This window comes from Caretta caretta, chromosome 14 (genome assembly GCF_965140235.1).
Source record: "Caretta caretta isolate rCarCar2 chromosome 14, rCarCar1.hap1, whole genome shotgun sequence".
NCBI classification, from domain to species: Eukaryota; Metazoa; Chordata; order Testudines; family Cheloniidae; genus Caretta; species Caretta caretta.
Genome location: NC_134219.1, coordinates 44,533,606 through 44,674,948, shown reverse-complemented (window position 1 = coordinate 44,674,948; position 141,343 = coordinate 44,533,606). Strand labels below are relative to the sequence as shown.

At 49.2% G+C, this 141,343-nt stretch overlaps 7 protein-coding genes and 1 long non-coding RNA gene across 8 annotated transcripts in view; 2 read left to right on the top strand and 6 right to left on the bottom strand.

Moving 5' to 3' along the window:
• Positions 1–24,263: 24,263 nt before the first annotated feature.
• On the bottom strand, positions 24,264–27,380 carry LOC142069298 (uncharacterized). Its single transcript, XR_012665061.1, has 3 exons — positions 26,384–27,380; positions 25,545–25,733; positions 24,264–25,440 (listed from the first exon to the last, which is right to left on the bottom strand). It is a non-coding gene; the product is annotated as an uncharacterized LOC142069298 (long non-coding RNA).
• A 473-nt stretch (positions 27,381–27,853) lies between these two features.
• On the bottom strand, positions 27,854–33,509 carry LOC125621623 (maestro heat-like repeat-containing protein family member 7). The gene is made up of 4 exons (XM_048818750.2): positions 33,393–33,509; positions 29,861–29,996; positions 29,536–29,630; positions 27,854–28,224 (listed from the first exon to the last, which is right to left on the bottom strand). The coding sequence occupies exons 1-4, from the start codon at positions 33,426–33,428 to the stop codon at positions 27,892–27,894; spliced, it is 600 nt and encodes a 199-aa protein (XP_048674707.2). The 5' UTR covers positions 33,429–33,509; the 3' UTR covers positions 27,854–27,891.
• On the bottom strand, positions 32,250–67,373 carry LOC125621595 (uncharacterized). The gene is given in 8 exon segments (XM_075119102.1): positions 32,250–34,941; positions 36,014–36,139; positions 42,533–42,553; positions 62,155–62,754; positions 62,757–63,959; positions 64,880–65,006; positions 66,206–66,262; positions 66,909–67,373. Coding segments are annotated over 6 exon segments (3,096 nt in total). The 5' UTR covers positions 64,914–65,006; positions 66,206–66,262; positions 66,909–67,373; the 3' UTR covers positions 32,250–33,829.
• LOC125621644 (uncharacterized) lies at positions 52,509–57,449 on the top strand. Its single transcript, XM_075119958.1, has 2 exons — positions 52,509–56,578; positions 56,826–57,449. Exon 1 carries the CDS (start codon positions 52,671–52,673, stop codon positions 53,601–53,603), a length of 933 nt encoding a protein of 310 aa, XP_074976059.1. The 5' UTR covers positions 52,509–52,670; the 3' UTR covers positions 53,604–56,578; positions 56,826–57,449.
• Positions 67,374–69,458: 2,085 nt separating the features above from the next.
• Positions 69,459–72,039, bottom strand: LOC125621437 (uncharacterized). Its single transcript, XM_048818298.2, has 2 exons — positions 71,923–72,039; positions 69,459–71,799 (listed from the first exon to the last, which is right to left on the bottom strand). Exon 2 carries the CDS (start codon positions 71,735–71,737, stop codon positions 70,559–70,561), a length of 1,179 nt encoding a protein of 392 aa, XP_048674255.2. The 5' UTR covers positions 71,738–71,799; positions 71,923–72,039; the 3' UTR covers positions 69,459–70,558.
• A 4,305-nt stretch (positions 72,040–76,344) lies between these two features.
• LOC125621615 (uncharacterized) lies at positions 76,345–100,282 on the bottom strand. The gene is made up of 4 exons (XM_048818729.2): positions 100,147–100,282; positions 91,618–91,744; positions 87,677–88,217; positions 76,345–80,196 (listed from the first exon to the last, which is right to left on the bottom strand). The coding sequence occupies exon 4, from the start codon at positions 79,416–79,418 to the stop codon at positions 78,726–78,728; it is 693 nt and encodes a 230-aa protein (XP_048674686.2). The 5' UTR covers positions 79,419–80,196; positions 87,677–88,217; positions 91,618–91,744; positions 100,147–100,282; the 3' UTR covers positions 76,345–78,725.
• A 7,347-nt stretch (positions 100,283–107,629) lies between these two features.
• Positions 107,630–115,413, top strand: LOC125621576 (zinc finger protein RFP). Its single transcript, XM_048818624.2, has 7 exons — positions 107,630–108,052; positions 109,103–109,198; positions 109,986–110,216; positions 110,628–110,650; positions 110,959–111,074; positions 112,285–112,317; positions 113,301–115,413. Exons 1-7 carry the CDS (start codon positions 107,630–107,632, stop codon positions 113,816–113,818), a joined length of 1,440 nt encoding a protein of 479 aa, XP_048674581.2. The 3' UTR covers positions 113,819–115,413.
• Positions 115,414–129,772: 14,359 nt separating this feature from the next.
• The window catches only part of LOC125621440 (zinc finger protein RFP), a 16,920-nt gene continuing 5,349 nt past the window's right edge, over positions 129,773–141,343 (bottom strand). The window contains exons 4-9 of the mRNA XM_048818300.2: positions 140,122–140,352; positions 135,992–136,014; positions 133,853–133,974; positions 130,919–130,951; positions 130,788–130,790; positions 129,773–130,287 (exon numbers count right to left, since the gene is read on the bottom strand). Coding sequence (XP_048674257.2) covers positions 129,773–130,287; positions 130,788–130,790; positions 130,919–130,951; positions 133,853–133,974; positions 135,992–136,014; positions 140,122–140,352 — 927 coding nt within the window. The remainder of the gene's footprint in view (positions 130,288–130,787; positions 130,791–130,918; positions 130,952–133,852; positions 133,975–135,991; positions 136,015–140,121; positions 140,353–141,343) is intronic.

Sequence of the window (141,343 nt, the reverse complement as noted above, 5' to 3'; positions counted from 1 at the left end):
GAAAAAAGTGGTGGGCCCTGGTCTCCCCTGGATGAGAGTGGGAGAGGATGAAGAACTCCTTTCAAATATAACCTCCCCCCCCCCACCTCACAAAAGCACAATTTGCCAGCAACAGCAAAAGATGCACCTAACCAACCCGGGCCAGTCACGCTGTGTTGTGTGTGACATTCCCGTCCTGGGGCGGTTTATGTCTTTGAGAATGTGAACCCTGCAGGCCTGGATGTTTCTCTATGTAATGTGACCTCAGTGGTCCTGATGAGAGCCGTTGTTTTTTAATGTTTCAGGAGCAGACATATTTATCATTCATGGACAGACAGACATTTATTCATAATTAGAACTGGTCAAAAATAGCGGGGGTGGGGAGGGTCATGAAAATAGAAGAAACCACTCCCCCCCCATATTCTTCAAAGGTATTTGCAAATGTTTTTAATGATCAAATTTTTGTTTAGGTTTGGTGGGAAAAACTCCACGTTCTCTCTCAAGAGGGCAGAGAAATCCAAAATGTTTTTTTTTAAAAAGGGAACTTTTTTCAAATGATCAATGTAATCCAAAGTGGCATTTTTAGTTCAAAGGTTGCATTGTGAGTGTAAAACCATTTTGAACCAGCTCTATTACTGTATAACAAGATGAGTTTATTTTTCATGCTGCATTGTTTGGGCCAAGTTCCAAGTGGCATTTCAGTTTTTGCCCAGCTCTTCTCTTCTTGCGTCTGCACCTCTCATAAGCTGTGGCCTTAATCTCGGCCCTGGAAACATTTACGTGTATGTTTAACTGTAAAGACTGCTGTGAATAATTCCTTTTCAATGGGACAATTCTGAGGTCGGGTTTACACTGCGGCCCAATATCAGTGTAACTACGTCATTTATTTAATTTTCTTTCTTTTATATGGAAAGTTCTTGAGAGCTTAAAGCAGGTAAAATACATGAACCGGTTTGGACAGTCCAAGTTTGTCAGTGCAAAGTGACAGCAGAGATGTGGTATCTGTGAGTTTTCCATAAGTCTCTCAGGGTTACCCAGGATAACTTTGGGGATCTCTGTCTTGCAACGGGAATGTTCTCTGAAAGTGTCCAAACAGCTCAGAGATGCAGAACCATTCCCTGGATCCATTCTTATAGCTGTCTTCCGTGGAAAGCAGTCTGACAAGTGTTCCTGTCAGCTCTTTGCTAAGTTATCTGCCAAAACACGAGAGTTTTCAGGTGCCTAAGTAGCCCCTGGAATCATGGTGAAATTATCCTCTCCGCCACCACCAAAATTTGAAATGGTGCCCCTGAGTGCACGGGACCCTACCGTGCTCCTCCAGAGGAGCTGCATTGACAGGCAACTCTGCAAGTTCTCTGCATGCCTCTGCCAGTGACCCCCATGCCTCTCCATTTCCTTGGCCACATGTATCCTGTCCCCATGCTGGCGGCTCATCCAGAAAAAGAGGGAAAGAGCTCACCACTGCGACCACCTGATGGATGGGTTGGGGTGAGATCAGCTGGTCAAAGCAGGCAATAGGGACAGAATCGGAGACTTGAAGCTCCTCCAGTGACCTCTGACCTTTCCAGACCTGCCCTTCAATCAGACACAGCGATTGTAAAGTTGAATGTGATAGTAACTAGACCCATTTTAAACCCTTCACCACACAAGAGAAAGCCCGTAGGATTCATCATTAATCATTTATTTCTCCTCCCCTGGATTCCTGCAGCCACCAGCCACCTTGGAGCTTTCCCTCGTCTCTCCCAGGCTGGGCTCACTTGATGGCAGGAGCTCAGCGGAGGGTCCAGCTTTGCTCTTTCGCTTCCATTCTTCACGTCTTTGGGTGGCTGCATTTGCAACTGAGCAGCCTGATGGAAACACTGAGTCCTCTGTCTCGGCAGGCAGGCCCAGCCGCCAAAGCCAAAGACTCCCTGAGAACAGGGGGAGGTTCGCCTCAACTCTCAGGAGTGGAGGCTGGGCCCATAGGGTAGGGTTACCATATTTGAACTTTCAAAAAAGAGGACACTCTGGGGTGGGGCGGGGGGAGTGGTAGCCCTGCCCCCTATCTACTCCCTCCCACTTCCTGCCCCCTGACTGCCACCCACAGAACCGCCAACCCATCCAACCCCCCCTGCTCCTAGTCCCCTGATCACCCCCTCCCAGGACCCCGCCCTCTATCTAAGCCTTCCTTCTACCCTGTCTCCAACTGCCCCCTCCTGAGACCCCCCACCCTAAATGCCCCCCTAGAACTCCACTCCCTACCTGTCCCCTGACTGGCCCGCCCCCTATCCGCACCCCCGCCCCCGACACACCCCCGGGTCTTCCACACCTATCCAACCACTCCCTGTCCCCTGACTGCCCCTGCAGAACCCCCAAACCATCTAATCCCCCCTGCCTCCTGCCCCTGACTTCCCCCCGAACCTCCGCCCCATCCAACCCCTCTCTGCTCTCTGTCCCTTGACTCCCCCGACCCCTCTCCATATGCCTACCCCCTGACAGGCTCCCCCCAGAACCCCTGACCCACCCAACCCCTCCTGCTCCCTGTCCCCTGGCTGTCCCATGGGACCCCATGCCCCTTCTCCAGCCCCCCGGCCCCCATAACCTGCTGCTCAGAGCAGTGTGTCTGGGGTGCGGAGCCAGACACAGTGCCGCGCTCCCCCACAGTGCGCACAGCTCCCCCCCCCCCCCCGCCCCCAGAGTGCTGTATTGGGAGGGAAATCCTGGACCTTTGGAGAGTTTTACAAATTCCTCCCGGAGGGTGATTTAAAACCCCAAAAGCCGGACATGTCCGGGAAAATCCGGACGCATGGTAACCCGACCACAGGGACTCCAGGATCTGCAGCTGCTGCCACCTCTATGGTGATTCCTCCAACTCATCACCAACCAGCTCTTCCCCATTCTGCCACCCGGCCCCACGGTCTGACCGTGCAGGAGAACAGAAACCCTTTGGGACAGCAGGAGAGTCTCCTCAACGCCGCACTCTTTGCATGGCTTCCCGCGGTCACCGGGAAACACGACTACCCTGCCCCAGGAGTCTCTCAAGGAGCTGCCGGCGCAGTCACTGGGCACCCACTCGTAATGGTCTCGGGCAGTGGCATTGCAGAGGGAGCTGAGCAGACCGTCCCTTCCGTGACTTCCTGAATTGCTGCCAGGACGGATTCTCCTCTGCGCTAGGGAGAGTCCCCGAGGAAAAGCAGCCATTGGTGCGGGAGGGGGCAAGATAAGCTCTCCCCCGAGCCCTTGAAAAGCAGGCAAGCAGGACTCTGGGAGCCAGGGATCGGTTTGTCTTGCTGGGAGAGCAGAGCTGGAGAGCAGAAAAGGGCACTGGAGGAATTGTCGAAAAGTCAGTGTCATGGCCGGGTCATGAGCAGCCAGACCTAATGGTCAGAGGCAGAGTCCACACTCACAAGGCAGGAGTCGAGAGTCAGCTGGGTCAGGACACTGGAAGAGCAGAAGCAAAAGACCAAATTGTCTTCAGCACCTCAAGTCAGATGAGTCACCCCGAGTCCGCATGCCAGGAAATCAAGCCTGGGGAGGGGGAGCAGGAACAGCCAACACACGGTCCAGAGCCGGGGAGGAGCTCGGGTGTTCAGACAGCTCCTTGTTCCTGCTGCTGGTTTAAGGAGGTCCCGGGGGCCGATTAGCTGTTCTGGGACTCTGCCAATAGGTCCTCAGGGATGGAGCCTCAAATTGGGTCTGGACTTCGTCAGTCCTAGGTAAGCAGTTTTTTGTAGGTTTCCAGGTGGCTGCTCCCAGGAACCCTGGAGACCTGGGTTAATGACCCGGGGGTCATGACAGTGACTGATCTCTCCCCGCTCAAACCTCCTGCAGGAAAGAGTCTCCAGGGTCCCAGACGCATCCTCTGAGAATAAAAATACACAGTCATGAGGACAAATAGGCTATGGAACAGGAGCCCCCTCTTTGTTGCAACAGCCCCAAGTGCCCAGAAGAGTGGACGGTTCTTACCTCCAGGAGATGCCTGGGATCTTCCATCTAAGCCTCATTGGGACCCTTGTTTCTTGGTCTGACGGGATGAGACCATCTGTCCCCACTGCTCCCTGCGCTAGGCTGGCTGCAGCACACATCTGTGTAAGAGGCTGGGCCAGAGAGATGTTACAGTCAGGGTCCAGGCAGCCCAGAAGGAGAACAGAGGGTCTGAAACCAGAAGACGAAGCAATCAAATCAGCGGATTCGACAGAGAAGTTTTCTACCCTACAGGGACATCAAAGAAGGTCTGTTAGGAAAGCTGAGATGTTAGTCTGGAAACTGCTAAGGCAAAGATTGGGACTTGTTAAGATTCAGTTTAAGTCACTACAAAGTGTGTTGTGTTTTGTTTGTCTGTTTGAAATTTGTCTCTTTCTCTTGCTTAGTGTCACTTAAATCTCTTCTTTGTTACTATGCTTCCAAAACCACCTCAGCGTCGTGTGTTCGAGTGAAGTGTGAGTCTCCAGCCTACCCAACAGGCTGAGCTGTGCCCTGTCTCTCTGAAGGTAGCGAATAATTTCTGAGCGGTGCTGGGCCCAGGGTCCAAGGGCAGTTCAACAGACACCTCCTGTGAAACCCAAAGAGACCAAAGGAGCAGGAGAGATTCAGGCCCCACTGACCCATGGGAACTTCCCACAGAAGAGGCTACACAGGGCTCCAGACACAGCCAGCAGGATCCCTCCCACAAGCTGGGCCATGTCCTTCCCCTCCCAGCCCCACAGCTTCCTCCCGACCCCAGCCTCAGGAACCCCTCCCACCTCCCTGCTCTCCCCACCCACTCTCCAATACCAGGCTCTTTCCAGAATGGAAGCAGGTGCGTACCAGAGTTCACTCACCGCTAGATGCTGGCCAGGCCTCGTGTCACCGCTTTCTCGCTGGGCTAGCAACCCCGCTGATACTCACGCTTGCAGTTTGTTGTCTGGGAACTCAGCCCCCCAACCAGGTGACTGGCCTTTACTCCACTCCTTCCTGGGTCGTGCTCCTTCCAAACAAAGTCCAAAAATGTCTTGAACAGAAACAAGGCCTTCCACCCTCGTGGGGAGCTCTTCCTCGGCCTGATTTCGGCTTGGCCTGCCCTTCTTGGGTTTCTATGGTCTTCTGTGTCCCCTTCCTTAGGGACGGTGAGAGAACCCAGTCCGACCCTGGACTCCAGGTTTTGGCCAGAGGCCATCTACTGAACAGCTCGCTCTGCTTCTGTACTTTTGCTGCTGTTTTCCCTTCTTTCCTCTCAGGTGGGGCTCACTTGGTCATCAACTTGGCCTAGCCCCAGGCCTCCATTTCCGCTTCCACTAGCCCCGCATTTACAGTGAGACAGAGCAGTACCTGCAGCAGGGAGCGGGACTTGCTGAACAGGGAGGGGAACCTTTCAGAGCATCAGATGAGCCACAGCCCTTGCAGCGCCTCGGGCATCTGGTGCAAGTGCCTGATGATGTGAAGCTGGCCCATGACCTTGGCTGTGACATCCTCGTGCTGCAGGGGAACGAGAACATGTCAGAGACTGAGACACTCCCCAGGAATCAGGGAGGATGAAGGGCACCTGGAACCAGCACCATCATTTCCACCCAGCAGCTGCTCATGTCTGAGTGGTGGATTCACCCTCCCGACCCCCAGGATGGAGGCTTGCTGTCCTCTCCAGTGACCTCCAGTGCCAACCCCCCTCCTTGTCGGGTGAGCTCCTGCCACCTCCCCATTCGTGCCCCTGACAGCTGTTCCACCTCCAACCCACCTGGGGACACCGCTCAAGTTCGTAGAACCCTCTCCTCCACCCCTACCTCCATCCCCACCCAGGTAGGGCAGGGAGGGGGCTCTAGCAGGGTGGCGGGGGGCAGGAGGGATTCTGGCAGCAGTGAAGTGGGATGGGGAGAGGCTGAGACCTTTCCCCAAGTCACCCCAGTGACAAAAGCTGAAGCCACAGGATGGCAGGCCTGGTGAAGGGGGCAGGTCAGCAGCCCCTGCTGACTGAATCCTCCCAATCGCTCGAGAGCGGGTCCAGCCCTACCAGCAGCAAGACCAGCTTCCCACGCCCATGTGCCTCAGCCCTTTCTGGTCAGTCGCCATCTCCAGTCAGTCCTTGGCCTCCCAGGCTGCCAGGGATGGGAGCAACTCTCGATGGTGGCTCGGGTGACATGGACACTAGGCCATGGGGAAATGGGTGCAGCTCTCTGGAGCAGGAAAGGTTCCCAGAGGGCACTTAGGGGACTCTCCTGTCCTTTCCAGGAGTGATAGCAGAGCACCACATCCTAAGACGAGAAGTCCATGAAGTCCAGAAGTCCCCACTAGGCTCCTTGCTACCAGGCCAGGGAATGGCGATCGGATGGGAATGAGGTCCCCACCCCAAGCTCCTGAGTCGATTGCAGCTGCTTACCGTGACCCCCATCAGTTGCTGGGCTTCCCCCAGGAGGGAGTAGACGAGCACCAGCCCAGCCTGGCTGACACGCAGCAGGGGGTCGTGGATGGCCAGCACTGCTGTCTGCAGAAAGGATCTTTTCTGCCCGTCGCAGAAGAATTTTCCAAAGACCTAGAAGCAAGAGGACACGAGGCTCGAGCAGATTGCCCAGAGCCAGCCTCCAAGTCCTGGCCGTACAATAGCATCACCGTCTAGTGCCCCAAAGGGCAGGGAAGAGAGCTGCTGTGGCCAAGGCAGTTCATTCCCCAGGACTCTTTCAGGGTCCCAGGGCTCAGGGAAGCCCCTTTATTAAAAGGTCGCAGGTGCTTAGGGACCAAAGCCTCCAGTGGCTCTTTCGGGAGGGCAATTTCTGGCAGGGGCCAGGATGGGCTGGAAATGGATCTCTAATGTGTGTGAGCAGGCCACTCTGCTGTGCAGGGCACCGAGACGACAGGGGACCCTGTGTTGCTTCCAGCAGAGAGATCTCCTGCATCTCAGCGCCTAGAGGAGTGTGTGTGTGTTGTGGGGGGCGAGGGGGTTGGAGCTGACAGCCAAAGGTCTCTTCACCCCAGCTTAGTGATTTCTCTCGTCGCTGGGAATGGCCTCTGCAGCTCCTTGGTTTCTTCAAGGGGAATCCAACCTGCAGCCTGACAAGGACAAGGAGACTCATGGCCCAGTCCCCATCCCAGACACTCCTCGGAGACTTTTCTTCTGCTGCAGCAATTCAGCTTGTGGGAGGAGGGACAAGCTCACACAGTCTCTCTCACGGGGCGTCTGTGGAGCAGCGTTCTGTCGATGCCCTTGTCGATCCAGGAGCCACTCCAAGGCCTCCTCTGTGATGTTGTGGAAATCACCCATTTCACCTTTGACTCCAGTCTGGGGGCACTGTGTTACGGTGTGTACAAAGGTTTGGATATTCTCTCCACAGTTGTGAGACGGGGGGCGGAGGGGTGGGGTTGATATCTTTGATTTTCTACTTGTGCAGCAAGTAGCCGCAACTTGGGTCAGTGACAATGTGTTTCTTTGGAACAGTGGCTGAGGTCCAGATACGCTGCCATTCCCTGGCCAGATCTGGAGACATGAGTGGGGGGGCGCATGTGGTCCATATTGGCTCTGGAGCTCACTATGTCCAAGACACCCAGAGCCATAATCCTATATTAACTCACCCACCCGGGGATCCTCCTTATGCCACGGAGCAATGCATCCATGTAAGACACTCAAATCACGGCAACTAGCGAGGTTCCAATGTGGGACCTTTAGCACCAGCCTGTCCCACTGGTTGCTGGATGAGGAGCTCTGAGCTGGAAATAAGGAGCGGGCTCTTTTCCTGTCTCCAGGAGGCATCCACTGCAGGGAACCCAGCCAGCCCCACTCCCCGGGCTGTGTCATGCCCTGGCACAGTGCCCTTACCTCCCCCACTCTGGCTGTGTTCTTGTAGCCCAAGAGCCTTCTGTCCTGGTGCCAGTCATAGCACCAGAGATCTTCCGCGTCATGTATGGTCAGGCCTGGAAGAGAGAGAGAGAGAGAGAGACTTTTCTCCTCATTCTGGTTGCAGTTTCTGTGTCCTTCCAATCCCATTGGTGGCTGCACAGTGGAGTGGAGAAGAACAGAGGCAGAGAGAGACTTGTCCTCCAGCTGGGGTCAGTGTGAGAGAAATGGTCTGGGGTCCCATTATCCACCTGTGGTCACTCTCAGTCCCCTATTGGGTTCCGTGTCCCAGCTGGGTTCCTTACCCCTCTGTCGGAGCAGCAGCTGGTAGAGCCGGTAAGTCCCCTCCCTGGCCTGCCGGCTGATGTCCTTGTCTGGATCGCTGACAAATAGAGCCAGCTGGGCCACATGGTGCCCCATCCTGGGGAACTCGGCAGAGATCTAATGGAAGGGAGAGGAGAGGGGACTCCATCAGCATTTTCCTGTTAGCTCCCTGTCCCCCCTGGGCCAGAGGGCTCCTTCCCCTTAGCCCCTCTGCAGGAGATGCTGGGGGAGAGGAGCTTGAGATCGACCCTTCATTTGCTCTGCTGCCAAGGGAGCCCGCAGCTGTTTTGGGATGCCAAGCAGGGGCTGGAGCATAGTCCCCTTAAAGGCCCAGGGACAACACTGAACCAGGACAAGAAGAACTTGACTCAAGCCGAGCTCAGTCCCTGCTCTGACCCTGCCTCCCCAGGAAGAACCCTCCTAAGCCACAGCCCCGGCAGCTGCAGATCCTGTAGCCTGCCGGAGCCAGCCCGCCTCCGCCTGGAGCCAGCAAGCTGGGGTCGGAGGTCACTTACGTCAAACTCAGGGAGGGTGACTGTGTATCTGAGCAGGGCTGTGCTGCTCCTGATGGCCCTGGCTCGCTCCTGGGACACCCTGGACACGACCCAGAAGTTGACATGCTGTGGGGAAAGGAGGCAGGTCAGACTCAATGGCCAGCTGCACCTGCTTTGCAAATGAGCCCCCCACGCCCCCAGCCCCAGCGGCCTGAGACATTCTGCGCAGGGGGGAATAGCTGAGGCCTTGCTGGCAGAGCTTTAGAAGGGGATTCTTTCCCCCAGGACACAGCTTGTACCCTGCAGGTCACAACTTGTCAGCGTCTCTCTAGATTGGGACAATGTTCGGGGTCGGGGCTGGTCCCCTCCTCCCAGAACTCCTGATTCCTGAACAGTTCACCAGAAAGGAGACGGAACCCTCCCCCTTCCCTGCTACGCAAATCCTTGGGGGGGTGTAGGGAGTGACTGAGAGCACAATCCCCCCAGGAATTTCAGAGCAGATCAGAGGGAAGGGCTGATTCGCTGGGCTCCTCCTGTTTCTCTAGGAAGGAGCGTGTGCCTCTTCTCTGAGAACCATCTCCCAAATCTCATGGGGTGTGTGTGTTGGAGGGGTGGGGGAAGGGTGGGTTTTCAGACTCTCACTCCCCAAGACAGCCAGGAGCCCTGTGGTTAGTGCTCAGCAGAACCAGGCAGAGCTCTGGCTTGAAGTCCCAGCTCCTTTCTCTGTCCCTCAAGAAGGAAGGACCTGACACTGCATTGCACTGACCGCCCCAACCAAGGACGGCCCACTGGGGACCCAGCTAGGAGGACACAGTAGAAAATGGATCTTCCAGTCTCTCCTTACCAGTCCCCCAAAGAGTTGAGGTAAAACGGGGCTCACCTCCAAGATGAAGTGGAGCCTGTCTGTGTCTGGGGACTCTGCCAGCAGATTCCCCAGCATGGCACCCAGGACCTCTGCGATGACTTTGTGCAGAGCCTGCAAAGCATGGGTCAGAGTTAGGGAACCTGAGCCTACACCTGCCACAGGATGGGAAGAGGGGTCTCTGGGAAGCACTGGGGAGACTCCCAAACACATCTCCTGGCTTCTCTCCTTCACATCCCACTGCAGGCAATTCACAAGAATTGATGACCCCTGGACCTTTGATCCATGAGCTTAGCAGGTCTCTGCAGAGGGCCTTGTAGGCAGAAGAGTATGAAACAGCCAAGTTGCTATGGATGGAAGCTGGGCTTCTGGGCAAAACACGGCTTATGGAAGAAAGAAAGAGAAAGAAAGAAAGAAAGAAAGAAATCCCCCAGAGAGGGGTAATCTCTTCCCTGCTGGAGGGAAGGATCCAACCCTGCAGCTTGTTCCATCTCCGCTACCCCACCCCTAAATCTGGAGCTCCAGCGAATCAAGGGAGCAGGACCAAGGAGCACTCTGGAAGAGGAGGAGGATGGAGGAGGAGGAGGTACCTGGATGTCGGTGGTGTCCTTGTCCGTGCCCAGGGTGAAGACGGAGTGAAGGGCAGCTCGCAAGAGGTGGGTCTCTAGGGCTGGCTCCAGGGCAGGTTTCATGGTGCTGGCAAGAGAGAGGAGCTGGTATTAGACTGTGCAGTACGGGGGTGGGACTGTGGCCAACATGGACACCAACCCACAGGGATATAGGCACAGGCTGGTGAGATTGGAAACTGAGGCACTGAGCTCGGGAATGACAAGGCCAAGGCGTCCCAGATAGATAGTGGCAGGACAGGAATAGCTCCTGTTCCCTGGAGCCTGCTGCCCCTCCTGCATCTGAGCCCGGGAGTGAGCCCCTCCCCAAGGCCCCTGTCATGTGATGGGAGTGAAAAGAAGAGCCCCGCCAGGAGAGAGTGACCCTTCCCTCCCCACCATCTCTGCCAGAGGCGCCACTCTTGGGAGGTGACCTGGGCGGGACAGTGACGGTGACTCCCAGCCTTGGGCCTGAGCAGCACTGGGGTGAGGGGAGCCAGCGGGGTGGGGGGTGGGGCTGTCTCGGTACCAGAGGTAGCCCACTGCAGCCAGGGAGTGGGCGAGGACGGCGCTGGGTGACGAGTCGTCGGGAAGCTCCTCGATGAGCTCCTGTGAGACGCGAAGGAGACAAAGGAGCGTGTGAGATTCAGGCCCGACTGACACCTCCCAGTGAGGAGATGACACAGCCAGTGCCCCACATGGCCAGCAGGATCCCCCACCACCTCCCGCTCCTCCGATTCCTTCCTGCCCATCCGACTTGTCCCCCTTCCCGGATTCCTGCCCAGCTCACTCCCAACCCCTTCTCTCCACCTCCCTGTCAAAACTTCCCCCATTCAGCCCCATCCCAATGACCGAGCTGGGACCATGTGATTCCTTGTCCCCCACTCTCAGCTACCCTCAGCCCCGCAATTCCCCCCCTGCCCACTACCCACCAATCTCAGAATTTCTCCCAAGTCTTCAGCCCCAGCAATCCCTGCCCTCTGCTGCCCCCTCCAACACTACCCAGCCCCCACCCATTAGCCCGACCATACCCCTGCCAATCCCATGTCTCTCTCCTCCCGCCAGCTGCCGTATGGCGTGTCGAACTCACCACGATCCTCTTCACCACAGCCGCCTTGCAGCAGCGCGGCTCCAGCGTGTCCTCCCCTCTCTCCCGTGCAGCCAGACAGGCGGGGTAGATGGCCTGAAGAAACAGGAGCTGCTGCCCCTCATCCTGTACCCACCAGGAGTGGGGTATAGCGAGAGAGAACCTGTTAGCTAGGGACCTTCCTGCCCCACCCACACCAGCTCCAGGGCTCAGGCCTCAATGGGGGATTGTGGGGACCCGCCGATTGTCCAAATCCCCCACCACTCCTACACAAGCAGGATCAGGAACGGGGACAGTGCCTGTGGGGGGAGACGACCTCGGCTGTTGTGGGACAAACACCCCCATCTTGGGGGTCCCACATCATGGATGTAAAAGGGCCCCATTAGGGGTGGTGGATCAGGAGGGACAAGACCTTCGGCAGGGGGTGGGGATGCTGGGAAGGGACAGGGCAATCTTGATTCCAGCCCAGGTGGGGAACATTTGTACCTTATCTCTGCACTGGAGCTGCTCTCGGATGACCTTGAGAGCAGCTTCATCTTTGGCCACGTCCACCCCTTCCTCCTGCTCCGAATCCAGGGGGGTCCCTGCACCAGGGAGAGAAGGACAGGGGCATGGTGGGCAGAGCAGGATTCAAGACCCCCCTTCCCACCTCAGGCCCCCAGGGCAGATGGGGCCCCAGACCTCCCTCTCAGGGATGCCGTCAGCCCCCAACAGCTGCCGAAGCCCAGAGCAGAGCCCCCCCTCCCCTGGCCAGGACTCCAGGGGAGGGGCCTGTTCCCCCCGCCCGGAGCAGCAAGGACCAAGGTGGCAGCAGCTCTTCACGCCCCACCCCCAGGTCCCCGTGCGAAGGGGCAGCTGTGTGACGGGTGCTGCTGTCCGTGGGGTTCGCGGGGCTCAGGCCAGACACCTGGGCTGGGGACCCCCCCCCCGTATCCCTGGGAGAGCGTCTGGGCCCAGGGGGTTCACATCCCGTCCTCAGCCCTCCCGGAGCCCAGCCTGGCTCCTCACCTGGCACAAAGCCGTGGCCTCCATCGGCCTGGCTGCTGCCAGAGGCCCAGGTGCTGCCGCTGTCCCAGGCTGAGCTGCCGGTGCTGGGCCAGGGACCTTCCCCCTCCTGGCCGGCGGGGGCTGGAAGGGCCTCAGAGAGCGGGCAGGGCGAGGCCTCCTGATGGGAAGGAGGGCTGGGCTCCTGGGGCCGCTGCTGCCCACACAACCAGCCCCAGAGCCACCCTGCCCGGCGCCCCTCCTGGGCTGGGTCCTGTCTGCCGAACCGCAGCCTGGGCCAGCTCCACCGGGGCCTGGTCGGGGCCTCTCCCAGCTCGGCGCCTGCGCCGGGAGCCGGGGTCCTTTTCCAGAAGGCCGGGCACTTCCGCCGTCTGGGCTGGACGGGAGCTGCTTCCCCGCCAGCGGGGACGCAGGGCTTGCTCTGCCCCTCGGGAAGGCGGCAGCTGCTTCCCTCAGGCTCTGGGGCCACCGGCAGAGCCTTCCTCCGCAACATCCGCAGGAGCCTGGCCATCCTGGAACCGAGCGGGGAGCAGGGCTGAGTCTGGGCTCAAGGCAGCCTTTCACTCCTGGGCCTTTTCCGTCCCTTCTCCTCCCTGCTCCAACCACAGCCGCCCCCTCTGCCCCCACAGGAGTGCAGGGAGTGCCATCTACACACACGGGCAGGAGTTCATTGCATGATCTGCTCCCAACGTTCCCCCTCGTAATCCCTGCTGCTGCAATATCCAGGAAGTCTCATCCTTTTCCAGCAATGGGGTCAGTCCCAAAGACCATCGGTTACTCTGGACAAGCAGCCCCCTCCTCTTATCCCAGGCCACTCTCCCACCCAGGCTAGAGAAGGAAGAGAAACCAGGAGTCCCGACTTCTCCTGGGAAACCATTCCCCACGTCAAAGTCACAAAGACCCTAGGCACAGGAAGACCAGGGCCCTCCTCGTTGCCCATTGATTTCCATGCTCAGCAGCTCACAGGCTCTGGCCCAGCTCCGAGACTCTCAGCCTGGGGAACAGTGTCCCACAAGGGAAGGGCTGGGAGCCCCATTGCTGGAACCTTTCCAAACACACTGGAGACGGCTCTGGAGAAGCCCCTGCCCGGTCTAAGAGTGAGGAGCTCTTGGGGGCTGTTTGCAAATGAAATCCCCCTTTGGAGATATCCTCTCCCCCTCTTTCTGCCTCTCCCCACACAGACAGGGGAAGCCACCGAGGAACCCGAATGCCACTCACTTGCTCTCAGTGATGGTACGATGGATGGCGGATGTTCAGGGTGAGCAGACGTCCCTCGCCCTCCTCCTCACTCCCCAAGCCCAAGGCAGGCTGGAGAGGGTGGTGACCTCAGGAGTTACCCTGCCCAGCCAGCAGGCAGGGTGATGACACGAGGGCGATCGACTGGCTGTGAAAACAAGTGTCTGTCTTATTGCCAAGGGACGGAGAAACTCAGCCAGCAGCAGGGGGGTGCAGAACACGGCCCTAGGGCGGAGGTGACAACGCCTGCAGGATCCTGACATCCCAGCACTTCCAGAGCCCAGGAAATAAGGTGTGAACATTTTCATGGAAACCGTTTTCTGTCAGAAAATCCATTCAGATGAAACCACTTTGTTTCTTGAAATCATAACAAGTAGGATGAAAATTCTTTGCAAAAAGATTTGTTTGCAAAACAAGAGCATCTCCAGTTTGTCAGAGCGCATTAAACTGTCTCGTCGTACACAAAGGGGAGACACTATGATCTAGAACATTAGATGAGATGCTTCAGGCTGAGCTAAGTAGTTGCTGCTCTTCACAATTTCAAAATAATAAAATGCAAATGAAATCGAATATTTCCTCATAATCTGCTATGGCTCAGTGTGGTAGGAACCCCCTAGTCTGCACTGCTCCGAGTGACACTCTTCAGTGGATCCCCATCACCCACCCATGGCGAGGTAGGTGGGAGAGGATTGTTATTGCTCCTTGACAGAAGGAGAAACGAAGGCTGAGAAAGGTGCAGGGACTTGTCTTAGCTGATGCAGTTGCTCTCAAATGAGCTATAGACCAACAATTCTTCATCGTAATTATTCAGCAAGTATTTCAGAAGAATTGGAATGTTCGAGAGGATCATGAACTGCTCTGAGACAATGAATGGAGAGCAGCATCCACATTGGTCAAACATCTAACTGGTTGTGACTTATTTGCTTGGTCATAAAAGAGAACAAGAAAGACCAGAGTTTCCTCCCTGTCAATAGCCCCCTCCTCAGCCAATCAAGATTGAGACTTTGAGGGGTGGGAGGCTAAGGGGTCTCACCAAATAGCCCAAAGAATGGCCCTGGTCACCACCGAGGGGATCACTCTCGGAGCACTAGTCCACCCTCACCTCTCTGTGAGGGCCTCCCACAATCCCCACCCCCACCCCGGCTCCAGACACAGAGCTCCTGGTGGTGGGAGGAGAGCAGAGGAAAAGGACAAAGGAAGCAAGAAGAGAAAGGTAGGAGGGACAGAGCAAAAGGGAAAACAAAAAGGAGAAACCCCAATGTCCCCAGTGATTCTAAGGGACAAAGTCCTAGGTCGGAAATAAAATGCTGCCCCCACAATCTAGTGTTTTCCTTTCCTAAAAATCAGCCGGCACCTGATGGTGTTGGATCATATTAAAGAAGTTCTGTATTAAAATCACAAATTAGTTTGATTCCCCAGAGTTTAAATTCCAGGGTATTACTAATTAAGAGGTCTCTTGGTTTTTGGTACTGTTTCTCTCCCTCTATGTATGAAACTTGCAAGCTGCTAATTGTGTTAGTACATTCAAAGACAGAGTCTGTTCTCAAAGCAATTCACAGAGAGAGAGACTCAAAGCAATACTCTAACAACAGAAACAGCACCCAGAGACTCCCCACCCTTTTGTTGTATTAACAATTGTGATTAAAATAGAGATAGAGGATGTATGTGGATGGATGCTTGGTGTGGATAATAACTGAATGATCAGGGAGGTGCCAGCCTAAGAATCCAGTGTCCATTGGCTGAAGAAGGCGTCAAGTGGAAATAACCAGAGGACCCCACCCGGAGGGCAGACTGGAATCCACCCAACAGCCTCAAGAATGGGAGAACCAAAGAACAAGATAACATCTTGGAGCCGTCAGGAATGTGCTATCTGCTGATTGATTCAGCAACAGCATGATGAAGCAATTCCCATAGACTGGCATAGGAAGAAATTCCTATAAAAATAGACTCTAAAAAGTGAGAACTTTGGGGTCTGATTCTGCAAACCAACTTCCAGGAGCATCAGATGAGCATCTGACAAGGCCCTGCTCCCTCCTCATGTCCAGGCCACCTGGCCAGTGGCTTGGCATGAGCAACTCTAAGGCTGGTAACTATGATAACAACCTTGCAGAACCTGTGTGTGTGTGTGTATGAATGAATGTGTGAATAAATATGAGATTGAATGGCATGTTATAGCGATAACTAACTGCTTACTATGATTCTTTCTGTATTCACAATAAATGTGGTATTTTGCCTTTTTCCCTTTAATAAGATCCTGCTGGTTTTTATTTTATTGGTATAACATTTGATCAGACTGAACAGGTTCCAAACCTCTCCGAGACTCTTACCTTCTCTAGAGGGACGTCTGTTTTCGAGCAAAACCACGAAAAGAAAAGGAGAAAACTCCAAAGAGGGTCCTCCTTGCGCTCACGTACGTGCAAGTGAATGCTCTCTCAGTCCTCCAGGAGAGACCTCGAGAAGGAGACGTGCTGAAGCAAAGCCACAGGGATCTCCGAGGTTGCCCCTGTCCTGCACCCCTGTCCTGCCTGGCTGATGTCAAGATCTCTCTGTGAGGTCATCGCCTCCCCACCACCTTTGTCCAATAGGCTGAGGTCCTGCCAAAGGCCCTTGTGATGTCACTGCCACACCCACCCCTCCCCTGCAGTGCTGATGTCCTGCCCCTGTCCAGCCACACCGGATGTTTGAGCTGCTTCCCCTGGATCACCCCACGCAATGAGCGTTCATTGTGGGCTCAAGCCGAACACAGTAAAACATCAGAGGCTTTTCCCCATGCAAAGCTCAGTTTTTCATAAATTAGCAGACTTTATGGACAGAAGAGACAATTAGAGTACGTCATCAGACCCCCTGCAAATCACATGCTTTCTGTAGAGAATAGTAGCTAGTTTTTGACTACACACGTTCCAGAAAGCCATCTCGTCTTCATTAGAAGACATCAAGAGGTGGGGAATTCCACCACTTCCCTTTCTAGTTTGTTCCTTTGGTGATTCATTCTCAGTGTTGAATATGTGTGCCCTCTTTCTCATATGAATTGGTCTCTTTTGAGTTGCCAGCCACTGCGTCTTGTTACGCTTTTCTCTGCTAGATCAATGAGCCCTTTAATACCCGATAGTTTCTCTTCATGAAGTCACTTCAACACTTCAGTGACGTCACCTCCCGATCTTTTTTATCACCTAAACAGGCTGAGGTCTTTCAATAGCTCACTCGCAGGCATTTCTCTCCAGCCCTCAAAATATTTCATTGCTTTTTGCTGCCACATCTCCAATATTTCCAAATCTTTTTCAAAGGTGGACGCCAAAACTGGATGCAGGATTCCATGATCAGTCTTCCTCATGGTGTGTCACCTCCCTCTGCTCCTCACTGCTCTTTTCATACATCTAATGATGGCTTTAGCCCCGTTCACCACAGCATCACCCTGGGTGCTCATGTTGAATGGCTTGCCCAGCATGGCCCCGAAATCCTCTTCACAGTCAGTGCTTTCCTGGATACACTGCCCCATTCTGTAGGTGTGGCCTGCATGCTTTGTTGCTGGCGATAGGACCCTTCCTTTGGTTCTTTTCAAACTTGTTTTCTTTGAATGGGTCCAGCTTCTCAAGGGATCCGATAACTCTGTGTCACTGCCCTCTCCTCATCATTAATTACCACTCTGCTACTATTTTATCACCCACCAATGTTAGCAGCAGTGATTCTTATTTGGGTTGCAGTTCATTGATATTTATTTTCAAGTATTAGTCCTTGAGAGCCTCTTCATATCCCTAGTGCCCAGAACCTGCTCCTCACAGCACAGCGAGAAAAGGCCGCCCAGCCCAGCTGTGCCATAGGGGCTAAGCACAGAACTAACTTCGGAGCTTGTGCCATCCATAGCTTCTGAACAACATGTGGGGGTCATCAGCTTAGAAATACACTCTCGACCGGTAGCGTAGACAGGCCCCAAATATATCTAAGTGTCCCGCCTTGAAAAAGAGGAGAGAAGAAAACATAACCCTGAGTAGTGTTATTTTATAGTCGTGGAAACTGAGGCACAGAGAAGCAAAGAGATTCGCTCATGGTCAAAAAGCCAGGAATAGAAAACGGCAGATCTGCTGATAGTCAGTCCTGGCCCCTAGCCGTGTTTGTCCTGGCCTCTCTGCTTCAGCTCCAGTGACAACCCGAGTCGAGGTTTTCTTCTTTTCCGTGTCCTTTAACTTCACGTCACTGCAGAAGAAAGATTGTTTCTGACCAGCTGGCTCTAATGCATGGAGATGTCTTTCCGGAAGACGTGCTCTGGCTCAGTCCCATGTCGTAGGTTTCCTGGAGGAAGCGCTCGGTGCCGTTCTAGGGCCTGTGTTACACAGAAGATGGACAGAATGGTCCTTTCTGACCTTCATTTTTTTCTTTCGCTCGGAGGATAACGCTGGACATTTTCTCTCATTCACTTTCCTTTGGAATAATTTCAATCCAGTCCAAAGGATTTCCTCTTCCGTTGTGTCTTCAGCACCTTTCCTAGCAAACAGTTACTGTTCGAGCCCAGGTTTCCAGTTTCAGGCTGTCCCAGGGTGAGATGGCCATGAAAGGGGGAGTAGCTGAACTGAACCTCTCCCCAGGTGAAGGGAATAAGCGCAGGGGTCACATGAGAAGGAGCAGCATGTAACTAGGATCCAGGCCCATTGGGCGATATAAGAACAGCTTGTGCTCAGCGAGGAGAGAGACCCACAATGGGAGAAGGCCTCGGAGGGGCTTGGATAGTCCTTTCAAGGCAGTTTCGGTACACAATAGGGGATGGAACAGCCAAGCTGTTAGGTTTGGGAGCTGGGCCTCCTGGCAGTGTCCAGGAACGAAAGCACAGCATCTGCCAGGAAGGGAGTCCCCACAGAGGGACACCGTAATCTCCCAGGGAGGGAAAAGGCTCTCACTGCCATTTCTTAACCTCATGGGGTGTTCTCCTGCTCTGCCAACCCCACCCGTATTTCAGCATCTCCAGGTGCCTGAAGGAGCAGGAACCAGAGGCCATCTGCAGCTGGGACAGAGATGGAGGTTGATGACCTACCAGCCCATGGAGACCATGGTGCAGGACAGCCCTCAGGACATGCGAATGCATCTCCAGATCTGGGAGCAGCTTCCCTTTGGTGGCACGAGACCTTGCAGGTTGCGGGGGGGGGGGGGGGGGTGAGACAGGCACTAACTTTTGGTAACCCTCCGTGGGATCAGAGGGTAATGGTTTGTAGAAAGTGGTGTTGGAGAGCTTTACAAAAACTAGGCAAGCCATGTACAACACACACTTTGCTTCTCTACAAAAGAAAAAGGACACTAAACGATCTAAACTACTACATGCCACAAGGGGCCACAACAGTGGTTCCTTTAACCCACCCAGCAATATTGTTAATCTATCCAACTATAGTCTTAGCCCAGCAGAAGAATCTGTCCTATCTCGGGGCCTCTCCTTCTGCCCCCCACCCCCACAAGCAGGATACAGTTCTGTGGTGACCTAGAATCTCATTTTCGACCTCTCCGACTCAAGGAATATTTCCAACACACCTCTGAACAACATACTAACCCACAGAGAGCTTCCTACCAAGACTACAAAAGGAAGGATTCTGGGTGGACTCCTCCGGAAGGTCGAAACAACAAACTGGACTTTTACATAGAGTGCTTCTGCCGACCTGCACGGGCTGAAATTGTGGAAAAGCAGCATCACTTGCCCCATAACCTCAGCTGTGCAGAACACAACGCCATCCACAGCCTCGGAAACAGCTCAGACATCATAATCAAAAAGGCTGACAAAGGAGGTGCTGTTGTCATCATGAATAGGTCGGAATATGAACAAGAGGCTGCTCGGCAGCTCTTCAACACCACTTTCTACAAGCCATTACCCTCTGATCACACTGAGAGTTACCAAAAGAAACGACACCTTCTGCTCAAGAAACTCCCTGAAAAAGCACAAGAACAAATCTGCACAGACACACCCCTAGAGCCTCGACCAGGGGTCTTCTATCTGCTACCCAAGATCCATAAACATGGAAATCCTGGACGCCCCTTTATCTCAGGCATTGGCACCCTGACACCAGGATTGTCTGGCTATGTAGACTCTCTCCTCAGGCCCTACGCTACCAGCACTCCCAGCTATCACTTCAATCTCTCTGGTCACTCTCCAAGGAACTCCCCACTCCAAGACCCTGGACACTGTGGCCTGTAAATGCAGGTGGGGAATTAATTACTGACCTCGGTGGCGTTCAGACTATGTCCTGAAGCATGGGATTGGGCCAGAGGGACAGCTAGGGCTGGCCACAGTGTCTCGGGTCTCGGAGTGGGAAGTTCCTTGGAGAATTGCACTGGGTGGGAGACTCAGCTGTGAAGGGAGGGGGTGGGCAGGAGAATCTCATCAACCCAAGATTGGAATAACTGAAGTAATGTTCCTTTTACACGGAGCCTCAGCTCCTTGGAACCTCTGCAAACGCTTTAGCCACGTGTTTAACTCCATCCGTAGGAGTAGCCATGGATGGCAGTGGGAGGGCTCAGGTGTGTAAATGTTTGCAGGATGGGCGCTCAGGGCAGTCCCTGATGCCAGGGCAAAGTGGATGTGAAGAGCCACTGTCTGGATTTGGGAACCTGCCTGCACACCGAACTCACTCGGCGCTGGGTGCATGACTGCAAGGCGCTGGGCCGGGGAAAATCAGCCCCGGGTGGTTATTTTGAGTAGAAAACCAGAGCCACTTCTGGGGTCTTTCAGCTTCTAATGCCCTTTCCCTTCTGCAGCTGGATTTCAGCGTACGATAAAATCCCTCTCAATGCCACGTCACTGCCATAAATCACTGGACTGGGTGCAGGAATCAGTAGGCGACGTTCTCTGGCCTGGGTTATGCCAGGGCTCAGCCTAAATGATTGTTCCCAAAACTTTTAAAAGCTGAGCCCCCTCCTCAAGGCAAAGAAACCAATCGTGCCCCTCACCCATCAGCAATGTGTTAGCGACCCCACCCCCCATTTTCATGGATACATCTTCAAACCCCACCCTTCCCACCACAGCTAGCCCTTCCCCATGCTTCAGGAGACGCTGGAGTAGATGATCCTAACCGTCCCCTCTAACCTTAAGACCTGAGGGACCCCATCCTGGAGCATCTTAAAAATCCCAGTTCCCAGAATCTGGAACAGCGGTTGCTTTGGCGGGCTCACCTTTCTCCCTCCGTCAGGTTGGCCGATGGGGATAATGAGCCTGGAGATCTCATTCCCGCTGCTCTGAGTGCTGCCCATGTGCGCACGACCCAACTCAGCTCTTCCTGTATCCCAGGAATGTCTTTATCTTCTGGGATCCTCATGGGAGCAGTGGGATGATTTAACGGACTCCCTTAGTCATGGGGCCTTTCTCTCTCTTTTTTTGTTTCAGAGCCAGCGTCCTGGAATCGTCTCCTGGTGCGTGGAGTGGTGGCAGTGGTGGGGGAGCTAGTCTCACTATACCGATGTGGGTTTTGGAAAGGTAGGGGGAAAGTGTTTGCCTACTCGCGACTTGTCTTCAGGAAGCTGCTGACTCATCCCTCCCAGCAGCCTGGAAGTCCGCAGGATTCACAGGAATCTGAGCTCCCCGCAGTGCGTGACAGGGACGGGGCCCAGGCCCAGGGAACCAGAAACAGGAATCGAGACCCAGCCCTGGAGAATGGGGAAGGAGACCTGCTCATGGAGGACAGACGCTTCACCCAGGAACCCAGAGGAAGGGATCCATTAGGTGGGGACACGGGTGTGGCCCAGGAAACTGGAGTAGCATTGCCAATCCTCCAGGGTGACCGGGAGTCTGCAGGAATTCAAGATTAATTTTTAATTAAAGATTATGTCATGTGATAAAATCTTCAGGAATACGTCCAATTAAAATTGGCAACCCTAAAGCGGAGTGGGGGGGAGGGACCCATTAAATGGAGACAGACTTGGGCTGAGAAACCAGCTAGAAAGGCTGATCCCTCTTACGGTGCCCCTCAATGGTGGGGACTAGACTGGGCGAAACTTTTCATCTAAACCAATTTTAGGTGAAAAATGCAGATTCAGCAGTTTGCGAATTCGTATCCGTTCTGCTGAATTGTTCACGTCCAGCCCTTCCCCCCAGTTCTTAAAAATCAAAGCACTTCGTTTAGACACTTTCCAAACAAACCATTTTGATTTTTCAGCTTGAAACAATTTTTGTTTAAAAATGTCCTTCAGTTTTATTTTAAAAATTCAAAAAGTTACAACCCTTGAAATATTCCTGTTTTTTTTTTTTTTTTTTTTTTTAATGCTTTTTGGTTCATCAAAAATTTGGAAAAAATTTAGTTTTGTTCAACCTGAAACCAGTTTTTTTCCATCTCTTTTTTGGAATTGCCAGCAACCAAAAAATTCTGTTTGCCCAGCTCCAGGGGCGGGTGAGGATTTTAGTGGGAATATTGTGGGTCTCTGAGTCTCCTTATTGCTCATAGTTTTCTTACTGTAACAAACTAATTTGGGATGAAGGCAGGATGGGCAAAAGCTTCCTAAAAGTGCAGGGGGGGGGGGGGGGGCTGTTGGCAGCCAAACTGTGACCCAGCCCCTGTGCCACCACTTCTCCTCTAGGTCCGGCCCCCTCAAACCCCCCCTTTCCCTGACCCCCCCCCCAGCCGCCTTTCTCGTTGAGCTCCCACTTCACGCCGCCCCTTGCCCCCAAAACACTCCCCCCCCCTTGTCTCCCCCCTCATCCAGTCGCTCACACTTATGGCCAGAAGAAAGTGGTGGGCCCTGGTCTCCCCTGGATGAGAGTGGGAGAGGATGAAGAACTCCTTTCAAATATAACTCCCCCCCACCTCACAAAAGCACAATTTGCCAGCAACAGCAAAACATGCACCTAACCAACCCGGGCCAGTCAGGCTGTGTTGTGTGTGACATTCCCGTCCTGGGGCGGTTTATGTCTTTGAGAATGTGAACCCTGCAGGCCTGGGTGTTTCTCTACGTAATGTGACCTCAGTGCTCCTGCTGAGAGCCATTGTTTGTAAATGTTTCAGGAGCAGACATATTTATCATTCATGGACAGACAGACATTTCTTCATAATTAGAACTGGTCAAAAATAGCAGGGGTGGGGAGGGTCATGAAAACTGAAGAAGAAACCACTACCCCACCTCCCGATATTCTTCAAACTTATTTGCAAATGTTTTTAATTTTCAAATTTTTGTTTAGTTTTGGTGGGAAAAACTCCACGTTCTCTCTCAAGTGGGCAGAGAAATCCAAAATTTTTTTTTAGAAAGGGAACTTTTTTCAAATGATCAGTGTAATCCAAAGTGGCATTTTTAGTTCAAAGGTTGCATTGTGAGTGTAAAATCATTTTGAACCAGCTCTATTACTGTATAAGAAGATGAGTTTATTTTTTCATGCTGCATTGTTTGGGCCAAGTTCCAAGTGGTATTTCAGTTTTTGCCCAGCTCTTCTCTTCTTGCGTCTGCACCTCTCATAAGCTGTGGCCTTAATCTTGGCCCTGGAAACACTTGCGTGCTGTCCTAAATATAAAGGGAAGGGTAAACATCTTTAAAATCCCTCCTGGCCAGAGGAAAAACCCTTTCACCTGTAAAGGGTTAAGAAGCTCGGATAACCTCACTGGCACCTGACCAAAATGACCAATGAGGAGACAAGATACTTTCAAAAGCTGGGAAGAGGGAGAACATCAAAGGGTCTGTGTCTGTCTGGGGGATGTTTCTGCCGGGGATAGAACAGGAATGGAGTCTGCGACCACCTGAGGGAGGTGTTGGGTTGAGATCAGCTGGTCAAAGCAGGCAATAGGGACAGAATCGGAGACTTGAAGCTCCTCGAGTGACCTCTGACCTTTCCAGACCTGCCCTTCAATCAGACACAGCCATTGTAAAGTTGAATGTGATAGTAACTAGACCCATTTTAAACCCTTCACCACACAAGACAAAGCCCGTAGGATTCATCATTAATGATTTATTTCTCCTCCCCTGGATTCCTGCATCCACCAGCCACCTTGGAGCTTTCCCTCGTCTCTCCTAGGCTGTGCTCACTTGATTGCAGGAGCTCAGCGGAGGGTCCAGCTTTGCTCTTTCGCTTCCATTCTTCACGTCTTTGGGTGGCTGCATTTGCAACTGAGGAGCCTGATGGAAACACTGAGTCCTCTGTCTCGGCAGGCAGGCCCAGCCGCCAAAGCCAAAGACTCCCTGAGAACAGGGGGAGGTTCGCCTGAACTCTCAGGAGTGGAGGCTGGGCCCATAGGGTAGGGTTACCATTTTTGAACTTTCAAAAAAGAGGACACTCCGGGGGGGGGGGGGGAGTTGTAGCCCTGACCCCTATCTACTCCCTCCCACTTCCTGCCCCTTGACTGCCCCCCACAGAACTGTCAACCCATCCAACCCCCCCTGCTCCTAGTCCCCTGATCTCCCCCTCCCAGGACCCCATCCTCTATCTAAGCCTTCCTTCTCCCTGTCTCCAACTGCCCACTCCTGAGACCCCCCCACCCTAACTGCCCCCCTAGAACTTCCCCCCCGCCTGTCCCCTGACTGCCCCACCCCCTATCCGCACCCGTGCCCCCTGACAGACCCCCGGGTCTCCCACACCGATCCAACCACTTCCTGTCCCCTGACTGCCCCCGCAGAACCTCCGACCCATCTAACCCCCCCTGCTCCCTGTCCCTGACTTCCCCCCTGAACCTCCGCCCCATCCAATCCCCCCTGCTCCATCTCCCTTGACTCCCCCGACCCCTCTCCCTGCCCACCCCCTGACAGGCTCCCCCCAGAATCCCTGACCCATCCAACCCCTCCTGCTCCCTGTCCCCTGACTGTCCCTTGGGACCCCATGCCCCTTCTCCAGCCCCCCAGCTCCCTTACCCTGCTGCTCAGAGCAGTGTGTCTGGGGTGCGGAGCCAGACACAGTGCCGTGCCCCCCCACACAGCGCGCAGCTCCCCGCCCCCCACCCCCAGAGTGCTGCATTGGGAGGGAAATCCCAGACCTTTAGAGAGTTTTACAAATTCCTCCCGGAGGGTGATTTAAAACCCAAAAAGCCGGACATGTCCGGGAAAATCCAGACGCATGGTAACCCGACCACAGGGACTCCAGGATCTGCAGCTGCTATCACCTCTATGGTGAATCCTCCGACTCATCACCAACCAGCTCTTCCCCATTCTGTCACCCGGCCCCACGGTCTGACCGTGCAGGAGAACAGAAACCCTTTGGGAAAGCAGGAGAGTCTCCTCAACGCCGCACTCTTTGCATGGCTTCCCGCGGTCACTGGGAAACACGACTACCCTGCCCCCAGGAGTCTCTCAAGGAGCTGCCGGCGCAGTCACTGGGCACCCACTCGTAATGGTCTCGGGCAGTGGCATTGCAGAGGGAGCTGAGCAGACCGTCCCTTCCGTGACTTCCTGAATTGCTGCCAGGACGGATTCTCCTCTGCGCTAGGGAGAGTCCCCGAGGAAAAGCAGCTGTGGTAGGGGAGGGGGCAAGACAAGCTCTCCCCCTGAGCCCTTGACTAGCAGGCAAACAGGACTCTGGGAGCCAGGGATCGGTGTGTCTTGCTGGGAGAGCGGAGCTGGAGAGCAGAAAAGGGCACTGGAGGAATTGTCGAAAAGTCAGTGTCATGGCGAGGTCATGAGCAGCCAGACCTAGTGGTCAGAGGCAGAGTCCACACTCACAAGGCAGGAGTCGAGAGTCAGCTGGGTCAGGACACTGGAAGAGCAGAAGCAAAAGACCAAATTGTCTTCAGCACCTCAAGTCAGATGAGTCACCCTGAGTCCGCATGCCAGGAAATCAAGCCTGGGGAGTGGGAGCAGGAACAGCCAACACACGGTCCAGAGGGGGCGGGGAGGAGCTCGGGTGTTCAGACAGCTCCTTGTTCCTGCTGCTGGTTTAAGGAAGTCCCGGGGGCCGATTAGCTGTTCTGGGACTCTGCCAATAGGTCCTCAGGGATGGAGCCTCAAATTGGGTCTGGACTTCGTCAGTCCTAGGTAAGCAGTTTTTCGTAGGCTTCCAGGTGGCGTGCTGGAGGGTGGCTGCTCCCAGGAACCCTGGAGACCCGGGTTAATGACCTGGGGGTCATGACAGTGAGTGATCTCTCCCCGCTCAAACCTCCTGCACGAAAGAGTCTCCAGGGTCCCAGACGCATCCTCTGAGAATAAAAAAACACAGTCATGAGGACAAATAGGCTATGGAACAGGAGCCCCCTCTTCGTTGCAACAGCCCCAAGTGCCCGGAAGAGTGGACGGTTCTAACCTCCAGGAGATGCCTGGGATCTTCCATCTAAGCCTCAAGGGGACCCCTGTTGCTTGGTCTGACAGGAGGAGATCATCTGTCCCCACTGCTCCCTGCGCTGGGCTGGCTGCAGCACACATCTGTGTAAGAGGCTGGGCCAGAGAGATGTTACAATCAGGGTCCAGGCACCCCAGAAGGAGAACAGAGGGTCTGAAACCAGAAGACGAAGCAATCAAATCAGCGGATTCAACAGAGAAGTTTTCTACCCTACAGGGACATCAAGGAAGGTCTGTTAGGAAAGCTGAGATGTTAGTCTGGAAACTGCTAAGGCAAAGATTGTGACTTGTTAAGATTCAGTTTTAGTCACTACAAGTGTGTTGTGTTTTGTTTGTCTGTTTGAAATTTGTCTCTTTCTCTTGCTTAGTGTCACTTAAATCTCTTCTTTGTTACTGTGCTTCCCAAACCACCTCAGCGTCGTGTGTTCGAGTGAAGTGTGAGTCTCCAGTCCACCCAACAGGCTGAGCTGTGCCCTGTCTCTCTGAAGGTAGCGAATAATTTCTGAGCGGTGCTGGGCCCAGAGTCCAAGGGCAGTTCACCAGACATCTCCTGTGAAGCCCAAAGAGACCAAAGGAGCAGGAGAGATTCAGGCCCCACTGACCCATGGGAACTTCCCACAGAAGAGGCTACACAGGGCTCCAGACACAGCCAGCAGGATCCCTCCCACAAGCTGGGCCATGTCCTTCCCCTCCCAGCCCCACAGCTTCCTCCCCACTCCAGCTTCAGGAACCCCTCCCACCTCCCTGCTCTCCCCACCCACTCTCCAATACCAGGCTCTTTCCAGAATGGAAGCAGGTGCGTACCAGAGTTCATTCACCGCTAGATGCTGGCCAGGCCTCGTGTCACCGCTTTCTCGCTGGGCTAGCAACCCCGCTGATACTCACGCTTGCAGTTTGTTGTCTGGGAACTCAGCCCCCCAACCAGGTGACTGGCCTTTACTCCACTCCTTCCTGGGTCGTGCTCCTTCCAAACAAAGTCCAAAAATGTCTTGAACAGAAACAAGGCCTTCCACCCTCGTGGGGAGCTCTTCCTCGGCCTGATTTCGGCTCGGCCTGCCCTTCTTGGCTTTCTATGGTCTTCTATGTCCCCTTCCTTAGGGTCAGTGAGAGAACCCAGTCCTACCCTGGACTCCAGGTGTTGGCCCGAGGGTGTCTACTGAACAGCTCGCTCTGCTTCTGTACTTTTGCTGCTGTTTCCCCTTGTTTCCTCTCAGGTGGGGCTCACTTGGTCATCAACTTGGCCTAGCCCCAGGCTGGGCAGCCACGGGCCAAGCCACCCTGTTAGATACCCTCCTCCTTCAAATCCGGTCCAGCCTGGCTGACAGGTTTGCTGAGAGGACGGTGAAACCCCATTGCTGATCAGGAGGAGGTCAGAGTCTGTTCTCTAGGAGGCCTCCATTTCCACTTCCACTAGCCCCGCATTTACAGTGAGACAGAGCAGTACCTGCAGCAGGGAGCGGGACTTGCTGAACAGGGAGGGGAACCTTTCAGAGCATCAGATGAGCCACAGCCCTTGCAGCGCCTCGGGCATCTGGTGCAAGTGCCTGATGATGTGAAGCTGGCCCATGACCTTGGCTGTGACATCCTCGTGCTGCAGGGGAACGAGAACATGTCAGAGACTGAGACACTCCCCAGGAATCAGGGAGGATTAAGGGCACCTGGAACCAGCACCATCATTTCCACCCAGCAGCTGCTCATGTCTGAGTGGTGGATTCAGCCTCCCGACCCCCAGGATGGAGGTTTGCTGTCCTCTCTAGTAACCTCCAGTGCCAACCTCCCTCCTTGTCGGGTGAGCTCCTGCCACCTCCCCATCAGTGCCCCTGACAGCTGTTCCACCTCCAACCCACCTGGGGACACCGCTCAAGTTCGTAGAACCCTCTCCTCCACCCCTACCTCCATCCCCACCCAGGTAGGGCAGGGAGGGGGCTCTAGCAGGGTGGCGGGGGGCAGGAGGGATTCTGGCAGCAGTGAAGTGGGATGGGGAGAGGCTGAGACCTTTCCCCAAGTCACCCCAGTGACAAAAGATAAAGCCACAGGATGGCAGCCCTGGTGAAGGGGGCAGGTCAGCAGCCCCTGCTGACTGAATCCTCCCAATCGCTCGAGAGCGGGTCCAGCCCTACCAGCAGCAACACCAGCTTCCCACGCCCATGTGCCTCAGCCCTTCCTGGTCAGTCGCCATCTCCAGTCAGTCCTTGGCCTCCCAGGCTGCCAGGGATGGGAGCAACTCTCGATGGTGGCTCTGGTGACATGGACACTAGGCCATGGGGAAATGGGTGCAGCTCTGTGGAGCAGGAAAGGTTCCCAGAGGGCACTTAGGGGACTCTCCTGTCCTTTCCAGGAGTGATAGCAGAGCACCACATCCTAAGACGAGAAGTCCATGAAGTCCAGAAGTCCCCACTAGGCTCCTTGCTACCAGGCCAGGGAATGGCGATCGGATGGGAATGAGGTCCTGGGCCCCACCCCAAGCTCCTGAGTCGATTGCAGCTGCTTACCGTGACCCCCATCAGTTGCTGGGCTTCCCCCAGGAGGGAGTAGACGAGCACCAGCCCAGCCTGGCTGACACGCAGCAGGGGGTCGTGGATGGCCAGCACTGCTGTCTGCAGAAAGGATCTTTTCTGCCCGTTGCAGAAGAATTTTCCAAAGACCTAGAAGCAAGAGGACACGAGGCTCGAGCAGATTGCCCAGAGCCAGCCTCCAAGTCCTGGCCGTACAATGGCATCACCGTCTAGTGCCCCAAAGGGCGGGGAAGAGAGCTGCTGTGGCCAAGGCAGTTCATTCCCCAGGACTCTTTCAGGGTCCCAGGGCTCAGGGAAGCCCCTTTATGAAAAGGTCGCAGGTGCTTAGGGACCAAAGCCTCCAGTGACTCTTTCGGGAGGGCAATTTCTGGCAGGGGCCAGGATGGGCTGGAAATGGATCTCTAATGTGTGTGAGCAGGCCCACTCTGCTGTGCAGGGCACAGAGACGACAGGGGACCCTGTGTTGCTTCCAGCAGAGAGATCTCCTGCACCTCAGCGCCTAGAGGAGTGTGTGTGTGTTGTGGGGGGCGAGGGGGTTGGAGCTGACAGCCAAAGGTCTCTTCACCCCAGCTTAGTGATTTCTCTCGTCGCTGGGAATGGCCTCTGCAGCTCCTTGGTTTCTTCAAGGGGAATCCAACCTGCAGCCTGACAAGGACAAGGAGACTCATGGCCCAGTCCCCATCCCAGACGCTCCTCGGAGACTTTTCTTCTGCTGCAGCAATTCAGCTTGTGGGAGGAGGGACAAGCTCACACAGTCTCTCTCACGGGGCGTCTGTGGAGCAGCGTTCTGTCGATGCCCTTGTCGATCCAGGAGCCGCTCCAAGGCCTCCTCTGTGATGTTGTGGAAATCACCCATTTCAGCTTTGACTCCAGTCTGGGGGCACTGTGTTACGGTGTGTACGAAGGTTTGGATATTCTCACCACAGTTGTGAGACGGGGGGCGGAGGGGTGGGGTTGATGTCTTTGATTTTCTACTTGTGCAGCAAGTAGCCGCAACTTGGGTCAGTGACAATGTGTTTCTTTGGAACAGTGGCTGAGGTCCAGATACTCTGCCATTCCCTGGCCAGGTCTGGAGACATGAGCGGGGCGCATGTGGTCTATATTGGCTCTGGAGCTCACTATGTCCCCTACCAAGTTCCCAGGTTGGGGCATTCTCCTTCCTGACCGGCAATGGAATTGGGCAAAGTCCACCTCCTTTCTCTTCTTCTACAGAGTGCAGGGAATGAAACAAGGGTCTGATCAAGCAATCGTGACTGACTGACCCAGTGCTCTCCTCTCAGACACTTGGGGATCAGCCGGGGGAAAAGGAGCAGAGAGACACCCAGAGCCATAATCCTATATTAACTCACCCAGCCGGGGATCCTCCTTATGCCATGTAGCAATGCAGCCATGTAAGACACTCAAATCACGGCAACTAGCGAGGTTCCAATGTGCCCTTACCTCCCCCACTCTGGCTGTGTTCTTGTAGCCCAAGAGCCTGCTGTCCTGGTGCCAGTCATAGCACCAGAGATCTTCCGCGTCATGTATGGTCAGGCCTGGAAGAGAGAGAGAGAGAGAGAGAGACTTTTCTCCTCATTCTGGTTGCAGTTTCTGTGTCCTTCCAATCCCATTGGTGGCTCCACAGTGGAGTGGAGAAGACCAGAGGCAGAGAGAGACTTGTCCTCCAGCTGGGGTGAGTCTGAGAGAAATGGTCTGGGGTCCCATTATCCACCTGTGGTCACTCTCAGTCCCCTATTGGGTTCCGTGTCCCAGCTGGGTTCCTTACCCCTCTGTTGGAGCAGCAGCTGGTAGAGCCGGTAAGTCCCCTCCCTGGCCTGCCGGCTGATGTCCTTGTCTGGATCGCTGACAAATAGAGCCAGCTGGGCCACATGGTGCCCCATCTTAGGGAACTCGGCAGAGATCTAATGGAAGGGAGAGGAGAGGGGACTCCATCAGCATTTTCCTGTCAGCTCCCTGTCCCTGTCCCTGTCTCTTCTTGCGTCTGCACCTCTCATAAACTGTGGCCTTAATCTCGGCCCTGGAAACATTTACGTGCATGTTTAACTTTAATGACTGCTGTGAATAATTCCCTTTCAATGGGACAACTTTCAGGTCGGGTTTACGCTACGGCCCTATATCAGTGTAACTACGTCACTCATTTATTTAATTTTCTTTCTTTTATTTGTGAAAGTTCTTGAGAGCTTAAAGCAGGTAAAATACATGAACAGGTTGGGACAGTCCAAGTTTGTCAGTGCAAAGTGACAGCAGAGATGTGGTATCTGCTAGTTTTCCATAAGTCCCTCAGGGTTACCCAGGATAACTTTGGGGATCTCTGTCTTGCATCGGGAATGTTCCCTGAAAGTGTCCAAACAGCTCAGAGATGCAGAACCATTCCCTGGATCCATTCTTATAGCTGTCTTCCGTGGAAAGCAGTCTGGCAAGTGTTCCTGTCAGCTCTTTGCTAAGTTATCTGCCAAAACACGAGAGTTTTCAGGTGCCTAAGTAGCCCCTGGAATCATGGTGAAATTATCCTCCCTGCCACCACCAAAATTTGAAATGGTGCCCCTGAGTGCACGGGACCCTCCCATGCTCCCCCAGAGGAGCTGCATTAACAGGCAACTCTGCAAGTTCTCTGCATGCCTCTGCATCATCATGAAGATGATGAAGTACTTTCCAGTCCATTAGTAACTAAGGAGGTTGTTCAACACCATTTGCTAAGGATAAACTTTTTTCCATCAGCTAGTCTGAATAACTTCCAACCCAGAGCTCTTAAAGAGTTTCCTGAGGAGATCTCCACCCCAAGTATTAATTTTTTATGATTGTGGAATAACAGGGAAATTCCAGAAGGCAAGTGTTATGACCTGGGTAACTATAGGCCCCCCTGCCTAGGAGCCGCTGCCAGAGGGGTGTGGGGGTCACTTTATGGAGCCGCCAGAGGTAAGCACCACACCCCTCTCCCGCATGCCAATCCCATGCCACAGCCCTCACCCCCTTCCCCACCTCAACCCCCTGCCCCAGCCCGGAGCCCACACTCCGCACCCAAACTCCCTCCCAGAGCCTGAACCCCAAACCCCCTCCCGCACCCAAACTCCCTCCCAGAACCTGCACCCCAACTCCCTCCCAGAGCCTTAGGCAGGTGTGTGTGGGGGGGGGGGGAGACTTGGACCCTTTCTGGGCACCACCAAAAATTATACAAACCTGCTGCCCCTGAGCATCAGCATGGAGATGAATTTACCTCTGCATACGGCATCGGGGAGGCCAATCCCCGAATATCGGGTCCAGTTCTGGTAGCCACATTTTTAAAAGGATGTTGAAAAATGGGATCAGAGCCATAAAAATAATTTGAGGGTTGAAGAAGGTGCCTTGCAATGAGAGATGTTACAGACTCAATCCATTTATCTTAAAATGGGCAGGTGGGTAGATTTGGGTACCTTTGGGTAGAGAAAATACTGGATGCTAAAGGGCTCATTAATTTAGAGGGGGAAAGTATAGCAAGACCAATGCCTGGAAATTGAAGCCAGACAAACGCAAACTGGACTTAAGGGACATATTTTTTTTTATCAGTGAGGATAATTAATCATTGGGACACATGACCAAGAAAGTGGTGGATTCCCCATCTCTTCCTATCAAGACTCGAGGCCTTTCAGGAAGATCTGCGTTAGCCAAACACATGTTATTGGCCTCAACATGGAAGTATCTGGGTGAAATTTTCTGAGCTGTGTTATATAGGAGCTCAGACTAAATGATCTAATGGTCCCTTCTGGCCATCAACTCTATAACTATCATGCCTTACACCTAGCATGGGCCCCCTTGAAGCGGTGAACCAGAAGGCTTGTGCCAGTGGCAGGGGTTCTAGGAGGTGGTGTGTTTATGCTATGGTGGATTTTAGGGGGTCGCCACTGATTCCGGGAGCTGGGCAGTTGGACTGTGTGGTTACAACTCTCAGAAGATGGTGGTAGATAGGAGGCAGGTGAATGGGAAATGACAGACAGAGGGGATTTTCCCTCCTAGACAAGGGATTTTTGCCACAGACACAAAGAGTTGGCAGTTCCGGGATGTGCTCACTGTGGCACACAGGGTTGGGGAAAGAACACCTCAAAGAAGATTCCCAGGTGGACTCGGAGTCTGTTAAAGGCTATTTTTACTCATGACTCAAGACAAAGGACTCTGGGAGCTTGAGAAACTAAATTTGACTTTATTCTTTCTAAGCCAGAAATAAAAGCTAAACTCTCCTCCCCACACCCAGTACCCAGCTCAGCACGGAGCATTTTGGCCCCAGCCCAGCTCGGTGCTGTTCCCACTTCCCGCAGGCATCAGAAACGGAGCAATGTTGTACAGTGGGCAGAAAAATGCAGAGGATCCATTAGAGATGCCGGGATTCAGTCACAGAGAAGCAAACGCTTTGAGAGCTGGAAAGCCAGGGAGCTCGGGTTAACGGGAGCCAGAGAACGGCGCGGCACCTCCAATCCCGGCTGAGGGTTTTATCCCCCTGGGATGTCCTTGGCATGCGTGGGGTGAGTGTGACAGAGAGAGTGAGTCTCTGTCATCTCAGTAAAGGACACTGTAGAGAGGCGGTATGCGTGAGAAGCTTGGTTCACGGACTCCTCATTGCTCTCCTGTCTCAGTGATGGACGTCAGCTGGCCTCAGGGCCGGCCAGGCTTGTTGACTTCACTAGTTTCTTTCCTGTCTCTGCTCAGTCTCGTCCTCCCAGGAATCACTGATGCGCCCAAATCACTCCACAAGCAGTGTCATTTGTAGCCCTTTGGGATTCAGGGACAGTTTCACCCAGTGATCACAAGCTAGTTCCTGTCTCTCTCTGGCTCCTATGTAGCAAGTTAACAATTCTCAGCCTCGGCTGTGTGGCTCTCCAGAGAAAACCCTGTAGTTTCCCAGCCCTTTATCTCTCTCCTGACTGTATCTCCCGTCACTCCAGGGATCAGGCAGGAACTTCCTTCCCTGTTTCAGTCCCTGCCTCTCGGCCTGCAACTCTCACACTGGCCCCATCAGTGTTTGTGCTGATGGTGATGTATAATAATCATTGTTCAAATAACACTAAGATCTCATGGCAAAGGGTTGGAAAATGGTACAAATAAACCAAGAGCATTCTGGCAAATGGTCATTTGTCTTTTGGAGTCCCCACTAAATCTGCACTACGTCCTGTAAAACAAAACTAATATACTACTAGGTGACCAAACGGCCTTCAGCAAATAGAGAACAATCCACAATACAGGGTGGACTATAAGAAACTTTCAGGTTCATATATAGTGACATCCCAGAGCATGTTCCAGTTGATTCAAAATCAGGAGAACAGACTTACCCATACTCTCCTCTGAACTATCAACACCTGCTTCATTCGGCGCCTTCTTATCTTGTCATGCTGGTTACAAAAGTTTTAACACCATCCTAATGAAAGGAGAAAACCCAAATTCCCATCTGATGGAAACTGGAATTTAAGCTCAGAACGATCACACAGTGTGGGGGATTCATTTGAATTCTCCCCCCAGGTCTGCAGCCCACATGAGTCTGACTTAGCATGAATGAAAGCAAAGATATGTGCAGGGGCATTGGATTTTTTAAAATAAACTAAGGCCAGTCCTAGGGATGGAATTGATAGAATTTCTCTCCTGTGAGGAGTCTCTAATGTCAATTCCACTTGAAGCATTTTCCACATTAAAGATATTTAAGAGGTCTATTCCCTGTCTGACTTTCCTGATGCCTGATACAAGCTGACCCCAGCTGAAGCTTCTCCCATATTCAAGGTTTCTTTCCTCTGTGAATTCTCTGATGTCCAATATGGGTTGATTTCCGACTGAAACTTTTCCCACAGTCAAGGCATTTATAGGGTCTCTCTCCTGTGTGCATTCTCTGATGTTTAATAAGGGCCGTGTTGTCAATAAACCTTTTCCCACAGTCCAGGCACTTATATGGTCTCTCTCCTGTGTGAGTTCTTTGATGTGAAATTAGATTTGAGTTCCAGCTGAATGTTTTTCCACACTCGAGGCATTTATAGGGTTTCTCTCCTGTATGCGTTCGCTGATGTGAAATTAGGTATGAACTCTGATTGAAACTTTTCCCACAGTCCAAGCACTTATAGGGTTTATCTCCTGTGTGAGCACTCTGATGTGAAATAAGATCTGAGCTCAGAACAAAGCTTTTCCCACAGTCAAGACATTTGTAGGGTTTCTCACCTGTGTGGGTTCTCTCATGCCTAATAAGATCTGAGCTCTGAATGAAGCTTTTCCCACATTCCAGGCATTTATAAGGTTGTTCTCCTGTGTGGGTTCTCTGATGCCTAATAAGGTTTGAACCCTGATTGAAACCTTTCCCACAGTCAAGGCATTTATAGGGTTTCTCCCCTGTGTGGATCCTCTGATGTGAAATAAGGTTTGCGGTATGACTAAAACCTTTCCCACAGACAAGGCACTTATAGGGTTTCTCGCCAGTGTGGATCCTCTGATGGGAAATAAGATTTGAGCTCTGACTGAAAACTTTCCCACAGACAAGGCACTTGTAGGGTTTCTCTCCAGTGTGGACCTTCTGATGTGAAATAAGATGTGACCTCCGAATAAAGATTTTCCCACACTCGGTGCATGTGTTTTTTTTCTGCTCTCTGGGCATTCTCTGCTGGGCTGTAGTTTCCTTGAGGTCCTTGCAATCTCCACCATGATTTCTGGGTTCACACGTTTTCTTCCCTGGGTTGCATCCCAGAAGCCTCTCTGACCTGCGCTGATTTCCACAGGCTTTTCCTGGTTTACGATTCTCATAAAACTCCCCCTCAGATCTTCCCAATACTGTTTCCTGCAGACCCACGTCCTCACCACCTTCCCACTGTGGATTCTCCTTCTCATTCACCATCTCAGCACCCCCTGGAATACAGAGAGAGAATCCAGACAGCAGTCATCCCCCGTGCCGTGGAGAAAGGAACGAAAGGGGAACAGCAAAGAGGGGAAACAGAACACAACAACTGCGGGGAGACTGAGAAAGGGAACATTTACTAACCCTTCTGTAATTTTTCCTTCTGTGAAGTGGGTCCCTGGTGCTCCATGATCCATTAAAACTGGGATGTTCCTGATCATCGTCTGAGCATAATGGAGCTTCATTCTTTTACACCCTCTCTCTCTCTCACTCTAGCTTCACATTGTGCTGCACCAGGGACAACAACGGCACCCCAAGGTGAAGCCAGGAACAGAGGTTTTAAAAATAAAGAAAAAATGGAGCCTCCATACTTGGACGAAATAATCTAGTTCTAACAGACAACACAGAGCACCAGGGGCCCACAAAGGAGAAACTGGATTCTGCCTCCACATCCCTTCCAAACACCCTGGGGGAAGTAAAGTCGGGGAGGAAGCTCCTGACAGATTTCGGTCAGCATGGGTGAGTGACATCTGCCCCAAGAATGGAACTGGTCCCAGGAGGGGAGCGGAAGAGAAGAGACATGAATGAATACAGACAGGACAATACAATGCTTCTGCCACCTCAAAGGATGCAGGGATGGAGATGAATTAGGTCTCCCTTGTGTTTCAGACTCTCCTATCCCATGGCTGGGGGAGTGGAGATCAAAGTCTGTCAAACAAATTGTCAGGACTATGAGGTCATTCCCCTGAAATCACAGGGTCTGTCTGCACAGCTGCTGAGAGGTGTAATTCCCAGCTTGGTGGATGGACAAGAACTAGCCTCTAACAATGGCAGGGTGGCCAAGGCAGCATGGGCTGTGGCTCGGATTAGCCACCTGAGTACAATCCTGCCCTGACCCTGGGCATGTACTCAGGAGGCTAGCCCTAGCCACTATCTTCCTGAGCTGGGAATCCCACCTCCCAGATGCCGTGTAGACGTAACCTAAGGGACTTGGGAAGAACCTGAGCAGAAGTCAAACTGGCCACATCATAGACCCCCCCCCCCCCCCAGCTTCTAATAACCATGGGGACAGAAATCCTTTACCCAGCGAGGTCACCGTCTCGTAATTCTCCTGCATGACGTCCCTGTAGAGGGCTCTCTGAGTGGGGTCCAGCAGAGACCCCTGCCCCTCACTGAAATACACAGCCACCTCCTCGAAGGCCGGTGCTCCTGAAACAACAAGAGTCCCCCACTCAGTACCTGCTGCCCCAGCCACAATCCTACCAGTCACGGGGCTGAAGGGTCAATAAAAAGTAAGTTCTGTGGGGGCCAGAATAGCAGCATCCCACCTCCAGCCTGCTCAGAGCAGCCAAGAGGCTTCAGAAGGGGAGAGATTTCCTTGTCCCTCCCAGCCGGTGGAGGAGGGCAGGGTCATCTCATTTATCACACACCTACTAGCCAGAGGCTGATACAGGAGGCAGAGCCCTCGAGCAGGGTCCAAGGACAGGAATCCCAACCCCTTCCCCATTCCCAGCAGCTGGGGGTGAGGGGACAGGGCCTCTCCCCTGGGCCTCACTGGTATGTGCCCCCTTCAAATTCCAGAGCAGCGTCTGGCTAGTGGGTTCAGGCTCTAGCACTGGGAGTCTGGTCCGTTTTCCCAGCCCTGCCCAGGGGGTTTCTTTCCCATTCCAGAAATGGGGGAATTTCCATCCCCACAAAGGGCCTGTTCTGAACATTATGCCACAGACTGAACGTGTCCCAGCAGGTTTGCCCAACTCTGTCACCACCTCCCTGACTGTGTATTTCCTGCTCCAGCCCTTCTAACACAAACCCACCAGCAGCCCCCTGAAACTCCCCTCTCTGAAAGGGTTTCCCATCCCCCAGCAGGATGTGTTGTAGTCACTGGGATCTGGCAGTCATACCCCAATGGGGAGCTCCATTTTCAGAAAAGAGTGAAAGTTCATACAAAGTTACAATCACCTCTAAGAACAAATGTTGCTAGGAAAAGGTACCCAAAGGAGACAGTCTGGGTCAGCACAAACAGAAAGGTCCAAATAGTCATTGGAGGAGTGGACCTGAAACCTGGGTTTCCTAAAACCCAGATGAGCACCCTGCCCCAGGGCTGGAGTCAGTCCCACTCTCTCTCACCCACCACATATGTAACCATTTATACATGGTGGAACAGTTTCAAAGGGAGAGACTGGGGGATGTACCCCATAGCCTTATGCGCCAAACTCCAGGAGAGGGTTCAGGGCTAGGAATCACTCAGCGGAGATAGCCATCTAAGTCCCTTTGCGGGGCAGGGGCATATGACCCACCCCTCTCCACAGCATTTCCCATTGGCTAGCTCAAGCAGCTCCCCGGTCAGCAAGCTGTGTTTTGTGGATCCCATTTTTAGGTGCTTAGCTCTGCCCAGGGATAATATACGGAGCCTAACTCAGGGCTGTGGATTCACACCTAAAAGTAATACTGACATCTCTCAGGTTTCAGAGTAACAGCCGTGTTAGTCTGTCTTCGCAAAAAGAAAAGGAGGACTTGTAGCACCTTAGAGACTAACCAATTTATTTGAGCATGAGCTTTCGTGAGCTACAGCTCACTTCATCGGATGCATACTGTGGAAACTGCAGAAGACATTACATGCACACAGAGACCATGAAACAATACCTCCTCCCACCCCACTGTCCTGCTGGTAATAGCTTATCTAAAGTGATCATCAAGTTGGGCCATTTCCAGCACAAATCCAGGTTTTCTCACTCTCTCCCCCCCCCCCCCCCCCCCACACACAAACTCACTCTCCTGCTGGTAATAGCCCATCCAAAGTGACCACTCTCTTCACAATGTGTGTGATAATCAAGGTGGGCCGTTTCCTGCACAAATCCAGGTTCTCTCACTGACATCTCTGTACATCTAGCCCTCAGTGATTTTCCCCATCAGTATCTGGAAGACACTCGTACCCTAGTTACAGAGGAAACACTTGGATTCTCAGATATCATGGGGACATTTGATCATTGGGGAATTTAATCCCCCACCCACCCACTCTCCATTTGGTGTCACGGATTTTTAAAGCCAGAAGGGGGAGAGACCATTGAATTTAGAAAATCTAGTCTGACCTCCCGAACTCAAGAATTGGAGAACCCACCGCTTCCCTTAGTAGTTTTTTTCCAGTGGTTAATCACCCTAATTTTCCATTTGAACGTCTCTGACTTTCAGCCATTCTTTCTCCTTGTGTCTTTCTCTGCTAGATTCAAGGAGCTTTTAGAACCTGATATTTTCTTTTCATAATCAAGTCAATGACTCAGCTCAATATTTCTCCTTCAAAACGGAGGAACTCTTATCTAATTTTAAAATTAGAATGCAAGTATCAGTGAATTTTGAGATTTGATATTACTATTCGACAACTGAGACAAAATTAGGGAAATATGAGAGGATTCACATGTCAGCTAATTAGAAGGGAGAAGGCAAAAAAAATTTTCTTAATAGTGGTTATTTAGAGAAATAAGTAAGCACATTTATACAGATAACATATTAATCTATAAATAGAGAAACTGAACACATTTTGAGGGGATTTTATATCAAAATCTGGCAAGTGAGAAAAGAGAAAAACCAGTGGAGGGGTTCCAGAGCAATAGTTTTCTAATAGAGAGAAAACGGGCTAGATTAGTGGTGATTGTATTGCTATATTTATACACAGGCTTGACAGAATTTGATTTTTTTAATCATTTCAATGGATAATATCAATGTTTGTAAGTAGAAAAGGAGGACTTGTGGCACCTTAGAGACTAACCAATTTATTTGAGCATGAGCTTTCGTGAGCTACAGCATCCGATGAAGTGAGCTGTAGCTCACGAAAGCTTATGCGCAAATAAATTGGTTAGTCTCTAAGGTGCCACAAGTCCTCCTTTTCTTTTTGCGAATACAGACTAACACGGCTGTTACTCTGAAACCAATGTTTGTAAGGATTTCTTTTTGATTTTTTTTTTATTTGAATGTTCCCAGTTCCAGGAAGTTATGGGGTGGGTCAGACAATAATAATTTCATGACTGTAGACATGGGGACTCAAAGAGTTAAAGCTTTATAGTAATTAAAACAGAAATAGTCAGCATCACATGTCAAAATATACCAATATATATATATTTATCTCTCTCCTTAAATCACACTGCAAGACATTCTCAAGCAGCTTTTTCCTTATTTTGCCTAACTGTACATTTTGATTATTATTCATGGAAATGCTTTTTCATCCATTTGTGTGTGTAGGGTGAAACTAACGTTTACCCCCCAAAATCTCATCCTCCCAAGCCTATCTATATAGAACAGATTTATATCAATATAACCCACACAAACTACACTAAAAGCATAATGACAGGTTTCAGAGGAACAGCCGTGTTAGTCTGTATTCGCAAAAAGAAAAGGAGTACTTGTGTACTCCTTTTCTTTTTACACTAAAAGCATGTCATTAAGCCTGTCTTGCACTCATACATTAGTGCTGTCGTCATCATGACTAGGTCGGAATATGAACAAGAGGCTGCTAGGCAGCTCTCCAACACCACTTTCCACAAGCCATTACCCTCTGATCCCACTGAGGGTTACCAAAAGAAACTACACCATTTACTCAAGAAACTCTCTGAAAAAGCACAAGAACAAATCCGCACAGACACACCCCTGGAACCCCGACCTGGGGTATTCTATCTGCTACCCAAGATCCATGGAAATAACCTGGAAATCCTGGACGCCCCATCATCTCAGGCATTGGCACCCTGACAGCAGGATTGTCTGGCTATGTATTAGAGTAGCAGCCATGTTAGTCTGTATTTGCAAAAAGAAAAGGCACCTTAGAGACTAACCAATTTATTTGAGCATAAGCTTTCGTGAGCTACAGCTCACTTCATCGGATGCTGTAGCTCACGAAAGCTCATGCTCAAATAAATTGGTTAATCTCTAAGGTGCCACAAGAACTCCTTTTCTTTCTGGCTATGTAGACTCCCTTCTCAGGCCCTAAGCTACCAGCACTCCCAGATATCTTCGAGACACCACTGACTTCCTGAGGAAACTACAATCCATCGGTGAACTTCCAGAAAACACCATCCTGGCCACTATGGATGTAGAAGCCCTCTACACCAACATTCCGCACAAAGATGGACTACAAGCCGTCAGTATCCCCGATAATGTCACGGCAAACCTGATAGCTGAACTTTGTGACTTTGTCCTCATCCATAACTATTTCACATTTGGGGACAATGTATACCTTCAAATCAGCGGCACTGCTATGGGTACCCGCATGGCCCCACAGTATGCCAACATTTTTATGGCTGACTTAGAACAACGCTTCCTCAGCTCTCGTCCCCTAATGCCCCTCCTCTATTTGCGCTACATTGATGACATCTTCATCATCTGGACCCATGGAAAAGAAGCCCTTAAGGAATTCCACCATGATTTCCACAATTTCCATCCCACCATCAACCTCAGCCTGGACCAGTCCACACAAGAGATCCACTTCCTGGACGCTACGGTGCTAATAAGCGATGGTCACATAAACACCACCCTGTACCGGAAACCTACTGACCACTATTCCTACATGCCTCCAGCTTTCATCGAGACCACACCACATGATCCATTGTCTACAGCCAAGCTCTACGATACAACCGCATTTGCTCCAACCCCTCAGACAGAGACGAACACCTACAAGATCTCTATCAAGCATTCTTACAACTACAATACCCACCTGCTGAAGTGAAGAAACAGACTGACAGAGCCAGAAGAGTACCCAGAAGTCACCTACTACAGGACAGGCCCAACAAAGAAAATAACAGAATGCCACTAGCCATCACCTTCAGCCCCCAACTAAAACCTCTCCAATGCATCATCAAGGATCTACAACCTATCCTGAAGGACGATCCACCACTCTCACAGATCTTGGGAGACAGGCCAGTCCTTGCTTACAGACAGCTCCCCAACCTGAAGCAAATACTCACCAACAACCACACACCACACAACAGAACCACTAATCCAGGAACCTATCCTTGCAACAAAGCCCGTTGCCAACTGTGTCCACATATCTATTCAGGGGACACCATCATAGGGCCTAATCACATCAGCCACACTATCAGAGGCTCATTCACCTGCACATCTACCAATGTGATATATGCCATCATGTGCCAGCAATGCCCCTCTGCCATGGACATTGGTCAAACTGGACAGTCTCTACGTAAAAGAATAAATGGACACAAATCAGACATCAAGAATTATAACATTCAAAAACCAGTCGGAAAACACTTCAATCTCTCGGTCACTCGATTACAGACCTGAGAGTGGCAATTCTTCAACAAAATAACTTCAAAAACAGACTCCAACGAGAGACTGCTGAATTGGAATTAATTTGCAAACTGGATACAATTAATGGAGGCTTGAATAGAGACTGGGAGTGGATGGGTCATTACACAAAGTAAAACTATTTCCCCATGTTTATTCCCCACCCCCCATTGTTCCTCAGATGTTCTTGTCAACTGCTGGAAATGGCCCACCTTGATTATCACAACAAAAGGTCCCCCCCCACCCTTTGCTGGTAATAGCTCACCTTGAGTGATCACTCTGGTTACAGTGTGTATGGTAACACCCATTGTTTCATGTTCTCTGTGTATATAAATCTCCCCACTGTATTTTCCACTGAATGCATCCGATGAAGTGAGCTGTAGCTCACGAAAGCTTATGCTCACATAAATTTGTTAGTCTCTAAGGTGCCACGAGTCCTCCTTTTCTTTTTACATTAGAACAAAGGTTCTCAAGCAGGGGTCTGGGGCCCCATGGGTGGCCACCAGCAGGTTTCAGGGGGTCCACCAAGCAGGGCCAGTGTTAGACTCCCTGGAGCCCAGGGCAGAAAGCTGAAGCCCCATTGCATGGGGCTGAAGCTGAAGCCTGAGCAACTTAGATTTGCGGGGACCCCTGTGGCGTGGGGCCCTGAACAATTGCCCTGCTTGCAACCCCCTAATGCCGGCCCTGGCTTTGTTGTGGCACAGCTGGGCCGGGGAGTTTTTATAGCAAGTTGGGGGGTGGGGGGGCTTCAGAAAGAAAAAGGTTGAGACCCCCTGTAGTAGGAGACAGTGTGAGCGGGTCACACTCGGGGCTCTTCAGGAGAACAGGATCCTGCCCCCTTTCAGAGCAGGTGTCTCTGACGGAGCAAACAGGGCCCCAGCAGCCGTTCAGGGCTGGGGAGATTCACCCACCGCTGGGGCACGAAGGGGCCTGTCTCAGGGGAGGGAGGAGCTCTGAGTTTTGTAACGGGGTTACAATAATCCCCCCCCCCCGACTCCATTTCAGTCTCATTTCTCTCCCCTCCCCTCCCTGACAACCCAGCCCCAGGGACACAACAGGGAACCCCCCTGGGGCCCGCCCATGCCCCCCCCCCGGCCGCTCTCCCCCCTGCCCGAACCCCGCGCTGGCCCCGGGCGCAGATCCTGGGCAGAGCCCGGGCAGCGACTCGCCGCTGGGGCCGCAGCTCCGGTCCCTCCGCCAGGCGCTTCCCAGCCAGGGAGCAGCTTCCCGGGGCGGCGGGAGCTGGGGCTGCGGGGCCGCTTGTGCAGAGTCACTGTCCTGCCCGGCCCCGGCCCTTTCCCCGGGTCCCCCCATCACCTGCGGGCTCCGGCTCGGGGGCTGGTGCGGGCCGAGCCCGGGGCGGAGCGGGGGGTTAGTGCCGGTCTCTCCCCGCACAGACCCCGCCGCGGAGCAGCAGCGGCTCGGCCCGGCCCCCGGCCCCCGGCTCGCAATGGAGGATCTGACCCAGGAAGATAAACAGAGCCCGAGCGTGGGCAGGCCCCTGGGAAGGGAGGATGCTCAGTACCAGCTGCTGAAGCTGCTGCCGGGACTCTGCCCGCCCTTGGCATGACACTGAGTTTTTTATTCCTTGTAGAGCCTCATCATTCCCCTTCATGAACACCCTGCCGATGGATGCCACTGTGCTACTTAACTGATATTTTTAACAGCAAATAATCATTGAAAGTATTAATAGTTCCTAGCAGCTTCAGTATTCATGTCTCACCATGTTTCTAGCAGAGCACTCCCTGTTTGCATTGCAACATTCGTTTTAATTCTATACTTTTGTTCCTTTAATACACAGGTTTATTCTTTGGGATCATGTGATATTCAGGCTGACGGATTTCCAGGTTTGTTGTCTCCGATGAAGTGAGCTGTAGCTCACGAAAGCTCATGCTCAAATAAATTGGTTGGTCTCTAAGGTGCCACAAGTACTCCTTTTCTTTTTGCGAAAACTTCTTCAGTTTCCTCCCATGTGGATTCCCTTTCTTACCTGTTATTTTGCCTCTCTGTCCAGCACCAGCACCCAAGTACTTTTCCATGTCAACAATTGTGTGTAGAACCTGGTTCCCAAATATTCACTGCAGGCCAGATTTTTAAAGGATGAAAGCACCTGGATGCTTCTGAAAATCCCAGTTGCCTAATTACCTTTAAAAATCTGGCCCAAAGGACACTATAGTATCCGTATCTTGTATGAAATCCTAATCAAAGGCAAATTTCTACTGTATTTTTTTTTTTTTTTACTAAATATAGGCACACAACCCCGAGATAAATTGATAACCAGGAGTATTCAAAAATCCATACACCTAAGATGGTGCACATTCCTAGAGCATTCAATACCACTTTGGACTTCCAGCAACACGATTTCCCCCTCCCTTTGTAATTGAAAACTTACTAAAAATCCTTAGTTTTAAGAATAATTCCCTATCTTGCAAACACTGAAGTGTCCACTTTACTCTTCTGTTACTTTGCTGTCATGACTGCTATCATGTCCCCTTTCAGTTGTTAGGCAAAAAGATTCTTTTCCCCAAGAATCAGGCAACCACAGACAATACTGAAGGGGGGTTTATTCACAGTGCTGGGAAGACTGACAAGCCACTTCAAAAATATGCTGCCATATTATATTATATTATGGCCAGTTATATACATTCTCTTATCAATTCATTTGCATTTATCTGTACATACGGAGACAGACATTGTTACAAATCAAGAGAAAACCCTGAACAAAGATAAAAATAAGAATGGTACGTACATATAGAGGTCATCCTAATTGCATCAAACATCTATAACTACCTTGTGGGGGAAGGAGGTGGGGTGGGAGTGGGTAGGGATGAGTGCTTACAGACATCCCGTGGGCTGTGAAAGGGCAGTTAGCATTGGTCTAAAAACTGAGTTACTGGGCGGGCATTGACCATATAAGCTGAGCTAAGGTATCAGGTATTGACAGAAACTATGTTCTTGCTTTTCAGCAGTTTCTGTCTTTTCGGCTGGCTGAATTTTAACTCTTTCCAGGCTGCCAGCTGCTGGTGTAGGCGACATGGTCATGGCTACTGTAAAGAAGGGCAAGCCTGAGCTCAGGAAGAAGGTGAACCTGGCAGTGGTAATTTGGCAGCGGAAATCGTATCGGAGAAAAGACGGGGTGTTCCTCTGTTTTGAAGACAACACGGGAGTGATAGTAAATAACAAAGGGGAAATGAAAGGCTCCACAATCACAGGCCCTGTGGCTAAGGAATGCGCAGATCTGTGGCCCAGGATAGCCTCCAATTGCTGGCAGCATCGCATAAACCTGCTCCATCCTCGTTGTAAAGATAAAATAAAAGTGGTTGCACCAAAAAACAAAACGAAACAAACAAACAAAAAAAACCCACAGTCTTCTCTTCTCCAAAGTAAACAAAGTCCATTTTTTTCAGTCTTCCTCGCACGTCACAGTTTTCTAGCCCTCTAACCATTTTTGTTGCTCTCCTCTGGACTTTCTCCAATTTGTCCACATCTTTCCTGAAGTGTGGTGCCCAGAACTGGACACAGTACTCCACTTGAGGCCTTATCAGTGCTGAGTAGAGAGGAAGAATTACTTCTTGTGTCTTACTTATAACACTCCTGCTAATACATCTCTGACACTGAGCGCTCTTGTATTCACACCCTACACACTATTGTAATAATCTTTGTACAAAATAGGCCTTGTGAGATAGCATTTGAAAACAAATAACTCACTGATCATTAATCATCATGCATCATGTATGTATGTGTTGGGTATTAAGAGTTATGGACATATGCTGGAATGAGAACTAAAATGTCTGCAAACAAGGTGTGTCAGGTGGAGTTGATAAACAGGTCTATCCTAAACAAAGGAATGTGTGTTCACCTCAATTTACATATAAGCAATAAAGAGACACATCAAGCTATCAAGAGGGTGGAGGCAAACCTCACACAAACAAGTGGGGGAGAAGACAGCATGGCCTCTGCACCAAGGAGATGGAAGCTTGGTCTGGGTTTTACTCTTCAGAAGAATGCATTTCAAAGGTTTACTAGGCTATAAAGACAGAGGGGCTGAACCTCATGTGATAAACAATTGAATCAACTGATTGTATGCAATATTACTGTGTTAGAGTCTAGAGTGAGGTCTTTTCTGAAAGCTAGTGACACACTGATTAATATTATTGTGAATTAACACTGTGAAAGGAATCATGGATACTCATTTATATTAGGCTGTGGAGTCTGCCCAGAGAGGAGGGAATATCACAGCTATCTACCCAAGATCCATAAACCTGGAAATCCTGGGCGCCCCATCATCTCAGACATTGGCACTCTGACAGCAGGATTGTCTGGCTGTGTAGACTCCCTCCTCAAGCCCTACACTACCAGCACTCCCAGCTATCTTCGAGACACCACTGACTTCCTGAGGAAACTACAATCCATCAGTGACCTTCCAGAAAACACCATCCTGGCCACTATGGATGTAGAAGCCCTCTACACCAACATTCCACACAAAAATGGACTACAAGCCGTCAGGAACACTATCCCCGATAATGTCACGGCAAACATGGTGGCTGAACTTTGTGACTTTGTCCTCACCCATAACTATTTCACATTTGGGGACAATGTATACCTTCAAATCAGCGGCACTGCTAGGGTACCCGCATGGCCGCACAGTATGCCAACATTTTTATGGCTGACTTAGAACAACGCTTCCTCAGCTCTCAGCCCCTAATGCCCCTACTCTACTTGCGCTATATTGATGACATCTTCATCATCTGGACCCGTGGAAAAGAAGCCCTTGAGGAATTCCACCATGATTTCCACAATTTCCATCCCACCATCAACCTCAGCCTGGACCAGTCCACACAAGAGATCCACTTCCTGGACACTACGGTGCTAATAAGTGATGGTCACATAAACACCACCCTATACCGGAAACCTATTTTTTCCCCTTGTTTATTCCCCCCCCCCCCACTGTTCCTCAGATGTTCTTGTTAACTGCTGGAAATGGCCCACCTTGATTATCTCTACAAAGGGTTTTCTCCGCCTCCCCCCACTGCCCACTCTCCTGCTGGTAATAGCTCATCTTAAGTGATCACTCTCCTTACAGTGTGCATGATAAACATCTATTTTTTCATGTTCTGTGTGTATATAAATCTCCTCACTGTATTTTCCACTGAATGCATCCGATGAAGTGAGCTGTAGCTCATGAAAGCTTATGCTCAAATAAATTGGTTAGTCTCTAAGGTGCCACAAGTACTCCTTTTCTTTTTGCGAATACAGACTAACACGGCTGCTACTCTGAAACGAGCTATCTACTTGTCTCCTATTTAAATTAAGCATGGTGGAATCGAACAATGGAAGCCCCATTTACATAGAAATCACACAGGAGGATAGCAAAAATAAGGAGTTTTAGCCCACGAAAGCTTATATTCAAATAAATTTGTCAGTCTCTAAGGTGCCACAAGTACTCCTTGTTCTTTTTGCTGATACAGACTAACACGGTTACCACTCTGAAATGGGAGGATGGGAAGCTCACAGGAAGGAAAGAACAGCCTGAGGTCCTCCTGCCCCTTGAAACAAGTTAATTGAACTTTGGGAGATATCTTTAGTATCCATTACTAGACAGATACAAGAGGGCAGAACTCCCAATCCCGTATTGTCCCCAAATCCAGTGCTCTCCAACATCCAGCTCAGAGAAATAATATGGTTCCTTTGTTCCTCTAAAAACACAAAAACACATCACAGTGTGTCATTAGCTTTCAGAAAAGACCTAACTTAAGCTTCTCCTGCTGGGTGTAGACTCCGTGCTGTCTTCTCCCCCACTTGTTTGTGTGAGGTTTGCCTCTACCCCTTGATAGCTCTATGTGATAGCTATATGTAAATTGAGGTGAACACACATGCCTTTCTTTAGGATAGACCTGTTTATCAACTCCCCCTGCATACCTGGTTTGAAGACATTTTAATTAACATTCCAGCATATGTCCATAACTCTTAATACCCACCACATACATACATGATGCATGATTATTAATGATCAGTGAGCTATTTTTTTCAAATGCTTGTACAAAGATTATTACAATAGTGTGTAGGGTGTGAATACAAGGGTGATTAGTGTCAGAGGAGTGTTAGCAGGAGTGTTATAAGCAAGACACAAGAAGTCATTCTTCCACTCTACTCAGCATTGATAAGGCTTCAGGTGGAGTACTGTGTCCAGTTCTGGGCGCCACACTTCAGGAAAGAAGTGGACAAATTGGACAAAGTCCAGAGGAGAGCAACAAAAATGGTTAGAGGGCTAGAAAACCGTGACCTGTGAGGAAGATTGAAAAAAGTGGGTTTGTTTAGTCTGGAGAAGAGAAGTCTGAGAGGGGACATGATAACATTCATCAAGTAGGGAAAAAGTTGTTATAAAGAGGAAGGAGGTAAATATTTCACTGACTCAAGTCTCCTTTAGCAGCTCAATACATCCTATTGGCTAGGCAATGGGATGCCCTGGGCCTTCAAGAACACAGCCCTGGGAAGCGGGGGCTGAGATGTACCCTTCTGCAAAGGGAGGGAAGAAGCCCCTTTGACCCACAACACCTTATTTTTGCAACCACTCCTGCTGGCTCAGCCTATCTGGGGTGACTTTCATCCCTTCCGCCCCTCCTTATCTCTGGCGTCTCCCCTCTGCCACCATCTGGCAGAGCATCTGCCCCATTCTTAACCCCCCCTGGCTCCTACCCCCGCCGCCATCCCTGATTTTGCCCCTGGGCCCCTCTCCTCCCCCTGCTGCCAGCTGCCTGACCCTCCTGGGCAGTCAGTTCCCTCCCTGCAGAGATTCTGCCCCTTCCTCCCCTCCGATTGCCCCCTCTTAGCCCCTGGGAACAGCAGGGAGACTCAGTGTCATGCCAAGGGCGGGCAGAGTCCCGGCAGCAGCTTCAGCAGCTGGTACTGAGCATCCTCCCTTCCTAGGAGCCTGCCCACGCTCGGGCTCAGTTTATCTTCCTGGGTCAGATCCTCCATTGCGAGCCGGGGGCCGGGCCGAGCCGCTGCTGCTCCCCGGCGGGGTCTGTGCGGGGAGAGACCGGCACTAACCCCCCGCTCCGCCCCGGGCTCGGCCCGCAGCAGCCCCCGAGCCGGAGCCCGCAGGTGATGGGGGGACCCGGGGAAAGGGCCGGGGCCGGGCAGGACAGTGACTCTGCACAAGCGGCCCCGCAGCCCCAGCTCCCGCCGCCCCGGGAAGCTGCTCCCTGGCTGGGAAGCGCCTGGCGGAGGGACCGGAGCTGCGGCCCCAGCGGCGAGTCGCTGCCCGGGCTCTGCCCAGGATCTGCGCCCGGGGCCAGCGCGGGGGTTCGGGCAGGGGGGAGAGCGGCCGGGGGGGGGGGGCATGGGCGGGCCCCAGGGGGGTTCCCTGTTGTGTCCCTGGGGCTGGGTTGTCAGGGAGGGGAGGGGTGAGAAATGAGACTGAAATGGAGTCGGGGGGGGGGGGATTATTGTAACCCCGTTACAAAACTCAGAGCTCCTCCCTCCCCTGAGACAGGCCCCTTCGTGCCCCAGCGGTGGGTGAATCTCCCCAGCCCTGAACGGCTGCTGGGGCCCTGTTTGCTCCGTCAGAGACACCTGCTCTGAAAGGGGGCAGGATCCTGTTCTCCTGAAGAGCCCCGAGTGTGACCCGCTCACACTGTCTCCTAATGCACGTGTGCCAGGCAGCCTGAATGACCTGCTCTTGGTGTCGTGTGGGGGGGTTACAGTGAGATCAGTCTGCTCAGATTTTGCTTCTCTTCTATATACCTAGGCTTGGAAGGATGAGATTTTAGGGGGTAAAGACCAGTTTCACCTTACACACACAAACGGATGAGAAAGTACAATAAAGGCTTTATTATCCGGCATGTTGGGGGAATGGGGGGTGCTGGTTAATCAAATATTCCCGTTCACTGGGAGTAATACTTACCCACGGAATACTAATTTTCAAAGAATTAGAATACAATAAAACGAATACCGTATAAAACAGTAGACAGGTACTCACCAATCCAGTCATGGTACTGCACTGCAGAGTGGTTGGTTTCTTGAAGCAGGTAGGTGTATACAGAGAAAGTTTTCTATACAGCAGGTTATCTAATGACACTGCCTATCAGTCTGGGCAGCGCATGGCCTACACCCAGATCACTAAAAATACACAACACTAAAACGATACTGAACAGAATTTAATCTTTCTGGGATGATTCAGAAGGCACTTCAGGATCTTGCAGTGCCTCAAGGTCATCATCATCGACATCAATTCTCATTGTAGACGTAGAAGGTGTAGGAGATTGGGCTGAATCTGTTATGACACACCCTGGAAGCTGCTTTTTTGAATAAATCCCTGATATCCTCTTGCTGACTTGTCTTCTGCCTCTTTGGCATAAAAACAGAATGCAAAATGTGCAATTGCATAACCTCCTGGGCAGTATACTTGACCCGGTTACTAGATTGAAGATTTGTATTGGGAGAGATCAGAAATGCCAGTTAATAGAGCTTGCTGGTTGATAAAAGTGCCGGACAACACAGCTTTTACTGTATTTCCATTAATAATAATCAAAATATACTGCTAGGCAAAGTAAGAAATATGCTGCTTGAGAACTTCTTACAGTGTGATTTAGGGATATATAAGATTTCCTCAGTTTTGGAGGGGAAATATTGCCATGGGTCATTGATTTGATTACAAAAAGAAAATATCGGGTTCTAAAAGCTTCTTGAATCTAGCAGAGCCAGGCAGAAAGAAGAAGAATGGCTGAAAACCAGATGAAATTCAAATTGAAAATTAGGCTGATTGACCATTGGGAAAATCTACCACGAGAAGTGGTAGATTTTCCATCTCTTGAGGTCAGCACTGGGTGGATTTCTGGTAGAGGCGTCTGAGTCAAACACAAGGAACTACTCGGTGCAGGAGTAACTGGATGAATTGCTGTGGCTTGTGTTGTTCAGGAGGTCAGACTAGACTTTCTAAATTCAATGGTCTCTTCCCCTTCTGGCCTTAAAAATCCATGACACCAAATGGAGATTGGGTGGATGGGGAATTAAACTCCCCAGTGATCAACTTTCCCCCTGATATCTGAGAAGCAAATTGTTTCCTACATATTTAAGGAGCCTCCCTCATCTAGGGGACTAGTGTCTCCCAGAGAGTGATGGGAAAATCACCCAGGGCTACATGTACAAAGGGACTTAGGTATTACAATGATCAGCATAGCAGCACCTAAGGTTTAGGTGCCTTGAATCACAGTGGGAACCACAACCTGAGTTTGGCTCCCAGGCTCCCTCTATTATTCCTGGGTAGAGCTAAGCACCTAAAAACGGGATCTACAAAACACAGCATGCTGACTGGGGAGTGCCTGAGCTAGCCAATAGAAAATCATAGAATCGTAGGACTGGAAGGGACCTCGAAAGGTCATCTAGTCCAATCCCCTGCACTCGGGGCAGGACTATGTATTATCTAGACCATCCCTGACAGGTGTTTGTCTAACCTACTCTTAAAAATCTCCAACGATGGAGATTCCACAACCTCCCTGGGTAATTTATTCCAGTGCTTAACCACCCTGACAGGAAGTTTTTCCTAATGTCCAACCTAAACCTCCCTTGCTGCAATTTAAACCCATTGCTTCTTTTCCTAAAATGCTGAAGAGAGGAGCGAGTCAGATGCCCCACCCCCCAAAGGGACTTAGGTGGCTATCTCTGCTTGGTCATTCTCAGCTGAGAACCCTCTCCTGGAATTTGATGCATAAAACTATGGGGTTTTCCAGGGTACGTCTCTCCGAGGGCATGTCTACACTACAAAATTAAATCGACTTAAATTAGGTCGACCTACAGCTACCACAGTAATTAAACCGGCTTTTCACATCCACATTACACTCCTTCTGTCGGTGGTGCTGGAGCACTCCCTGGGCAGTGGGGCTCCGGCTGTCAGCCCCACACAGGCACTCCAGCTGTTAGCCCCGCGCGGCAGGGCTGAGGCTGACGAAGGCAGCAGCAGGTGATGTAAGCAAAGCAGTGTCTGCATGAACACTGCATTAACCTAAATACATTGACCTGAGAGATGCCCCTTTCATGGAGGTGGAGTTATTAACTCCATATACTGGGCGACCTACATCGGTGGGAGCAACATTTCAGTGTAGATGCTCACAGAATTAGGTCAATGTCAGCTCCTCACGTCAATCTAACTCTGTAGTGTAGACCAGGCCTCAGTCTCTCCCGTTAAAGCTGTTCCACCATGTATGAATAAATACATATGCATTGGGCGAGAAAGAGTGAGATTATCTTCAGCCCTCTGGAAGAGCCCTCACCTGGGTTTTAGGAGACCCAGGTTTCAGATACACTCCTCTCATGTCTATTTTGACCTTTCTGTATGGGCTGACCCAGCCTGTCTCCTTTGTGTCTTTTCCTAGCAACATTTGTTGTCAGTGGTTGTAACTTTGTGTGAACTTTCACTTGCTTTCTGAAAATGGAGCTCCCCATTGGGGTAGGACTGCCAGAACCCCAGTGACTACAACACATCCTGCTGGGGGATGGGAAACCGTTTCAGAGAGGGGAGTTTCAGGGGGCTGCTGGTGGGTTTGTGTTAGAAGGGCTGGAGCAGGAAATACACAGAGTCAGGGAGGTGGTGACAGAGTGGGGCAAACCTGCTGGGACATGTTCAGTCTGTGGCATAATGTTCAGAACAGGCCCTTTGTGGGGATGGAAATTCCTCCATTTCTGGAATGGGAAAGAAACCCCCTGGGCAGGGCTGGGAAAACAGACCAGACTCCCAGTGCTAGAGCCTGAACCCACTAGCCAGACGCTGCTCTGGAATTTGAAGGGGGCACATACCAGTGAGGCCCAGGGGAGAGGCCCTGTCCCCTCACCCCCAGCTGCTGGGAATGGGGAAGGGGTTGGGATTCCTGTCCTTGGACCCTGCTCGAGGGCTCTGCCTCCTGTATCAGCCTCTGGCTAGTAGGTGTGTGATAAATGAGATGACCCTGCCCTCCTCCACCGGCTGAGAGGGACAAGGAACTCTCTCTTTCTCCACTTCTGAAGCTTCCCGGCTGCTCTGAGCAGGTTGGGGGTGGGATTCTGCTACTCTTCCCCGCCCCGAGCTTCCATTTTATCCGCTCTCCTCGACCATGAATAGTGGGATTGTGGCTGGGGCAGCAGGTGCTGAGTGGGGGACTCTTGTTGTTTCAGGGGCCGGTGACCTTCGAGGAGGTGGCTGTGTATTTCACCCAGGGGCAGGGGGCTCTGCTGGACCCCACTCAGAGAGCCCTCTACAGGGACGTCATGCAGGAGAACTACGAGACGGGGACCTCGCTGGGTAAGGGAGGCAGGGAAGGAAAAATTAGAGAGGGGTTAGTAAATGTTCCCTTTCTCAGTCTCCCCAGCAGTTACCATGTTGTGTTTCCCCTCTTTGCTGTTCTCCTTTCGTTCCTTTCTTCCCTGGCACAGGGGATGACTCCTGTCTGGATTCTCTCTCTGTATTCCAAAGGGTATTGGGATGGTGAATGAGAAGGAGAATCCACAGCAGGAAGGTGGTGAGGATGTGGGTCTGCAGGGAATGGTATTGGGAAGATCCGAGGGGAATTTTTATGAGAATCACAAACGAGGAAAAACCAATGGAAATCAGCACAGGTCAGAGAGGCTGCTGGGGTCTGACCCAGGGAAGAAATCGTGTGAACCCATAAATGATGGTGGAGATTGCAAGGACCTCAAGGAAACCACAGCCCAGCAGAGAATGCCCATAAAAGAGAGAAAATACACATGCCCCAAGTGTGGGAAAAGCTTCATTCAGAGGTCACATCTTATTTCCCACCAGAGGATCCACACTGGAGAGAAACCCTACAAGTGCCTTGTCTGTGCAAAAGGTTTCAATCAGACCACAAACCTTATTTCCCACCAGAGGATCCACACGGGAGAGAAACCCTATAAATGCCTTGACTGTGGGAAAGGTTTCAATCAGCGTTCGCATCTTATTAGGCATGAGAGTACCCACAGAGGTGAAAAACCCTATAAATGTATGTACTGTGCGAAAAACTTCATTCAGAGCACAGATCTTATTAGGCATGAGAGAACCCACACGGGTGAGAAATCCTATAAATGTCTGGACTGTGGGAGAAGCTTTGTTCTGAGCTCAGTTCTTATTTCACATGAGAGAACGCACACAGGAGAGAAACCCTATAAATGCCTTAAGTGCGGGAAAAGATTCAGCTGGAGCTCAAATCTGATTTCACATCAAAGAACTCATACAGGAGAGAGACCGTATAAGTGCCTGGACTGTGGGAAAAGGTTTATTAACAACTCAGCCCTTTGTCAACATCAGAGAATCCATACAGGAGAGAGACCCTATAAATGCCTCGACTGTGGGAAAAGTTTCAGTTGGAGATCAACCTATATCCGACATCAGAGAATCCACATGGGAGAGAAACCTTGAATATGGGAGAAGCTTCAGCTGGGGTCTGCTTGTATCAGGCATCAGCAAACCCATACAGAGAATAGACCTCTTAAATATCTTTAACATGGAAGATGCTTCAAGTGGAATTGACATTGGAGACTCCACACAGGAGAGAAATTCTATCAATTCCATCCCTAGGACTGGCCATAGTGTCTTAAAAAATAAATCCAATTGCCTTGAACATATCTTTGACTTCTTTCATGCTAAGTCAGACTTGTGAGGGCTGCTGATGAAAATGTGGACAGGTTCCAGAGGGGTAGCCGTGTTAGTCTGTGTCAGCCAGAATAACGAGGAGTCCTTGTGGCACCTTACAGACTAACAAAAGGACTCCTCGTTGTTTTTGATGAAAATGTTGCGGACTTGGAGGGGAGTTTCAGTGAATCCTCGATACTGTGCGATCGTTCTGAACTTAATTCCAGGATTCCATCTATGGGAAAAGCAACTTGTGGGCTTCTTCCTGCCCAGCTCAGGTTGTTTGCAGATGGGAATTTGAGTTTTCTCCTTTCGTTAGGATGATGTTAAAACTTTTGTAACTAACGTGCTCATATAAGAAGGCTACTTTCTGAGATCTGTCATTTAGCCAGTTCTCAATCCATTTAATGTGTGCTTTATTGATATTGCTATTTTTTTAACCAGAATGTGATGCAGTAAAATGCCTCAAAAAAGTCTTAAGTGTATTCCATCTACCCAGTTATCTTTATCAACCAAATGTTTAATCTCCTCAAAGAATGAAATCAAATTTGTTTGACAAGACCTATTTTCTATAAAGCATATTGCCTGGCATTAATTATGGTCCTATTCTTTAATTAAGTATTAATTATATCCCAAACTACCTTTTCCATTATTTTACCCAGGATTGATATCAGGATAAGTGGCCTATAGTTATCCAGGTCATCCCACTTGCCTTTCTGGAATTCTTCAGGAATGTCCCTGTTATTCCACGATTTTTTAAAAATTAATATCTTTGGGGCAGAGTTCTCCTCAGAAAACTCTTTTAGAGCTGTGAGGTGGTAGTTATCCAGGGCTAGCTGATGGGAAAATGTTATTCCTTAGTAAATGTTGTTGAACATCCTCCTTAGTTACTAATGGACTGAAAAGTATTTCTTCATCTTCATGTGATACAAGCACATCATCCTGTTTCTTTCCAAACACAGAACAGAAATCTTTATTAAACACTTCTGCCATTTTTGCATTCCTATTAACAATTTTACTATCTCCAGATAGTAATGGGCCTATACCATTGTTAGGATTTCTTTTGTTCCTAATATACTTTACCAACTCCTTCTTACTGCCCTCAGCCCTGCCATCCATGGGTTATTCCCTGATGTCTTTAGCTTCCCATATCAATTTTCTACACTTCACAATTTCTAATGCATATCAATTGCTATCTATTTCCTCTTTTTTCCCTTCATTCTGTGTTGCTTTTTCATTTCTAATTGCTGCCTTTACTTCACCATGGAACCAGGATGGGCTTTTAGTCAAAGTTGTCCTCTTTCTCAACTGTAGAATCATATTGGATTTTTGTTTGTTTGTTTATGCTGTTGCCATCTAATAACTCTTCTTACAGAAATCCCCATTTTCAATCACATTTTTTCTGTCCAACTTTTTCTTCCTAGTCAATTTTGCTCATAATTTTCCTTAGCTTTGGGAAATTTCTCCTTTTGAAGCACCAAGCATATACATGTTACTGGTTGGGACTAACCTTTGTTTGCCCATATTGAATGTAATCAGGTCATGATCACTGATCCCTAGGCAATCACCTACTTCCAGTCCAGTGATTATCTATCATGAGGTCCAAAATAATTACCTCATTTGAGGGGCAATATCTTTTGTTTTAGAAAACTGCCATTTATAATTTTTAGACAATCTCATGATGTTTTACCCCGGCTACATGAAACCTCCAGCATATGTCTCCCAAACTGGAGTAATCCATAATCAACACAATTTTTCTTTCCAGAAATTACAGACAGGTGCTTATGGAGTAACTCCTCTAGTTTGATTCAATGGCCTATCACAGACCCACACTAGGATCTTCTCCTGGGCTTTGTAAGCTAGCACATTGAGCCATGCACCAACATTCTGACCCGTACAGAAAGTATCGGCTCAACAGTTCTCTCATATGTGCTGATTTTTATATTAAAATGTTTTTGGCCCTGCATACCTTGTGGAGTTGGAGTACGAGGAAAGCTAATGGGTGAAAAGATATTGACTGCAGAAATGAGCTGGTTGACGGGACTATTGAGAGCTTCAAGACTGCAGAAAATAAAAGATGAAGTGGTAAGAAAATGTGTAAGGCAAGAAATAATGCTTTTACAGAAGATTAAAGAAAGACAACTTGCAACTGGGTCAAGAATGGACCAGAAATCACACATGGCGCTTGTGACAGTCTGTAACCTAACGTTCACCCCTTTTACAAGACTCGGATACATTTTGTACAAAGTATGCCTTGTGAGGTGGTATTTGAAAACTCATAATTTGCTGAACATTATTGCCCTGGTAAAATATGTGTGGCAACATTTTATGTAAAGTTATAAGATTCTACTGTATGACGTGACTGAGACATGTTCCAAGTTTAGAAAAGCAGGCACAAACCAGTTCCTCAGAGGCATAGGGCAAACTGATGCTTTAGCCAGGTGTCAGTGAAATCAAATGGACTGTCACTTGGCTAAGTGGCCATTCTTTGGTAGGAAAAAGGGTGTGAGTGAGAAATTGATATCTTGGCTAAAAAACAGCTGGAGGTTCCCGTCCCCACAGATTTTTTTCTGTCTCCTGAGCCCCAGCTAGAGTTCATTCTCAAAGAGCAGAAAAATGGATAAGCGTCAGAACAGACACCCCAAGTGATCTCCCCTTTCTGTCCACAGCAGCCACAACACCTGAAGAAAAGACACCACTTTGAAGTGGGGGAGTGGTCCTGGCTGAAAGGATTCCAGCCGGCCAGACTGCTAAAGCATGTGGTGAGAGAGATTTTTTGCTTTACATTCATTTCACTTGTTAAGTTAGGTATTAGTTGCGTTTTACCTTGTATTTCTTTGTAACCAACTCTGACTTTTATGCCTCGTTACTTGTAATCATTTAAAATCTACCTTTCTGGAGTTAATAAACCTTGTTTTATTGTTGTATCTAAACCAGTGTGTTTGGATTGAAGTGTTTGGGAAACGCCACTTGAGATAACATGATTTGTACGTATCATTCTCTATTCAGGAATTAACGGGCTTTATATGAGCTTGTGTTGTCCAGGAGGCAAGTCTGGGACTAGGAATTTGGTGGTGTTACTCTGCAGTGTCATTCAGGAGTAGCCGGTTATAGCACTCCTACAATAAGCTGGAGGCACTGTGCATGCTTGAAGCCGTGTGTCAGCAGACCAGAAGTGGCTGCCGTCAGACTGAAGCAGTGTAAAGGCATCCCAGGCTGGAGAATTGAGGGGACGCAGCTGTTCAACAGTCCAGATTGCTGTGACATTACTCAGGGTACAATGCAAACCGGAGTACCAAGCAATTAGAAATAGAGGAAGACTGAGCCTGCGTTGACTAGACATGGTGAAGAATGTCATAGAATAAAATGGACAAAGGGGATGGAAGCCATGATCGGATATAAGACAGAAGGTGGTGGGAAGACCAACTGCTGCTGAGCTGGTGGATGGGAAACAAAGAAGGAGAAAAAGACACTGAACCACATGCATTCAAGGTCCTGCAGTTCCGACTTACCAATCACTCTAAATCAAGTAATGCCCACTCCGTCTTTCCGAAACAGGTTGTAAACAGAGATTTTAATGTTGCAATCATAAGGATCCTCCCACCAATTTTCAGTAAAGCCAATTCTATCAAATTTCTCCTCATCAGGGAGAACCTCCAGCTCCTTCCTACCTGTCACCCAGATTCCCAGTGTTTGGTACAAAGCAGCTGATTTCTTTCCCCCTCTTCACATCCTTTGCCACATGGGCTCAATTTGTTTGTGGCACGCTAAGTTGCATTTGTACTGCATGTGCCTTCTTAGCACCCTCCCCTGTCACTGCTAATTTAACATGAGCCTAGCTGCTCCCGCTCGTCTCCAGAGAAGATTAGCCCCCCTCTCTGGGAGATGCAGGCTGTCCCATTCAGACAGCCCTCCTCTCCTACAGGAACATAGCCCAGTATTCAACAAAACCCAAACTCCCAGGTTCAGACCTGTTGCACAGCTAATGATTCACCTCCAGTATTTTCCACCTTTTCTCACTCATGGAACCAGAAGGATCCTTTGCGTAGGATTCTAACACACCATTCTACTGGAGCACCAGCTGATGGTTAAGTGAAGGCCAGCTTACTGTTTCAATGTAGACACTTTGGGTCAGTGACCAAAATTATGGTCATTATAGCTCTGGGTTCTGGAGATACAGCACCCCCCACAGAAACAGCTTTTCGTAGAGCAGAGGGATTCTACCAACGTTTTTTGTGCTGCCCTCGGGGTCAAACCGTGTCCTTCATCCTGATCACAATGGTCACAGTCGTTCGACACTTACCCTACTTAGTGTACGGTAACTGCTCTCCCTTGGGATAAGCAAAACAAAACACAATATTCGCCAGAGACTTTAGCTCTCTTGATAGGTGAGTGTTGGACAGAGTGTCTGTTGCTAGCCAGAAATGATAAACAAGACCTCAAGGGGTTCAAGGCAACAGGTTACAGCCACTGAACCCGAGTAACAGCCAAGCCCTGGACGTTTGAGTCTGGCCCTGGGGAGAAATAGAAGCATGTTGCTAAAATCTGCCTGTCAAAGGGTTCTTTTTTGGGGGAATGGAATCGAAGCTGAACAGAAATGCACAGGCCCTGAAATAGCTTTAGGAAAGATGGGGATAAAATGGAGAGAGGCCAGAGGAGAGCAGCACAAATGAAAGGTTTAGAAATCCTATGAGGAAAAGTTAAAAAAAAACCGGGCAGGGATATTTGGCTTAGTGTCAAGCTGTCATTCAGCAGCTCGAGCATGAATGCCAACCACGGGGCAGACTGCCGCAGACAGGGCCCAAAGCCCAGCTGAGTTCTATACTTAGATTTCACCAACCAGATATTATGTGTAAACTCTTCAGGCCCCAGTAGCCTAACCATGGAGTCACAGACAGCCTCCTTGGACACTCATCTTTCTTGCCCTCTAGGTGAGCTTCCTTTGGTGATAGATGGTCCCTTATACCCAAAATCACAACAATATTCACGTTACTCCCAGTCCCATAGGACCGGTCACTTACCCCGGGTCAATTTCACCGTAGATCTTACACCAAAGACAACACTTGTAGTCAATCCAGCAAGATTTATTAACTAAGGAAAAGAAATGGGAGTTATTTACAAGGTTAAAGCAATTAAACATATACACGTGAATGAGTTACAATCTTTAGTTCCAAAAAGTAAGAAGAGTTTCTATCATAAGTAACCTTTACAAGTCTTTTAGGGCTATCCCAGGTGGTATAGCTGGGGATCCCATGCTTTTGCGTAGAAACCTTGCCCTTGCAAAGTCCAGCAATGTAAAGACAATTTAGTACTTCTTTTCAGGGGATTTTTTTTATTCCTCTTTCTTTGCGACCCCCCTAACAGTAGAAATTTGCCTGCATAGCCTCACCTCATGTTGCTGGGGGCAGGGCAGGAAGAGCAATTAACAGAGTCTTTTGTTTTATGGTGTCCAATGGGTCATCTGCTGCTGATGTGCCTTCCCGAGACCAGTATTTTACCATAGTTGATGTCCGGTAATTTGCCCGGCACAAGAGAAAATGCCATTCCTTCTGTAGGAAGTGAGGTTTTTACACCAGATGATGTTTCTTTCCTGTTTGCTGACTTACACAATTACAGAGCAGACACTTTAGATCCCCTTATAACAAGATTAATGCCTGCACCAGCATCTTACAAGCAGCTTATAAAATCTAAACACACTCTTATAAATTCTACATCTATTTAAGAATACTAACACACAGGGAAGGCAGCCTGATTCCAGTGGGCTTCTTGCCATGAGGACTGTCAGCAGGTAGGTGGGGGGTGAGTGTGGTCCATGGGCTATGGGTAAATGAAAGTGTAGTGTTGGATCCTCCTCGGCATGAGCGGGAAGGGGCTGTAAAATTTCACAAGTGTAGGTTGTTTCTATTCAGCAGGCTCTGTGTTTGCAGCTCACCTAAAAACAAGATCTGCCGTAGCAAAAAGAAGAGGATAGATTCTGTCCTACCATTGTCATGTGCCCTCGTCTCTCAGTGCTAGCACGCTCTGCACAAGCCGAGTGGAAGTGCGTGTGCGCACTGGGCGTACGGGGGCATAGCCCAAATGACTGACATTGTTTTGGTGTGTCCCTTAGCTCTGTATTTCAGGCTTTTCAGGGGTTTGCGGAACTCCAAGCTCTGGAATGGCCTGAGATACCACCAGGCAGTCTTCACTTGCAATTAACAAAGTTCATTGGTCAGTGAAATTCCTAGATTCTTTTCTAGTGGAAAGGGAACATGTTCTGGTGGGCGTTAGTGGTCCTTTGGGCAATTGTCATCAGTTCAGGCACTGCTGTAGCTAGCTGAAGGCCAAGGATGCTCTGATTCCTAAGCGGTCCTCCCCCCGCCCCCTCCTGGACACATTGCGCCTCAAAATGGTTGGAGAGTGGAGCTGCTGACAGGGCAGGGAGAGAAATCCCAGATAACGGCCTTTGGCCCAGCACCTTTACAGTTTTAGCCACGCAGGCTACAGTAACTTTAAACTCCTTCTCCACGCCCCACCAAGGGTTCCCTCTAATTTTTCCCATCCACGTGTGCAATGAATTTTGTTATGTGCACCAGTATGGAGGTGATGTGTGACTGGCCCCATCAGTGGTCGTGCTGCTGGTGATTTATAATAATCCATTGTTCAAACAAACTAAAATCTCATGGCAAAGTGTCGGAAAATGGTACAAGTAAAGTAAGAGAGTGTCCTGGCAAATGGTCCTTTGTCTTATGAAGTCTCCAATAAATCTGCACTACATCCTGTAAAACAAAAGTAATATCCTACTATGGGATCAAACAGCCTTCAGCAAATAGAGATTAACTCACAATACAGGACGGGCTGTAAGACACCCCAGGTTCATATAAATGAACATCCCAGAGCATGTTCCAGATGATTCAGAATCAGGAGAACACACTTACCCATTTTCTCCTCTGAACTGTCTACACCTGTCCCATTCGGAGCCTCCTTCTATGGTCATGTTACTTACAAAAATTTTAACGACATCCTAATGAAAGGAGAAAACCCAAACTCCCATCTAAAAACAATCTGAGCTGGGCAGGAAAAAGGCCAGAAGCTGCTTTACCCAAAGATGGAAACTGAGATTTAGGGTCAGAACAATCACACTGTGTTTGGGATTGAGTCAAATTCCCCCTCCAGGTCTGCAATGCTTTCATCTCCAGCCCTCAGGAGTCTGATTTGGTGGGGGTTGAGATCAGTGTTTCCTCTAATTTTTTCCATCCATGCGTGGAATGAATTTTGTTATGTGCACCAAATTACCGAAGTAATGTGCGGCTGTGTGCCACCAATAGAAACAAAAAACCTAGATATAATATATATTTTTAATAAGATACCATAGGGATAATTACTCCAGCCAGGACAGGTTAGGCATTTTAGAACTCACTGCTCAAAGAATTAAACTTAAGCGAAAGAGAGAAATAAAAATTATGAAATGCATAGACCAGTCAAAAAACTCAAATAACAGCACTTTGAAAGAATAAAATTACAGAGAATATATGTGCATTGCAGGAAGTCTCAAGAAGGAACAACAACAAGTATGTGTTGGGAGGTGTGTGAGTGTGAGAGAGACACACAGCATGTGTGTGTGAGAGAGAGACATGCATTGTCCCTTTAAGTATGTGGTCTTGTAGGTAGACCGGCACTCAAAACAGACACAGCAGCAGCCACCAGAAAGCTCCCTCCATCCCACTCCTGAGCCCTGTCGCGTTCCCCCCGCTCCCGCTCTGCAGAGATGGGGTACAGGGGCAGGGGATACCCTGACATCAGCACCCCCCCCTTCCCACCCGCTCTGCATAGCAAGCGGGAGGCTCCTGGGAGCAGTTCCAAGACAGAGGCCAGGAGCAGCGTGGCAGTGGAGGGAGGGGCACCTGAACTGTGCGGCACTTGATAGCTTGCTGGGTGGCTGCTTGGCCGCGCAGCTTACAGGGAACTTAGATTGGGACCACTGTATAACTGAGATGCTCAGGGTTGGTCTAGACTAGAAGTGGTAGAGGTTTGGTCCAGGTCAGGGCTAAACGTGGCAGCTACCAACCCCAACCAGTTTTCCTGCTCTAGACAACCCTCAGAGGCAGAAAGGCCCCTTGGCCCAGCAGCCACGGCTGCAGCAGGGAGGGGCTGATCGTATTCTCTGCCATGTAAAAAGTTGTGAGTTCTGAATGAAACATTTCCCACATTCAAAGCATCTCTGCGTTCACCATGGATCCTTTGCTGTGAAATAAGAACTGAACTCTGAGTGAAACTCTTCCCACAATCCAGCCATTTATAGGACCCATCTCCAGTGTGGGTTCAGTGATGTATATTAAGTGGTGACTTGTCACTCAACTTTTTCCCACAGTCGAGGCATTGATGGCGATTTCTCCTACGTGGATTCTCTGGTGCCTAGTCAGGTTTGAACTCTGAGGGAATTTTTTCCCACAGTCAGGGCATTAATAGGGTATTTCTCCTGAATGGATTTGGTGATGCACAATAAGATGTGAGAAATGAATAAAGCTTTTCCCACAGTCAAGGCATTTATAGGGTCTATCTCCCATGTGGATTTTCTGATGTCCCATAAGGCATGACTTGTCACTAAACTCTTTCCCACACTCAAGGCATTTATAAGGTGTCTCTCCTGTATGGATCCTCTGATGTCGAATTTGGTTTGACCTATGACTGCAATTTATCCCACAGTCCTGGCATTTATATGGTTTCCCTCCCATATGGATGCTGTACTGTGAAGTAAGATCTGAGCTCTGAAAAAAAATTTTCGCACAGTAAAGGCATTTATAGGGCTTCTCTCCCGTAGGGGTTCTCTGATGTGTAATAAGGTATGCTTTGCCATTAAATTTTCGCCCACAATCAATGCACTTATAAGGTCTCTCTCCAGTGTGGGTTCTCTGATGTGTACTAAATTGTGATTTGTCACTAAACATTTTTCCACAGTGGAGGTTTATGAGGTTTTTCCTGCCATGTGGGTGTTCTGGTGTCTAGTCAGGTTTGAACTCTGACTGAAGTTTTTCCCACAGTCGGGGCATTTATAGGGTGTTTTTCCTGTATGGATTCTCAGATGCACACTAAGATTTGAACTTTGAAGGAATCTTTTCCCACATTCCAGGCACTTATAAGGTCTCTCTCCTGTGTGGGTTCTCTGATGTGCAGTCAGATCTGAGCTCCAACTGAAACTTTTCCCACACTCGAGGCACATATAGGGTCTCTCTCCTGTGTGAGTTCTCTGATGTGCAATTAGATATGAGCTCTGATTGAAACTTTTCCCACACTCCAGGCATTTATAGGGTTTGTCTCCAGTGTGGGTTCTCTTGTGTCTAGTAAGGAGTGAGTTCTGATTGAATCTTCTCCCACAGTCAAGGCATTTATAGGGTTTCTCTCCCGTGTGGAGTCTCTGGTGAATAATAAGGGCTGAACTGTCACTAAATGCTTTCCCACAATCCAGGCATTTGTAGGGTTTCTCTCCTGTATGGAGCATCTGATGTCTAACAAGCTGCATGTTCCAATCAAAACTTTCCCCGCAGTCAAGGCACTTATAGACTCTTTCTCCTGTGTGGGTTCTCTGGTGTGAAATAAGATCTGAGCTCTGAATGAAGCTTTTCCCGCATTCCAGGCATTTATAGGGTTTCTCACCTGTGTGGGTTCTCTCATGCCTAAGAAGATGTGAACCTTGAATGAAACCTTTCCCACAGTTAAGGCACTTATAGGGTTTCTCTCCCGTGTGAATCCTCTGGTGTGAAATAAGGTGTGCGGTCTGGCTGAAACCTCTCCCACAGACAAGGCACTTGTAGGGTTTCTCTCCAGTGTGGATCCTCTGATGGGAAATAAGATGTGACCTCCGAATAAAGCTTTTCCCACACTCGGTGCATGTGTTTTTTCTCTCTTCTGTGGTGATTCTCTGCTGGGCTGTTGTTTCCTTGAGGTCCTTGCAATCTCCACCATGATTTATGGGTTCACAAATTTTCTTCCCTGGGTCGTATCCCAGCAGCCTCTCTGACCTGCGCTGGTTTCTGCAGGTTTTTCCTCGTTTATGACTCTCATGAAAATTCCCCTTGGATTTTCCCAATACCGTTCCCTGCAGACCCACGTCCTCACCACCTTCCTGCTCTGGATTCTCCTTCTCATTCACCATCCCAACACGCTCTGGAATACAGAGAGAGAATCCAGACAGGAGTCATCCCCCGTGCTGGGGAAGAAAGGAACAAAAGGGGAACAGCAAAAAGGGGAAACACAACATGGTAACTGCTGGGGAGACTGAGAAAGGGAACATTTACTAACCCCTCTCTAATTTTTCCTTCTGTGAAGTGGGTCCCTGGTGCACCATGATCCATTAGAACTGGGATATTCCTCCTCATCCTCCAAGAATGGAGGCTCCTCCTTCTTTTAAACCCTCTCTCTTCCTCTACTTTCACAGTGTACTGCACCAGGTATAACAACGGCACCACAGGGTGAAGCCAGAAACAGAGGTTTTAAAAATAAATTAAAGAAAAAATGGAGTCTTCATGCTTGGAAGAAATAACCTTTTTGTAACAGACAACACGGAGCACCAGGAGAAATTGGATTCTGCCTCCAGATCCCTTCCAAACACCCAGGGGGAAGTAAAATCTTGGGGCAGGGAGGTCCTGCCAGATCTCAGTCAGCGTGGGTGGGTGACATTTGCCCCATAGATGGAGCTATTCCCAGGAAGTGAGGGGAACAGACATGAATGAATACAGACAGGACAACACAATGCTTCTGCCACTCTTTTTAGGCAGGTTTCAGAGTAGGTTACAGTGTTAGTCTGTATTCGCAAAAAGAAAAGGAGTACTTGTGGCACCTCAGAGACTAACCAATGCTCAAATAAATTTGTTAGTCTCTAAGGTGCCACAAGTCCTCCTTTTCTCTTTTTAGGCACTAGCTCTAGCAGAGTTAGTGCATGTACATCTACCTGAGCTGGGAATCCCACCTCCCAGATGCTGTGTAGACGTAACCTAAGGGAATTGGGAAGAACCTGAGCAGAAGCCAAACTGGCCACATCAGAGACTCCCCAGCTTCCAGTAACGCAGGGGACGGGAATCCCTTACCCAGCGAGGTCACCGTCTCGTAGTTCTCCTGCATGACGTCCCTGTAGAGGGCTCTCTGAGCGGGGTCCAGCAGAGCCCCCTGCCCCTGGGTGAAATAAATAGCCACCTCCTTGAAGGTCACCGGCCCCTGAAACAACAAGAGTCCCCCGCTCAGCACCTGCTGCCCCAGCCACAATCCTACCAGTCACGGGGCTGAAGGGTCAATAAAAAGTAAGCTCTTGGTGGGAGGGGGGAGAAAGGGTAGCAGGATCCCACCCTCACCCTGCTCAGAGCAGCCAGGAGGCTTCAGGGAGGGGAGAAAGAGAGAGCTCCTTGTCCCTCCCAGCCAGTGGAGGAGGGCAGGGGCCTTCCCCTTTATCACACACCTACTAGCCAGAGGCTGATAGAAGAGGGGGAGCCCCTCAGCAGGGTCCAGGGACAGGAATCCCAACAACCTCCCCATTCCCAGCAGCTGGGGGTGAGGGGACGGGGCCTCTTTCCTGGGCCTCACTGCGGCGTGCCCCCTTCGTATTCCACATCAGCCTCTGCCTGGTGGGTTCAGACTCCAGCAATGGGAGTCCAGTCCGTTTTCCCAGCCCTGTCCAGGGAGTTTGTCTCCAGTTCCAGAAATGGGAGAATTTCCACCCCGCTCCCAAGGGGCGTCTTCTGAACATACTCAGGTGACTAGCCCAAGCCGCTATCGAGGCCGTATATTTAGGTGCTAACTCTAGCAGAACTAGTGCGTGTACATGTACCCGGGCTGGGAATCCCACCTCCCAGTGGCTGTGTGGACGTAACCTAAGTGACCGGGGTAGAACCTGAGCAGAAACTAAACTGGGCACACGAGAGCCCCAGGGATGCCACAGACTGAACATGTCAGAGCAGGTTTGTCCCTCCCTGTCACCACCTCCCCGGCCCTGTGTATTTCCTGCTCCAGCCCTTCTAACACAAACCCACCAGCAGCCCCCTGAAGCTCCCCCCTCTGAAGGGGTTTCCTGTCACACAGCAGGATGTGTTGTATTGCTATATTTATGTACAGGATTGGCAGAATTTGATTATTTTTTATCATTTCAATGGTAATATGAATGTTTAGTTTTAAGGATTTATTTTCAATTTTATTGATTTACATTGTGGGAACTTATGGAGTGGGTCAGACAACAATTAACAACTGTAGATATTGAGAATTTAAGCTTTACAAATGTTAAACACACACAGTCATTATCACATGTCAAAATACACCGAGTAAATATCTTTAAATCAAACTGTAAGAAATTCCTGAGCAGCATTTTATTCCTTTCCCTATCTGTACATTTCGATTATTTCTGATGGAAATATTTTTTCACCCACCTTTTCTGTGTATAGGGAGAAACTGACATTTACGACAAAAATCTCATCTTTCCAAGCCTATGTATGTAGAAGAGAAACAGAATCTGAGCAGACTGATCTCACTGTAACCCCCCCACACGACACCAAGAGCAGGTCATTCAGGCTGCCTGGCACACGTGCATTAGGAGACAGTGTGAGCGGGTCACACTCGGGGCTCTTCAGGAGAACAGGATCCTGCCCCCTTTCAGAGCAGGTGTCTCTGACGGAGCAAACAGGGCCCCAGCAGCCGTTCAGGGCTGGGGAGATTCACCCACCGCTGGGGCACGAAGGGGCCTGTCTCAGGGGAGGGAGGAGCTCTGAGTTTTGTAACGGGGTTACAATAATCCCCCCCCCCCGACTCCATTTCAGTCTCATTTCTCTCCCCTCCCCTCCCTGACAACCCAGCCCCAGGGACACAACAGGGAACCCCCCTGGGGCCCGCCCATGCCCCCCCCCCCCCGGCCGCTCTCCCCCCTGCCCGAACCCCCGCGCTGGCCCCGGGCGCAGATCCTGGGCAGAGCCCGGGCAGCGACTCGCCGCTGGGGCCGCAGCTCCGGTCCCTCCGCCAGGCGCTTCCCAGCCAGGGAGCAGCTTCCCGGGGCGGCGGGAGCTGGGGCTGCGGGGCCGCTTGTGCAGAGTCACTGTCCTGCCCGGCCCCGGCCCTTTCCCCGGGTCCCCCCATCACCTGCGGGCTCCGGCTCGGGGGCTGCTGCGGGCCGAGCCCGGGGCGGAGCGGGGGGTTAGTGCCGGTCTCTCCCCGCACAGACCCCGCCGGGGAGCAGCAGCGGCTCGGCCCGGCCCGCGGCTCGCAATGGAGGATCTGACCCAGGAAGATAAACAGAGGCAGAGTGAGCGCAGCCCGCCCCCTCCCAGCACGAACCAGGGCCCTGTGGGGGCAGCAGCTAAGGACCCCCCCCGCCCCGGCCCACACCCCGCTCAGCCCGGGGCGCCCCGGCCCGAAATTCCTCCTCTCTGCCCTGTAGAGACCGGCCCGGCCAATCCCACCCACCGCCCGGGTCACTGAGAAACGCGCCCGGGCAGGCTCCCTGGGAGGCCAGGACCCGCCACCCCCGCGGATTTGGGGACCCTCGGCAGCAATCCCCGGTCCCCATAGAAACCCCCCTTCTCCCCTTCGCAGGGATCCTGCGGGCTCCTGCTTTCCACCCCCCACTGACAGGCTTCAGTGCAAGAACCGCCTCGAGTGCTGGGGCAGGGGGCTGCCGGGCAATGGGTTTGTCCAGGACCCAGAAAGGGAGCTGGGGACAGAAGGGAATTGCACCCCCTACAGGAAATGATTACACAGTATAATGTTCAAAACAGTGTTCTAGGGGAAGCAGAAAAATACAGTAGCAACAGTATTCAACTGGAAGAGCACCCAGAGTCCAATTTGTGTACAAAAATGAGGTTACTCCACGTAAACACATGATCCTGATGTAGACAGTTTCTCTTTACTTTGTTGCTGGGTGAATTCCAGGTTCCCTGCACTGTTCCTATCCAGCCACCTGGCTACTGGGCAATAGGGACACCTGCTTATCAGAGGTTTACACAGGGTTATCATATTTCAGGTTCCCCAAAAGAGGACGCTGCTGGAAGGGGGGAGGCTGGAAGTGAAGGGAGGGTGCAGCAGGGGAAGGGTGTGTGTGTGTGTGTGTGGGGGGGGGGATATTTGGCAGGGAGGCTGCAGCTATAGCATTTCAAGTGTAGCCAAGCCCCAAGTGAAGTGCTTTGTACTGTGTCAGACCTGAGCCCTGCATGCTTCTGGGCAGAGAGACCCAGAGCATTCCAACTAAAATCCCATGTTTTCTCCCCACTGCTTCTCTCCCTTTCTTCAGGCCAAAGACAAAGGCTGCAGTGGATTATATCAGCCTAAAATAAAAAAAACACTCCTTAAGGTTTGTTTACGCTAGGATTTTAGTTGGAGACGGGGGGGGGGGGGGTTCTAGGCATTGCATTTCAAGGCCCATAAATACCCTCGAAAAAGCAATGACTCTGCGAAAGGTTTAAGGGTCATGATGGACAAGCGACTCAGCATGAGCTCCCAGCGCGATGCTGGGGCAACAAGGGCTAATGTGACCCTTGGATGTACAAACACAGGAGTGGGGAGGTCATTTTACCGCGGTCTATGGCACTGGGGAGAGCAATACTGAGATAGCAAATACAGTTCTGGTAGCTTCACGTTAAAAAGGATGTTGAAAAATTGGAAATAGTGCAGAAAAGAAATGCACACCTGAAGTCTGGCCAAAATGCACGCCAGCTTATGCTGCTCGCGGAGGTGGATTTATTATGCCAACAGGAGAGCTGTCTCCTGTCTGTGGTGATGGGATTCGGCCTGACTTCAGGGCTGAACGGGTCTGTGGAAGAGTTCCCTGCCTGGCTTCCTTCTTGGCCATGATCTGCTCCTCTGTTTGCACAGTGCCGAGCACAAGGAAAACCCTTTCTTAGTGGGCCCTTAAACTGTAATGAACACGATTCATAATAATAGTCAGCCTGGTCCTTTCAGCCTGATCCTTCTGTAGCTCTTTACTATTCATAAGAACATAAGAGCAGCCATACTGGGAAAGACCAAAGGTCCATCTAGCCCAGTAGCCTGTCTTCCCACAGTGGCCAATGCCAGGTGCCCCAGAGGGAATGAACAGAATAGGTAATCATCAAGTGATCCATCCCCTGTCGCCCATTCCCAGCTTCTGGCAAACAGAGGGTAGGGCCACCATCCCTGCCCATCCTGGCTAATAGCCATTGATGGACCTGTCCTCTGTGAATTTATCTAGTTCTTTTTTGAACCCTGTTATAGTCTTAGCCTTCACAACGTCCTCTGGCAGAGAGTTCCACAGGTTGACTGTGCGTTGTGGAACTCAGGGATGGCTTCACTCAACACTCGCAGGCTAGTTCCTGTCTCTTTCAGGCCCCAGTGCAGCAAGTTAACAGTTCTCAGCTGTCTGGCTCTCAAGAGAAAACCCTGCAGTTTCCCAGGTCTGCATCTTCCACTTCCTACACTCTTCCGCCTCCTGACCGGATCTCACCTCATTGCAGGGATCAGGCAGTAACCTCCGTCTCCATTTCAGCCTCTCCCTCTCAGACTGCGACTCTCACACTCGCCCATTGGTGTTTGTTTATTGTGGTTATTTAGAAAGAGAATTGTTCAAACACCACAAATATCTCATGGCAGTGGGTGGGGGAAAAGGCCAAATAAAATAAAAATGGTCTCTTCTGACAAAGGGTCATTTGTCTTGTGAAGTCCCTGATAAATCGGCTTTTCATCACGTAAAACTAAATTAATATCCAAAGACGTGAACTATTACATTTCCATTGAAGGGCTCAGTGTGCGGATGCTGGGTGGGGTTGGTGTCCTGTGATATATAGGAGGTCAGCTTAGATGTTCTAGTGGTCCCTTCTGGCCTTACATTCTATGATTCTATGTGACCAAAAGGCCTTCAGCAAAGAGGGAACAACCCACAATACAGACCGGGCTGTATGATACAGTTAGTTTTGTGGAAAGTGACGTCCCAGAGCATGTTCCTTCTGACTCAAACTCAGGAGAACAGATTTACACTTGGTCTCCTCTGAACTGTCTAAACCTTTGGAGTCTTCTTATAGGATCATGTTATTTTCAGAAGTTTTAACATCATCCTAATGAAAGGGGAAAAACCAAACACTTGTCTACAAACTATCTGAGCTGGACAGGAAAAAGGCCAGAAGCAGCTTTATCAATAGATGGAACCAGAGATTTAAGCTCAGAAGGATCACACTGTGTTTGGGATTTATTCAAATTCCCCTCCAAGTCTGCGACACTTTCATCTCCAGCTCTCATGACTCTGATTTTCTGGGGTTGGGGACCACTGTATAACTGAGATGCTCAGGGTTGATCTAGACTAGAAGTGGTGGAGGCTTGGTCAAGGTCAGGAGGAAATGTGCCAGCTACCAACCCCAACCAGTTTTCCTTCTCTAGTCAACCCTCAGAGGCAGAAAGGCCACTCAGCTGAGCAGCCAGGGCTGCAGCAGGGAAGAAGGGCTGTGATGTGTAAAAAGTTGTGAGCTCTGAATGAAACATTTCCCACATTCAAAGCATCTCTGCATTCGCCGTGGATCCTTGCTGTGAAATAAGAACTGAACTCTGAGTGAAACTCTTCCCACAATCCAGCCATTTATAGGAGCGATTTCCAGTGTGGGTTCTCTGATATGTATGAAGTAGTGACTTGCCACTCACCTTTTTCCCTCAGTCGAGGCATTTATGGCGATTTCTCCCATGTGGATTCTCTGGTGTCTAGTCAGGTTTGAATGCCGATTGAAGTTTTTCCCGCAGTCGGGGCATTTATAGGGTGTTTCTCCTGAATGGATTCAGTGATGCACAATAAGATTTGAGCTCTCAATGAAACTTTTCCCACAGTCAAAGCATTTATATGGTTTCTCTCCTGTGTGAGTTCTGTGGTGTGCAAGAAGGTGTGAGTTGTCACTAAAACTTTTCTCACACTCAAGGCATTTATAGGGTTTATCCCCCATGTGGATTCTCTGATGTCCCATAAGTTGTGACTTTTCAATACATTCTTTTCCACACTCAGAGCATTTATAAGGTGTTTCTCCTGTATGGATTATCCGATGTCGAATTAGGTTTGACCTACGATTGAAATTCCCACAGTCCTGGCATTTATATGGTTTCTCTCCCATGTGGATTCTGTGATGTGAAATAAGATCTGAGCTCTGAAAAAAAGTTTTCCCACAGCTAAGGCATTTATAGGACTTCTCTCTTGTATGGGCAGTAAGGTGTACTTTACTATTAAAATTTCTACCACGGTCAGGGCATTTCAAGGGTCTCTTTCCAGTATGGTTTCTCCGACATGTATTAAACTGTGCTTTATCACTAAACATTTTCCCCCAGTCGAGGCATTTATGAGGTTTTTCTCCCACGTGGATTCTCTGCTGTCTAGTCAGGTTTGAACTATGATTGAAGTTTTTCCCGCAGTTGGGGCATTTATAAGGTGTTTCTCCTGTATGGATTCGCTGATGCACAATAAGATTTGAGCTCTGAAAAAAAGCTTTCCTACAGTAAAGGCATTTATAGAGCTTTCCCCTTGTATGGATTCTCTGATGTGTATTAAAGTGTGCTTTGCCATTAAACTTTTTCCCAGAGTCAATGCATTTATAAGGTCTGTCTCCTGTGTGAATTCTTTGCTGTCCAATAAGGTGTGAGTTGTCACTAAATCTTTTTCCACACTCAAAGCATTTATAGGGTGTCTCACTCGTGTGGGTTTTCTGGTGTCTAAATAGCTGCGATCTCAAACTGAAGCTTTTCCCACACTTTGTGCTTGTGTTTTTTCTCTCTTGTGTGTGGATTCTCTGCTGGTCTGTGGTTTCCTTGGGGTCTGTGCATCCTTCTCCACAATTAATGGATTTAATCGCTTCCTTCCAAAGCTGATTTCTCTCAGACATGCTGCCCTGACTCTCACAGGATCTTCCCTGGTCAACACTGCAGGAAACGTTACATTCATATCTTCCTGATACTATCCCGTAGAGTTCCATTTATTCAGGACTTTCCTGCTGAGAATTCTCCTCTTCATTCTCACTCATCTTCCTTTCACCTGCTGGGATAGAGAGAGAATCCAGACAGGGGTCATTCCCCAAGCCAGGATGAAAGGGGAACAGCAAAGAGGAGAAAGATGACACAGTAACTGTTAGGGAGATTGAGAAAGGTGAAATAGACTTACCCATTGTCACAGTTTCAGGGCCGCTGAAATTGTACTCCCCCTCTGCAGTCCACCAAGGTCACACACTTTTAGGCTTCAGGCTCCCAACCGTCAGCTCCCGTGGGTGCAGAATGATGCGAGACCTGGGGGTTCAAAGGATCACATTGAGCAATGTGCCAGACAAGAATGGACTTTGGGGGGGAAAAGTGTTACGTGGTTTTCCTGGGGGATACATAGTGGGGGTGAATGCAAATTCCCCACCTCCAGTCATGAAGCTATGGCCTGAGAAGGGGACCATGGTCTGCCAGTTAAAGGCCCAACCTGTATAAAGGAAAGATTGAATGATTTGTAGATTCCAAAGCCAGAAGGGACCACTGTGATCATCTAGTCTGACTTCCCGTATTGCACAGGCCACGGAACTGCCCCCAAATAATTCCTAGAACAGATCTTTTAGAAAAACAGCTAATCTGGATTTAAAAATTATCAGTGAAGGAGAATCCACGACACTTGGTAAATTATTCCAGTGGTTAATTATTCTCGCTGCTAAATATTTACACCTTATTTCCAATCTGAATGCCTCTAGCGTCAACTTCCAGGCATTGGATCATGTTAGACCTGTCTCTGCCTGATTGAAAAGCCCAATATTAAATATTTGTTCCCCAGGCAGATACTTATAGACTAATAGACTTTCAAGTACATAAAAGGTTGTTACAAGGAGCAGGGAGAAAAATTGTTCTTAACCTCTGAGGCTAGGACAAGAAGCAATGGGCTTCAATTGCAGCAAGGCCGGTTTAGGTTGGACATTAGGAAAAACTTCCTGTCAGGGTGGTTAAGCACTGGAATAAATTCCCAGGGAGGTTGTGGAATCTCCATCATTGGAGATTTTAAAGAACAGGTTAGACAAATACCTGTCAGGGATGGTCTAGATAATACTTAGTCCTGCCATGAGTGCAGGGGACTAGACTAGATGACCTCTTGAGGTCCCTTCCAGTCCTATGATTCTATGATAATCAAGTCACCCTTTAAACTTCTCTTTGTTAAGATAAATAGATTAAGTTCCTTGAGTCTATCACTAGCAGAGAACCGGGACTGAGAGCAGCGTGCCAGGCGGGAAAACCTTCATCAACGCCCCCCCTGTGCCCAGCCTGGGCGGGGACTTTCTCCGGTGGCTGGAACCAGCCCCTGGGGCAGCCCCAGGCTCTGCCCACACCAGCCCCTGAGCTGGAGCCTGCAGGTGACTGGGAGAGACCTGTGGGAAAGGGCTGGGGATCGGCAAAGTGACTCTGCCCTGAGGGCTGCCGCACCCCCTCGCTTGAAATGGTTTCCATCATATGCAGGGTTTGGTTCAATGGCTCTCAGCCACCCCCCCCCCCCACCACTATACAAATTGTTCCAGCTCCCCTGGACTCTGCACAAATGATTCCCTGGATCCTCAGATCTTGCAGCTCCTGGGAATCTGCTCCCAGGGATCTGAGCTGTGTTAAGGGGGGGCGGGCATAATTTCAGAAAAATCAGGTAGAGGCTGAGGATAAACTATTATCTAGTATATGAAATCCTGCAAACTCCAGGTGTGTGTGTGTGTGGGTGGGGAGGAGTGGAAAACATCATGAAGCATACAATGCTATGAAAAGTCTAGGGTGCGGGGGGCTACCCCATAGCAAATGACACCCGAGATGCCAATGAGTTGCTACTATCTCTTCCCAGGATCTGTTCTAGGGTCCAGACCGGAGAGATTGCACACCAAACCCAACCAGCCAAATTAGACCAGAGTGTTACAGCTCTCAGGAGACTAAACTGTGGCAATCCATGGGCAGAGAACCGGTGCCACTGAGCCAGCAGTATCTGCCATGGCAGGGATTTGATTGAGATATACCCAGCGGATCCCTGCAGGTGACCCACTCCCCATGCTGCACAGGAATTAGAAAGAAAGAAAGAAAGAAAGAAAGAAAGAAAGAAAGAAAGAAAGAAAGAGTCCCTGCCAATCTGATCTGGGGGAAAATTCCTTCCTGACCCCAAATACAGTAATCAGTTAGACCCTGAGCATGTGAGCAAGACCCACCAGCCAGACACCTGGGAAAAAGAATTCCCAGTACCACCTCTGAGCATTGCCCCATCCTACCAATGTCCCCACCCTCTGATCCTTTAGAGGAAGGAGAAAGTGTCGGGGGAGGAAGAATACATGGGGATGGGGGGATGGGTGGCAGGAGGTTAGTGCCCCCTGACCTCGCCCCTTCTGCCTGAATCCCAGAAACATCAGAGATGTCAGGCCTCAAAGGACTGAATGAGGCAGGGTCCTCTGTGAACGTACAGTGCAGTGTGTGACCCCGTCATTAGAGGTTAATGTTCCTAAGGCCCAGACACGTGATGGCAGAAGTAACAGTGCCCGGGCTCCCCTGGATCCTAGGACCGCTACCACCCGTGTCTTTCAGACAGTGAATTCATCACCCACACACTGCACTTCCCCGCTGTACAGTTTATTGTTCACAGGTACACCGTGACGGAGGCGATTTGTACGGTGTGGTGTCTGAAAACGGAAGGCAATATCTGGTTCTTATATTTAACCCCCCAGCACATCTTTGTAGGAACTTGCAGGTATTCTAGTAAATCAGTAATGTGAAAAGTTTGTTTCCCTGCTGGTTGCGCTTCCCGGTCTCCACTTTGAATTCCATGGGTCGGGGGGTGTAGGTATGTGTGGGGTGAGGATTAAGACGCTGGTGTACATTTTGTCATTAGTGGGTACATGCTGCTTCCCGCAGCTTGTAATAAACAGCGCGTTGGGTCATATACCAGAAACCCCTCTCTCCCCATTCGTACATTCGTCCCCACCAGATGTGGAGCCAAAAACCTACCAGGCTCTGAGGATACGTCTGACCCCCTCTGTTTCTGCTGACACTTCCGCAGCTGGCTGCTCCTCCCGGGGGTCATCAGACAGCTCCCGCCAGTGTGGACCCAGGACGTGCTGCAGCTTCTCCAGCAACGAAACCATCTCAAGACCTGGCGTGAGCCAGGAAGGCCGGAATAGGGGAGGCCCCATCACTTTTTACCAGTCTTAAGGGCTAACGACGGGGAGGGGGGAGCGGGGAGAGTAAGGGGCATGGGCCCGGGGAAGAGGCGTCGTGACGGCGGGGCCTCGGGGAAGAGGTGGAGTGGGGGTGGAGCCTCAGGGAAGGGGCGGAGTGGGTGGCGGGGCCCCGGTTCGTGCACCAGTGGCTCCCCCACTTCTAGGGAGCTTCTGGCAGTCCTGGTGCGAGCACGGGAGTGGCCGCACTAACCTCCTCCGGCGGCTGCTGGCTCCCCACCGATGTTATCCTAAATTCGGAGGTAAGAAGGTGGCCATCCCGGCTGAACAGGCTGGGGGGGCTCAGGGCTCAGTGCCGTGCCTGGAAAAAGCAGCAGGGGGATGGAGAATTCCCAAAGGTGCGGTTCTCATCCCTGGCTTTCCAGGATTGGCTCTGGAGCTGTTTACCCTGCTCCCTGCGGGGCCGGCCTGAGGGAAAATGGTGCCCTGGGCAAACTTGTAATTTGGTGCCCTGGCTCCCGCGGGCACCAGACCCCGGTGGGTTTCCCCCCTCCGATCTTCCTTGGCACCCACAGCTCCCCCCCCTTCACCCCCACTGTCACAGGCCCCCCCAGGTCCCCACCCCACCCCTCCGTGAACTCCAGGCCCCGCTGCCTCCCCCGCCGTGCCTAGTTTGTATCGAAAGAGGTGCCGGGGCTCACCCCCAGCCCAAATTAAGCACTGGCTGGGTGGCCAGTGCTGGTCGGGCGCCCAGCTCTGAAGGCCACACTGCCGCCAGCAACAGTGCCATAGGCACCGACTCTGGACAGCCACCTCCCTCCCTCCCCCCAGCGCCTCCCGCCCGCCGGCGGCCCCGCCGATCAACTCCTCCCCCTCCCTCCCAGGGCCTCCCGCAATCAGCTGTTCCGTGGCGGGCAGCAGGCCCTGGGGGGAGGGGGAGGAGCGGGGACGGGGCGCGCTCGGGGTGGGGGGGGGGACTGGGTGGACAGAGGCGTGGTGAGGGCTTGGGGAAACTGGGTGGGTGGGGGTGGGGCCTGGGGCAGACCGGGGGAGGGGTTGAGCACCCCTGGGGCCCGGAGGAAGCGGGCACCTGGGAGCAGCCCAGAAGTAAACGTGGCATGGTGTATAGCCACCCTTACTTCTGCCCTGCTGCTGTGGCTTCTTGTGCCTAGTGCCCAACCTGCAGCTCAAGGCGGGTTCTGTGCTGGCATACGGGGGCTGCATGTTGCTGGAGCCCATGGCCATCTTGCAGCTCTCTGGCCACGCCTGGCTCCCCCCGGGGTGCCGTTTCAGACTTTGGTGGGGGGTGCAACTTTAACCAGAAAACTAGATTTTTTGCAGATAATAACTTAGGCATTAGCTGACAGGAGCACTGTATCTAAGTCCTAGATAAAGAAAGAAAATAAAATGTATACAGACACCACTTAAAGCCACATTTTAAGTTTATATGGAAGTTTAGAAAAACCAGGAGACAATACAGCAAGATATTCCCAATCCCAAACCTTGAGGGATCAGTTCTGGAGCTTTAACACAGGGATCAGAAACACATGTGTGATACTTTGCAGACTATCTTTAGGAGAGAGAAATAAAAATAAATGAAATCTGCTTAAAATCTGCTTACTTTCTCTAACAGACACACTGTGTTACGGCCATTATCTACTCTATTTTAGTCAATTGTTATATACTCCACTAAACACTTATTTACTTAATTTTAACATATGCGAGTAAGGTTTTTATTTCTCCTTTATTAAGAACAGGAATTTATTTTTCTAATTATTTTGGCGTTTATGTTTACCAATCACAATCACGTACGTGACTCACGAACATTTGACCCCATCATGGCTATTCGGTATCAGACTTGGAACCGCATTTATTGTCCTACTAATTCGAAGTTATTTTACGGGTATAACTAAAAATACCATTTGAAAATAAGTGACCTGCATCTGCACAGTGTCTACAGTTATGTGTGTAGCTAATTTTTTTTGAACTGGCATTGCTAAGGTGACTACAAGTTAAATTTACATTCGAGGAGGATACTATTATTTGATTGGACCACTTTAAATAATGACGGACAACGCACACTACGGTAATAAAAGTAATAACAATAATTACTCCAGCCAGGACAAGTTAGGCATTTTAGAACTCACTACTCAAAGAATTAAATGTAAGCATAAGAGAGAAATAAAATGATGAAATGCGCAGACCAGTTGAAAAACTAAAATAACAGCACTGTGACCCTTAACGAACTTGGAAAGACTAAAATGACAAAGAATATATGTGCCTTGAAGTACCAACCATAACAACACTAATATGCGTGTTTGTGTGTGTGTGCGAGAGTGTTGGGGGAGTGAGAGAGAGCGTGTGTGCTGGGGGAGTGTCTGAGAGACTGTGTCTGTGAGACAGTGTGTGAGTGTGTATTGGGGAAGTGTGAGTGTGCCGGAGTGAGTGTGTCAACGCTCGGTCTGTTTAAGCAGAGCATGCACCCAGGGTCACTAGCAGATACATGCTCCCCCGTGACCCCAGCTCAGCAGAGCCTGGGTACGCAGGTGTGGGGAGGGGGACCCCCTGAGATCAGAGCCCCCCAGCCCCACCCCCACTCAGACAGGAGGCAGGCTCCAGATCCCGAGCTTGGCTGGGGTGGCTCCATGGGGGTGGGAGTGGGGGTGGCAGGAGCAGTGGTGGCTGCAGACCTAGTGGAGCAGGGCAGAGGGGGAGATGGGGCAGCCCCGCGTCGGAGGAGTTACCAGGCTGGGGCCAAATGCCCCCCGCTGCAGATCCGTCTGTCTGCCCTCTCCTTGCGCAGCTGCGCCTACCTGGCTGCCTCTAAGCCCGCTTGCTGCCGGCAGGTCAGGTGGGTGGGACCAGCACGGCGCCCCCCTTAAGCACAGTGCCCAGCCCGCCCACCCACCCCTAAAGCGGGCCCTGGCTCCCTGCGCTGGTCATGGGTCTGTTTAATCCCCAACTCTGCCAGGTTGCCCATTATTTTCTGGTACACTGGGTCATTTCCGGTGTTCTGACTGACGTCAAATGTCTGGCTCGCCTCACACCGCAGATTGATCAGAATCTGAGGTGATCCCATGACCAGCGTACTGGGCTAAGGCCTTCTTCTTACCGGTGGCCATAGCTAACGCAGAAGACGGATCTCTCTGTTTGCAGCTCAGGGGTCAGAACACAATAGCAGGGTCAAACGCCAAGAGGCCCATGGGATTGTGGGATAGCAATAGTGGACTCTCAGAACACGAGTCTGAAGACCTGAGCCGCAGTTAAGTCCTCACTGCAAAATGATGCAGTGTGAACCATGAGTTCCAACTGGACTTGGGCTCAGAGCCACCCACCCCACTTTTTGGGTCCTAGGGCATGGGTCTCAAGGGCTTACTGGCCTGAGTCAGGCAAATTTGTGTATAGATGGAAGCGGGGGGCGGGGGGGTTGGGAGAGGATGTGCTTTTATGTTCGATTTTGTAAGCAAGTTGTTTTTAAGTGAGGTGAAACTTGGGGTATGCAAGACAAATCAGGCTCCTGAAAGGGGTATAGTTGTCTGAAAAGGTTAAGAACCACTGATTTATAGGGTCTCTCTCCTGCATGGACTAGCTGATGTATACAAAGCTGTGAATGAAACATTTCCCACATTCGGAGTATGTATACAGTCGCTCTGCCATGTGGATCCTTTAATGTGAAATATGAACTGAACTCTGACAGAAACTTTTCCCATAGTCCAGGGATTCATAAGGGCTTTCTCCAACATGGGTTCTCCAGTGTGTGGTAAGATGTGACTTGTTACTAAACCTTGCTCACAAGGGGAGGCTTTTATGTTTTTTTCCCTCTCTTGTGGATTCTCTGATGCACAATAAGATCTGAACTCTGAATGAAACTTTTTCCACACTCCAGGCACGTATGGGGTTTTTCGCCTGTGTGGATTCTCTGATGTCTAGTAAGGTTAGACCTCCGAGTGAAGTTTTTCCCACAGTCGAGGCATTTATAGGGTGTTTCTCCTGTATGGCTTCTCTGATGCACGATTAGATCTGAGCTCTGAATGAAACTTTTCCCACAGTCCAGGCATTTATGGGTTTTTTCCCCCCTGTGGGTTCTCTGATGTCTAGTAAGCGTTGAACTTCGAGTGAAGTTTTTCCCACAGTCGGGGCATTTATAGGGTGTTTCTCCTGTATGAACTCTCTGATGCACAATTAGATCTGAGCTCTGAATGAAACTGTTCCCACAGTCCTTGCATACGTAGGGTTTCGCTTCTGAATGGCTTCTGTGATGTGTAGTAAGTTGTGACTTATCACTAACTTTTTCCCCAGAGTTGAGGCTGGTATGCACTTTTTCTCCTATATGGATTCTCTGGTGTCTCATAAGGTTTGCACTTCGATTGAAGCCTTTCCCGCAGTCAGGGCATTTATAGGGCGTTTCTCCTGTATGGATTCGCTGGTGCACGAGAAGATTGTAACTTTGAAGGAATTTTTTCCCACAGTCAAGGCATTTATAGGGACTCTCACTCATGTGTGCGCTTTGATGTGTAATAAGTTGTTAGTTGTCATTATAGCTTTTCCCACTATCAAGGTATTTATAGGGTTTATCTCCTATGTGGGTTCTCTGATGTCCCATAAGGCATTACTTATCACTAAATTCGTTTCCACACTCAGTGCATTAATAGTGAGTCTCTCCTGTATTGGACTCTCTGATATCAAACTAGGTTTGACCTCCGATTGAAATTTTTCCCACAAGCCTATATGGTTTATCTCCTGTGTGGATTCGGTGATGTGAAATAAGATGTGAGCTCTGAAAAAAAGTGTCTCACAGTAAAGTCATTTGTAGGGCTTCTCTCCTGTGTGTGGGTTCTCTGATGCATAATAAGGTTTGCTTCTGCCACTAAACTAACTCCCAGAGTCAATGCGTTTATAGGGTCTCTCCTGTGTGAATTCTTTGATGTCCCATAAGGTGCGAGTTGTCACTAAATCTTTTTCCATACTGAACTGAAGCTTTTGCTGCGTGTTGTGCGTGTTTTTTTTCTCTTTTGTGTGGATTCTCTGCTGGGCTGTGGTTTCCTTGAGATCGTTGCACCTCTTCTCACAAATAAGGGATTTAATTACTTCCTTCCACAATTGGTTTCTCTGCTGTCTCTCTGACCTGCAATGATTCTTACGTGATTTTCCCTGATCAACGCTCCAGGAAACATTCCATTTAGATCTTCCTAATAATGTCCCATGCAGCTCCACTTGCTTAGGGGTTTCCTACTGGAGATTCTCCTCTTCATTCTCACTCAGCATCTCTTCACCTGCTAGGATATAGAGAGAATTCAGACTAGAGTCAGTCCCAGTGCTAGAGTCAAAGGAAACAAAGGGGAATAGCAAAGAGGAGAAAGAAAACACAAGAACTGTTGGGGTTTTGAGAAAGAGAAAGTTTAGTTACCCATCTGTAAGTTTTCCTTCTCTGAAGTGAGCCCCTGGTTCTCAGTGACCCATTACAACTGGGTTACTCCACTCCACTCTGTTAGGAACATGGAGATCAAATAAAATAAATTTTTCTAGGATCCCAATGTTGTGCCAGAAGATGGAGGTGTTCTGTGACCATTTTGCCTCTCTAGCTCTCAAGACAACTGCCCAAGTTGAGAAGACAAGACAAGCTATAAGTTCTGATGAATAAACTTCACAGAAGGTTAGCCATCTCCAGGCAGAACACTTTTCCTACTTATTCATTTGGTATACAAAAAATGGAAATGAAGGTTTACAGGAAAGCAAGATTCCCAATGGGTGGGAATCCTAAGTTTTCTCCATCTCTCTGTTGGAGGGCTTCATAGGGCAAATAAAGAAGGTTTGAGATTGTGACGTTATGAGTGTAATATAATATCTCATTGAAAGGTGACAGATCTGCTTTGGGTTTCAAGAGGGGGAAACCTTAAGCCATAAGGATTGAGATCCCCAGTTATTGAGTGGAGTCACCCTGAACATGGACATTGGACTGTATCCTCTGGACTATTTCTAAAAGGACTTTTGGTCACTACAAACTCATGTCTGCTATGTATCTGAACCTCAAGAATTGAACACAAGTCTGTATGTATATTGATCTTCTAACCAACACGCTCTCTCTTTTCTTTTTTAATAAATTTTAGTTTAGTTAATCAGAATTGACTGTAAGCATGTATTTGGGGTAAGATCTAAGTTATTATTTGACCCGGGTCTCGGGCTTGGTCCTTTGGGGTCAGGAGAACCTTTTCTTTTATATGATGAAATAAGATTATGATGAAATAAGATTTTCAGAATTTATCATCATATGTTTGACATGTGTGTCTGGATGGGGGCCTGAGGCTGCGTACTTTAAGGGAACTGCGTTGTTTGGACTTCTGAGTAAGCAGTGAGGTAATAGAGAAGCTGGTTTGTGCTTGGTAAATCTAAATATTGGAATATCCACCAGCATTTGGGGTTTGTTTGCCCCGTTCTGTTTGCAGTTCACCCTAATTGAGTGACCTCAGCTGGCTCCCACGGGCAGCATCGTCACAGAGATATATCCCCTTCAACTGGAATTTAATGCAAAATGTATGTGGCATCTCCCATTGAGCACTGGAGCCCACTTCAGAGAAGGGAGAACAATGGATGGGTAGATAATTTTTACCTTCCTTCTTCTTAGGTACCTGGTGATCTATGATCCGTTACAGCAGGAAAGCAGCCAATACTAAAACCAATCTCCACGAAGAAGAGGGAAACTTAAAACGTGAATAAAATTGAGCCAACAGGAAAAACAGCTCTTATTTGAGGGTTTCTTTTTCTTTTCTTCCTTTCCCCAAGATATGATGAAAAACCAAGAGAGAGAGCGCAGAACTCTTTGTCCAAATGCATTTCAGACAAACACCACCACATCTCTTCCCAGTGTCAGGAAAGAGAATACATTGAAGACCAGGGATATATAGCAAAATTACCTGAATGAAGCATTTGTGCTGTTCTGCAAAGGAAATGACCTAAGCTAATACTCTGACCCAATCAAGAACCTGTCTAGAAAGAGATCCTATATCTCCCTGGTTGTGAGACAAAATAGGATTCTTGTCCTGTCAAGAGCACCATGAAGATCCAATTATCTGAATCGCTAAAAAAGCCCAGTTTTGTGGGCAATTTCTAGATTTGAGCAGGAAGTCCATGAGTTCTCCTGAACATTCATGCTCCAGAAGGGAAAACCTCCCAGGTTCCAGGGCAAACGGCTGAAGTGCTGTGTACCTGGGAGTCTGAGCAAAGGGTATCCTTTACCAGGAGCAAGAGAATATGAGACAAAGCACAATATGGTGATAAAAGTACTAATGAGAATTACTCCAGGTTAGGCATTTTAGAACTCACCACTCAAAGAATTAATCTGAAGCGAAAGAAAGAAATAAAATTATGAAATGCACAAACCAGTCAAAAAACTAAAAGAACAGCACTGTGATCCTTAACGAACTTTGAAAGGATAAAATTACAGAGAATATATGTGCCGTGCACATTCTGACAGGAAGTACCAAGAAGTAACAATAATAATGTGTGTGTGTGAGAGAGTGTGTGCTGGGGGGACTGTGTGAGGGAGAGTATGTGTGTGTTGGAGGAGTGTCTGAGAGAGTGTGTGTGTGTGTGTTTGTGTGTCAGAGAGTGTGTGTGAGAGAGAGGGAGTGTATGTATGAGGGATTGAGAGTGTGTGTGAGTATGTGTGTGGGAGAGAGAGTGAGTGTGTGTGACAGTGTGTGTGTGTGCAACAGTACGCATGTGTGTTTGTGCATGTAGGAGGGAGTGTGTGTGTGACAGAGGGCGCATGCGTGTGTGTGTATGTTGGGAGGAATCTGAGTGTGCCGGAGTGAGTGTGTCAGGGCTCTGTCTCTTTAAGCAGACCATTCAAGAGCCTGAACACAGCAGCACCCCCTCCGCACCCGGAGGCTCCAGCACACACACGCTCCCCCTGGCCCCCCCCCAGCTCAGTGGAGACCGGGTACACGGTGGGGGGAAGGGGACACCCCACACCAGGGCCAAACACCAAGCAGCCCAGGGGATGGTGGGAGAGCACGGGTGGACTCTCCGAGCATGACTCTGAAGACCTGGGCCCCAGCTAAGTCCACGCTGCAAAATGATGCAGTGTGAACCTCAAGTTCCAACAGGACTTGGACTCAAACACCCCCCCACACACACCCTTTTCAGGTCCTTGGGCCCAGGTCCCGAGGGCTTACCGGCCTGAGTCAGACAAATTTGTGTCTAGACGGAAGGCGAGCGGGGGGTTGGGCACGAACATGAGCCAAGACTTACACTGCCGTGTAAACGTACCCCCACAGGATCTATCTACACTGCAAAGAAAACCCCATGGCAGTGAGTCTCTGAGCCCAGGTCTACTGACTCAGACTACGGGGCCGAAAATAGCAGTGTAGACATTCCCGCTGTAAGAGGGGTGAGTCTCAGACCAGCCTGAGCAGGAACATATATACCGGTATTTTCAGCCCTGTAGCGTGATCCCAAATCAGTGAACCTGGGCTGACACTTGCTGCCGGAGTTTCTCTTTTGCCAGTGTCGATGTACCTTAAGGCTATTATCCAGTGCTCATCAGCCTCTCTATATGGCCCAGCCACCAATAAAGGGGGGACAAAGTGCCCTACTGAGTGGGCATGGGTTAGACAAGCAGCAGCAGAAAGGGCAGGGATGGTGTCCCTAGCCTCTTGTTTGCCAGAAGCTGGGATTGGGTGACAGAGGATGGATCACTTGATCATTACCTGTTCTGTTCATTACCTTTGGGGCACCTGCCATTGGCCACTGTCAGAGGACAGGAAACTGGGCTAGATGGACGTTTGATCTGACCTAGTATGGCGGTTCTTATGTTCAGAAGTCAGCATCTGATTCTCCCTACAAGTGCTTCACACTGCTGTAGACCGTTCCAGGCACTGCCATGGGTTGACTCTGGATTTGTACCAGGCTGAGAGAGAGGGCAATCAGCCTACGTGACACCAAAGTTACTCCTGATTTACACTGGGGCAGATGAGAATCAACCCCATGTGACGCCAAGGGGGGTCACTCCAGATTTACACACGGTTGAGTGAGGGGAATGGGGCCCAAGTGACTCCGGTGGGACCTCGCCCGATTTAAACTGGGCTCAGCAAGAGGCGCACAGTGAGTTTCGACTCTAGGGGAAGTCCGAGAGCGTATGACGAGGCACATCTAAGATACTTTGGGTGACCTCCCTGCATTCCCTCAGCCTACCCGGCCTGGATGGTGTGTGTAACTTTAACAACACATTGTGTGGGTTTGTAATGCTCGCGTGACTCCCCACTTACTGTGCACCTCACGCTTGATTTTGGGGCAATGAATAATACCTAGCTTTGACACAGCACTGTACATCAGCCCACGTCAGAGCATTTTGCAAAACTGGTCACTGTTTCTCTCCACGACTGCTCTACCGGCTTTTAAAAAAACATGCAGCAGAGTGACTGTCTGCCTCTGCAAGAGACAGGTGAACAGAAATGCCGGCCAGAAAAAGATTTCCCCTGTACACAAGGGTTTTTCCATCACAGACCCCTGGAAGGGTCTGAAAAGCTCTGGAATCTGCAGCGCTCAGGGTTGGGGAATTAACACCTGAAAGAGGCTTCCTAGTCAGCCTCCGAGTCCACCAAAGGCCATTTGTTAGTCATTATACTAGACAAAAGATTCTGGACGGTTAAGAAACTGAAGTCTACTTTAATTATTCCAAAGACAGAAATGAAAAGCTCCCATCCCAGGGCCCTGCTCAGCAAGGTGTGTTTCAGCCCAGCACATTGCTGCTTATGGCTCCAGCAACAGAATTCCCTTCTACCGCTGGCAGAAAAGGGAAGAGAATTCGAGAAAGACGCTGTGCCCTGAGACAGGCAGTTGGATGCTAGGTAGTCAAATGCCCCTGATTTCGGAATTAGGATATGGATGGTTTGGGGATTTTTTTACCATGGCCCGCCCTAATCAAGGCACGGGGAGACTGTCCTTCCAGCGTGCAGGAGGAGCCTACACTGTCCCAGGTGGTGTTAGCTCCATACTCCCTGCTAAGAAGATCTAAGAGGTCTCTTCTCTGTGTTCATTTGTTCACACTTGACATGGTCAGAGCCCCGTTGAAGCTTCCCTGTCACTCAAATTCTCTCTCCAGTGTGGTCTTTAATAGAGTGTGAGCTGTGATTGAAACTTTTCCTGCCATCAAGGCATTTACTGGCGTGGTTCGCTGGGGGACCGCAGAGGTCTTCAAGGGGGTATGTGAACTCATCCAGAGAGTTGCCTAGTTTCACAACAGGCTACATGAGAAGCACTAGTCAAGTCAGGACACACTAAAGTTTCATACAGATAATGACTTGTTGACACTGCTGTATATGTTATGCCCATAGCTGACGTGTTGGGGGGGGGGTCATGCTGGGTCACATGCCCCCCCCAGATTTATGCCAGGGTGGGCGGTAGGCTGAGAGGGACGTGCCTGGGTGGCGCCCAGAGCAGGGAAGCGAGACCAGGCTGGCAGCACTGGGGGCGTGGGGAAGGCGGCTGAATCTGTCCCTTCCATGCCAGCAGCCACCGTTACCTGCTCTGGTAGCCTGCCTGGGGTGCGCAGAGGGCGCTCTAGGGGTCAATGGGGCCCAGGTGAGCTGGGGGTGGGATAGGGAGGCAGCGGGGGCCGGGGGTGATGGGTGGGGGCCAGGGGGAGGCAATAGGAACCTGGGAGACCAGGGGAGGCAGCGGGAGGCCAGGGCAATGGGGGGATGGGTGGCGGGACGGAGGAGAAAGCAGGGATCGGGGGGATGGGTGGAGGGCTGGGGGAGGCAGTGAGGGCCAGGATGGGTAGAGGAGGCATCAAAGGCCAGGGGGGGATGGGTGGGAGGACAGGGGAGGCAGCAAGGGCCAGGGCGATGGGTGGTGGGCCGGAAGAGGGGGATGGGGCGGGGGAGGCAGCGAGGGCTGGGGGGGGGTAGGGGAGGCATCAGGGGCCAGGAGTGGTGGGCGGGAGGACAGTGGAGACAGCAGGGGCTGGGGGGATGGGGGATGGGCTGGAGGAGGAAGCAGGGACTGGAGGGGATGGGTAGGGGTCCGGGGGAGGCAGCGGGAGCCGGGGTGATGGGAAGGTTGGAGGGAGGTAGCAGAAGCCAGAGAGTACGGGAGGGCTGGAGGAAGCATCAGAGGCCAGGGGTGATGGTGGAGGGGTTGGGGGAGGCAGCGGGGGCCAGAACACCAAAATACCAGTTCCCCTGGAGTGCCATTTTCCATAATGCTGGCCCTAGGAGGGCCGCCCTTAAGGGTGGGTGACATGGGTGACCGCCCAGGGTGCTGTGGTCGGAGGGGCCCTGTGGTCAAGAGGGGGTTGACTGTGGTGGTGGTGGCGGCAAGGGGGGAGCTGCCATTGTGCCCCCACCCTCAGTAGTTACTAGTCGCCTATGCATCTGTATCAGTGTCTCTCAATCTACAGTAGATGTTTTATAATTATAGGGTAAAAATGAGAAAGGAAGCCATCTTTCAGTACTAGTGGTTGTGACCCTTTTGTATTTTGATGTCTGATTTTGTAAGCAAGTCATTTTTAAGTGAGGTGAAACTTGGGAGTAGGCAAGACAAATCAGCCTCCGGAAAAGGGTACAGTCGTCTCGAAAGGTCGAGAGCCACTGATTTATAGGGTCTCTCTCCTGCATGGACTAGCTGATATATACAAAAATGTGAGCTGTGAATGAAACATTTCACACATTCAGAGTATGTATACAGTCGCTCTGCCATGTGGTTAATGTGAAATGTGGACTTAACTCTGACGGAAATTTTTCCCACAGTCCAGGGATTCATAAGGGCTTTCTCCAACATGGGTTCTCCAGTGTGTGGTGAGATGTGACTTTTACTAAACTTTTGCTCACAAGTGGAGGCTTTTATGGTGTTTTTCCTCTCATGTGGATTTTCTGATGCACAAGAAGATCTGAGCTCTGAATGAAACTATTCCCACAGTCTAGGCACGTATGGGGTCTTTCCCCCGTGTGGATTCTCCGATGTCTAGCAAGGTTGGAACTCCGACTGAAGTATCTCCCACAGTCAGAGCATTTAAAGGGTGTTTCTCCTGTATGGCTTCTCTGATGAACAATAACATCTGAGCTCTGAATGAAACTTTTCCCACAGTCCAGGCATTTATGGGTTTTTTCCCCTGTGTGGGTTCTCTGATGTCTAGTGAGGTTGGAACTTCGACTGAAGTTTTTCCCACAGTCGGGACATTTATAGGGTGTTTCTCCCGTATGAACTCTCTGATGCACAATTAGATCTGAGCTCTGAATGAAACTGTTCCCACAGTCCTTGCATACGTAGGGTTTCGCTTCTGAGTGGCTTCTGTGATGTGTAGTAAGTTGTGACTTATCACTAAACTTTTCCCCAGAGTCGAGGCATTTATGTGGTTTTTCTCGTATGTGGACTATCTGGTGTCTCTCCAGGTTTGAACTTCGATTGAAGCTTTTCCCACAGTCGGGGCATTTATAGGGCATTTCTCCCGTATGGGTTCGCTGATGCGCAATAAGATGTGCACTCTGAAGGAACCGTTTCCCACAGTCAAAGCATTTATAGGGTCTCTCACCCATGTGGGCACTTTGATGTGTAATAAGTTGGGAGTTGTCAATAAAATTTTTCCCACAGTCAAGGTATTTATAGGGCTTCTCTCCTGTATGGACTCTCTGATATCAAACTAGGTTTGACCTCCGATTGAAATTTATCCCACAGACCTGGCATTTATATGGTTTCTCTCCTGTGTGGATTCTGTGATGTGAAATAAGATGTGAGTGCTGAAAAAATGTTTCTCACCGTAAATTCATTTGTAGGCTCTCTCTCCTGTGTGGGGGTTCTCTGATGCGTAATAAAGCGTGCTTCTGTCACTAAACTAACTCCCAGTCAATGCGTTATAGGGTCTCTCCTGTGTGAATTCTTTGATGTCCAATAAGGTGCCAGTTGTCATTAAATCTTTTTCCACACTCAATGCATTTATAGAGTTTCTCTCTTGTGTAGGTTTTCTGGTGTCTAATAAAGTGCAATGGCAAACTGACGTTTTTGCCGTGCGTTGTGCATGTGTTTTTTTTCTCTTGTGTGTGGATTCTCTGCTGGGCTGTGGTTTCCTTGAGATCGTTGCACCTTTTCCCACAAATAAGGGATTTAATTACTTCCTTCCACAGTTGGTTTCTCTGCTGTCTCTCTGACCTGCAATGACTCTCACAAGATTTTCCGTGGTCAACGCTTCAGGAAACGTTCCATTTAGATCTTCCCAATAACGTCCCATGCAGCTCCACTTGCTTAGGGGTTCCCTACTGGAGATTCTCCTCTTCATTCTCATTCAGCATCTCTTCACCTGCTAGGATACAGAGAGAATTCAGACTAGAGTCAGTCCCAGTGCTAGGGCCAAAGGGAAAGAACGGGGAACAGCAAAGAGAAGAAAGAAAACACAAGAACTGTTGGGGTTTTGAGAAAGATAAAAGTTACTTACCTGTCTGCAAGTTTTCCTTCTCTGAAGTGAGCCCCTGGTGCTCAGTGATCCATTACAACTGGGCTACTCCTCTTCATTTTAGGAGCATGGAGATAAAATAAAATAAACTTGTCTAGCATCACAATGTCGTGCCAGAAGATGGAGGTGTTCTGTGAACATTTTGTCTTTCTAACGCTCAAGACAAATGCCCAAGTTGAGAAGACGAGCTATAAGTTCTACTCCTGTGGGAATTCTGAGCATCTGCGGATGTGCAGAATTCATAGCTCCTGTAGATTCCCCCCCGCCCTGCCCCGGAAAAATACTTTTCTGCCCAAGAACTGCTGCAGTTTAGCCTTTCGCCCACCAGAGGCTGCTGTGGTGCCAGAAAGGCAACCAGCATGAATGCAGCCGGCTGTTCTGGCGCTACAGCGATCTCTGGTGGGCAAAAGGCGGAACTGCAGAACATCGGGGGCAGAATGTATTTTCTGTGGGGGAAAAAAGTTCTGTATTAATACAATAACTCCTCACTTAATGTCGTTCCGGTTAACATTGTTTTGTCCCTGACCTATTAGAGAACATACTCATTTAAAGTTGCGTGATGTTTCCTTATAAAGTTTTTTGACCATGGGGGCTTGGAACCAGGATGGGCTGGCAGCCCTTCTATCAGCTCCCCTCTACCCCAACAATGCCTCCCGCCCCACAGATCAGCAACTCCCTCCTCCCTCCCTGCGCTTCCTGCCCACAGCAATCAGCTGTTTTACAGCATTCAGGTGGCTCTGGGGGCAAAAGGAGGGAGGAGCGATGATGCGCTCGGGGGAGGGGGTGGAGTGGGGGCGGATCGGAGGCAGAGCTGGGGGTTGAGCACCCCCCCCCCCCCGCCCCCAGTACTTTGGAAAGTTGGCACCTGTGCAGCCGTGCATGCAGCGTCTGGAGAAGGGAGTGGTGCGGTCCAGAGGGATAGCGTGGGTTCATCGTCACATTCAGTTTCCCCAAGGAGTGGTTCCAGCCGCTGCTCTGCATCTATTGTGTCTCCTCCCTCCTGCCTCCCTCGGTGCTGCCTTGTAGTGTGAGGCTACATTAACAATGTATTAACCCTTCAGGGCGCAGCCAAGTGCTAGTTCATCATTTAACAGCAAGGAATTCCCTGGGAAATATCACACCTGATATCAACATGGTTGCTTTAGGAAAAGCTCAGGGAACACATGAGCAGGTCCCCAGACAATCCTCTGATGAGAACTTGTTTAAAACTTATACTGTATATGTATATAATGTCTTTTGTCTGGTGAAAAAAAAAATCCCTGGAACCTAACCCCCGCCATTTACATTCGTTCTTATGGGGAAATTGGATTCGCTTTACATCATTTCGCTTAAAGTCACATTTTCGAAGAACATAACTACAACACTAAGCGAGAAGTTACTGTATGCTTAGTAGGGAATCTACGTGTCAGAAACAATTACCAGAATCTTTTTTTTTCTTTTTGTCTTTATTGTTACAGACATACTTGCCGAGAGACATTTTGAAATAAATTACCAAAATAATTGAAACTGGCATAATTATATTGTGTTATTTTGACAAATAAAATATGCAGAATTTTGCAGAATTATAAAATAATGTGTGCAGAATTTTAAATTTTTTGGCACAGAATTCCCCCAGGAGTAACGTTTTGATGAATAAATTTTACAGAAGATTAGCCATCTCCAGGCAGGATACTTCATCTACTTATTCATTTGTTACACAAAAATGGAAATGAAGGTTTTCAGCAAAGCAAGGTCCCAAAAGGTGGGAATCCTAAGTTTTCTCCATCTCTCTGTCGGAGGGTTCCATGGGGGAAATAAAGAAGGATTGAGACATTTCCCCTTCAACTAGAATTTAATGTAAAATTTGTGTCGGGTCTCATGGAGCACCAGAGCCCACTTCAGAGAAGGGGAAACAATGGACGGGTGGATAATTTTTACCTTTCTCCTTCTTAGGTACCTGGTGGTCAATGATCCATTACAGCAAAGAAGTAGCCAATACTAAAACCAATCTCCACAAACAAGAGGGAAACTTAAAAGATCAAGAAAATTGAACCAACAGGAAAAACATAATAGAGGGCTTGTTTTTTTCTCTTATTCCCCCAAGATACAACGAAAAACTAAGAGAGAAAGAGCGCAGAACTCTTTGTCCAAATGCCATTTCAGACAAACACCACCACATCTCTTCCCAGAGACAGGTAAGAGAATATACTGAAGACCAGGTAGTCACATGGCAAAATTACCTGAATGAAGCATTGTGCTGTTTCGGAAAGGAAATTACCTAAGCTAGCACTCAGACCCAACCAAGAACCTGTCTAGAAAGAGATCCTAGATCTCCCTGGTTGTGAGACAAAATAGGATTCTTGTCCTGTCAAGAGCACCATGAAGATCCTGTTATCTGAATCCCTAGAAAAGCCCAGGTTTGTGGGAAGCTTCTAGATTTGAGCAGGAAGTCCATGAGTTCTCCTGAACATTCATGCTCCAGAAGGGAAAACCTTCCAGGTTCCAGGGCAAACGCCTGAGGTGCTGCGTACCTGGGAGCTTGAGGGACACCTGGAACAGACATTTCCTCCAGCCCAGGAAGATCAAGGATATTGAACTGCCATATCTAGGAATCTGAGAGACCAGCACTGAAAGTGGTCTGAGAAAGGGTGGGTGTGGTCCATCATTTTCAACCAAAATGAAAATGATGCCACATCTGCCTGTCCCCTCCGCCCCCTCCAACCCCTGCATGCATTCTCCCCCATCTCCCACATCAGTTCAGTCCCCGCCCATCAATTTTGCCTCCCCACCTCTTTTCCTACAGCTCCAGAGGTTCTTTGCCCTGTGAGGCACTGTACCTCAAAATAGCAACCTGTATCCCCCATAAGCACCAAAATCATGTAATTGTGATATTTCATACAGAGCATGCCATGTAAGATATGAAAGGTCATGATCTTCTGAAACCCACTGTTCTGTCCAAATATGTGTACCATTAGTGTTTATAAAGTTATGAGATTGTGATATGGCTGTGTGAGTGAGAGGTAACACAGACAGGACAATACACTGCTGTTGCCCCCTTGAAAGCTATGGGGATGAATCCACATCTCCAATATGTTTCTGTCTCCCCGAACTCAGGTTTGGAGTCTCAACTCTGTCTCCCACTGGAGCTAAGGAAGACGGAGCCCACTCCCGCAAAATTGAAGCAAGCAGGGAAGAACCTGAGCAGATGCCCAACAGGGCACATCAGAGATGTGGCAGTTTCCAATAACCAAGGGAAAAAGTAATCCCTTACCCAGTGAGGTCACCGTCTCGTAGTTCCCCTGCATGACGTCCCTGTAGAGGGCTCTCTGAGCGGGGTCCAGCAGAGCCCCCTGCCCCTGGGTGAAATAAATAGCCACCTCCTCGAAGGTCACCGGCCCCTGAAACAACAAGAGTCCCCCACTCAGCACCTGCTGCCCCAGCCACAATCCCACTAGTCACGTGCGAGAAGGCTGATAAAATGGAAGCTCTGGGAGGTCACGGAGGAGCAGAATCTCAACCCCACCCTGCACAGAGCAGCCAGGAGGCTTCAGGGTGGAGAGAAAGAGAGAGCTCCTTGTCCCTCCCAGCCAATGGAGGAGGGCAGGGGCTTTCCCGTTTATCACACGCCTACTAGCCAGAGGCTGGTATGGGAGGGCAGAGCCCTCGAGCAGGGTCCAGGGACAGGAATCCCAACCCCATTCCCAGCAGCTGGGTGTGAGGGGACAGGGCCTCTCCCCTGGGCCTCACTGCTGGGTGCCCCCTTTGTATTTCAGAGCAGCCTCTGCCTGGTGGGTTCAGACTCCAGCACTGGGAGTCTGGTCTGTTTTCCCAGCCTTGTCCGGTGGGGCTGTTCCCTGTTCCACAAATGGGGGAATTTACCTTCCCCATGGGCTTGCTCCAAAAATCAGGCCCCAGATTGAACACATCCCAGCAGTTTAGCCCATCCTATAACCCCCCCACACTTTCTCCCTCTGTGTATTTCCTGCCTCTGCCCCTCTAGACTCTTCCCCCCGCACCCCAGCAGCTTCCTGAAAATCCCAGCTTCAGCCAGTCATTTTCCTTCCCCATCCCCTGGGAGGATGGGACAACCTCGAGCAAAACGCGGACATGATTCTGCAGCCTGTCAGGATGAGCAGGGCAACTGGGGATATTTCCAAAGGGGCTTGCGTCCATTTCACACCCACTTCCCTCTCGGTTCTTTCCCTGCAGACAGAGGCTCTAGACTCTGGCAGACGGGGAGAATGCTGGACCACTTTATTCCAGCGCAGACCTGGCCCCTCTCACCAAGACTAAACCCACCATGACATTTTTAGCAGCTCCCAGTAACAGAGACTCTGAGCCAAATGCTAGAAAAGAGCAAAATCAAAGGCGCTGCTTTGGAGGATTCCCCTAGACAATGTCCCGCTGGGGCAGTGCGTCCGCCCAGCAGTGCGGGTATGGGGCAGAGACAGAAACTGGCTTTTCCTCCCTCTGCTCCTTGCCTTGCTCCCAGAAAATCAATCTGCCCAGGGATGATGCAGGGAATAAATCTGGGCCGGCCTAGGAGCTGGGAACCTCTCTCCTCATTTACTGCTCCTGCTGCCCTGCTCAGTCTCTCTGTCCCTTTCTGTCTCCTTTCCCCTCTGGCTGGGGGGAGATCCTGTTAGTATCCCCTTCACTGTGGCCTGCTCTTCCTGCTCTCATAACCAGATCAGCTCCCACGAGTGCTAACTGGTGTGTGTTGCCAGTGACAGCAGCATCTCTGGGACTCTCAGACACATGGGGAGCAGAGATTGGGGGGTGGGGGGGGACACGCACAAGTGGCAAACTCAGACAAAAAAGAGGTGCGAAAAATCCAAGTTGTGAGGAGATTTTTACACCAATAATCAAGAAATAGAGGGCAAAAGGCAGAGTGTGGGGAGATTTGATAGGAGAGTAGACGAATTAAGGAGAAAGGGGTAGAAAGCAGTGGTTTTAGATCAATATGCCATCAAGATGAAGTTGAGAATGTCTGAGGATATAGTGTTTTAAATTAGAATCATAGAATAACAGAGTTGGAAGGGACCTCTGGAGGCCATCTAGTCCAACCCCCTGCCCAGAGCAGGACCAATCCCAACTAAATCATCCCAGCCAGGGCTTTGTCAAGCCTGACCCTAAAAACTTCTAAGGAAGGGGATCCCACCACCTCCCTAGGTAACACATTCCAGTATTTCACCACCCTCCTAGTGAAAAAGTTTTTCCTAATATCCAACCTAAATCTCCCCCACTGCAACTTGAGACTATTACTCCTTGTCCTGTCATCTGCTATCACTGAGAATAGTCTAGATCCATCCTCTTTGGATCCACCTTTCAGGTAGGTAAAAGCAGCTATCAAATCCCCCCTCATTCTTCTCTTCCGTAGTCTAAACAATCCCAGTTCCCTCAGCCTCTCCTCATAAGTCATGTGTTCCAGACCCCTAATCATTTTTGTTGCCCTTCGCTGGACTCTCTCCAATTTCTCCACATCCTTCTTGTAGTGTGGGGCCCAAAACTAGACACAGTACTCCAGATGAGGCCTCTCCAATGTCGAATAGAGGGGAACGATCTGCTGCCATTGCCCTACTTATATACCCCAAAATGCCACTGGCCTTTTTGGCAACAAGGGCACACTGTTGACTCATATCCAGCTTCTCATTCACTGTCACCCCTAGGTTTCAGAGGAACAGCCGTGTTAGTCTGTATTCGCAAAAAGAAAAGGAGTACTTGTGGCACCTTAGAGACTAACCAATTTATTTGAGCATGAGCTTTCGTGAGCTACAGCTCACTTCATCAGATGTATACCGTGGAAACTGCAGCAGACTTTATATACACACAGAGAATATGAAACAATACCTCCTCCCACCCCACTGTCCTGCTGGTAGGTCCTTCTCTGCAGAACTGCTGCCTAGCCATTCGGTCCCTAGTCTGTAGTGGTGCATTGGATTCTTCCGTTCTAAGTGCAGGACTCTGCACTTGTCCTTGTTGAACCTCATCAGATAATTAATTAATTAATATCAGATAATGAGAGAAAAGGAGCAAAACATAAAAGGGGTATTAAATCCATTCTAGATAATTAGACCCTGTCTCCCACATCCCTTCTGGGGAGTGAATCAGAGAAATAATTTCCCTCCAAAACACGAAGCTGGTACAGTCAAAAAAGGGTGGGGAAACCCGCTCAAATCTGAGAAAGGGCTTATATCAATATTTGAGAACTACAGGGGGGGAAATGGCAAAAATGGAGAGGATCTGATATTAATATTCAATAAAGGGGAGACAAAGGAGAAAATCTAAGGGAATTGTATACAATCATTTGATAACTAGACGAAGAAAAAGGGGTCCAATTTGCAGGGATTTTATAGAGTATCTGATCATTCAAGAGCGAAAAAGGTCAAAAGGTGAGAGATTTTTATATGATTATTTTACAATTAAAGAGAGAAAAGGGCAATACGTGAGGTGGGTTGTTATGATAATTGGGCCCACAGATTTATGCTAACTGGGATCTCAACTGTAAAAAGCATGTGAAAGTTCATAGAATATAATGACCTATAATAACAAATGGTGATGGCAAAAAGGTACGAAAGGGAGACAGAGTGAATTAGTCTCCAAAAAAGGCCTCCTGATATAACTCAAGGACCGTGTTGAAATCCTGCTTGGTGAAAACAGAAGACGTGGAATCAGAAATTAATTAACTAAATGGACATATATTAGGCCTCATTGGTGGAAAAATAATAAAGGGATGTGTCCACCCATCACTCCCTTTTTGGGTCCTTAAAGAAAGAGGCTTTGAGAAGAAAAGATGGAAGAACAGATAGAGGCTACTGGGGCAATGCTTCACCATCATGGTTGCCACCCTCACCATCTCTTGGGACTCTAGACCTTCTTTGTCCTAATCCTGAGACCAGGGCCAGCCCTAGACCAAATTGCACCCCAAGCGAGGAGTGTCTTTGGTGCCCTCCACTCCCCAATTGTTAAACTTTATTGCACTTGTAGCCCATTTCACACTCTTCAAGTCTTAAAACACAAGTACACATTCACAATGACACAATAAAACAAGGTACACAATATCGCAGCTGGGCTCTCACTTCAGTTCGTTCTTATATCTTACAGACTGACTAGCGATGCCCCGCCCCCTTATCTACCGGCAAGGGCCCAGCTGACAACATTCTAGGAGGCTGCAGGAAAATTCTCAGAACGTCTGGAAGGTTCCACAAGATTCTACAAAGGTCCAGAACATTCTAGGTGGTTAGTGAAAAATGAATCCACATACGGAATACCTGAAACATGTTACTTCAAACATTCTATTTTCCCTTTTGTCGCTAACAAGAAAAACAGCACACCCAAGCCTGGTGTCCCCCAAACCCAGCACCCCAGGCGGCCATCTGCCCCCAGATCCGGCCCTGCTGAGACGTGTCCTGACCAGCCCATACCAGAAAGAGGGATCCCGATGACATTGTCACCCCTACCAGCTCCAAACAGCCACTGAGATTAAACGGGATTGGATTTTAACAGCAGTAGTAACAACTAACTTCTTCTCTTTTACCCATAAGACCAATTATTACCATCTTTGATACTATCTAAGAAACTATCAAACCAGGGGATTTTTCCTTCTAAAAACTGTCCCCAACTAAAGGGAAAGGGAACAAGGAATCTTGTTAAAATGAACGCCTTAATTAATACTTTAAACATTTCAAATGCTTTAACTTTTTTCCTTCTTTTATCTTTTACAGTAGAACCTCAGAGGTATGAACACCAGAGTTACAAAGTGACCAGTCAACCGCACACCTCAGTTGGAACCGAAAGTACGCAATCAAGCAGCAGCAGAGACCGAAAAAAAAAAAAGCAAATACAGTACAGTGTTGTGTTAAATGTAAACTACTAAAAAAAATAAAGGCACAGCAGCATTTTTCTTCAGTACAGTAAAGTTTCGAAACTGTATTAAGTCAATGTTCAGTTGTAAACTTGAAAAAAACCACACCACGTTTTGTTCAGAGTTACAAACACTTCAGAGTGACGAACAACCTCTGTTTCCAAGGTGTTTGTAACTCTGAGGTTCTACTGTACAAAAGGATAAAATGATTTTTAATGGTGTGTTTGCCAAGGTACTAAACAAGCGGAGGACTCTGTATTTCAGACCCCGGATTATGTTTAACACAATTTCAGGTTAGACAGTAACGGGGTTACGTTAGCACTTTTAACCCATATTTTCCATGTAAATTAATACAACAGCCCCTTAGGACAATCCCAGGTACGTAGAGAATCCCCTCCTTTTCTAGGGGTCCCAGAGGCTCCTCATTTCTATTCTGTAGGCCTGGCTTGACACAAGTAACTACCCTCATTTCTTAGTGGGCGTAATTGGGACAGTGAATGGAAGGTTAAGTTGTAAATAGGGGCTTGACAAACACTATGCTGGGAGTCAGGATGTCTGTGCTAGCAACATCTTGATGAGAGAGACTATGGAAAGATAAACCTGGAAGGTAAAGATCAGGTTGCACCCGGACACCACATGGACAGAGCATGCTGTACAGGGATTGGCTCCTGCAAAGTAACCAAGCCAATCAAAAAATGTGCAGTGTAATGTATAGCAAATGCAATGTAAGGTTTAAATGTCTATAAAGGAAGAGGCTGACCACGTAAACTTTGGATGTGTGGCATGCCCTATACCCACCCCCTACGCTTGTCGCTGTAGGCCAAACAAAGGAACCTGCGTCAGGAAATCCAGAGTCAAACGGAGTGTTTTCGATCCCAGAGAACTGGAGGAACTGGACAATGTGTTCTGGATAAGCCAAACGGAAAAGGTCTTGGAGTGCATCCCAACAATCCCCACCTGCTCTGTAACAGGAGGCAGGAGGCCAATACTAATCCAGCTGCATTCTCCCCTCTAGATCCCCTCCATTAGACAATAATTAGAGAGCAAACTCAGTAACTTTTAAAGAGATTTTTGTATCAGTATATAACTGAGAAAGAAAATGAGGAAAATCTGAAAAGATTTACATAAATTGGCTAACTAGACTGGAAGAAAGGCATTATCTATGGGGTTATATATTAATAGTAACTATTTAGAGAAACAAATAACATTTATGCAGCTAATATATTAATAATCCATAAAGAGAAATGGATCAAAGTCTGAGGGGATTTTATACCAAAATCTTGTGACAAAAGGGAAAAAATCTGAGGGGTGGAACAACAACAACTGATATTGGGAGGAAAAGGGGCAAAATCAGAGAGGATTACAGTATATTGCTACATTGGATAATTATAACAAACAGCAAAACTGGAGGGGATTTATATTAATGTTACCTACAAAATCCACATTAAAAGAACGTTATTAAGGTTGCAAAGTCCAGCACTCAGAGTTAGGCAGGGTCAGAATCAAGGGAGCACGGGCAGTGTTAATTCTGCCCCTTTGTGCGAGTGCCTTATGAAATAATCTCTAATGACAGGATCACACATTGCACTGTTCAATAACACAGGATCTTGCCTCATTCAGTCCTTTAAAACCTTACATCTCTGATGTAACAAACATGTCCCTGAGAGCACGTTAAGATTGAAGAAATTTTTGGCCTCTGTAGAATCCCTTTCCATTCATGTCTTAAATTTGTAAAATCTCATGCTTCAGGGCCAGTCACCTGCAGGGGCCAGGAAGGAATTACCCCCCTACTTATTTTAGGATTTTTGGGGGGTGTTCTTTTCTTTTCCCTCTCCTTCTTTTGAAGCAATGGTTCTCAACCAGGGGTATGTGTACTCCTGGGGGTACGCAGAGGTTTTCCAGTGGGTACATCAACTCATCTAGCTATTTGCCTAGTTTTACAATGGGCTACATAAAAAGCACTACCGAAGTCAGTACAAACTAAAATTTCATAAAGACAATGACTTGTTTATACTGCTGTATAGACTATACACTGAAAAGTACAAGATTTATGTTCCCATCGATTTATTTTATCATTATATGGTAGAAAGGACGCAATTTTTCCGTACTAGTAGCTGTGACACTTTTGTATTTTTATGTCTGATTTTGTGAGCAAGTCGTTTTTAAGTGAGGTGAAACCTGGAGGAACGCAAGACAAATCAGCCTCCTGAAAGTGGTACAGTAGCCTGAAAAGGTTGAGAGCCACCACTCTGAAGCATCAGAGAATTGGAGATGGGACACTGGGCGGGATGGGACAGTCCTCAGAGATGGTACTGAGAATTCTCTTTCTCAGGTGCTTGCTCACATGCTCCAGGGTCAGGGTCAGGAAGGAATTTCCCCCCAAGTCAGGTTGGCAGGCATCTTCATTTTTGTTTTTTTTTAAACCTTCCTGTGCAGGGCAGGGAGCGAGTCGCCTGCAGGGTTCATCTGGATATATCTCAAGTCAATTCACTAAAACAACGAGGAGTCTGGTGGCACCTTAAAGACTAACAGATTTATTTGGGCATAAGCTTTCGTGGGTAAAAACCCAGTTCTTCCAAATAAATCTGTTAGTCTTTAAGGTACCACCAGACTCCTCGTTGTTTTTGTGGATACAGACTAACACAGCTACCCCTCTGATAGACAATTCATTGCCACTGCAGGGCCCTCCTGTTCTCGGCCCATAGCTTGGTCTCCTGAGGACTGTAATACTGTGGTCTAATTCTGGTTTGGCGTGGAGGTGGCTGGGTGGGGTTCAGTGGCCTGTGAGAGACAAGAGGTCTAACGGGATGATCTGGCAGTCCTTTCTGCCCTTAAACTCCATCAATCTAGGAGTATTCCACATCTCCCAGGAAATTATGGGGAATATCGCAAAGGCACTAAAGGAGTTAGATTTTTAAAAGAAATAACAACCTCCAGCGAAACTCCTTTGTCACCGATGAAGTGAGCTGTAGCTCACGAAAGCTTATGCTCAAATAAATTGGTTAGTCTCTAAGGTGCCACAAGTCCTCCTTTGTCACCCTTTCTCCACTCACTCCTTTTTCTCTACACCTCTTACGTTTCATCCATCCCCTCCCTAACAACCCATCCTCCGAGGCACAAAGAGACAGACTGGGACCTGTTCATGGTCCCATACCCATTTCTGCTCCTGAGTTGGGACCCTGGAGCAGATGCTAGGCAGAATGACAGGAGCCACTCATTGCTGTCAGGAGCTTAATATCATCCGCCTCCCCCCATCCCGACTTTGCACTACGTAGTATACACCAGAACCTCAGAGTTACGAACACTTCAGGAACGGAGGTTGTTCGTAACTCTGAAATGTTCGTAACGCTGGTGGCTCTTTCAAAAAGTTTACAACCGAACATTGACTTAATACAGCGATGAAACTTTAGTGGGGAGAAGGAAAACGCTGCTTTTCACCATCTTCATTTAAACGAACCAAGCCCAGAAACAGTTTCCTTACCTTGTCAGAGCTTTTATTTAAAAAACTTTCCTCCCCCCCCCCTTTTTTTTTTTAGTAGTTTAAGTTTAAACACAGGACTGTCGTGGATTCGCTTTTTATGTTTGGCTCTGCTGCTCCTTGATGGCGTATTTCCGCTTCCAAATGAGGCGTGCGGTTGACGGGCCAGTTCGTAACTCCGAGGTCCTACGGCAATCACATGTACAACGAGGAGTCCGGTGGCGCCTTAAAGACTAACAGATTTGTTTTTGTGGCTACAGACTAACACGGCTACCCCTCTGATACTTAGTCACATATAATGCTCCATCAGCTGACAGGACTTTGCCCCCCCCCCCCGATTTTTTTCCAAACTGATGCTCCTGATTGCTACGAACAAACTCAGATCCTGTTTGTGCAGAGTCACTTTCCTGCCCCCCCCCCAGCACCCCCTTCCCCACCCCACTTCTCTCTCTCATCACCTGGAGTCTCCGGCTGGTGTCAGGGGCTGCCTCCACACCAGAGAAAGTCCCCACCCAGGCTGGGCACAGGGTGGGGTTAATGCCGGTCTCTCCCCAGCACAGACCCCGCTGGGTGGGGGGGGGGGGCAGCAGCTGCTCAGTCCCGGCTCCCGGCTCACAATGGAGGATCTGACCCAGGAAGAGAAGCAGACACAGATCGGTGCCGCCTTCCCCCGTCTGAACGAGAACCAGAACTCTGCGGATAGGCCAGCTAATGACTCGCCCCCTCCCTACACTCCACCCCCCCCCCCCCCCCCATGACACACACAACCCTGCCCTAATACTTCTCTCTCTGTCCTCTCACTCCAGAAGTCTGCAAAACAAAGCACCCGTAAAATCAGTGCCCCTGAGAAAGGTGTCCCCTGCATCAGGAAGTGAATTCTGGGAGAGGCTGCCCATGGGTAGGGAAAGCAGACCCCCTTCCCCTCCTCTGCCATCTGCCCCACACAGGGTGGGTGGCTGCCATGCAATGGGAAACACGTGCATTGAGAACTGGCAGTCCCAGGGAATCCCCACCACCCAGCTACAGACAGGTCCTTATATCTGCCAAATGCATTTATTTAAAAAAGGGGAGAAAATAGTCTAGATCAGTGGGTCTCAACCATTTTCCACTGAATGCATCCGATGAAGTGAGCTGTAGCTCACGAAAGCTTATGCTCAAATAAATTTGTTAGTCTCTAAGGTGCCACAAGTACTCCGTTTCTTTTTGCGAACCAGGGGTACGTGTACCTCTGGGGGTACGTAGTGGTCTTCCAGGGGGTACATCAACTCATCTAGATATTTGCCTAGTTTTCCAACAGACTACATAAAAAGCACTAGTGAAGTCAGGACAAACTAAAATTTCATACAATGACTTGTTTATACTGCTCTATAGACTATACACTGAAATGGAAGTCCAATATTTATATTCCAGTTGATTTATTTCATAATTATGTGGTAGAAAGGAAGCAATTTGTCAGTACTAGTGGTTGTGACACTTTTGTATTTTTATGTCTGAGTTTGTAAGCCGGTAGTTTTTTAAGTGAGGTGAAACCTGGGGGTACACAAGCCAGATCAGACTCCTGAAAGGGGCACAGTCATCTGCAAAGGTTGAGAGATACTAGTCTAAAGTGATTCTAATCCCTGAGCTGGGTTCCTGCCTAAGGGACCTGGCCCAGATCCACAAAAGGACGTAAGGGGCGTTGGGATGTGGAGATGAAAGTCTTTCTCACACTGCAGTTTGGGACTTACCTTCTCATTTAGATTACCCCATAACTTTAAATGACTAAGTAAGAATCTGAGCATAAGTCAAAGTGGGCTCATCAGAGACCCCACAGTAACTAGGGGACGGGAATCCCTTACCACAGTCTCATAATTTTCCTGCATGACGTCCCTGTAGAGCCTTTAGTCATGGAGGTTTGTGATAATGATTGTTTTCCTTAAAGCCTCAGCTCCTGGAGTCAAGTGATTATTTCAGCCTTTATTCTTAAAAAAAAAAAAGTTTCTAGCCCTCGTGGCTATAGAGAAAGCTTCAAAATGTGACCCCAGTGCACCCTTATAGCTCAAAAAGCAGAAGGCAAATGAAAAGATCCCCAAAGCTCTTATTCTTACATAATCTCGTGATTTTAAAGCCAATCTCGTGATTTTTTGGGGAGCCTGATTCATGATTTTTGAACATTTGGGGGTTGACAATACTGGCAATTTAATATTTGGGACATTTACCCATCTATGTGGAAATCAAGGGGACTTGTCTTGTCAATAATGGGGTTCAATTTTAATATAACTAATGCCCCCCCAAACATACTTACCCCTCTCCTGTGTGTCACTCTCTTTCCTCCCCTCTCTCCATCTCTGTCTTACTTTTCACCCTTCCCTTTCTGCAAATCCATCCCCAGACAGACAACGGGGAAACTCCACAGGGACCCATCCATGTTCCCCCTGAACCCCATCTCCCTCCCCCTCTATTTCCCTCCTGAATCTCCCAGTTAGGCCCCTGGAAGAGATCCCGGGCAGCCTGAGCGCAGGGACTTGTCCCCGGGAATGCAAGATCAGATTATCCCTCCCTCAGGTGCATTCACAGCCCAGGGAGCAGATACTCCAGGGGGGGCTGTGACATCGGAAACTCCTGGGACCATTTGTGCAGAGTCACTTCCCTGCCCGTCCCCAGCACTTTCCCCACACATTCTCACAATCAGCTGGAATCTCCGGCTCAGGAGCTATTGTCGGCAGAGCCCGGGGCTGCCTCAGGGGGCTAGTTCCAGACAAAGTCCCCTCCTCGGCTGTTGATATAGGGAGCGCTGATGTCCCTGGCATAGCCACACTGCTGGGGAACCAGCAGCTGCTCACCAGGGCAGGGGTCCCAGGCCCAGATCACAGTGGAGGCAGCAGTGTTTGACCCCGAAAGATAAACAGAAAGAAACAGAGCTCGTGCTGCCAGGGGGGCTGGAACAATTTGTATAGTGGGGGGGGGGCTGAGACCCACTGAACGAAACTGAAACCCCTGTATATAATGGAAACCACTTCAAGCCAGGGGGTGCAGGAGCACCCCTACTTCCAGCACCTATGAGTGCAACCTCCCCCCTATGAGCAAGAACCCACCGTAGCCCTCTAAATCAGTGGTTCTCAAGCAGGGGTGTGTGTGCCCCAGGGGTACGCAGAAACAAACAAAAAACCAAGCAAACAAAGACTGTCTCCACCAGGATTTTAGGGGGAGATTTTCAAAGGCACAAATGGCACGTAGACAATGCCTTTTCAGATGCTGAAACTACTTGAAAATCAGAGAATGCAGGCCGTACTTCCGGAATGGGGGACTATATCCTGGAAAGTAGTGACTCAAAGGGATTTAGGGGTCACAGTGGACAAGCAACTCAACCTGAGCTCCCAGTGTGATGCTGTGGCAAAAAGGGCTTATGTGATCCTACAGGGGCGTAGGAGGTGATTTTACCCCTGTACGTGGCCTTGGTGAGACCACTATTGGAATCCTGTTTACAGGTCTGGGGTCCACATATTTAAAAAGGAGGCTGAAAAATTGGAGAAGGTGCAAAAAAAGAGCCACAGAAGTGATTCAAGGGCTGGAGAAAATGCCTTACTGTGAGAGCTGTAAAGAGCTGGTGCTGATTAGTTCACCAGGTGGAAGATCCAGAGATGTGTGCTGATTCAGTGCATGTAGGGAGAAAACATGGGGTACTAAAACGCTCTTTAATCGAGATGAATAAGGTATAACAAAAAACATACCTGGAAATTATAGCCAGACAAATACAGACGAGAAAAAAGAAAGCACAAATTTGTAAGAGGGAGTGTGATTAAGCATTGGAACAAACTACTGAGGATTCTGTATTTTTTTGGTATGTCTTCAAACTAAGACCGGAGGACTTTTTTGCAAGATATACTTCAGTCAAACCCAAGATATTGATCTCAATCTGGGGAGCAGTGAGTGAAATTCTCCAGCCTGAGCTGTAAAGCAGGTCACACTGGAGAAGTGTTATGATCCCTTCTGGCTTAAACTCTAAGGATTGATGAATGAATTAACCCCCTCCCTCCATGGGAATTAAACTCCTCCATGATCAACTTTCTCCCTGACATCTGAGATCCAAAGGGTTACCTCCATATTTAAGAAGACTCCCCCATTTAAAGAAACAGTGGCTCCCACGTGTTAATAGGAAAACCAGTCAGCTCTTAACCGACTGGTTTTTACTCCAGATAAAGCAGGATAAGGAGTTGGAGTTATTCCCCATTCTCTATGTGCGATCGGGTCTCTTTCCCTAAGCAGAATCCAGGGTGGCTAAAAAGCTCCGTCCTTTCTATTAATCCTACGGTGTTAACTCCTTGCCTTCCCACCCCTGCCTTCACGCCAAAGGACAACAAATGGGGTGAAACTGTGGCTATACGTTCTCTGCCAACAACAGGGCAGGGCAGGGGCACAGATGGGTAAGCGAAAGAAAAGATTGACTTGAGATTGTCCAATCCCATTTTCCCCCAGCCCAGCTGTTGCCCCCTCCCTGCTGCTACCCCCTCCAAAGTGCCACAGAAACTTCTGGCTCTAGCTCCCCACCCCTTCCCCTGCATGACCCTGGTCCCCTGGGACTGGCAGGGCCAGGGGATATACAGTTTTCTAGTTATTTATTGAGTCTTGATGTAAATTCCCCTCATCTTTTGCTGCTTTCTCTTATGATTATATATCGAATCAAAATCTCCACACATTCCGCTCTCCCTCTGTTTATAAAGGATGGATCTACAATCCCCTCACATGGTGCCCTTTTCCCTCTCCCATTATTCAATATTAATATCAAATCCCTTCAGATTTTGTCATTGTGACCTTTAATTCTCAAATATTGCTTTAGCACCTCCCACCCTCTGATTGGAGGGGCTCCCCACCACGGCACCAGTTGTCTCGGATGCCAGATGAGATGAGGCAGTGCAGAGCAAATGGGTAGGGTTGGGAAGAGAGCCCTGAAGTGTTCATGTGGCGGGAACACAGGAGCTGTTCTCTTCCAGCATGAGGGCACAGATGGACTGGAGGAGAGGAATGGCACAGCATGTGTCCCAGGTGGAAATTACACAGCCCAGTCCAGCCCTCTCCAACCACCCACCAGTGACCAACAAAATGTCCAGCCCATGCATTAGTCCTTTTCTGTCTTCCTTTTCCCTTCCCCTTTCTCTGCCAAAGCTACATCACCGCTGGCTTCCTGCTGGTTGTGTGACAGGCAGGACAGGGTAAATCAGTACTCTCTGTTCACTGATTGAATATGGGTAAGGAATGCCCCCAGATTTTCCTGCTTTTCTATTACGTTATGAAATATTCAGTGTAGTCTCTGTTTGAGCCCCATTTATCAAAGATTGATGTAAGGTCCCCTAAAAATGTTGCCACGTTTTCTGCCGTATTGCCCCCTGATCATGGGAAGACAGGCTTAAAATTATTCACAGTGAGAAATCTCTTGCGCTCAAATGGGACTCTTCACCATGCATAAAATGAAGCATTAGCCTAAATCTTTGAAGGACTGGGATCTAATTATCTATAATTGATTTAATATCCCCTCAGATGTTTGCCCCTTTTCTCTCATTATCCAATGTTAATGTCTCTCCTCTGATTTTCCCAACTTCCTCTCTCATTACATGTCGATCTAAAAACACTCCTAGCTCTTTCATTATTGAACCCGGATCTTAAATCTCCTCAAACTTTGCCATTTTTACCGCTAATGATTGAATATCAGCATAAAAATTTCCTCCAATTCTAGATTCTTCTCCACACCCATTCTTTTTTAATTACAGAGATTTCTCTTATTCTGTAGGAAAATTATAGGAGTCAGTACACCAGACAGGAGATATTCTGGTGGGGGGAGGACAGGAACTGAAGGTTGTTTGGTCATATCCTTGGATTTTAATTTTTTTGGACAGGACCTAGAGCAGGTATCTTGAAAATGTCACAAGATGCATGATCACTTACCAGAATAATCCTTTCTTACTTTATCTTTGCCTTTCCCTCCCCCTTTGCCATCAGATTTTAGTGTTCGAGCAGTGGGAAAATTATGAATAACATTCTGCATGGCTGGACCCCAGTGTGAGAGTCACAGGGTGAGAGGCAGAGGCAGAAATGGGGAAGGAAGTTACTGCCTGACCCTTGCGATGATGGGAAATACAGTCAGGAGGGGGAGAAAGCATATAATGGGAGGTGAGAACTGTTAACTCACTGCCCTGAGGGCAGAGACAGGAAATCTCCTATGAACATTGGGTGAAGGACTACGAATGACACTCCAAGGGGAGTGATGGGCGGGAGGGGTAGGGGTCATCCCCTATTCATAAGAGGACAAGGCAGTGCAGAGTTGAGGAGGAATCTTTGGACATCAACAGACTTGGCCAGCCCTGAAGTCCAGCCAACCCCATCACTGATTTGAGGATCACGATAACCCATCTGGTGACCCCCCTTGCCATCTACGGCATCAGCTTGAGTGGGAATGAGGGAGACACTCCCTGTCCTCTGGCTACCGTTCAACCTGAGCGCCCGGATTTCCTGTGCTTGGAACGTTTGTTGGGGTGACGGGATCCCGGCATCTCCCATGGATTCTCTGCACTTTTCTACCAACTCTGAAACTTGGCACTGGTGCGGGAGGGACTAGGGGACGCAGTTTGCTGGGCTGGGCACAGGGTTGGGAGGGACGTTCTATCTGATTTCTTACTTTGAAATAATAAAGTAGAATTTAGTTTCTCAAACTCCCAGAGCCCCTTGTCTTGAATAACTGAATAAAAAAGGCCTTGAAAGCCACCTGGGAAATCTCATTGAGGGGGGATTTCCCCTGTCTTGAGGACTGCAGATTCCCCAGCTGCCAGCTCTGTGGGGTTGCAGATCTTTCTGTGAGTCTGTGTGGGGGAAAATCCTCGTCTACAGGGGTAATCTGCCCCGACTGTCATTTCATTACGTGACATTGCTCCAACCCCTCCACCTTTCCCTCCAGGGTGGGTTGGAGGCAGAACGTGGCAGGAGTGTGGAGATCCAAGATTCCTATTGAAAATCCGGGTTTAGTATATGGGGAAGGGCAGAGGTGCCGACTACCTGAGTTTCCGAGGGGGGGAGGGGGCTCGATTCCCGCTTCGCCCCAGGCCCTGCCCCCACTCCACCCCTTCCTCCAAGCCCCTCCCCTGCCTCTTCCTGCCCCCTCCACCCCAGCCCCTCCTGCATGCCCCTGAACAGCTGATCACCAGCAGGCCGGAAGCGCTTGGGGGCAGGGAGGGGAGCTGATTGGCAGGGCTGCTGTGGGGTGCTGAGCACCCACTTTTTCCCCCCCACGTGCTCCAGGCCTGGAGCACCCACGGAGTCAGTGCCTATGGGGAAGGGGCTCTACACCTCCACCTGCAGCTTATGATGCTCTGAGAGGTGAGACATGGGCTGTGTTCCAGGGGAACTCCAGGGAACCTGTAACCTGAGCCCCACCACCCAGGGCTGAAGCCCTCGGGCTTTGGCTTCGGCCCTGGGCAGTGGGGCTCAGGCTTCCACCCCGGATCCCAGCAAGTCTCAGCCAGCCCTGGTGACCCCCTATCAAAGGGGGCCGCGACCCACTTTGGGGTCCTGACCCACCGTTCTGAGAACCGCTGCCTTAGTTAAAACAGCAGCAAAGACACTTAACTGGGGTGAACCGCTCAAATTCAACCCCTGGCTCCCCTACAGGCTTTCACGCCAGCTGCTGAGCAGAGTTAAAAGCTGAGTTGCCTTCTCTTCACTGCTATTTTAACCCAAACTAAGAACACCTTTTGGGGTTTTCTGCCAGGAAGGTAGCTTGCCAAAGGACCTCGCTTTCTCCTGAGGGCAAGGAAAGGCAGCAAGACAAAGCAGTTTTGTTGGGAGCACCCTCGCCTCCCCCACAAAAACTTGAGCAATATGTTACAGGCATGGCAACGCCCTGTCATTAACAAAGGGCTCAGTCCTTTTCTGGGAAGAAGGAAATGAAACAAATTCTCTCTGGCACTCGGAGTCATGGCTGCTGCCGATCCAGCAAAAGCTCTTGAGGATGAAGCTTCTTGTCCCATCTGCCTGGAGTATTTTAATGATCCGGTGACGCTAGACTGCGGGCACAATTTCTGCCAAGCCTGCATCACCCAGTGCTGGGGGAGATCAGATACAGACTACTTCTGCCCCTGCTGCATGGAGATCTTTCCCCAGGGGAACTTCCGAGCCAACAGGCAGCTGGGGACCCTCATAGACCTAATCATCCGACAGCTGAAGGATGAGCAACAACAGGCCAAGCTGGGAGGAGAGAGGGTGTGCTGGAAACACCAGGAGGCTCTGAGACTGTTCTGCGAGGAGGATCAAACCCCCATCTGCCTGGTGTGTGACAGATCCCGGGAACACAGAGCTCACGCTATAGTTCCCATTCAAGAGGCTGCCCAGGAGTACAAGGTGAGATGAAATCTGTCTAGTGTGGATCACTCGATGATGACCTGTTCTGTTCATTCCTTCTGGGGCACCTGGCATTGGCCACTGTCAGAAGACAGGACACTGGGCTAGATGGACCTTTGGTCTGACCCAGTTTGGCCATTCTTTTGTGACCGATTATAGCTGTATGTGGTGGTGGTGTAGCCGTGTTGGTCCTAGGATAATAGAGAGCCGAAGGCGTGAGGTGATCTCTTTCATTGGACCAACTCTTGCTGGCGAGAGACAAGCTTCCAAGAGTACGCAGACCTCTTCTTCAGAAGCTTGAAAGCTTGTCTCTCTTGCCAACAGTGGTTCTCAACCAGGGGTACGCAGAGGTCTTCCAGGGGGAACAGCAACTCATCTAGATATTTGCCTAGTTTTACAACAGGCTTCAGAAAAAGCACTAGCGAAGTCAGGACAAACTAAAATTTCAGACAGACAATGACTTGTTTATAGTGCTCTGTAGACAATACACTGAAATGTAAGGACAATATTTATATTCCAATGGATTATAGGGGAACAAGGAGAAAGTCAGCCCTTTTTCAGGACTAGTGGCTCTGACACTTTTGTATTTTCATGTCTGATTTTGTGAGCAGGTTGTTTTTAAGTGAGGTGAAACTTGGGGGTCCACCAGACAAATCAGCCTCCTGAAAGGGGTACGGTAGTCTGGACAGGTTGAGACAGGTTTTGTTGTTGTTGTCTACAACAAAAGATATTACCTCACCCACCTTGTCTCTCAGATTATAGCTGGGAAGTTAACAGATGTCTGCTGTAAGGAGGAATGGGGTGTGTGTGTGTCACTTTGGTTCCCTGTGTTGTGGAATTCAGAACTAGGATGGAGTGACGGGATGGTCAGAACCCAAGTGTTTGTTACTGGAAATGAGAACATCCCCAAAGGGCAACTGAAGTTTCATCCCACAAACCAGACCACAGAGCTACTGGTCTGGGTCACGTTTTCCAGTTGTTCTCACTAAGTGTCTTTAAACAGGGAGGAGGGGAGGAGCCCCACAAACTTCTGATCTCCAATTCTTTCAGGAGCAAATCTGGAGGCGGCTGGATGTTTTGGAGAAGGGGAAAGAAGAGATTCTAGCTCTCATAGCGTGTGAGGAAGAGCAAAGCCAGGAACTACTGGTAACTGCCACTGGTATCCTGTAGCCAGGAAATTCACACAGGGAAGTTCCCATGTGAGAAGATGAAGGATGATTCAGTGGTTAGGATGCTAAGCCTGGAATACAGTAGAGCTGGGTTCATTGACCTGCTCTGCCCCAACTCCCTGGGTGGTTTTGGACAAGTTATTGAGTAGCTCTGTACCTCAGTTTACAAATCTATAGCCTGGGGAGAATAGAACTTCCCTGTTCTGGGAGGGGAGTGGCATCTAGTGGGTAAAGCAGGGGAGGTCTGGGAGTTAGGACTCCTGGGTTCATTTTTAGCTGCAGAGGGGAACAGTGTTTTGTGGCTAGAAAGCACGCGAGCTGGGAGTCAGGACTCCTGGGTTCCATCCTTACAGGAGTACTGTGAACATAAATACAACAAAGACTGTGTGTTCTTCAAATACTACAGTGATGGCAACCGTATAAGTAAATTGTGACATTGAAGCACTAAGGATGGGTTGCCTATAGATATTAAATATTTCCTCTTTGTAAAGCAAAGATCATCTTTTGCTTTAAAGGAACTGAGACTGATCCAGGAAATGGAGAACGAGGGGAAAGGGTTTTCTTGAAATATCTGAATCATATTCATTAAACAGTGACTGGTTATCTCAGTTTTCAGAGGCCCAGTTTGAGACAAAGAGGAACATAAATTCCATTTTTCTTCCTTGCAAGTTACTTTTACAATTACCCTGAAGAACACTTCAGACATTGGACAGTTTGCATGACTCTCTCTCTCTATGTTCCCGGTCTTTCCCTGTCCATCACAGAGACAAATAGAAATTGACAGGGAGACGATGGAGTATCGGTTTGAGAAACTGCAGACATTCCTGCAAGAACAAGAGCGCCTCTTGCTGGTCTGGCTGGACGAACTGGAGAAAGAGGTCACCGCCAGAAAGGATGAAAACATCCGCCGACTCACTGAGGAGGTTTCCCGTCTCAACACCCTGATCGGGCAGATGGAGGAGAAGTGCGAGCAGCCCGCGAGTGAATTCATGCAGGTGAGACTGTGCGAGAGACACCCCAGGCTCCGGTGCAAGGAATGGAGGGCTCCCGAAGCCACCGTGGCAGGGCCCCGGGCATCACTGATCCCAAAAGCACTCTGCATCTGCACAGCCCAAAAGGGAAATGATTTGGTTCTTTGAGGGCAGAAAAATCTTCCTTTGTCCTGAAATGGAGGGGAAAAAAATTCCCCCCAAGGCCAAACCCCAAACTCTGGTCTCCACCAGAGAGCCCCTGATGGGAACTGAGAGATGAAGTCCTGCAGGGAGCTGCCTTCAGGGAGTATGGATCCAGAATGCAGAGACTGGGCATCAGACTGATTGTGATGCAAAGCGAGTCCCCTCCAGAGCGGGGTCGTGGGTACCCAGCATATGGCACTGAGCTCCTGTTTCTCTCTCTCTCCCCTCTAGGATGTCAGAAGCACTTTGAGCAGGTAGGCCGCTCCTTCTCACTCTCCCTCATGCTTCCCGATGCTGGGAAGGGGCTCAGGCACCAGGAGAGGGAAATGTGTCCTCAGGGCCCAGCAGAGAGAGCGTGGGACGGTCTCCCCGTGCAGCTACTAACCTTCCCTCCATCCCCAACGTCCTGGGGCTGCTGCCATTTCCCCAGAGTCCAGACCGGCCCAGACCTTAGTGTCAGGTGACTCTGAGAACTCAGCTCCAGTCCCATCCGTTCTCCCTGGTGCCTACACTGGGCCATCAGCTGGGAACACCGTGTGTGTGTGTCTGTCTGTCTCTCTAGATGTGAGATGGGGACGTTCCAGGCTCCAGCACCTGCTTCTCCTGAACTGAAATGGAGACTCTGGTTGTTTTCTCAAAATTTCGCTTTCCTCCAGGATGCGCTGAGGAAGCTGAAAGGTAACAGAGAGATCGAAAAGTTCAGGAGGTGTGAGAGCGTTTACACAGGGGCTGATCTAATTCGGATTTCACTGACAGCTGGTTTCACAGCATCCTAATTCTAGTGACTCCGGTTGGGTTAGTCTTGATTAACACCCGTGGGGGAAATCAGCCCCAGGGTCACTTTCTTGTTGGGTGAGAATGAAAGAGCTAAACCACCCTAAATGTGTGTAGCCTTTTATTTTACTTACAGTGAATTTAGTAACGTGGGATTACACCGCCGTAGGTTAGGCTCTGGTGGCTACAGTGTTAAGCTTAACAGAGTGAAAGTCACCTCTGCTACTTGCTTCAGATTTAGAGTCTCTAGGAACACGTAATGACCCAGGGCAGTGACCACACAGACATTCACAAGTACAAGGTCTAGTCTGTTTTACAAGTTTTATTAAAGTTACCATTAAAGTTATGAGTACCCAGGCATATAGAAATTCCATACAGACCTATGCACAAGTTACAAACATAGTTATACTCACATCCTCCTCGATAGTGTTAGGGTCTGATGGGTCTCTCATGGACTGATCGTCAGTGGAGCGATGGCTCCTGCTGGAGTTTCCCAGAGGGAGCTCAATTTTCCTAATGTAGGCAACCCCCTTTTTATAATGTGATTCTTTCTTTACCTCATTAGCATTTCTGCACATCATGCACTCTGCGGTTAGAAAAATGTGACCACCAAGTATCTTGTAAGCAAAAAATTACTTTTACTGTTAATTTTTTGCAATATCACTCATCTTTTCCCGTAACCTTAGGGAATCAGGTTATTCTTTGGTCACTTACTTATATCAGCATTCCTTAACTCTATGGCCTAGTATGGTTAAGCTAAAGTCTGAGAGGCCTGAGCTGGTAGGCCTTGTGTTTCAGCCCTACTTACTTAGATAAAACATAATTATCCCTTCTAACTACTAATCAATCTATCTTATACATCTATAATCCTACAATTTAACTCTAATATACAATGATTATATATAACATGTTAGTTATACCATCACACAATAAATGAACAATAAACTAAAATCACTGGCTACATGCTGTTTCTTAACTAGCCATATAAAATTCTAAGTCACTAGAAAGATCTGACTGTGGGTTTTCTGACCAGCCCCTCATTCCCCTCTTGTGACTAAGTTCATGATAGTCATTGACAAAATCTGATTTCCTCTCCGTGCTCTTCTTCCTTTAGTGAATCTGTTGCCTGAACCGAAACCGGAAAGAGGTAAATTTCTAAGGGGTCGTTGGGAGACTGGCATTATTGATGGGACTGTTTTCCTGATGTGAGGAGAACACGTTTGGTTTGGGACAACAGAAGCAGCAGGAATCAAATTAATTGCTGGAGTCAGGGCTACAAAAAGGACCTCACACTGCCAGAGCCTCTAGGAAGTTCTGTCATTGGAGATTTTTAAGAGCAGGTTGGATAGACACCTGTCAGGGATGGTCTACATAATGCTTGGTCCTGCCTTGAGTGCAGGGGACTGGAGTAGAAGACCTGTTGAGGTCCTTTCCAGTCCTACTATTCTGTGATTCTATGCAATGCCCACTGCAGGGAGTTATTACTAGGTACTATGGTATTGTCAATGCCTGTGATTTTAATCTCAAGTCTCATGATGTCAGTGTTTGGTTTTTTTTTGTTTTGTTTTGTTTTAAAGACCCAGCTCTTGGACTCAAGTGATTATGGGAAAATCTCACTTTCATTTACTATTTTTAAAAAAACATCTAGCCCTTGTGGCTGCAGAGAACACCCTCCTCCCCAAAAACATGACCACTGGGCATCTTAAAGGCTCAGAAAGAAGGAGAAAGATAGCAAAAACCCAATGATTATTTTAAAAGAAAATCCATTTGATTGGGGTTGGGCTGATTCATAATGTCTACATGCTTGGGTTTGGTGATGCTTCCAGACAGACAGGGCCCACCTTACGACTGACTCAGTCACTGTTTAACAATCAGATCGGACGGGTGACTAAATTTTATCTGTGATTTGAAGGACAGAAGTTGATCAGAGCAGAAAAATGCATGAGGGGGGGAATTAAAAATAGGCTTGGAGAGGGGCTGTAACAAATTACTGCAAGTAGCCACAAGATGGCAGCAGAACCTAAGGGATGAGCCACAGGCCCTTGCTGTGCTGTATGTTAAAGCAAACCTTGCCCCAGGGCTGAGCTCTGCCTCTAACACGGATTTTTTTCATCCTCTCTCTCTGTGCAGCTGAAGTGACACTGGATCCAGACACGGCAAATCCCTGGCTCGCCATGTCCGCAGATGGCAAAAGCGTGCACTGGGGAGTCGCCCGGCAGGATCTGCCCGACCATCCCGAGAGATTTGATCCTGCTCCCTGCGTGCTGGCCTCTAAGGGCTTTGACTCTGGGAGGCATTTCTGGGAGGTGGAAGTTGGAGAAGGGGCAGTCTGGGTTGTGGGAGTAGCCCTGGAGTCTGTTAAGAGGAAAGGAGTGAGCAGGTTTACACTGGAGCAGAGGATCTGGGCTGTGCGGAAATACTGGGAACGGCATTGGGCACTCACCTACCCTGAAACTCCTTTGTATCTACATGGGGTCCCTAGGAGGATCCGGATTTATGTGGACTATGAAGGGGGGTTGGTGGCGTTTTATGATGCTGGCAACGAGGCCCCGATCTTCACTTTCCAACCAGCCCCTTTTGTTGGGGAGAAAATCTGCCCTTTCTTTGAGCTGCTGAGTACAGGCTCCCAGATCAAACTGTGCCCCTGAGTCACAGGATAAACCATCCTTGATTGGCCTTGGTCCTACATATGTTAGTAATAGTGCTTTTCCATAGAAGCATCAAGGAGTCAGGTGGCACCTTAAAGACTAACAGATTTATTTGGACATAAGCTTTCGTGGGCTAGAACCCACTTCATCAGATACATGGAGTGAAAATTACAGATGCAGGCATTATTATACTGACACGTGAAGAGAAGGGAGTTACCTCACAAGTGGAGAACCAGTGTTGACAGGGCCAATTCGATCAGGGTTCAATTCAATTCCATAGAAGCAGTCATTGTGGTTGCCTCAGGGATGGTTTTGTTGCCAGCGGGGGAGAAGATGGTCCTCAGAATGATAAATGAGAAGCTGGTGAAGTAAACAATCAGTTAGGATGTGCTCGGCACTATGAGAGAAGTTTGGAGGAGCCCTGGCATGCAGATCACAGGGGGAGATTTAAAGATGAATATCTACATGTTCACAGTATGTTAGCACCTAGAGGTCCCAAATAAAATCAGGGCCCCATTGTGTCGGGCGCTCCACAGACACACAGCGAGAGACAGCCCCTGCCCCAGCTGAGATCAGGGATCCATTGTACAGAGTATGAAACAGTCTATGCCAGTGGTTTTCAAACTTTTGTACTGGTGACCCGTTTCACACAGCAAGCCTCCGAGTCCGACCCCCCCCCCCTTATAAATTAAAAACACTTTTTAATATATTTAACACCATTATAAATGCCTGAGGCAAAGCAGGGTTTGGGGTGGAGGCTGACAGCTTGTGACCCCCTCCATGTAATAACTTCACGACCCCCTGAGGGGTGCCAACCCCCAGCTTGAGAACCCCTGGTCTATGCCCTGAAGAGTCTGCAATCAACAACATAAAGAGTGGGGGAAAGGCCATTTGTTAGATGGGGCACCATCTTCTACCTTAGATACTTATCTGGACCCCCCATTCTCTCATTGCAATGGAGCTACACTGATTTACACCAGTTGGGGACCTGCCCTTTAACTTCTATCTGTGGTACTTATGGGGACCCCCTTACAATACTACCTGAGCACGTCACAACATTTAATGCACTTATCCTCAGAGAACCCGTCCTTTAGAGAAGTGAAAATATCCCCATTTTACTGAGGTAGAACTGAGGCAGAGCTATATTTCACTACGCAGGGACATTGACTGGCAGGACTACACCAGCGTGGATGCTTTATTCCTGAATAAAAGTGATTTTATTTTGCTTCCCCAAACAATTACACCTCTGTGGTCCTGTCAGTCCATTTCACCACCCTGACAAGCCTGGAGTCGCTTGCCCAAGGTCAGACACATAGTCTATGAGAGAGCAGAGAACTGATCCCAGGTCTCCCTAGACTAATGCCCTGACCATCAGTGCACCCCATCTCTCCGAGCAATTAAGTGACTTTTCATACATAGAGGGAAACCTGGAGCAGGGCTAAGCCCTGAACCCAGATGCACTGCCTTGACTACAGAACCATCCTCTCTCTTGCTATATTTTTTCCCCTTCCTATAACTAAGCTTCCCTTTTGCATTCTACTCTTAAATTTACATCTTGCTAAATGGAAGCAGAGGGAGGCATTTCTCTACGAATTTATTACCTAATAAACATTGCATTGGCATAGAATTTTTGAATGTTTGGTGGCTATTTATTTGGGAGGAGAGGAAGAGCAAAGCATCATTTGGTCTTATATAAATAAAGGTTCAGACGGGAGAACACAGTACAGGAGTAACTGCACCAGTCCAGGTGGGAGGGCGTACTGCACTCTGTAGCAAAGCGGCTCAGACCCATAACCCTCCAGCAACCCCTGCTTCCTAAGACCCTCACCTTTGCTGATAAGGATTCACAGATGGTGCTTTAGGGACCTCATCCCCCCTCCCCCGCTAGCCTGATCTAAGATCTCATTCAGCTCCATCTTCTGCTCACATAAGCACAAAGCACAGAAACCCCCCGTTAGAGGAGCATGGGTAGAACTTCAGCATTGCCCCTGCTTTCCCCTTTCTAGACATAAGGCACACCTACTGAGAGCAGCAATCCTTCATCCTCACATAATCACAGATGGGCAGAGCCGAGCCCTTTTATACTCCTCTGGGCTGAAACCCGCCCCTTCTATTGTGATAAGTGAAATAATAGAATTAATAGGATGCACAAGAATCCCTTTTGTCCTGTGGAAATAGGGGATTTTGATTCCCATCTTTGGACCAGAAAGGCTGGGTGTATTTCTTGGGTTTCTGTCAAAGTGAGTTGAATTGACACAAAATTAAATGGATTTCTTTGCTCTGCACGCTGATCCTATTTCAAGGACTTCTCAAAAGCAAGCACCAGAAGGCTTTTCTTTTTAATTCAATGTTAAAACAAATTGTCCTCATCTGCGGGGCAGAGACGTGCCTGCTGAGTTTATCATTTATAGAGTCAGCCACGAGCCTGAGAGAGTAGTGTGTCCTACAGTGAGTACGCTCACATCACCATCTACTATTCTTAAACAGGACATTAGCAGACTGCTCAATACAAAGAATAGCAAAGTTAACTGCTTGTAAAAAGCCAAATGAAGAAAATTTCAGTCCCTCATTTCTTCAGCTTCTTCCATCCTCACCTCTGTTGGGGACACTGGGGCATAGCCACTAGGTAACTCGAGGGGATGGAAGACCACGAGTGTCAATGAAGCCCCCTCGCACTAGGCCCAAGTGTCCTTGCCCCCCCCCCCCCCTTGCCTGGAGGCACTCGCAGCAGTTATGCTGAGGATCTGCAACAATATGTTGCAAAAAGAAAAGGAGTACTTGTGGCACCTTAGAGACTAACCAATTTATTTGAGCATAAGCTTATGCTCAAATAAATTGGTTAGTCTCTAAGGTGCCACAAGTACTCCTTTTCTTTTTGCGAATACAGACTAACACAGCTGTTACTCTGAAACAATATGTTGCAGAGTCAGACTGCCTGAAACTAAGCAAGGGCAAACAGAGCAGATATGGAAGAACAATGCTGAATAAAGCAGCTTTATGTACAGTTTAAAAAATGATACCGAGAACAAGGGAACTAGCTGGGCTGGCTATATGGATACTTAGGGCAGCTTGCTACTGGATAAGTATGCTGAAGAAAGGATGTATAAAAGCCTGTGTAACTTCCTGCTCTGTGTACAGGATTTGAGATTCTATTCTCCCTGTATCTTTTTGCAGCTGCAAATAAACTTTTCTGCTTCTCCACCCCATTGTGATTATTGGGTGTAGCACACCAGGTAGCGAACCAACCCCAGCTGTTGTGTAGCCTCTTGGCACTGGGTGCCGGCAACACCTCCAAGGGGATAAACAAACAAACTTACATAGCACCCCCAAAAAACCTTTACAAGAAAATACAAAATTTAAGGGAATAGTATTTGTTTTATGAAATTTTCATTCAAATTGTTCCTACTTTTAAAGCCACTAATTATCATCATATCTTTCTGTACAAGTTTGCAGAGCAATTTTTCAGAGGAAAGACAGGTAGCTCTTAAAGTGGCCTTTAAGTCTGATTACTTAAAAAAGTAATTAATCTCTAATCTACAGAAACAAGAAACTTTACTTAAATCTGGTATATTTAGTAACAACCTTGGTACCTTCAGACACAGCATGTTTTGCCTGGTCTCCAGGCAGTGATAAGGTCAGAACTATCTGAATCTCCCTGGAGCAAATAGTTAAAAAGCTTGTTGCACAGAGCCCAACACAACACTGCTACAACTATGCATTCGAATAGGTTAATCACAGAAAAATTCCTGAAGTCCACAGTTCTAAAAGAAATACTAGCATTAGGGCAATCCTACTTCAAGACCTCATACACGTAAATAAGCTTAAGATTCTTTCCTACTCCTCCTTTGCTTTTTATCATCTTTTTTCCTCTAATCAGCAACAAACCCCCTCAAGCTCTCCTTAGAAACCACACATACCCCCACAACCCCTTTTTTAACTAAACATGAAAGGACTCACATGTCCTCCTTATAATGCCTATAGTCGGACCTGAGTGAGGACCTAGATAGCCTGCTCCTCCCCCTCCCCTCGGCTAGCACTGACCCCAACCTTGTTCAAGTCAACACAGAACAACCCCCCCCTTTGCTACGGCGATATGCAAATTAAGGATTCCAACATTCCACTTTTCATTGGCTCCCTTGGGAAACCAATCAAATAGCGGGAATGTTTGAAAGAAAACAGAAAACATGGAGAAGTGACTTTGCGCCCACTATTAATTAGAAGCTATTGCTTAGATTGTGAACTCCCAGGAGTAAGGCTGGTGTATTCCTACAGCGCCTAGCACAGTGGGGCTTCATTCCTGAGTGGGGTTTGTTTGATACCGCAATACAACTCGATATTTGTTAAAATAATCCTTCAATTTAATCCTTTATCCATTCATAAGGTGTCTATACTATAGACCAGTGGCTCTCAACCTTTCCAGTCTATTGCCCCCCTTTCAGGAGTCTGGTTTATCTTGCCTACCCCCAAGTTTTCACTTCACTTCAAAACTACTGGCTTACAAAATCAGACATGAAAATACAAAAGTGTCACAGCCACTAGTCCTGAAAAAGTGTTGACTTTCTCGTTTGTACCAATTATAAAATAAATCAGTCGGAATATAAATATTATACTTACATTTCAGTGTTTAGTCTATAAAGCAGGCTAAACAAGTCCTTGACTGTCTGAAATTTTAGTTTGTCCTGACTTCGCTAGCGCTTTTTATGTAGCTGTTATAAAACTAGGCAAATACCTAGATGAGTTGCTGTACCCCCTGGAAGATCTGCATACCCCTGGTTGAGAACCACTGCTGTAGACCACTATGGGGGAGAAGGGGCATGGTGGTTGTGGACTATTTCACACAATGTCCCTTCTCCATTCCTGTTCAAATCAGAGTCCCTGTCATAATAAAGCAGGGTGGGGAAGAGAAGTGCGTGGCCCAGAAAAGGCCCTTTGAAGAAGGCCACATCGCTCAAGAAGCGGGAGCAGAAGCTTAAGAGGAAGAACAAAGCAACGAAGAAAAAAAGCCAGGAAGAAACTAAAGGACCTTGTAAAACCAGGAGCCACTTCTGTATTTCTTATGCAGTGGGAAGCATCTAGGGAAAGTCCTCAGAGTCATACTATTGATTCACCGTAAAGAAAGAATCGGAAGGCTCTTTTAAGAGCGAATCCACAACGTTCTCAAGATGAGCTTTAGCAGAGATGTCCCCGGTTTTGTTTGATTTCATTGCACGTGTATCGAGCCCAAATCCCGTGTGTGAGATCTGAGCCCTGCGGTGAATGGGAAGAAGGAAGGCACGTAGGGGCTGTGGGAAATCGTTGTTTACCAGGACTAAAAACCTGTTTTGACACCAGCATTAGGGTAATCTTGGAAGTCCTCGGGCTTTGTCACGCCGTCGGCTTTCCCAAACGGCGTATCATAAACTACATTGCTCATCGCTGCGAGCACTTCAATGAACAGGGTTTTCTTTGCAACGCTAAATAAGTTTTCTTGATCACCAGGGGTTGTCACTTAAACTCTTCCTTATGACACACTGCACACAGCAGTTCGCATACAGAATTTGCTCTTTTGATGAACCCTGGGGGATGGTTCTGAAAAGAACCGTTTTGATTTCCTTCCCCCCCACCCCCCGGGCCGGAGCCCTCACTCCATAAGGAAAGTGCCCTTAATAATCTCCTCTAAAATTTGCTTCCTGCGGGTTGCCACCGTCCCCCTGATTTTGCCCGGGCTCCTGCTGACCCTCTTGGGTCGTGCAGCAGCCGGTTTCGTTTCCCCGCTGGGGTCATTTGGCCCTGGGGCAGCTGTTCCTGTCTTCGCCGAGCTCTGGCGCCTCTTGGCCGCGGCTGTTTCCCTCTTTTCCGCTTTCGGGGAGCCGCCTCCCCGCTGGAGCCTGAAAGAGCCCGAGGCGCCGCTGCCGCTGACCCGACGCAGAGCCCCTCGGCTCAGGAGATAACGGAGCACAGTCTTGATGCGGCCCTTGTTCTTCCGCACGTCGTATCCCTCGCCCTCCAGCGTCTTCTTGATGGCAGCCAGAGAGGCGCCTCTGCCGGCGGCGGGGACATCAGCCGCCCGGAGAATGACCTGGCTGAGAGTCGGTTTCTTCCTTCCCTTGCGCGGGGGATTCTCCCCAGCCGGGTGGGAGGCTGCAAAAGCCGCGGGGAGAGGACGCGAACCGGGCATGTCCCTGCGAGTCAATCCCAGCTGCTGCCACCCAGACCCGCACGTGGGGCCGCCGCCCTGACACTGAGCCCAGCCGCCGCCGCTGAGGCCAGATAGCGAGCAGAGCCCGACGCAGCCGAATCAATCCCCTGCTTTATTCCTGCCCCTGCGCCCTCTCCCCAGCCGGTGTTTCTTCTGCCCCACTCAAGTTGCCCGCAAAAAAGCGCCAGCCCGATTTGCACAATCCTTTCCCCTCCCCGCTCCAGGACACTGAGCTAGTTCCCCCGCTGGCGTTGTCCGAAATATTCATAAGTTGCTGTCTGGGATAAGTCACAAAACTGAGCTGTGGCCGCCCATTTGGCTCCTCTACTCAGGAGAGAATTCGTGCTTATCTAATTTTAATCCACATTCCCGCAGCTGCCACCTCTGGAGTTCACTGGGACAGGCTGGGGGCGTGCGGGAGAATAAAAGAGCAAAGCAATTAGCCTGTTTCTCGGGCTTTGTTGTTGTCTAACTCGTTGTTAAAGAAATCTAAGAAACACACCCAAACACTTGCAAACCACCTGGGGATTAACACTCCTTTCTTCCTATTGGACAAAAGAAAAACCTCGCTTCCGATTGGCTCTCATTCTTTACCAATCAGGGCAGGGGTCTTCACATTGTTTTCCTACAAGATTAGGATTGGAAGGGTCTGCTTCATATTGGCTTTGTTGGTTTTTTTATTGGTGGAAGAGGGTCTGGTTATGTCAGGAGTTATTTTCGATGCTTACTTCAGAAGTTGATTTTCCTGTGTACTGTGTCTCCTCGTTTACAGTTTAATAACAACCCCATGAACTCGATCCTCACACGTCCCTTCTAAACTAGTTTGAAGGAAACAATTAGTGACAAATTGAGTTACTGGAGAGGTTTCTTTATGGCATTTGAAAGATGGTTATAATGGCTCCAGGAATCAAAGGGATGTAATTCCTGTTCTGGCCCAGCGTCCCCAGATTGTAAACACTTCAGAACATATTTTTAAAGGCAGGTCAGGTATTTGAAAATAGGATTCTTCAGTAGTAAAGTGGAGTTTGATTTCCTTCTTCCAGGAGTAGTGTTAGGCCTGGTCCTGGATCCTGTTCCACTAAAGTTAATTAGAGCTTCGCCCTTTACTCACATGGGAGAAGGATCCAGCTCTTGAGTCCGCAGTTACAGAGTTAGAATTGCACTGGAAGGAGGTGGAAAAGTCTAGGGAATAGAGAAAAGAAAGGAGACCCCCATGCAACATCTGTCCCTACACGTTATTTAATGCTAATTTCTGGCCAATTTATAATAATTCTGCTTCAATAGACTTGGCGCCTTTTTCTAGGGTATATTTTCCCTTTAACGCTTATTTTTTCTCTCTAACGTAATGGGGGACACACACAAAAGATTTACGATATTCCTATCACCGATTCTGAGATTAGAATGAAATTTGTTCATTTTTTCTAATAGTTTGTTTTGAGAGGAGAGGAAAATGTTCGAAAGGGCTGGAACAGGAGCAATCTCCCTTGCCTGTTTCCGACCATGGATGTATTTGCAGGTGGTCGCTTAAAAAAAGGCTTGTTTTTCCTCCAACCAGAGTCTAGGACTCCGTGTCGTCCTATCAGTGCCTGCCTTTCCTTGTGAGCCAATCAGCGCTCACTCGTGCCTTTATAAAGATCCCCTAGCAGGCTTTTTTTTTTTTTCTTTTTCACTGTGTGTTGAGAAAAGGTGAATAAAGAATCACTGTTGTGGGTTTTTTTCCCTTTCTCTATGGTTAGAGCAAAGCAGATGGCTTCTAATCTGTCCCTGCGGAGAGCCCAGTGGAGTAAGCAAGCTGAGAAAAAGGGTTGCACAAGTGCCTATTCCTATGTACCAGAGAAGAGGAAGAAACCCCCCCATGATCATCCTCATACCGAAGTGCAATGGCAGAGCCGAGGGTCTCCGAAATCTTCCGAGATGTTGCTTCCTAAACGGCCTTTTCAGCGCCTGAGCAAGGTGGTTTTTCAGAGCTCTGGGGGGAGCCGCCTGCGTGTCCAGTCTCCCACCTACCTGGCCTTGCAGGAGGCCACGGAAGCTTTTCTGGTGCAGTTGTGCGAGGACTGGAAGTTATGCGCTCTGCATGCGAAGAGAGTCACTGTCGCGTCCAGCGATGTACACCTCGTGCGATGCCTGCGCGGGGGAAGACCCTGAAGGCTGTTAATGCGGATCTGTGTGACCGCAGCACCCGGGCACGAAGCGACTTCAGATTGGTTTAAAAAATTGGTCATTATGATCAAGTAGCTAACGGTTTCTGTTATGTAAAACTAAGGGGGTGTAACTTTCATTTTTTAAATGCGCGACAGTGTCCCATGTCTTATGTCCTTTTGTTGAATGACTTTCGAAGTTTTTTTGAATCACGGACAGTGAAAATTAAGCCGCTTTTCTTTATAGGGAGAGGGGGGATTGATTAGTTTTCTAAAACACTGCCATAGAGAACGGCGTGAAGTCTTTCTACCTCCCCCGCCCACCTCTTTCCCTGTCTCTCCCTCGCCGTAATAATTTAATGCGGAGGTTAAAGGGGTTGGTTTGTGCTTCGAGTAAATATTTCACAGAATGAGCAAGTGTGTAGACGCACAATTCTGTAGTAAATATTCCTAAAACGGCGATGAACGTGCCCTTAATCCCTCCTGACACGTTTTAGGGGCGGTGTGCTAAATTCTCAATCAATTAGGTCCTCTGCTGACGCAAGATTTGATCTGCCACATAGAAGAGTGGTGCGTTCCTGCAGGGATTTCCTCATGATTTCAGTACTACTCATGTAACATTGCAGCCCTGCGGGACCCTTCACAATGCTGGACCCTACGTGCTGTTAGACTGCAGTTTATCGGTGTTGTGATGCTAAAAAATCGTTTCAGCCTTGTGGTGCGGCTATCACGCCCCCCACCCCGCCACTCTAAGAGGGTGATAATGTCTAAATGGTAGCTTGCCTTTTCTGAAGCCCTTCAGCTGGAGTATCTCAAGTTTGTAAGAGCTAATCAGGGCTTACAACAGCAAAGACCCAGTGCTGTTACGCCAGCTGTTAAATGCTGTTAATCTTGCACGGATTAAGCGAGAGAGGATAAGGGGTTTGCTCAGGGCTACCCTCAAAGCGGAACTACAACCGTAAACACCCGACTCCCCTTCCCACAATGCTATTAATTTCCATCCCATAGAGCGGAAATTATAAAGTAAGATCCCTTCGCACCGGATTTGGCCACCCTGGAAGTCATTCCTCACTGGTTTGTGTCCCCTGGAGTCATTTCAATGTAAAGCGAAGTGACAATATTTAAATAGTGATTCGGGAGTCGGATCCTGGGTCTCCCACCTCCACGGTGGGTGCTCAAACCACCAGGCTGCAGGGTCAGTTTCTCGCTTGCTTAAGAACTAAGTGTTTCTACCCCTGGAACAGCTTCAAGAGGAGAGATTGAGGGAGCCTCACACCAGACTATCCCATAGCTCAGTGGTTCGCGCCCTCCCCTAAGGGGTAGGCAGGTTCAAATTCTTTCTCCCCCCTATGGCAGAGGGGGGAATTGAGCCTATGTCTCCCACATCCTGGAGGGGTGGTTTTAAGCTCTGGGCTAAAGATTATAAAGTGGGTAGCAGTAGCAAAGGAGTTATGGTGGGGTGGGGTGTCGATCACTGACACTGCAAAGGAGTTATGGGGGGGGTCAATCCGTGAGGCACTGCAAAGGAGTTATGGGGGTCAATGCCTGTCCTCCGCTGTTCCTGGCTTGTTTGGATCAACAGGAGAACAAACAGGATGGGGATAAATGAAATTAGCTCCAGGAAAACCCTCACCAGACACCTACTCGCTCCTAACCCGCAGCCCCCAGCTATCCCAGCCCTCAGCTTCCCGCTACTCAGCACAGCTCCGCCGCTGTCCCTCAAATCTGACCCGCAGCCCCCTGCTAGCCCCGTTCTCAGCTCCCTCTACATCCCGCAGCTCCTGACGCGTAGCAGCCCCCCGCTAGCCCACTTCTCAGCTCGCCCCCTTTCTCCCCCCCCCCCAGCTCTTCTGATCCCCCTCAATCCTGACCCACAGGCCCCCACTATCCCAGCCCTGGGCTTCTCGCCGCCCCCCTCTCCACAGCTCTGCTGGTTCCCGCCGCTGTCCCTCCTCTGCCACACCAGATACCTAGGCTAAATCTTTTGGTGCAAGGCACTCAGGGTCTCGCTGTGCCTCACCCAACTCAGGTCAACTGTGATCAGCTTGTGACCAATGGGGAGCGCGGTGTGTGTGGGGGGGGCAACTAGGAATAACAAAACCCCTGTTGGCAAGTGACTGTGAGAAGCAACTCAGGGGCTTGAGGGCAATTTCAGACACCCCCCCCCTCCTAGCTTCCACGAGGAATCAACACGGCCACGTGTGTCAATAATGATCATGACCCACCCGCATGTTCTCAGAACCAGGATCTTGCCCGGAGTGGCTCTTGCAAGCTAAGCGGGTCCGGGCAGAATTTCGAAAGGAGACGCCAAGAAAGCTGCAGTTGCTAGAGGGGGCGGGTTAGGGGGCTTCTTTCCCCTGTCAGAGCTTACCCCAATGCCCCAGAGTGACGCCAGGGGGCGCTGTGCTGCAGTGATCAGGGTTGGGGGCTCGGTTGGGGGCGCGTGCCCCTGGCAGTCCCCTCCCAATGCCCCAGCACAATACCATGCTGCACCAGGTGCTGACTTGCACTTTAGAGATAACCAACTCACCCGCCCCACTTTGCCATTAAAGGCGTCCTGGTGCTTTCTCTCCTAGATCGGGTCTGAACCGTGGGGTCTTGGCTAAATACCCCCTTGAATGATTCCATTCTGCCTCCCTCCTCTAAAATCCATGTGTGCCTTATTTGGACCCAGGATTCACCATTCACTTCCTGGTACCCAGCTGCCCCACCCCCAGAGGTGGCTGCAATTCAGTGTTCACAGCCTTACCGTTCTGGTAAAACACAGGCTGTTTACTGCACTGGGTCCCTGTTTCTGAAACCCTTCGCTGCTGCTCTGTATCCCCTCTGGCCAGCGCACAACCATGCCCCCCTGTTACTATACCTCGGGGCATCAGAAGAACATGAAGGAGGGTTGCTTCCAAAATGAATGAATAGTTCAACCAGCTTTAATTTATATCTAATATCTGCACCGGGATTTCATAAAATCAGAGGAATGTAGGGTAGAAGGGGCCTCGAGAAGTCATCAAGTCCAGCCCCTTGCGCTGAGGCAAGGCCGAACAGACCTAGACCAGGAGAGTTAGTTTGTGTGTGTGGTTTTTGGAGGGAGGTGGGGGGGGGGTGAGAAAACCTGGATTTGTGCTGGAAATGTCCCACCTTGATTATCATACACATTTTAAAGAGAGTGGTCACTTTGGATGGGCTATTACCAGCAGGAGAGTGAGTTTGGGGGGGGGGGTGAGAAAACCTGGATTTGTGCTGGATATGGCCCAACTTGATGATCACTTTAGATAAGCTATTACCAGCAGGAGAGTGGGGTGGGAGGAGGTATTGTTTCATGGTCTCTGTGTATATAATGTCTTCTGCAGTTTCCACAGTATGCATCCGATGAAGTGAGCTGTAGCTCACGAAAGCTCATGCTCAAATACATTGGTTAGTCTCTAAGGTGCCACAAGTCCTCCTTTTCTTTTTGCGAATACAGACTAACACGGCTGTTACTCTGAAACTCATCCCTGACAGGTGTTTGTCCAACCAGTTTTTAAACACCGCCAGTGATGGGGTTCCACAACCCCTCGACCGTAATCTATCCCACTGCTTAACGAGCCTTTGAGTCAGACTGTAATGCCTAATATTGTCTAACCTTTTTCACTGGTCTGCTAAGTGTGCTTCACAGTCCCACACTACACACACATTTTGTATCAGTATTACTGTCAGTTAGGAGGGTGATTTTATTTATTAAATGTTTGTTTTTTACTGATAGTGTTATTCCAGTACACCCCCTAGTGTGAAAGCAGCTGTACCGTTGTGCGGGGATAGCTTATTGCCCCTTCCATGCTGGACTATGATATATTCGTGCAGTAAAACCTCAGAGTTATGAACACCAGAGTTACGAACTGACCAGTCAACCACACACCTCATTTGGAACCAGAAGTACGCAATCAGGCAGCAGCAGAGACCAAAAAAAACAAAAAAGAAAAAAGAAAAAGGACAGTGCTATGTTAAATGTAAACTACTAAAAAAAAATAAAGGGAAAGTTTAAAAAAAGATATGACAAAGTAAGGAAACTCTTTCTGTGCTTGTTTCATTTAAATTAAGATGGCTAAAAGCAGCATTTTTCTTCTGCATAGTAACGTTTCAAAGCTGTATTCAGTCAGTGTTCAGTTGTAAAGTTTTGGAAGAACCACCATAAAGTTTTGTTCAGAGTTCTGCACTTTTCAGAGATACCAACAACCTCCGTCCCCAAGCTATTCGTAACTCTGAGGTTTTACTGTATAAGGAATTTATACTGGTATAACTCCATCCACACTTGCCTAATGGTGCTCCCTGTCCTTTTACTATTCTGGTATAGTTAAAGCCATACAACTTTTATGGCTGGACAAGTGAAAACATGGGTCTTTTATTTAAACCAGTGACTTAATCTTAAATAATCACCACATTTTAAGTTATGAACCCCATACGGAAAAATGGATCCCTATGTTACATGTGTGGTACTTGAAAATTATTCAGAAACAATAATCATAGAATCATAGAATCATAGAATATCAGGGTTGGAAGGGACCCCAGAAGGTCATCTAGTCCAACTCCCTGCTCAAAGCAGGACCAATTCCCAGTTGGTACTTCTGGTTCCAAATGAGGTGTGTGGTTGACTGGTCAGTTCGTAACTCTGGTGTTCATAACTCTGAGGTTTTACTGCACGAATATATCATAGTCCAGCATGGAAGGGGCAATAAGCTATCCCCGCACAACGGTACAGCTGCTTTCACACTAGGGGGTGTACTGGAATAACACTATCAGTAAAAAATGTGAAGAGTAGGAAACAAAGTTGTTTGCAAAGAGTAAATTTACTACCAGATACCAAAAAAAAGCAAGAAATGGGAATTACAGACAGAACCAATATGACAATGCTGTAAACCCAATTCTCTTAATGGGAAAGGCTTGGGATGCAACAGATATTTGCCATGTTTTTTGTTCTGTGCATATCTATGAAATTTTCCCTACAGACATTTCTCATTTCCTTCATGTTCCCAAATTTTTCCTTGCTCCATGCAGGAAGCAATATGTACCAGGCTCAAAGCAGGGTTTCCTTTCTTTAATTTCTGCCATTATAACTACTTCTATTTCTTACTGCAAAAGACTAAATTCCCTTAGAAAGGAGGGGGGAGCCCCCTTGTGAGCAGCCTGATAAGGGGGAAGGTGGGTAACTTTATTACAATGATGCTTTCTAACTGGGAGCAGGATTCTGCCCCTGGTGCTCTCATGCCACATTGGAGTTTTTGCTTCCAGGAGGGATTCTGAGGGAGTCCTCCAGGGTAAGAGTCAAGAAGCTATGGATGGAGGTTTGGGGGCTCAGCACCCATAACTGGGGTAGGGTTGCCACCTATCTAATTGCTGGTAACTGGACCCCTAAGGCCCCACTTCTTCTCCCAAAGGCTCCACCCCTTCTCCGCCTCTTTCCCCCAAAGCCCCGCCCCTGTCCCTTGCCCCTCTCCCTTGCTGGGTTGTCTCAAGGAGCCTGCCTGAAGGTAGGAGGCAACCCTCGCCCCATGGTAACCTGGCTTTTGGTTCTGGTGCCATAGCGTTGCCAGGTCCCCTTTTCGAGTCGACTTTCCTAAATGGCACCCAGACACAGAAGCCAAAAACCTGACTGTCTGGGTAAAACCCAGACGGGTGGCAACCCTAAGCTGGGGGGTCAGATTCTCTAAACTCCCATTGAGGCACCTAAATAAACAGGCAGATTTTCAGGCAAGCTCAGCACACGGGATGCATCTGAATGCTGGGCACTTCAGAAGATCTGGCCCCAACTATGAGCGTTGAGCATCCTGAAAATCTGGACCTCCATTCCTTTAAAAAATAATAATAATAATCTGGCTCTATGCGACTAGCAGAAACCTTTCATAAAAACAGAGTCCTTCTACCGGGTGCTCTCACATTCTCCCAGCTCAGAGCATGCTCAGCTATCACTGCTTGTGTGGATGAGTGGGTTCTGGTCTCCGCACTGGGAATCTGGGATTCCAGGCGGATGCTGCACAAGAATTCAAGGCAGGGAGCTGTTTTTATGACATCCTTCTTGTCCTCCCTGGAAGGAACCAACCAGGGCCTGGGCCCGAACCTGATGTTAAGGCTCTTGCATTTATCAGATGCATAAGTAAAGTTAGGCCTGGTCTACACTTAAAACTTGGATTGGCCTCACTACGTCTCTCAGGGCTGTGAAAAATGTTGTCTCCTGAGTGCCGTAGTTAAGTCAACCTCACCCCAGCGTAGACGCGGCTAGGTCGATGGAAGAATTCTTCTGTTGCCCTAGCTGCCAGCTCTTGGAGAGGTGGATTGACTCTGTTAACGCAAAACCCCCTTCCATTGATGTTGGAAACATTTACACTACGGGGCTCCAGCAGCAAAATTGCAGGGCTGTAGCTTAGGGTGGCCAGGTGCCGGTCGAACAGGGGACCTGACAGTGTCCAATCAGATCTAAGTCCAGTTATTGCGGGCGGGGGAAGCGGGGAGGTGCTGGGCCATCACCCGTACCAGCCCCTACTCAGCTGGGGCACCTCCTACCTGCATTGGGGGACTACCGCTCCCAGCCCCGGCTCTGCAGGCGAGTCCCTGACCCAGGTGGCCGGGGGTGTGTGTATGTTTGTGTGTGTGTGTGTGGGAGAGAGAGACAGACAGGGGAAAAGCAGTGAGTGACAGGGGGAAGTGGGGAAGAGGAGTGGATGGGGCGGGGCCTCAGGGGAAGAGGTGGAGCAGGGGTGGGGTCTTGGGGGGAAGAGGCAGGGAGGGGAAGCTCCAGCCCTCCTGCTGGACCGTCCGGTTTTTAAATATTACCAAGTTGGCAACCCTACTGTAGCTCTTCCACTGTAGTGTAGAAGTACCCTCAGGGACTCTGGTCAGGGGAAGGATCCCACCAAGGGCACAGGGATGTGATCCTCACCTTTCCACTCATCATAAAGTGAGTGTAATTCACACGGAGTAACCACACCCCTGCCCCTTTCATCTCTTCTCTTTGTTCTCAAATCCCGCCCCCCTTCCCTAGCTTCCCACCTCCAGTCCACATCTTGTCTTCTCTGGGTTTCCCTTCCCTGCTCACCATTTCCCTCCCCATCTCCACTTCCTCTTTCTGGGCTTCTCTCTCCACACCCCATTTCCTTCCCTCTCCCCCACCCCAGGTTCCCCCTCTCTCATACTCTGAGCTGGCAGACAGCCAATCCTAGGGAACCTGCAGAAGTTGGAGCGGAAACAGGCCAGACAATCCCTGAGAGAATGGCCTGGGCCACACTTAAAAAGTTAGGTTGACACACTGCGTCAGTCAGGGTTGTGAGGAAAAAACAACACACACCCGGATGCGGTAGCTATGCCAACCTAGCCCCCAGCATGGACACAGCTATGGCAACGGAAGTAGGCTTCCATCAACATGGTTCCCTTCGCTTGGGGAGGGGGAGTTCCTAGACCAACGGCAAAGCCCCTTCTGTTGGCATCGGCTGAATCTACACTATGGGATTATGCCAGCACAGGTGGTGGGTGGGGGTGGGGGTTAACTATTCCGCAAACATCCCTGTAGTGTGGACAAGGCCAATGAGTTTGGCCTATGTAACCCGGTCATCTCCTTCTGTCAAGGACGCTCTCAGTACAGAGCCTCGAGGCCCTGTGTTACCCTATGATTCAGGGGAGTAGCCTGAGGTGCGTTTGCATATCCCCAACCCGGAAAAAAGGGAAGATTTTCTCCCCTGTAAAAGAAGCTGGTAGGAATGAAAATATCATGGCCTCTTTATCAAAATCTATAAATTTCACCAACCCCTCTTCATACTCCAGATAAACCACAACCCTCGTAGGGCTTCTGCTCAGGGTCAGAAGAGTCACAGGGGAGGTTAGAACCCGGTACTGACCTCTGCAGAGCCCTATAGCCCAGATGCCCCCCTCAGGGTCCAAGCTGATTTCTCCCTTCCTCCTCACAGACTCTCTGGCCACCCCCACAGCCCAGTTTCCCCCGTCCCCCACTTCCACCATCCAGCAATGTCTCCCCGAGGTGAATCCCTCACAGCCCAGCACACAGCGAGAATGATCAAATCTCTTAGGACTGTAGGGCAGATCCTGCCGCGTGTCTCCCCACCTCACGCTTTTCTGTCTCTCGGACACGACGAATCGGGGATGTGCCGTGGCTGGATCAAAATACACATCTTTGAGAAAGAGAGACAGTCAGAGTGTTAGGGGCAAAGCTTAGCCCTGGGGGACGGTTTGATCGTGTCAGGGGCAGAATCTACCCCAGCTGGAGAGTGAATCAACCGGGAATCTACTTCCTCCACGATTCGCCCAGCTCTGAATGGGGAGCAACTCGGAGACATCAGCAAATTGTAGGGGAGAGGCATTCCCTTGGCACAGATGGGTCAGACATAGCGCGAAAGGATTCAGGACCCTCTTGCATGTTCTTGCACAGTGGGCCACGGGAAACGAGTGCGATTAGGCCACAGATCCTCTCTACACCCAGTGCAGCATTTTCGCTACGTTCCCCCCCATGGAAGGCTTGTTGAGCGAACCCCCCAAGCATGTTTTCCTGGCTGCGTGAACCGCACCAGGTTAGATGAGACCCACCAGCACACAGCGTTATCCTGCAGCCCTCCTTAAGGCGATGCTCTGACACCTGCAGCTTGGTCCATGCCTCCTGCTGTATATTGGCCACTGGCTTTTGTGTTATTGTATTTCAGAGGCGCTTTCCCTTACTCCAGAAGCCAGGGGCACGTAAATTAACTTTTCTCCTCGATTCAGGAAGATAAACACCTACAAACATTCAGTCTGGCGCCAGAAGTTTACCTGATTCCAACAGAATTTCACATGGCAGAGACTCTAGAAGAAGAAAAGGAAAAAAAAACTGGGGGAGAGGGAAAGGTGAGATCTCCTGCTGCCATAGAGGATGGAAAGATTCCTAGAGTTTGTGTTACTGTAACGGGTTTAACTATCTGTGCCTGCGGATGTGTGTTTATAGAAACCATCTCAGTCTGTAACTCGGTGATTTACTGATGCAAGCTAGGCTGGGTTCAGAACGTGTTAAACTGATGGAAGTGCTTCTGCATTAGGGATTGCACGGATACTAGAGGATCACCCACATCAAAGTTTCTCTAGCACACTCCAGCGGCTCCTTTCAATCCTCCATCCCCTTCCCCCCATGAACTCCCTGTATGCTACCCTCCTATCCTCCTCTATTTCCCTGCTACCGTCCCCACCTATGTCATGCCTGGGGCCCTGTGTGTCCCCGCCATACCCCTCTCCACCACATACCTGAGTCCCCCAATCTCCCCGCCACCAGGAGTTCTGTGTGCCCCCCATTTCCCATACCAGAGGCCCCCATTCTCCCCTCCATGCCAGCAGCTCTGTGTGCCTTGCATTTCCCCCTAACCTCATTTCCATCTCACCTCAGCATGCCAGGAGCTATGTTCCCCCTTCTCCTCCATACCAGCGTCCCTCAATCCCTCCTTCCACTAGGGGTTCTGTGTGCACCCTCATACTGCCTCCCCAGTACCAGGGTCCCCCATTCTTTCCCACATGGCAGGGGTTCCATGTGCACCCCATTCCTCCCACCCCCATTTCCTTATGCATTTATATAGAGACATGCAAGAAAGAACAAGTGAATGGAGCCAACGTAATATGTAACCGGACTGTGGAAATGACTGACAGAAGGTCATGGAAGCCAGAAATTTAGTATACTTCTGAAAAGGACTGGACATGTATTATTAATATAATTATATAAATGTATGGTTAATTATTATTAATATCTATTAGTTATTATTACCATCTAGCTTGGAAGGATTAGATTTTTATTGGGAAATGGTGATAAACACTGATTTCACCGCACACACACAAACCAATGGGAAAAAATATTTCCATCAGTAAAAATCAAAATTTACAGCAAGGCAATGTGAGAAAAATGCTGCTCCAGACCTTCTTAGAGTTTGATTAAAGGGTATTTTCTTTGTGTACTTTGATATCTGATGTCAACAGGCCATGGTTTAACCATTACAAAAGCTTTAAACTTTTTGAATCTCAACATCTACTGTCATTACATAATTTTTGTCTGACCCCCCCACCCATAATACCATACAACTGTGAAAATTTAAATCAATAAAAATCTAATAAAAATGCTTAAAACGAAACATTAATCTGTCAAAATTACAGAAACAATTGAATGATGCCAAGATTTAATATCTCGCTCTTAGTGCTTTTGATCACTAGGTCTCAAAAGCTCTTTACAAATAACTTTATCCCCATTTTACAAAGAGGAAAAGTGATTTGCCTAAGGTCACCCAGTAAGCCAGTGGTAGAAACCACTCGGTCTCCTGCACTGCAGTCCAGTGATCTAGCCACTAGGCCAAACTGCTGGATAATAAGCTCACCAACAGCTATAGCATACGGGAGGGATATAAAATATTCTGTTACAGGTTTGATCCTAGTGTCTAACTACTGGGGATTAGGATGAGACCTTTGCAAACCAGGAGGGGAAAAAAATGGGTCAAACTTTTGTTTTGTTTTCGTTTAAAAAAAATATTGAAGGAAAATCCAAGCGAAAAGTAATACTGGCCTGAAAAATCAAAACTGTTTACTTTCAAAATGGTGAAAAGGAAACAGTGACTTTTTTCAGGATTTATCTTCTTTAGGTTTGTTTGTTTCTTCGCATTTATTTTTAGTTTTGTTTCCTCCCATTTAAAATAATTCCCCAACCAGTGGAACGAATTCATGAAATGTTTCGGTCAACCCAAATCTGCATTTTATAATGAAAAAGAAAAGAAAAGTTTCAGATGAAAAATTTCACCTAGTTAGGCTTGTGCTTAGTCCACGAGGCCACACTTCCTCTCAGACCAGGTCTACACTACAAATGTACACTGGTTTAACTACATCGCTCAGGAGTATGAAAAATCCACATCCCTGAGCGACACAGTTATACCGACCTAATTCCAGGTATAGACAGTGCTGTGTTGATGGGAGAAAGGGGCTGTCTTTCTGTGTTCCTGGGGGGTGCTCAACGCATGCTGCGCCCCAGGCCCTGCCCCCCAGCCACTCCTTCTCCCAAGTCACCACCCCCGCCCTGCCTCTTTCTGCCCCTGCTCTGCCCCCAAGCATGCCCTCGGTCCTCCTCCCCCACAGTGCCTCCTGCACGCCTCTGAACAATTGATCGTGGCGGGCGGGAGGCACTAGGGGGGAGGGGGAGAAGCTGATCCGTGGGGCTGCCCTGAGCATCCACTATTTTTTTCTGTGGGTGCTCCAGCCCCGGAGCACCCATGGACTCGGCGCCTATGATGTGAGAGCTTCTCCTGCCAACATAATCCACCTCCCCAAGAGGCGGTAGCTAACTATGCTGATCAGCGTAATAGCATCTACACTAAAGTGCTACAGCAGTGCAGCGTTTTAAGTGTAAACCTGCCGCCAGTCTGTTGTGTTTCCGTTTTCCTGCAGCTGGAGGTCCTACCAGCTGTTCAGCCAGTGGGGCTGGCTCAGCTGTCGGTGGCCAAGCGAGAGGGGGATTTTGGCGCTTCAGTGCATTCAGAGGCCGCATGAGAAGTGCATCCCTCCACAGCTGCAAACTGATCCAGGGTCATCCTCAAAAATAAGAGACAGCTGCCCGTGCTTCTCCTGGATTACTGAGGCCAGCCCTGCATGGTTGGAGTGCGGGCCATGAGTCAGCTGTGAGCTTCAGACAAGATCAGTGATAAGCTCTCAACCCCAGCGATCAGTCTCAGGATGAGGGTCTGTTACCTTTGAATTCCTTCACAGCATCCTGTAGCGATATGGTTTCTTGAGAGAGTTCTTGAAGTCTTCTTCTCCAGTCAGGAGACTCAGCTGTTGGATTCTGAAACTTCCCCTTCCCCATCTTACATCTAGAGAGAAAACAACCTACATCATCTTCATCTGAATGGTAATTGAGATCATAGGCGCTGACTCCGTGGGTGCTCCGGGGCTGGAGCACCCACGGGGAAAAATTGGTGGGTGCAGCAGCCAAGCTCCCCACCCCGCCCCGCCCCGCCATCTCAGCTCACCTCCACCTCCACCTCCTCCCGAGCGCGTCATGTCCCCGCTTCTCCTCCCAGTGCTTGCCGCCACGAAACAGCTGTTTTGCAATATAACAAGCTGTGGGAGGAGGGGGGAGGAGCGGGAATGCAGCATGCTCAGGGGAGGAGGCAAGGAAGAGGCGGGGCTGGGGATTTGGGGAAGGAGTCCAATAGGGGCAGGGAGGGGGCAGAGTTGAGGCGGGGACTTTGGGGAAGGGGTTGGAATGGGGGTGGAGCAGGGGTGGAGTCGTGGCGGGGCTAGGGAGGGTTGAGCATCCTCCGGTACCAGGAGAAGTTGGCGCCTATGACTGAGATGGAACAAAATTTGAGGGGCCCAGTCAGTACTTGGTCCTTGCTCATATGCATACAAATGGTCAAGCACAATTGCAGCCTTTAGGGCTTGTCAACAAGGGGAATTATTCCAGAATAACTGTTCTGGATTAGCTTCCTGCGTGGATGCTCAGCTAATTCAGAATGAGGCATTCTTATTCTGGAATAAGAGCATTCACAGAGGGAGGTTATTGAGAATATCTAATCTGCTTTAAATTTACCCGACCTGAACCCACATTAACTTCCCAGTGTAGAAAAGGCCTTACTTTCTCCTGGAAGGATCAAAATATTTCAGGGTTGTTGTTGTCTTTCTACTGTGCTTGTATAACTCAAAACACGAAGTCATACTTACTGACAGCTCTGAATTAAGGGTCAAAGTTAAGGTTGTTTTTGGAAAATGTCTAATCAATTTTTTTTTGCCTCTAGATTATTTGAAGAGCATGTCTGAATAAGAGAGTCCTTTATATATAGCCTGCCTTTCCCCAATCACTTTCATATTTTAAATATACAGAATTCCTTAATTGTAATATGACTGGCATCTACCTTTTTGTAACATCCCTGTCGCCTAGAGACACTAAGTTAACAAGGGCATGTTAACTTAGGCGTCTGTTATTGTCTGAAATTGAATGTTTGTTGGTAAGAAAAGGCCTGGTCATTTTGGGGTTTTTTTTTAAAAGAAATATTGCATGGTAAATTAAGAGGGTAAATAAGGCTGGATTTTCAGAAGTTCAAAAGAACACAAGCACCATTAATTTTCAGTTGAAAAGAATTCAAGACTATAAAGTGCAATGTGCAGAAACTTTATGCACTTGGGGGAAGAAAGCCTGTTGACTACTATGCGGTTTAACAACTGTTCACAGATCCTACTGGGGTTTGAGCTTCAGGGTTCTCTCTTCTGTAGGGTTTACAAGCTCTTCATATTCTGCTGCCTAAGATATTACAGAGCACCATATTTATAAGTAAGTTTGCATAGGGCTGTCTATTTAAAAGGGGAAATAATTCATAGTGCTCCAAAATCCATATGCATATTCAATTTGACCTGAAATTGGGTATGTCAGTAGAAAGATAGGGATAGATACTGGGGAGCAGATTTGGGGTCATTTGGTTGAGGGGTTCCTGAGAGACAGAACCCCACAAAAACTATTTTAAGATTTGTTTCCTCTTCTAATACTTTTATCTGTTGAGCTGGGAAAAACAAAATCTATGGACAGCATCCAAAAAAATTTCTATCTCTGGACAAACCCTGTGCTCATCCAGCATCAAGATCCATCCTCAAAACTGAGTAAGTCAAACATTATTAGCCTGTCATTTTGGTTCTGCAGAGTGGTGTACAACGCTGATATAAGCTGTGCACAGAATCCCAGTAGGACTAGGTTTAAATACACACGCACACACACACACAATTTAAGGGCAAATTCTCAAAGCCCTCTAAAATTCACAGTCAGAATCAGATCATCTCCACCAGTTGAAGTGTGGGCTGGAAAGTGTGAGTTGGCAGCAAGAAGGGGCCATGTACCTGCTCAAGGTGCTTCTGATGACCTGGAAAGAGAGAGAAAGAACAGAATCATAGAATCGTAGGACTGGAAGGGACTTCGAGAGGTCATCTAGTCCAGTCCCCTGCACTTCTGGCAGGACTAAGTATTATCTAGACCATCCCTGACAAGTGTTTGTCCAACCTGCTCTTAAAAAGTTGATGATGGAGATTCTGCAACCTCCCTGGGCAATTTATTCCAGCGCTTAACCACCCTGACAGTTAGGAAGCTTTTCCTAATGTCCAACCTAAACCACCCTTGCTGCCATTTAAGCCCATTGCTTCTTGGCCTATCCTCAGAGGTTAAAGAGAACAATTTTTCTCCCTCCTCCTTGTAGAAGGGAGCTCAATCCATACCCCACATTTTCCTGTCCTGTGCCCCCCCACATTTCCCTGTCCTATTGCCCCCACCCTGCCTTGTCTACACTAGAGCCTTCACAGTTATAGCTATGCCAGCAGAGCCCCCTAGTGGACACACTGCGTAAGATCACAGAATGATGTATAGCTACATAACCTCCCTGAATGACATAAACTAGGCTGGTCAGTCGGAAGAGTTGCGTCAATGCTGGGGGTTTAGTAGGCATAGCTACGTCGGCTGGGGGCATGATTTTTCTCACACCCCTGACCAGCGTAGCTATGCCAGCAAAACTTTGTAGCGCAAACTACACCTTTGTCCCTTCTTTTCTTGTATCTCTGTTTAGCTAATCCCCTTCTAACAAAATCCCAGTCACTTTTTTGGAGAAACACAAAAATCGTGGCACTAACATAACATTTGAAAATCTGTTCACGCTGCATGTATGTTCTCTCTCTTTTCCCCACCCTTTGTCTGTCTTGGCTATTTAGATTGGAAGCTTTTCAGGGCAGAGCCTATTATTTCAAGTTTGTACAACTCCCAGCACAACGGGGCATGAATCTCAGTTGGCTCTTAGACTCCACTGTGGTGAAATTACAATATCAGATAAGAACCGCCATACTGGCTCAGACCAATGGTCCATCTAGCCCAGTATCCTCTCTCCTACAGCAGTCAGTACCACAATTTCAGGGGAAGTGTACAGAACAAGGTAACTAGAGTGACCCACCGTCTTCCCCTCCTGGCCATCAGAAGTGGGAAACCAAATGAAGAGATTAAAAAAAAACAAACGGGGAGTTATGTGATCCAAGAGACAGGTAAGAAAAACAAGAGTCGCTGGCTACTCAAAAAAAGAACCAGTGAATTTCAGCAGGAAGTGAATGTTCAAAGCATAGCACAGCAGGACAGGGAGGGAATAGAACCTGGTGTAACGTCACATGGGATAGTGAATCCCGTTCCCGGGGCCACAGTAGCGAAGAGATGCAGACCAACTGGAAGATGTACAAATTGACTGAGGAGCTGGATTGACTGATCTATGAGGAAAGAGTAAGACAGCTTCCAGAGATTCATAGTTTTTAGGTCAGAGGGGACGACTAGCTCATCTAACCCCAAAAAAGAAAAGGAGGCTTGTGGCACCTTAGAGACTAAAGTGAGCTGTAGCTCACGAAAGCTCATGCTCAAATAAATTGGTTAGTCTCTAAGGTGCCACAAGTCCTCCTTTTCTTTTTGCGGATACAGACTAACACGGCTGCTACTCTGAAACCTGAAACATAAGAGCAGCCATACTGGGTCAGACCAATGGTCTCTCTAGCCCAGTATCCTGTCTTCCGACAGTGGCCAAGGCCAGATGCTTCAGAGGGAATGAACAGAACAGGGCAATTATCGAGTGATCCATCCGATGTCGTCCACTCCCAGCTTCTGGCAGTCAGAGGCTAGGGCAGAGGTGGGCAGACTATGACCAGCAGGCCACATCCAGCCCGTGGGACCGTCCTGCCCGGCCCCTGAGCTCCTGGCCAGGGAGGCTAGCCTCTGCCCGGCGCCTCCCCTCTCCTGCTGTCCCCCCTCCCTCGCAGCCATGCTGCAGCGTGGGCAGCACAACTGGCTCTGTCTGGGCAACGGGGCTGCGAGCTCCTGCCGCTCTGAGTGGCATGGTAAGGGGGCCGCGGTGGCGCACATGGTGGCGAAGGAAGGTTGGGTAGGGGATCCCGGGGAGCAGTCAGGGGACAGGAGGCGGTTGGATGGGGCGGACGTTCTGAGGAGGGGCGGTCAGGTGTCGGGGAGCAGGGGGCTGTTGGACAGGGGGTGGGAGTCCCAGGGGGCCTGTCAGAGGGCGGGGGTGTGGATAGGGGTCGGGGGGACAGGGAGCGGGGGGGTTGGATGGGGGTGGAGTCCCGGGGGTCAGTTAGAAGTGGGGGGTGCCGGGAGGGGGTGGTCAGGGGACAAGGAGGTTGGATGGGTCAGAGGTTCTGAGGGGGGCAGTCAGGGGGCGGGAAGTGGGAAGAGGTGGATAGGGGGCAGGGGCCAGGCTGTTTGGGGAGGCATACCCTTCCCTACCCGGCCTTCCATATAGTTTTGCACCCCGATGTGGCCCTCAGGTCAAAAAGTTTTGCCCACCCCTGGGCTAGGGGCACTCAGAGCATGGTTTTTCATCCCTGCCCATCCTGACTAATAGCCACTGATGGACCTATCCTCCATGAACTTATCTAGTTCGTTTTTGAACTCTGTTATAGTCTTACATCCTCTGGCAAAGAGTTCCACAGGTTGGCTGTGTGTTGTGTGAAGAAATACTTTCATTTCTCCTCATATGGAAGCTGTTCCATACCCCTAATAATTTTTGTTGCCTTTTTCTGTACCTTTTCCAATTCCAATATATCTTTTTTGAAATGGGGCGACCAGATCTGCACGCAGTTCTGCACAAACGGAGAAGACCGTGCACGCCTTTAGAGGATGCTGAAACTATTTAGGGGGATACTGCCCAGGATGGTCCAGCGGTTAGAGCACTGGCCTAGAAGTTGGGAGACTGGGGCATAATTCTGTGCTCTGCCACAAACTTCTTGTGTGACCTTGGGCACATCAGTTAGTGTCTCTGGGCCTCAGCTTCCCACCCGGTGTTGTGAGGCTTAATATATTATAGCCTGCCTGTGAAATGCTTTGAGATCTACTGGTGAGAAAAGTGTTGTATAAGAATGGGGCATTATTATTATTAACAGCTCCTTCCCTTGTAGTGTGAAAGTCCATCAAACAAACAAATAGAAAAATCTACAAATGTGCTACTCTTTAGCAGAACCTCAGGGCTACAAACACCTTGGAAATGGAGGTTGCTTTGAACTCTGAAAAGTGCAGAACTCTGAACAAAACTTTATGGTGGTTCTTTCAAAAGTTTACAACTGAACATTGACTTAATACAGCTTTGAATCTTTACTTTGCAGAAGAAAAATGCTGTTTTCCGTTTTTTGGGTTTTTTTGTCTCTGCAGCTGCCTGAATGCATACTTCCGGTTCCAAATGAGGTGTGGGGTTGACTGGACAGTTCGTAACTCTGGTGTTCGTAACTGTGAGGTTCTACTGTAACTCAATATACAGCATGATACAAAGTAAGTCTGAAAGGTGGCATATGACTTCTACCCCTTGATTAGCTCATTCGGTATGTTAGTTTGGAAGCAGTAGCAGGCTCATGATTCTCTGTGTGTTTTCTGGCCGCTAGAAGAGGCCAGAAGCAGACCGACATACCCACAAGCAGAATTTTAGCCTGGATTACACTAAATTTGAAGTACCAACTATGGCATGATCCAGCCAGTGGGTGAGTGGGACAAAGAACCACACTGTGTTTGCAGAGCTTGCAACAGCATGAAACCAAGGAAGGAAAAGTTGAGGGTAATTGTCAGGGAAAACTTCCTAACAGTGAGGTGTGCTAGGCTGTGGAATGTTCTTCCTAGGAACAACAGTGAGAGCTCCCAATTCTTGAGATATTCTGGCCAAAATCCTGGGACTTGTGGTAAAGGGCATGAATGAATAACACAGCTGGTTTTTGCAGCGTCGTCATAGAGCGCCGTGTGTGGCGCAAAAGGATTATCTCTCCCCAACAGAAGTTGGTCCAATAAAAGATTCCCCCCACACACACACCCCTTTTCCCAGCTGATCTTTGACACCCATCACTTCCGTGAATCTGTGACTCAGCTTTCAAAGAGCTAAATAACAACACAAAGATCAGCAGCACACAGACTGTGCAGGAATCTGGGGGGTGTGGGGTAGCTAACACAGTCTCACCTGCAAGAATTCACTCGCTGGCTGCTGGCGCTTCCCCTCCATCTCGCAGACCAGATCGCTGAGGCAAGAGAGCGCCTTAGAGTATTTGGTGGCATTTTCATCCCTCATCTTCACAATCGCCTTGTCCAGCTCGCCCAGCCGGCCCAGGTGGTATCTTTCTTGTTCCTCCAGAAACACGCACAACTGCTGAAATTCAGACACAACCTTCTGCCTCTCGGCTTCCACTTCTTTCTGCAGTGAACATGCACACAGACAGGGAAAAGATCAGGTCAGGGACCCACAGAGAGTCGTTGGGACATTTCATAGACTCTTCTGTAGCTCTCTGCAGGATAATTACAGTAAAGGCTTTGTTATCCGGCGTGTTGGGGTAACGGGGGCTGTCGCTTAGTCAAAAACTCTGGTTAACGAAAAATTATACTTACCAACGGAATACGAATTTTCAAAGAATTAGAATACAATAAAATGAATACCGTATAAAACAGTAGACAGGTACTCACCAATCCACTCATAGTACTGCACTGCAGAGTGGTCGGTTTCTTGAAGCACGTTGGTGTATACAGGGAAAGTTTTCTATACAGCAGGTTATCTTATGACACTACATATCACTCTGGGCAGCGCATGGCGTACACCCAGATCACTAAAAATACACAACACTAAAACGATACTGAACAGAATTTAATCTTTCTGGGATGATTCAGAAGGCACTTCAGGATCTTGCAGTGCCTCCGGGACAGCATTATCAACATCAATTATCGTTGTAGACGGAGAAGGAATAGGAGATTGGGCTGAATCTGTTACGATACACCCTGGAAGCTGCTCTTTTGACTAAATCCCTGATATCAGCTTGCTGACTTGTCTTCTGTCTCTTTGCCATAAAAGCAGAGTGCAGAATGGGCAATTGCATAACCTCCTGGGCAGTATACTTGACTCAATTTTTAGATTGAAGATCTGTATTGGGAGAGATCAGAAATGCCAGTTAATAGAGCTTGCTGGTTGATAAAGTGCCGGATAACACAGTTTTTACTGTGTATGGCAACCCATAACAATACAAGTGCAGACATTTCCTGTTGTGAGTTTGTGTGTGTGGTTTTTGGGAGGGGGGTGAGGGGGTGAGAGAACCTGGATTTGTGCAGAAAATGGCCCACCTTGATTATCATACACATTGTGAAGAGAGTGGTCACTTTGGATGGGCTATTACCAGCAGGAGAGTGAGTTTGTGTGG

Bases quoted from the DNA above. Each gene is read 5' to 3' on its own strand.
- LOC125621623 (XM_048818750.2), bottom strand. From the start codon at position 33,428: ATGAAGCAGGTGTTGATAGTTCAGAGGAGAGTATGG. The intron at 29,631-29,860 runs GTAAGGAACCCA...TCTCTCTTCCAG, and splicing joins GCTGCTGCTCCAACAGAGGG to GCCTGACCATACATGACGCG. The intron at 28,225-29,535 runs GTAAGGGCACAT...TCTTGCTTCTAG, and splicing joins ACACAGCCAGAGTGGGGGAG to GTCTTTGGAAAATTCTTCTG.
- LOC125621576 (XM_048818624.2), top strand. From the start codon at position 107,630: ATGGCTGCTGCCGATCCAGCAAAAGCTCTTGAGGATGAAGCTTCTTGT. The intron at 108,053-109,102 runs GTGAGATGAAAT...CAATTCTTTCAG, and splicing joins AGGCTGCCCAGGAGTACAAG to GAGCAAATCTGGAGGCGGCT. The intron at 112,318-113,300 runs GTAAATTTCTAA...CTCTCTGTGCAG, and splicing joins TGAACCGAAACCGGAAAGAG to CTGAAGTGACACTGGATCCA.
- LOC125621437 (XM_048818298.2), bottom strand. From the start codon at position 71,737: ATGGAACTCTACGGGATAGTATCAGGAAGATATGAATGTAACGTTTCC.
- LOC125621644 (XM_075119958.1), top strand. From the start codon at position 52,671: ATGGTGAATGAGAAGGAGAATCCACAGCAGGAAGGTGGTGAGGATGTG.
- LOC125621615 (XM_048818729.2), bottom strand. From the start codon at position 79,418: ATGAGTGAGAGTCCCTATAAATGCCTTGACTGTGGGAAAAAATTCCTT.